Source organism: Bos javanicus, chromosome 25 (genome assembly GCF_032452875.1).
Source record: "Bos javanicus breed banteng chromosome 25, ARS-OSU_banteng_1.0, whole genome shotgun sequence".
NCBI lineage: Eukaryota > Metazoa > Chordata > Mammalia > Artiodactyla > Bovidae > Bos > Bos javanicus.
This window is the reverse complement of record NC_083892.1, coordinates 27,600,527-27,740,622: the sequence shown is the minus strand read 5'-3', so window position 1 is coordinate 27,740,622 and position 140,096 is coordinate 27,600,527. Positions and strand designations below refer to the sequence as shown.

The following is a 140,096-nucleotide window of genomic DNA, read 5'->3' as shown; positions in this document are numbered from 1 at the left end:
ACCCTCTTAGGATGGGGAGACCCGTACGCAGAACACAGAGGCTTCTTGGATGGGGAAGCAAAGAGTATAAAAATACCTCACCTTCGTTTGACTCTTCTCTGCAGGGAGACTGAAGCACAAATGAACAGCCACCTCAGTGATGACTCTGCCACTGGAGCAAGGTGATAATTCATGGCAAGATTTTTAGAATATGTCTCTGTGACAAGGCAAATTTGTTATCCTAACCTAGGTATTCGCAGGTCTAGTCCTGAGACCTTCCCAAATCCCCAAATACTACTTTAATGTAAAGTGCAGCTGAAAATTTTAAATTACCCTTCAGACTCGTAATGATTCCCATACATACAGGATTTGAAATAGCCTTCAAATGAAATAGCCTTCTGGTTAAAAACAATTAGATGCCTCAACTAAGATCCAGTGCAACCAAATAAATAAATAAACATTTTTTTAAAAGGCAAAGCAAGTTCTTATCACTTCATGAGAGTGACCAAGAGGAGGATAGAAGAACAAAAGAGCACTGAGACGTGATTTTGGGGGATACTAGTTGGGTTCAATCAAGAGCTAAGTGGCTTCTGAAACTTGTAACAACTCTGGAGGGGAGTCATGCAGATTCAATCTAAAATCCATTGCGAATGACAGTAACCTAATTTATGTGCCTTCTAATGACAAAAAAAAAAAAAAAGTCAAAGGGCCTAAATAGCAAGTGGTCTGAATAACAGCAGATATTTATTAAAGACTATTTTTTAAAACAGCATGTTCTTTAAAATGACACTCAGGATGTTCCATGCTAAAGAAGGTCTAATTTCACATTTGCTCAAGCATTGATTTGATGTAGTCAATATGACTCCAGTCTTGAATAACGGTGTGCAAACAATGTAGTTTTTATTTCCTCATTTATCAAAATGGATTATGGAAAAAATTAATGAGGGAACCAATAAGATGTTACAAGCTGTTCAGAGGATTCTCAAGACTGCATGTATACAAGACTATCAAGAATGATAAAGATGTTAAATCCTAAATATTGATACACATGGGACTTCCCTGGTGGTTGGTGATTAAGAATATGCCTTGGGCTTCCCTAGTGGCTCAGACTGTAAAGAATTTGCCTGCAGTGCAAGAAACTTGGATTCAATCCTGCGGTTGGGAAGATCCCTGGAGAAGGGAATGGCAACCCACTCAGTATTCTTGGCTGGGAAATTCCATGGACAGAGGAGCCTGGAGGGCTACAGTTCATGGGGTGGGAAAGAGTCGGACATGACTGAGTGTCTAACACTTTCACACATTTGCAAATTCACGGGATGTGGGTTCCATCCCTGGTCAGGAAACTAAGATCCCACATGGAGCAGCTACTGAGACCTCAGGCCACAACCAGAGAGTCTGTGCCCCGCAATGAAAGACACTGCACTATTCAAGGAAGATCTCGCATGCCACAACTAAACCCAATGACATCAAATAAATAAAATGATCATAGATGTGTTAGGATACCAGATAAGGGCAATTCTTTTAATTTTCTTGTGTTTTTCAAACTCTTGATGTCACATACTGTCATATACATCTATAATTTTAAAATAAATTTTAAAAATATTTCAGCCCCATTATTCACCTAGCTTCCAGCCCAAATTTGAAAAGTCACATATATCTCCCCAAATTATATTATCAAAATGAGAGAATTATGTTTAAAAGAAGTTCAGAACCTAGTAAAGAGATGTTTAGAGCTTTAGTGAGTTTATCACCTGCTCAATTGAAGAATAAAGTTACTTTCTAAGAATTACTCCAGTAAATATTAACACAGTGAAAGCTACTTATGAAAAACATGTAGCCTTAGCCTAGGAGATTTTTTTGAAATTGTAATGGAATCTTGAGAAACACCTGAATCTAAATAAGGTGACTAGAAAAAAGTTGCATGTGTAGACGAAAAAAGTTACAACTGAATTAACTTCCTGAAAATTGGACAAAGACCTGAATGGCAGAAATGTGTGCATTGGTTAGTGGTTCAAACTTGAGCAATGCACTTACATCTTATAAAGGAAAAATTATGAGCTTCAAACGTTAAGGGGCTTCCCTGGCATTCCTGTGGTTAAGACTCCTCACTTCCAATGCAGTGGACCTGGGTTTTACCCCTGGTTGGGAAACTAAGATCCCACATGTCACATGGCTCAGCCAAAAAAAAAAAAAAAAGTTGATCTATATTATTTTTATTATGATGTTACTTGAACACATAAAAACCAAAAAGTAGATATAAATGCCTTATTCTAAAAAAATAAAATAATTACATGGCTTGATGTTATAGCTCCTTCTATAAGGATAAAGGGCTTCCCTGATGGTTCAGTAGCAAAAAATCCTCTTGTCAAGCAGAAGACTTGGGTTTGATCCATGGGTCAGGAAGATCCACTGGAGAAGGAAATGGCAACCCACTCCAGTATTCCTGCCTGGGAAATCCCATGGACTGAGGAGTCTGGCAGGCTACAGTCCATGGGGTCACAAAGAGTTGGACATGACTTAGTGACTAAAACCACCACAAAAACCACAAGGATAAAACCAAAGCAAGTTTGAAAATTAAATATAATTGTACCAGTAATACAAATATATTAAAAATGGTAAAATTCAAATGAACAGCATTCATTTAATATGATGTACGATGTTTTCTGAAAAGGAAATTCAAATTAAACCCACGAGGTATCATTTCCTGCCCACTAGAATGGCTAACATTTAAAACAATGAAATGCCTACCCGGTTGGCAAGGAAGTGGAGCAGCTGAAACATTCACACATTGTTGGAAAATGTAGGATGGCAAAACACTTTGGAAAATTTGGCAGCTACTCATAAAGCCAAATGTCACCTACCATATGACCCAGCAATTTCACGCCTGGATAGTTTCCAGAAGAGTAATGAAAATATATGTTCACAAAATATCTATGTCCACAAAATACATATGTACAAACTTTTTATTCATACCATCTTTATTCTGAACATCTAGAAATTGGAAACAACCCAATGTCCACCAACAGGTGAATGGATAAGCCAAGTATGGTATATTCATAGAGCAGACTTGTACTCAGCAACAAAATACAAAAGAATACCAAAGCCTGATAGTGCAAAGCCAGTTCCTGAATGTCACAATTGACTTTTTCTTTCTCATTGGGTAGTTACCAATGTGCCCATGCATTTGTCCAATAAATCAATGAATTTGCAAAACCCAGTGCATGACAACTGCCTTACACGGTTGGTGGGACTAAATTGGTGCAGTCAATTGGTGCAGAAAAACAGTACAGAGGTTCCTCAAAAAACTAAAAATAGAGTTATCATATGACCCTGCAAGCCCACTCTGGGGCATATATCCTGACAAAACTATAATTCAGAAAGATACATATTCCACTATCTTCATAGCAGCACTATTTACAATAGCCAACTCATGTTCATTGACAGATGAATGGATAAAGATGTGATATATAAACACACACACACACACAGCAATACTATGAAGCCATGAAAAAAGAACAAAATAATACCATTTGTAGCAACATGAATAGATCTAGAGATTTTCATACTACAGGGAGGCCTGGCGTGCTGCGATTCATGGGGTCGCAAAGAGTTGGACACGACTGAGCGACTGCACTGAACTGAACTGAAGTAAGTCAAAAAGAGAAAAACAAATACCATATATATTACTTATATGTGAAATCTAAAAAAATGATACAAGTGAACTTATTTATGAAACAGACTCACAGACAGAGGATAGACTTATGATTGTCGAGGGAGAAGGAGAAGAGGAGGGAATCACCTTGCTGTATACCAGAAAGTAACACGACATTGTAAATCAACTATACTTCAATTTAAAACAGTTTTTAAAAGTGCACACATAAGCTTTTTGTGTGTTATTGCATGTAAATTTTACCTAAAATATGTATAAACGTATAAACCTTAAGAAGAAATAATATTTCAGAGGAGCTGAGTAGGACTAATGAGCTGAATGTCTGTGTGACTGTCACTTGAAGACAAATGACACTGACAGCATGGTTGACCAGCTGACGGGAAAACAGACCACAGAATTGAAAGAAGCTCTCCGCTATTTGACAAGGATGGTGATGAACATCCCAAACTGAAGACCGTAATGAGGTCTCTTGGGCAAAATTCCCTAAAAGCAAAGTTTCGGAATAAATCAATGAAACAAATGGTGATGAAAATAGTACAACTAACTTTCTGGATTTTTTGATAATGATGGCAAGAAAAATGAAAAACATAGAGTAAAGAAGGAACCAGAGGAAACATTCCTCGTGTTTAATAAGGATGGCACTGTCTATGTTGGTGCAACATAAGTACATCACATGATAAAACACCTTCGAGGAAAATGAACACATGCGGAGTTTGATAAAATAGTCAGGGAAGAAAATATTGATAATAATAGTCAAGTAAACTCTGCAAATTTGTATAAATGATGTCAGCTAAGCGAGACCAGTGTACAGAATATGTTCAAATCCTGTACAAAATTAATTTGCCTTTTTTTTCCTTTTGCTATCAAAAGAATATGCATGATTAGTGATTAGGGCTTACTCCTCTAACTTTTTCTCCCTTATCTCACTATCACTGTCCTGTACCTCATTTTTCAAAGTGCATCAAGTAGCAAGCGCACATGGCTTACTAAATTACTGGCTCTCAAATTTTGGGAGCTCAGTATCCCTTAACATTTTAAAATTGTATTGAAAATATCTAAGATTTTTTATTTAGGAATTATATATATTAAAAGCTTGCAGATGTCCTTGGTGGTCCTGTGGTTAAGACTCTGAGCTCCCAATACAAGGCGTGTGGGTTTGATCCCTTGTCAGGGAACTAAGATCCCATGTGCCATGTGGTATAGCAAAAAAATAAAGTAAAATGAAAAATAAAAAAGATTAAAGTTTCCATATTAGAAATGAGGACAGAATTTTTAAATATTTACTTGTTCATTATGAAATAAAAACCATTGCATATTGACATAAATATTTCAAAAATAATTCTATTTTCCCAAACCAAAAATAAATTATTGAGAGAAGTGGGCACATTTTATATTTTTTCATATCTTTTTAATGTCTGGATTAATAAAAGACAGCTGGGTTCTTATATCAATATTCAATCTGTTGTGGTATGACACTTCATGTAATCTCTGGGATAAATAAATAAGAATAAACAGTTACTGAGCAAGAGAAGTAACAATAGCAAAGATAGTGAAAGTCATTCAGTCATGTCTGACTCCTTGTGACCCCATGGACTGTAGCCCACCAGGCTCCTCTGTCCATGGAATTATCCAGGCAAGAATACTGGAGTGGGTTGCCATTTCCTTCTCCAGTGGATCTTCCCAATCCAGGGACTGAACCCAGGTCTCCTGCATTGCAAGCAGATTCTGGGTTCAATCCCTGGATTGGGAAGATCCACTGGAGAAAGAATAGGCTATCCACTCCAATACACTTAGGGCTTCCCTGGTGGCTCAGAGGGTAAAGTATCTGCCTGCAGTGTGGGAGACCAGGGTTTCATTCTTGGGTCAGGAAGATCCCCTGGAGAAGGAAATGGCAACTGACTCCAGTACTCCCCATGGACTGTAGGAGTCCATGGGGACCCAAAGAGTTGAACACGACTGAGCGACCTTTCTTTCTTTCCAGTATTCCTGGGCTTCCCTTGTGGCTCAGCTGGTAAGGAATCTGCCTGCAATGTGGGAAACCTGGGTTCGACCCCTGGGTTGGGAAGATCCCCTGGAGAAGGGAAAGGCTACCCACTCCAGTATTCTGGCCTGGAGAATCCCATAGACTGTATTGTCCATGGGGCTGCAAAGATTCTGACATGACTGAGTGACTTTCATTTTCACTTTATTTACCATCTGAGCTACCAGGGAAGCCCCAGCAAAGACAACAATTCCCGGTTCTGCTTCAATGGTAAAGACTAGCCTGAAGCTTACTTGAGATGTTTTGCAGAATTTAAACTCCCCAGGCACTCAACTACCAGATCAATTGAAACCTAAAGGATGATGATGTTGACAGTTTCTGATCCTTGAAACTTCATTCAACTAAAGCTTGGACTCTGGACAGCCCAGGCCCTTTCATGAATATGCATGTACTCTTAGCTTAAAAATTCCCCAATTTTGCTGTTTAGGGAGATAGAATGCTTTGGGAAAGATCTGTGTTCTCTTTACTTGCTGCAAGTAATAAAGGAAGGAAGCTTCTTCTATTTTTTGGCTTGATTATGACTTTTGGCTCGATACCTGCTACTGCTGCTGCTAAGTCGCTTCAGTCGGGTCCGACTCTGTGAGACCCCATAGACGGCAGCCCACCAGGCTCCCCCGTCCCTGGGATTCTCCAGGCAAGAACACTGAAGTGGGTTGCCATTTCCTCCTCCAATGCATAAAAGTGAAAAGTGAAAGTGAAGGCGCTCAGTTGTGTCCGACTCTTAGCGACCCCATGGACTGCAGCCTACCAGGCTCCTCCGTCCATGGGATTTTCCAGGCAAGAGTACTGGAGTGGGGTGTCATTGCCTTCTCCGTTGGCTGGATACCTACCAAGAAGCAAATCCAGTTTTCAGGTAACAGCAGCAGCCCACTGTCTCTATGGGGCGCTGTGTCTATGGCTGTCATTTCTCCCCCAGGAGATGCTGTATGGTCCAGCTTCTTCTTACATTTTGTATCCCCCACCACTCTGGTCTTGCAATATGGCAAGCTGCTGAGTCAGTGTTGATCTACTGCAGCTATGACTTCAGAATTCATCAGGGCAGTTTGTGTTTCAGAAAGCAAACAGGAGAAGGTAGACCTAGCCCATCACTGGCCAACTTATCGGGTTGAAGACACTAGCTGTGAGTCTGCCTTTGCTCCCAGGGCTCTTTGAATAAAACAAATTCACATCTCCCAAGGAATTCTCAAAGTACACCCCCACCAATGGTGAAGCTGAAACTGTGTACCTCAGACTGGGACTTGAACCTACTGGTCAGGACTCAAACCCAGCCAAAATCCATGGTTTTCCAACTGAGATCACACACCTGGTTTCAGCACCTAATGAATCTAAGGTTCTTGATGTCTCATCACAGAAAGAATTCAGTGAGAGACAAGTGATAGCTAAGAAGTGGATTTACATAGAAACACACTCTGCAGAGTGTGGGTAGTCTCAGAAGGACAGAGCAGCCTCAAAATACAGCAAGGTTAGTTTTTACCAGGTGGGTAATTCCATAGGCTAATGAGAGGATTTCATAGGCTAGTCTCAGGGAATGGGGTAGGGCTCTCCAGGAATTGGGCCAAGGCCACGCCCACTTGTCATCTTTGGTGGCTCTATGAACTGTGCTGTGGGTGTGTCACTTAGCTAGGTGCTGTGCTACAATGAGTGTATGATGAGGTTTGAGGTCTAGTAGAAGTTGACTGATCCACCATCTTGGACTTATTTGGTTCTAATCAGTTTATGTTGTATTCTAGGGTTATGTCATTCTTTAAAGTTTGTGCCGTGCACCCTTCCCTTCTATTTCAGATCTATCTTTCTAGAAGTCCTATCTTAAATCCTCTTCTTATATTCTTTCCCTCCTTAAATTACCTCTCACACATCTGCAGGGATAGCAGACCCAGATCTCAGTGGGGCTGGCAGCCAGCTTCAATGATGAAAGGAGGCCCTAATGTGGGGACCAGTGGGAACTGTGACAAACTGAATGTCATTCCCATTCAAAGCTTCTTAAAACTGCTAGTCAAACCAAACACATGAACCGGAAGCCCACTTCAATCACCAGCAGCCAATGTGCGGTGTTTTATTTACATTTTATAGTACCAATTCAGAGAAGGTGATGGCACCCCACTCCACTACTCTTGCCTGGAAAATCCCATGGATGGAGGAGCCTGGTAGGCTGAAGTCCATGGGGTCACTAAGAGTTGGACACGACTGAGTGACTTCACTTTCACTTTTCACTTTCATGCATTGAAGAAGGAAATGGCAACCCACTCCAGTGTTCTTGCCTGGAGAATCCCAGGGACGGGGGAGCCTGGTGGGCTGCCGTCTATGGGGTCTCACAGAGTTGGACACGACTGAAGCAACTTAGCAGCAGCAGTACCAATTGCTTAGTATTAATTACAGGGCCTTTCAGATCCAGCCACTCCTACCAATTGTTTCAGGGAAGAACTGACTCCATGTTGGATCTGTTTCTTTTACCTTAACCTTTGCTTCCCATTGCTTCTGTTCACTAAAAGTGTTACAGAGTCCAAGCTCGCCCTGCTCGCCTGTCCACCTGTGGATGGCTACAGGAAGGAAGAAATCAACACATCCCCTTCCCGAGGCTAGTTGTTCCAGGAGATATTTGTAAGATTAATGGCCTTTTTTTACTTTACCTCCTCACCTCCCTGCTCTCTGTTCTATAAAAGAACCTGGCATCCAGACCTCGGTAAGACGGTTATTTTGAGATGGTAGTCTGCTGTCTTCCTGGTCAGCCAGCTTTCCTAATAGTCATATTCCTTGCTTCAGCACTTTGTCTCTCAGTTAATCGGCCTGTCATGTGGTGAGCAGAGTAAGCTTGGACTTGGTAACACCATATCCCTACACTCTGATTACATGACATACTTTCACATACTCTCCCTGTCACCTTTGTTTATTCATTCTTTTTGCCCCCCCAGCATTTACTGAGCCCCTAATATGTATCAGGCACTATAATAGATCCTGAGATAAAAAGGGTGAACAAGAGTTTCTGTTCTCATAGAGCTTAGAGTGTATGTCAATGAAAAACTAATCAGTCCTAGTGGTAAAGCTCTGCCTGCCAATACAGGAGATGCAAGAGATGTGGGTTTGATCACTGGATCGGGAAGATTCCCTGGAGGAGGAAATGGTACCCCAGTCCAGTATTCTTGCCTAGAAAATTCCCTGGGCAGAGAAGCCTGGCAGGCTACAGTCCATGGGGCTGCAAAGGGCAGACACAACTGAGTAACTAAACACATACAAACATCTATGAAAGAAATGAAAATTTTTATCCAAGTCATATTGAGGATTATAACCCAGGAATGGCCTCTCAGAAAACTCTGAGAACTGTTCTGCCCATTAAAAATCAAAGCCCAGTTAAATAAGTTTTTGGGGACAGAGGGCTATACATTAAATGATGTACTATTAACAGTTTGCACAATCCTGATCTGATCCTGATGGATCATCATAACGCCTTACAAAATCAGGAAGGAATGTCATACTTTAAGGAGCTGTTGTGTTAGTGTTGGGAGAACGCTGCTCTTTATGGCTGAACAGGTATGTCTGCCTAAGGGACGGTTTGGTCAATACATAATGCAGATACACAAGGCAAGTAGAGGACAGAGAGAAGGCAGGGGAACATTTTTATGTTTAAATTTCTCCTCTTTTGCCATAAAGTATGAATTTCACGTCACAGTAGTGAGGAGACATATTAACAGTTACCAACCTGTGATAAGTATGAGAGAAGTACAGGGTTTGCTTGAACTATACACAAGAGGCACCTAGCTGGATCAGAGAGAGATGGGCTTGGGAAGGCTTCTCAGAGGAGCAGATACCTTAGCTGAGGTTAAGGATGAGCTAAGGAAGCAAAGATGAGAGTGAAAGGGCGAGGGTGATGTTAGGGAGAGGGTTTCCTGGAAGAGGAAACAGTACGTATAAAGGTCCCCAAAGAAACTGACATTCCATGTGGCTGGAGAGAAAGGATGTAGGAAAGGGTGTCACAAGATAAAACTGGAAAGGTGAGGAGAGGCGGGATCTTTCCAAACCTTGTGGACAAATGAGTCAGATGCTAACCTAAGGGCAATGGGCAGCCAACAGCAGTTGTTTTTTTCTAAGTTATTTATTTATCTGGCTCCACCGGGTCTTAGTTGCTGCATGTGGGATCTTCATTCTAATTTCTGTCACGAATCTTCAGTTACAGCACGTGGAATCTTTTTTTTTTTTTTTAAGTTGTGGCATGTGGAATCTTTAGATGTAGCATGTGAACTCTTAAGTTGGAGCATGTGGGATCTAGTCCCTGATCAGGGATCAAATCTGGGCCCCTTGCATTGGGAACTCAGAGTCTTAGCCACTGGACCACCAGGGAAGTCCCAACAGTTTTTAATCAAGGAGTCAAATTTGTCTTTTAGAAGAATTCCTCTGGAAAAAAAAAAAAAAAAAGAATTCCTCTGGCCTCATTGTGAAGAACAGGCTGAAGCGAGCAAGGGGTGGATGCAAAGAGGATATTTAGAATAAGGGCCCTCACGGTAAACCAGCCAGAGATGATGATGACCTGGCATGCAAAGTGGCAGTGGGCTGGAGTGGACCAGACTTGTGAGAGAACTGACGCCACTCAGAGATCTAGTGACACGGGAGGAAAGACAAGAGGAGGTGTTAATGAGGATGAACTCAAGAGTACCCCGATCCCCTCATCTTCATGGACATGCAGGCACCTTCTTACCACTCTTCTCACACTCTGTCCCACTATGGTTTAGCACACCACACTGTATAATGGTGAGAGGCTTGGGTGTCTTTCATCCTTGTTATGTTGGTCAGGGACCCTGTATCACTCAGGGTCAAATTAGGAGATGGAAGCCACACAGCAGCTAAATTTTAATATGTAGATTTTTATCAACTGTAACAGGGGATTTCAGTAAAGAGAGATCGGCTACTAGCCAAAAAATAAAGCGAGCTCCAAAGAATATAGGATCTGCATATATAAGGTATATCCGTCACCTCCCTAGGCTGAGGCAGAGCACCAGGGCTGAGACCCAGCTTGCTGGAGACTTACACAGCCATGGGTAACTGGATGGCACAGAAGTCACCCAACGCTGCACCAATGGTGAGACCAAGTGTGGCCCTGTGCATCTCCCGGGCACAGGGGCCCTTTTGTCCCATTTCTGTTGTCAGTGAATTCCAGGTTTTTTCTTCATCTCAAAAGAATTCAGAGATGAAGCACAGAGATTAAGTAAGTAGGTGAGTGAGTGAGTGGAAGTCACTCAGTTGTGTCTGACTCTTTGCAACCCTATGGACTGTAGAGTCCATGGAATTCTCCAGGCCAGAATACTGAAGTGGGTAGCCTTTCCATTTTCCAGGGGATCTTCCCAACCCAGGGATCGAGCCCAGGTCTCCCAGATTGCAGCCGGATTCTTAACTAGCTAAGCCACAACTCTTTAATATTTATTTATGCATTTGGCTTCCCTGGTTTTTGTTGCAGTGTGCAGGGTCTTTAGTTGTGGCATGTGGGATCTAGTTTCCTGACCAGGGATCAAACCCTGGCCCCCTGCATTGGGTGCTTGGAGTCTTAGCCACTGGACCACTCAGGAAGTCCCCAAGTCCACTCTTTGAACAAGTAAATCATTCTTCTTTGTTATTCTGAGTAGATTAAAGTTAGCTTTTCCATCTTCCCACAGACAACTTGGGCAACATTTCTAGACTTGTCTAGAAAGTAAAGCAAAAGTTTATTTAAGCAAGGATACAGCCTCAAAGGGAGAGTGGGTAGGCAGGTGAGGAGCTGCCAACCAGGGTTTCTTTGGCAAGTTGGTTTTGAGAAGGGTAAGAATGAAGGGACTGAATATTCCCTGGGGAATGAGGAGTTTGGGCGTTGACCTTCCTGATTTTTTCATCCCAGCTTCATTTTACTGAGGGAAGGAGGGATTTTGTCCCTATTTAGCTTAGAGTAGAAATGTCATGGTATACATGCCTGATGACTATTCTTATCTGTGAGGCTAATCTTATCATAATGACAGCACAATGGGCAAAAGGTTACATTTGGACACAGGGGATTCCTGCCTTTCCTCACCTTTCTTGGTCGCCTGTTCAGTCCCTTATCACTCAATTTCCTGTAAGTCTGAAGGTGCCTGCTTTCCTTATCTGCCCATGGACTCCCGCTGTTTACAAGATGCATGACTTTTCTGTTACTCGGCTCCTGGCCCCATTTCTCTGCTCCTACATAAGCTGCATGCTGCAATATTTCTTGTGAGACTCCAGCCTGCATGACCTTTCCTAAGTTCCAAAGGGCAGAATCAAGGGAATTGCTAATCAAGGGAGGAGCCATCAAGAAACCACTTGATTAAAGAGATCAGAGCAGCTCATTAAGATGAGATCACCTGAGAAAAGGTGAACACACCCTAATCTTGTCAGAGACCCACCTTGGAGTCCCTTTTATAAAACCCTTCATTCAATCCTCCTGGGTTGGCAATCTAGGGGGAAAGGCAGCTACGCCACTGCCACCGCAATGGATGTGTTCCTCATGATCCGGCGCGGCAAGACCACCATCTTCACTGAGGCCAAGGAGTCGAGCACCGTGTTTGAGTTGAAGCGTGTCATCCAGGGTATCCTCAAGCGTCCACCAGATGAGCAGCGGCTGTATAAAGACAACCAACTTCTGGATGACAGCAAGACATTGGGCGAGTGTGGTTTCACCAGCCAAACGGCACTACCTCAGGCCCCAGTGACTGTGGGGCTAGCCTTCAGGGAAGACGAGGCATTTGAAGACGTGTGCATCGAGCCCTTCTCCAGCCCACCCGAGCTGCCAGATGTAATGAAGCCACGGGACTCAGGAAGCAGAGCCAATGGACAAGCTGTGCAGTAAGACCCCCACCTCAACTGCCTCACTTTCCCACTAAAAGAGATTTGGGTGTCTTAAAAAAAAATTATCCTGGGTTGGGACACATAGTTTTTCAAGGCAGAAGCCCTTTGCCTGGCGAAGTAATAAAGCTCTCCTTACCTATTTCACCCAAAACTGAGATTCTCTTTGGCACTGGTGTACAGGGAAGCTGAACTTTCAGTAACAATGGTAGTTGCTGGAAATTTGCCCTCCAGAATGTGTCAAGAACCTACCATCTAGGGCTTCCCTGGTGGTCTAGTGGTTAAGAATGCAGGGGACAAGGGTTGCATCTCTGGTCCAGGAAGATGCCACGTACCTTGTGGCAACTAAGCCCATGTGCCACAACTACTTAAGTCTGCATGCCTAGAGTTCACGTTCTACAAGAGAAGCCACTGAAATGAGAAGCCCATGCAATGCAATGAAGAGCAGCCCCTGACTGCAGCAACTAGAGAAAGCCTGAGTGCTGCAATGAAGACCCAGCACAGCCAAAATATAAATTAAAGAAACAAAAAACAAACTTACCATCTGGAGTGTCAAGAAAAGTCATTCATGGAGAGGAATCTCAATGGAGGCATCCTGAGACAAAGCCATCCAAGGTGGGGAGAATTGGGGGAAAGTACGGCTGCTGGGTGGTGTTGGCCCCTGTCATGGCAGGACTGGGGCTCCGGAGGAGCTACATGAGTTGGAAACGTGGTGCTGGAGAAGCCATCTGCACTGCAAGAGCTGAACCCCTACACATTGCAGGAGCCCGATACAGGAGTACCCTAGAATTGTTACCACCAAACACAGGTGTTTCCTTGGTTCTTATCCCCCAAAGGAAAGAATTCAATCAAGAGACAGACAGCAGTTGTAAATAGCAAGAGTTGTATTAAGCAAAGCAGAAGTACACACCAAACAGAGAAAATGAAGGAAAGCAGGCTGCCTGGAAACAAGAAGCCGCCTGCAACAGGGTCGGGTTGGTTTTTCAGAGTGGTGGCAAGTCCCTCTCTCTGTCCTGTGTTATTTGACTAAGTTGATTGGCAGCTTTAGGTTGTATAACTTTCCTCCTAGCGCACAGGCGCTTACCCACAAGCACCCAAGTGGAACCCACCATGGGGCGGGGTGGGTGGGGCAAACTTGAAATGCTAATTTACTACAAATACAATATAATGAACCCCGGGTTACTTCGAGTCATCTTTTAGGTCTTGGTGCACCTGTGCTGGCAGGTTTTATCTTGTTTGGTCCTGATAAGGCTGGAAACTTATCGGTTGTTGATCACAAAAAGGGAAGATCTTGAGGTGTGTTTTGATCACCAGTGTGGGGTGGGGGTAGGGAAGGCAGAGAGAAAGATGACCCTGTCCAGGATGGGGCAGGGACCAGCCCATGTCTGACTGACTACCTAACAAAAGGAGGAGGGAAACCCCTTCCTCCTGCAGTTACTCTCCAGAGCGTTCAGTTGACAAAAACTAACATTGTGCCAGCTGGTTTAGAAAAAAATACTCAAGTGGTCCACCTCAATTTTTGCACAGCAAGCAATAAAGGGTGAATTTGGAGTCAAGAGGCAATTAACTGGAACCTGGCACAGACTCCATCTAGAAATCAACATGGCAAGGAAGGTTCTGAAAGAAGAAAAGTATATTCAAGTCTGTTGCCCATTTTTAACCAGTGTTGTTTTTTGGTTCTTGTTGTTTTTCATATATTCTAGATATTAACCCCTTATCAGATATATGATTTGCAAATATTTTCTTCCATTCTGTAAGTTGCTTTTTCACAACTCCTGATAGTATTCTTTTTAAAAAAATATGTATTTATTTTTATTTGTTTGCACCAGGCCTTAGCTGCAGCATGCAGGATCAAGTTCCCTGACCAGGGATTGTACCCTGGCCCCTTGCATTGGGAGTGCAGAGTCTTAACCACTGGACCACCAGAGAAGTACTACCCATGTATTACATTTAACAGGAATTTTTATATCTCCATATGACTACAAGTTACTGTTTAGCATCCTTTCATGTCAACCTGAAGGAATCCTTGTGGCATTCCTGGTAGGACAGGTCTAGTGGTAATGTGTGGGAGAGCGGTATGGGTGGGGGTTTGGACAAAGGCCGTCAAAAGATACAAACTTCCAGCTATAAGACAAACAAGTTCCAGGCATGTAACATACAATATGATTAATATGATTAACACTGTTGTGTATTATATACAAAAGAGAACAAATCCTAAGAGTTCCCACCACAAGGACAAAAAATGCTTTTCTATGTCTTTAATTTTGTGTCTCGGAGATGATACAGATGTTTACTAAACTTACTTGGGGTCCTCATTTCATGATAGTGTGAAAGTGTTAGTCACTCAGTGGTGTCCACTCTTTGCAACCCCATGGACTGTAGCCCAGCAGGTTCCTCTGTCCATGGGATTCTCCAGGCAAGAATACTGGACTGGGTTGCCATTTTGTAAGTCAAATGATTATGCTGTAAACCTTATACAGTGCTCTACACCAACTATATATCAATAAAACTGGAAGAAAAAATATTATATTAAATATTATAAAAAATATATTACCTAAATAATATATTAAGGTATATTCATGAGGGAAAGAATTCTAGCTACTAAGTGTAGAAGAAATCATTGAATTAAAAAATTACCATCTCACAGCACCTAATGAAATAATAACAAATGAACACAACAGCAAACAAAAAAATGAACCATGGTTGAAACTATTCGATTGAAACTATTAATCCTGAACTATACAGTTGCAGGGATAGGCTGTCACCACCTGAGCCCACTAATCACTAAAACTGGGGCAATGAGCTATTGTGGGTCTCCTGGTGTGATGCCAAAACACATCACCTCCTAGGAAAGTGAATCTGTGCATAAACCCACCTCTAGAATCAACTTCAATTGACAAGATATGGGAGAGAGGAACAAGTTACATGACATGACAAGGAAGCAGATAAATCCACAAAGTGGGGCATTTACAGGACAGCTGACCCAGTTTTTGCAACAAGTCATGTCAGGGCAAAACGAAAAGGGCAGGGGCCCGCCCTATATAAGTGGTGACTTAAACACCATAACAAGCAAATTTTATCTGTAGATTTTTTAAATGTATTCCAAGTTGTATGTTTCCTATTGTAATTTAGAGATTGAAATTATTTAAGAAATAGGCTGAGTTTTTTAGAGCTGTATATTGAGATGCATGCTTCCTAGGTGGCTCAATGGTAAAGAATCCACCTGCCAAGCAGGAGACATGGGTTGGATCCCTGGGTGGAGAAGATTCCCTAGAGAAGGAAATGGTAGCCCACTTCAGTATTCTTGCCTGGGAAATCCCACGGAAAGAGGAGCCTGGTAGGCTACAGTCCATGTGGTTGCAAGAGTCTGACACCACTTAGTGACTAAACCACAACCATTGAGATACACAGGAATAAAACTTAAGATCTGTAGCAGAGCAAAACAGAAAGGGATAAAGCAAACCAGACAGGATCTTGATAACTGTGCAAAAGCTCCCCTGTGAGGGGCTATGAGAGTTCTTTGTTCTATTTTCACTTTTGAGAACGTCTGAATATTTTCATTAAAAATTCTAAAGAGATTTTTTTTTAAGAGATAATGTGTGGGAGAGTGGATGGGAATAAACAGGTTCTCTCTTTCCCAGTAGCAGGTGTAAGACACGAGGGTGGAAGAGAAAATCCCCTGGGTGTGTTATTAAAAACACTCTCCTGGGACTTGCTCATTTAAGGAACTGCCAAAATTGCCCTCAGAGCTCGGTATGTAGGCCACGCCCCACCAGGGACACGACTTTAGAGAGCAGGGGGAAAAAACTCAAATTGGCAACTTGGTCACTGACAGAAACTCAGCAAGATCAAATATCTGAGGCCTTTTTTTTTTTTTTTTAAGTAGAGAATTATTTTCCATCTATTAAAAAGAAAAGTCCCCGGGGGAGATGGCTGCAATATTTGTGGGAAGAGAATTATCTGCACTAGTTAAACCAAACGCAAACAAAGGCATTCTTGGCAATAATACCCTGAGAGTAGCGTTTAGGGAGACAGTAATTAGGCAATTAGACCTGGGAGTCGCCGCAGAGCCTCGGGTGCCGCTGGATGTTAATGACTCCTGCTCCGCGGTGCATCAGCCCTCGGCGAGGATGTAAGCCTGGCCTTTTCTCAGCGCAGAACACCCGGCCTGATTCCTCTCGCCTCAGCTGCTCTCCGCGAGCATCCTTTCCCCCATGCCCGCGGGGCTGGACGCAGCCCGGGCTGGCGGGTGGGACGAGGGGCGCGCGCGGCTGCTCCCCGACTCTCGGCCCTCACCCCCTAACTGCCAGAGCATCAAGCTATCACACCAGCGTCCCCTGACCACAGTACTTGGGCACCCTCGGATAATCCGAAATTGCCGCGCGGTTCCTGGCCTTCCACAAGGCAAGGTAACTTTCCCTTCTTAATTGCTCGCTTAATACTTATTTCCTACTCCTTATCAAACACATGGACTATGGAAAGAAAAAAGAACTAATGTATGCCCCTAGCAGCAGGAATACTTTTAGCATTCTGATGCATTTCCTTTTCATCTAGATGTGTTTTAAAAATACATTACTGGGGGACTTCCCTGCTGGTTCAGTCGCTAAGACTTGGCGCTCTCAATTCAAGGGAACGGTTCATCCCCAGTCGGGATTAGATCCCACATGCCAGCTACAGATTCCACATGCCCGCAACGAAGGTAAAAGAAGAGCCGTGTGCTGCAACTAAGACCCGGTGCAGACAAACGAATGAATCAATTTCAAAAAATACATTTCTGGGATACCAGAGATATTATTTCAGAACCCTATCTTTCATTTTGCATTATTACTGCGCAAAGCTTCCCTTGTACCTCAGTTGGTAAAGAATCTGCCTGCAATTCAGGAGACCCGAGTTCGATTCCTGGGTTGGGAAGATCCCCTGAAGGAAACTGCAACCCACTCCAGTATTCTTGCCTGGAAAATCCCATGGACAGAGAAGCCTGGCAGGCTACAGTCCATGGTTTAGCGATCAAACCATCATCATTACTGAGCACTTAACTCATGTCATCAAATAACCTGACAAAATGCTCACTGTTGATCACCCCGACGAATGCACAGCCCCTCACTATTGATAATTGGCTAATTTCCCACTTTTGACCGACATAAACGGGTCTTCGATCGGATTTGCCAAATGCCCCTCTCCCACTGCTACTGCTGCTAAGTCACTTCAGTCATGTCCGACTCTGTGCGACCCCATAGACGGCAGCCCACCAGGCTCCGCCATCCCTGGGATTCTCTAGGCAAGAACACTGGAGTGGGTTGCCATTTCCTTCTCCAATGCATGAAAGTGAGAAGTGAAAGTGAAGTCGCTCAGTCGTGTCCGACCCTCAGCGATCCCATGGACTGCATCCTTCCAGGCTCCTCCGTCCATGGAATTTTCCAGGAAAGAGTACTGGAGTGGGGTGCCATTGCCTCCTCCGCCCCTCTCCCACTGGGGGTGCACAAAACTGGATGGAGAAAAAGGTCATGGTTACCCGGACTGCGTGCAGCGCAGAGGCCTCACGCCAGGGAGCATCCCAGCTCTGTGACGTCATCCCTAGGCTCCACCCCCCTCTCCGGCGACGCCAATCGAAGCGCGGGGCGTGGCCCTCCAGAAACCCGCGCACCCGCCCGAGCGGGCGACCCGGCGCGATGGACCCGGCCGCTCCCACTGTCCAGCCTCGAGCGCTGCCACCGCCACCCGACGTGTGGCCCCCGGTGGGCTCCGAGGAGGAGTTCTATGACTGTCCGGATTACTACTACTTGCGCGACTTCCCAGCCTGCGGGGCCGGTCGCATCAAGGGCCGGACGCGGCGCGAGCGAGAACTGCGCACCAACTGGCTGGTGCCCGGCGGCCACGAGCGCAAGATCGCGCAGAAGCTCCTGAACAGCCAGCGCAAGCGTCGCCAGCGCCAGCTGCAGCCCCGGCCGCGCACCCGTCTCACCTGAGCGCCGGTGCGTGCAGGCAGCCAGTGGCCCGGGCCCCGGGGAGCCGTGCGATCGCCCGGGCGGCGCTCCGATCCGATCCCTGCGACTCGACCCGGCACAGTCGCCCCCTTCTGAGGCTACCCTGTAGCCAAGTCATTAGCCGGGTGGGCCCCCTAAACTCCCAGCTTCTCTCCCGGCTGCGGTTGGAATAGTGTAAAATTATATTTTGGAAATTTGTAGTTGGGTAGACGGAGCTAGGAAACGCAGAAAACATCTTCCTAAAAATACAAGGAAGGGATTTAATTGCAGTGTTTATGCACGGACTAAAGAGAATAATTGAATTTTGTTTTTTGTCTGATTTTCTACAGGATACCCATACCCGAAGGACCTGATATAAGTATTTTCTCTGACTCCAGCTGTAATTGTGGTCCTAAGGGGAACAATCCATGTTGGTCAGCAGAACTTTACAACATCGCTTAAGTTTACTGCTTCAGTAACTTTTCCTTACTGATTGTTAAGTAACATCCAAGTGGGTATGCCTGCTTAGGGTTTAGGGTTTTTCATTAAAAGAGAGCAGCAAGAATGGCATTTTAAGTCTTCTGGTGTTTTTTTGGTTAACTTGTTGTGGTAATTTGTTTCAAGCCCACAAATATTTGAGTTAAGTGTAAAGAAGTGACAGAGATGAATACGGGCAGAACAGAGATAGGAATTTGTATAAGACTTTAACTCAAATGTCACCTAGGACTGTGTGCCCTTAATATTTGTCAGAATAGAAGTATTTTAAATTCAAATGGTGTATGCTAGGTTCTCTGCACCACTGGCCCACAACAATCGTTTGAAGTGAATGCTATCTCCATTTTACAGGGGATTCTGAGGCATGGAATTCAAGTAACTTTCCAGAGGCCGTACAAGTTAGAAGACATTAACAGATACTCAAAAACATTCACTCTTCCCACCACCACCATTTTCATCAACTGTAGACATCCTTTTGTGGCTCAGAACCACCCACAAATTCCATGTTTAAAGATTATGCAGAGTATGGCAGGGTCCCTTTCCTGTCTCTTCAGTCTGCATTCTGTCAGGCCTCTGCACCCAGTGGTGAGGAAAGAAGGGTGGTGTTCTGGAATGAGCAACCTGAATTTTAATCCTAGCAATGGCTGTTCATTGACCTGGCATTCAGCAGACTTTGAGTGATAACTACTTTCAACTTCTGCCAAGCTTCACGTTTCATATTTGTAAAATGGGAATCATACTGGGTTGCCCTGCCAAAGTGATAATTGATAAAGTATATAAAACATCTAACACACTTAAGGGCTTGGCACATAATTGGTGCTCAATAAATGGTGATTATTTTTAAGTTTACAGAACATGATCCCTCTTTTTCCTCTCTTGTCAGGAAGCCTTAAGTTCTTTCACTGATTTCATTAATTCTTTAAAAATGTCTCCAACATTCAGGCAGTGTGGTAGGAGTCCTCCTGGTTTTGGAGTAAAATGCCTGTATGGACTTGGGCAAGTTGTTTAAACTCTATACATCTGTATCCTTACCTATAAGTTAGGAATGATACAGTACTTATTTCAAGAGTTCTTGTGAAGCATAAATGAAATAATGCATATAAAGCTCTCTGCCTGATATATAATAGTTACTAATAATGTTCCCATCACCACTGTCTTATTTAGCCTTCAGGATTTTTTTTCCTTACCCTTAGTCTCCCTCTACTGCATCTCAGACATGGCTAGACCAATCTTCCTGAAGATCACTTTAATCATATAAAAACCCTCAATGACTGCTGTAACCTTGTAGGTTAAAAAGCTTAGATGCCTTATATTGTGCTGGAAATCATCTATTGGATTTTCTTAAATTTGTTTCTCACAACTTCCGAAAACACACTGGTTCTTGACACAGGTCTTCTGTCCTCTAAACTCACCATATTCAATTCTTCCTCTTCATTTAAATCTGTGCTATCCTACTCAGGGTGCCCTTAATCAATTTTAATTTTTCTAAAACTAGTGTCAGCTATACTTAAAAGTGCCACTTTCTTCCTGAAGCCATCATTCACACTGAATATCCATCCCCTTAAAATCCTTTAGAACTTCATATAGACAACACAACTTGTTTTATAGTATTTTGTACTTTTAGATCATCAGTTAAATTCATTCATTCATTCTTGTCTGGTATGTGCCAGGCACTATAATCATATACATATGTCTTAGTTATCCAAACACAAAACTACATTTACAGTGTATGGACTTCCCAGGTGGAGCAGCGGTAAAGAATCCACCTGCCAATGCAGGAGACACGGGTTCGATTCCTGAGTCAGGTAGATCCCCTGGAGCAGGAAATGGTAACCCACTCCAGTATTCTTGCCTGGGAAACCCCATGGACAGAGGAGCCTGGCAGGCCACAGACCATGGGGTCGCAGAGAGTGGGACACAACTGAGCAACTGAGTACACAGTGTATGGACCTTAATGTCTTAAACATCTCAGTTCCTCACAATTTCTGCTGTAAAGTACAGCATACCCAGATAGACATCAGCTATGTTAAAGCAACCCGTAAAGTGTTCTAACTAGATTTTGCCCATTTTAGATAGTAGAGCTTTTAAAATTCAAATACGGTCACTGTAGATAGAGATTATGTGTATTGGTTACGTATTGCTGTGTAACAAATTACTATCTTAGCTTCTGTGCGTCAAGAATTTGGGAGTGGCTTGGTTGCGTAGTTCTAGCTCAGGGTCTCTCATGAGGTTGGAGAAGAATTTAATTTGGCTTCACCTTTTGAAGGGAGTGTCAAGGAATTTGAGGACACGCTTTAAACCACCAGGGTAGGTTTATTCATTGTGTGTTCACTGTAGACAAATTGGAAAATAGAGACAGGCCAAAAAAAAAAAAATGAAAGGAAGCAGAGAAAGCAGTATCCAATGGATAACATCACTACTTGGCTGTATGTAATTCCAGTTTTTAAAATATATATGAACTTTCTCAAAATACATACTGTATATACTATTTTATAATCTGCTTTCACTTAATATTTTGTGAAGACAATTCTCATATCAGATATTCTATAACATTTTAAATGGATGCCAAACATTTCATCATATTTAGGTACTAGAACTTATTTAACTAATTCTAAATACATTGCAAGACACTTAAGGTATTTCAGGTTTTCCCTATTTTATACATTTTGTTAAATCAACATCCTTATGGCTAATTTCTTTCACATTCACGACTTTTGAAAATTCCTAGATATGGAATTTATGGAACAAAGTCTGCACAGTTTTAAAGTTTCTGATATTTATCTTAGCCTTCAGGATTTTCTTCCCTTACCCTTTGTCTCCCTCTGCAATTTTTAATTGCAATCATCAAGAGTCCATTCAGCCAAATGTCTGTAACAACATCTGCAAGAGTTCTTTGTTCAAATTTTGATTACTTTTTAACTGAATTTGTGCCACTGCCTTAAGGCAACCAGTGTTGTCAGCTATGTTATACACACACAATATGGTCTTTTCTCTCCGTTTCACACAAATAATAGCACCTTGCACTCAATTCTGCCGTTTGCTTTTTTTCTCTTGACAGTTTAGCTTGGAAATCATTTCATATCAATATACAGAAAAACTTTTTTTTTTTGTAGCTTTATATATAGCTTTGTTTTTCCAGTAGTCACGTACGGATGTGAGAGTTGGGACTATAAGGAAAGCTGAGTGCCGAATTGAGGCTTTTGAACTGTGGTTTGGAGAAGACTCTTGAGAGTCCCTTGGACTGCAAGGAGATCCAAGCAGTCCATCCTAAAGGAGATCAGTCCTGAATGTTCATTGGAAGGACTGATGTTGAAGCTGAAACTCCAATATTTTGGCCACCTGATGTGAAGAGCTGACTCATTTAAAAAAACCCTGATCCTGGGAAAGACATAAGGCAGGAGGAGAAGGGGACGACAGAGGATGAGATGGTAGGATGGCATCACCGACTCAATGGACAGTTTGAGTAAACTCCGGGAGCTGGTGATGGACAGGGAGGCAAGGCCTGCAGTCCATGGGGGCCACAGAGTTGGACATGACTGAGCAATTGAACTGCACTGATATTGTGAGTGTGCCATTATTTTTTTAACCTGTATTTTACTGACAGATTTAGACTATTTTAAATCTCTTACTTTCACAAAATAACCTTGTACAAACATCTAATTTTCTGTCCTCAATTTAGGAATGAATGACTTAGCGAGGTAAAATTAAAGTTGTCTCTGTTCTGGTCTGCATGCCTGTCTGTCCAAAGCTCTCCTCAGTCTAAGCTCTTCCAGTCCCAGAATGTCCTTTATAAATAAGGTTCCTAAAGCAATTATCCTTCAATTAAAAATAAGTATATAAATAAGGTTCCTTTCTCCCATCTCTTTTTATGAATTATCCAAAGGCAAATACAAGGGCTTACCATTTACAGTTTTCATTTCTTTAAGAAATTCTGTGAAAATAAAACTTTTTCACAAATTTTTTTGCATTATTTACCCCTCAGTTCCACAAACATTCTGCTGTTGTTGAAAAGGCTGCTTTAACTCTGTCACCTCTGGTGAAAGGGGGAATTTCTGACTGACATCCAAGCAGAAATGGAGGTTCTACCTCTGCTTTCTCTCCTCCACAAAACCCATCCCATCTCCAAGGACTTCCACGAAGCCCCCCATGAAATGCCATTAGTTTACTTGTCCCCTACTGCAGAGGCCCTAAAATACACGGTTAAAAGAACTTTCCACCAAGTATCACTGAAGCACAGATCCTTGGGGCCTTTGCAATTGCTGTTCTCACTGTCAGGAAAGCTCTTACCCTTGGGGTGGCTTGCCTCCCCACTTCCTTAAGGACTCCGTTCAAATACTGCCCCTTCAAAAAAAACCTCCTGCCCTCTCGGACCCCTAACTCTCTACACCTCGCTTATCCTGCTTGTGCTTCCTATCATCACCATCTAATTAATGTAGGTGTTTGTGTCTCGCCTCTATGAATTTAAACTCCTTGAAGGTAGTTTTGTTTCCTGCTCTAAACCTAGATAGCACTTGGGAAATCATTCAGAACACCTTATTTCATTATCAGTGAACGAGTATCATTCCACTTACGGGCACAAGTTCTATAATACACATGAAGGGGTTCGGAAATGTGTGAAATACATAAAAGTAAGGCATTATTAACTGTCTGAATTTAACTTTTGTTTACTGGATGAACAGACAAAACACAAGTAGAACCAACTCGGCTCTGTCGATCCCTAAAATTGTCCATTTTCTTCATTTCAGTCTTATTATGTGCCCACACTGTGCTTCAAGAAATACTCAAATAAGTAACTTAATGGTGAGAAAGGTTAAGTAACTGACCCAAGGTCCAGGAACAACCACGCCAGAGGTCTGACTCACTCTCGCCAGAGGTCTGACTCACTCTCTCAAGGTTGAAGCTGACCTACCACATTAATAAGCAAACGTTTGAAGGTAGAAGCGACGGTCCTTGTGCCCTAGGAAACGGTTGTGAGTCGCGCTAAGGCTCGGACAGAATTTCCACACCCACGGCCACCTCCGATTTTCTAAACAGTCCTGGCCCCGAGCGTCTGACGTCAACTGCATGCGACGAGGCGCAGCCGTGACGTCCTGCTCTTCCTGTGACCTTCAAACCCGCGGAGAAGTCGGAGAGCGGAAGCCCTGTGCGCTGATTGGCCGCGCGCTAAGACCAGCCCCGCCTCTCAACTTCCGCTCTCGCGCTTCGCAGAATCCGCCAGGGTCTCAGAGTCTCCCGCCTGTTGACGTCGCTTAGCAGTGTAGTCGAGATGCCTCGTGGAAGCCGAAGCCGCACTTCCCGCGTGGCCCCTCCTGCCAGGTGAGACTACGTCGGGGTTTGGGGTCCTGCCCGTGCTGTGTCACAGAGGGACGCTGTGCTTTGCCTTGGGACGGCGGGGCGTCTACGGGCGGGGGCGTCTGAAGCCTGGGGCGGCGTGGGCCTTTCTCCGGTCGCCGCAAACTGGTTATGGGGCTTTGGGTAGCTTTCCCGTTAGTGCAAACTTCCTAATTTCGAATGTCCATGAGTTATTTCTTAACATATTTTAGAGTCCATTTTGTGTTAAAACATGCCAGTTCTAGAAAGTGGATATTTGTAAGTGTAATCTGGCTGAAACGTCAAAAATAGCAACAATAACAACAACCAAAAAAAAAAGTAGAAAACAGATGGTATAAACAGGAAAATGATCGTACCTTAGTTCAAGTAAATAACCTTTGAGCACCTTCCATAAGCAGTGAGCGTTCCAAGGGCTCAGCCCAGTATACAGTGGCTAAGGTCTCACGTGTGCATGACGTTTTCCGGTTCATAAGATACTTGTAAAATATACTGTCAGTTGCACCTCCTGATAGCCTCCGAAGGTAGGTGTTTTCCTGTTACAGGAACAAGGAAACTGGAGAAGCAGAATAAGGGACTTGTCCAAGGTCATGTAGAGGTAGGAAATAGATGGGCCCCTGGGCCAGGCAGCTGGTATTTGTCAAGCGGAGTAAAACTGAAGCTTTGTTCTCGCCCTGATACTAAGGACAAAGCTAGTGGCAGAAGCTGAGCTCTGCTGAAGTGAAGAGATAAGGTGTCCACTCCTGAGGTCAAGGAAAACGTCCCTCTCTGCACATGGGCAGGAAGGCTCCGTGGGGGTCAGAAAGGGAGGGTGCGCCACCCCATGATAAGTGTGGAATATACCACAGGCCTCCACGATGGGAACCATCTTAGCAAAAAGTTGCACGTGCATCTTGGGGAGGGTTCTAGGAATAGTCACTGTGTGAAAAGGGACAAGATAATTGGCCAAATGTAAACAAAGACCCTGAAGGACTGTCCTGTATAAGTGATTTAAATCACCTCTCTACTGAGCGCGTCATTCAGGATGCTGGCACTCCTCTCTGGGTGTGTATTTCTGCCTAGTTTCTGACTTTTAAGTTAAACTTTATACCTGTTTTTATAGTTTTTGCTCTCTGGAAACATTTTTGCTTTCAAACAGGGGAAGAGCCAGGAACTGCATCTAGCCTCCAGTCCCTGGTGGTCTCAGTTCAATTCAGTCGCTCAGTCATGTCCAAGTCTTTGTAATCCCATGGACTGCAGCACTCCAGGCCTCCCTGTCCATCATCAACTCCCGGAGTTTACTCAAACTCATGTCCATTGAGTCCCTGATGCCATCCAACCATCTCATCCTCTGTTGTCCCCTTCTCCTCCCACCTTCAATCTTTCCCAGCATCAGGGTCTTTTCAAATAAGTTGGTTCTCATTTGGCCATCACGTGGCCAAAGTATTGGAGTTTCAGCTTCAGCATCAGTTCTTCCACTGAATATTCAGGACTGATTTCCTTTAGGATGGACTGGTTGGATCTCCTTGCAGTCCAAGGGACTCTCAAGAGTCTTCTCCTGGTGGTCTAGTGGTTAGGATTCCTGATTTTCATCCTGGATGAAAATTCATTCCTGATTACCCTGGACACGTTCAATCCCTGGACAGGGAGCTAAGATCTCTCTTCAGGACCGCTCACTGCTGTCCTTCTGTATGTATAGAGAAGCCAGGTCTCAGAGTTTTCTGGTGACAGCTTCAGAACGTTTAGCACAGTACCACATTGCTTCTCTAGACTAAGGTGAATTGTGTTCAAACTGTGTTAGGAGTGTAGAGAAGGAGTTCAGTAATGGAAAGATGCTGCTATCCAAAGGAGGGGAAACCACATTTGTTTGGTGAAATGAGACCAGATACTGGATACCACCTGATTAGAAGTCATAAACTTTTGACCTAGCCTTAACTAAAGGAAGAGCACCCAAGGAAACAATCTAAAAAATGGACAGAGAGTATAATCTATGTGAAAGATTTTTAGAGCAGTACTGGACATATTGGGTAGTGGTTTAGTCCCTAAGTTGTGTCCCATTCTTGCGACCCCGTGGACTGTTGCCTGCCAGGCTGCTCTGTCCGTGGGATTCTCCAGGCACGAATACTGGAGTGGGTTGCCACTGGACATTTTAGTGAAATTTTAAAGATATCCAGATGTCCTACAGATGGGAAATCACTGATACTAGTGTAGGTACAACAGTCGAGGCAAGTCAGTTCCACTTGCTGGGTTTCAGTTTTCTAATCTGAAATGAAGGAATTGGACTAGTTTATTTCTCTAGACGACTGTCCGTCTTTACTCAGTTGTTACCTCCCTTGACAGTCCTAAAATTGCAACATCCCAGAACATGCCCTCCCTCTCGTAGTATTTTTCCCTTAACATTCACTTGATCCCTCAATAGAATGTCAGCTCCATAAAGGCAGAGGGTTTTGTCTCATGAACAGTTATATCGAATTTTATGAAATTTTGGGAGAACTGTGTTCTTAAAGATACTATAGACTTTGTGAATACATGGAGATGGTTGCAAAAAAGCAGGGAAGAGAAGTTTATATCCAGTGATTACAACCTTAACAAAAGGTTCAAGAGAGGAAATGATGTAAATAGCTTAGGGAATTATGTGCTGTGAAGTTTTCTTGTATGTATATCATATTTGTGTTTGATAATTTAAAACCCTGATGCCGGGGACCAGCCCCGGCTGATCCAGGGTATTCGAAGGGGAGACGGCATCGGCGACCTATTCAAATGGTAATTAGAGATATAAAGAGTAATAGAATGAGGATAGCTCAGTAGGAAAATTCAGTGGAGAAAAGAGGCTGAGTAGCTTGGTTTACGCGGAAAATCAATATAACCCGTGACACCAGGTTAGCTCTGACCACGGAGGCCGCAGGCGCCCTCTCGAATAGCGGAAGGTGCCCCACCTTAGACACCTTCTCGAGTGGGTCTTAGAAGCCCAGGCAAATAAGTGGTCGCAGAGGATATCCACGCTCCAGATGGAGACTTCAGCCGGAAGTTAAAGGAAAGAATGACATAGGGAGACCAAGCATTGGTGAGCAAGGCCCGTAGCTTTATTTTTAACAGGGGCTTTTATACCCTAAGTTACACATAGAGGATAATAGGGGATGCAAAGTCAGCAGTCTTTGATTCTTATCAAAAACCAGGGTTTCTTTCCTGCAAATTTATCGTATACAAATGGTTTAGGTGATTTACATCATCTTCTGGCCAGAAGGCCTATTAACATTTTATGACTCTTGACAAGGACTTATCAACAAAGACTTATTTTCTCTAAGAGTAATTATTTTAAGGTTTGGCGCCATCTTCCAAAGATAAAATTGCATTCCTATAGGGTGGATGTGTAATGGGTTTACAACAAAGGAAAGAATTTATTACCTTAAGGGTCTAAAGTTACTAACACCAAGGCCACTACTTATTTTTTCTACATACCAACTATTAATTAATACATATTCAAGGATACAATTCAGGGGATGTGAAAACTTGGCAGCAAGCATTGACTCATCAATGAAATCCCTTACTAGTCTTATTCTGACAGTTTCTAACTCTCTGAGAGGTTCTAAGCTATTTGAATATCTTAAGCTTCCTGTGCCTCTCGAGGCTGGGAGACTGTAAACAATCATATGCATAGCTGTAGGAGTCCGGGTAAACTTGTCAGGTGAGTTAGAGAGCCATCTGAGGGGTTTGGATTTAAACACTCCTAATTGCCCAGGAACTTTATTAATTGGAGCTGTAAGTTAACTCTTTGACAGAGAGAGTGAGATGGTGGTAGGGGACAGCCCCCAGTGAAGTCAGAGGTGAGAGCACAAAGCAATAAAGTAGGCAGACTTTGGTTTTTTTGGGGGGAAAATGCTTGAGTATATCCAGGCGGACTCCTGAGGCTCGATCCCGCCTTTGCGTATCCCGAGCCTCCTTCCTCATGACCTTTGTCACGAGTGGAATGCCTCACCGGCTCCCGGCACCCTGAGGTTTATTTTAATATACAGGGTTGTTTGTGTAAGTTGACAGTTTCCAAACCTGGCTGGGAATGGGAACTTAAACTACTTTTTGTCCTTTCTTTCACAGCCGCGCGCCTCAGATGAGAGCAGCGCCCAGGCCAGCACCCACAGCTCAGCCACCAGCAATGGCGCCACCGTCTGCCGTCGGCTCCCCTGCTGCTGCTCCCCGGCAGCCAGGTCTGATGGCCCAGATGGCAACCACTGCTGCTGGTGTGGCTGTGGGTTCTGCCGTCGGCCACACTCTGGGTCACGCCATCACTGGGGGCTTCAGTGGAGGAAGCAGTGCTGAACCCTCAAGGCCTGACATCACTTACCAGGTAAGACTTGGGGCAGCATTCCCTTTGGTGGTGTGTTTTATGAGAGAATCTAGTTGTTTGTAGGTTCTTATGTGTTGGCACTATCTCCACATGGGGAAAATGGTTTATCAAGAGCCACATTTGGCAGTTGAGTTAGTACGTTCCTTAGGCCAGCATCAGGGAATCCTGTACACATAGTATTTCTTCCCAAGGTGTAGAATTGTAGCAGTTCATCCTGACGCACTGTCAAGCAGCCCCTTTCCCCTTATTTTAAATGTTTTGGGGAGTTCCCTGGTGGTCCAGTGGTTAAGACTTAGCTGTTTCACAGCCATGGGCTCTGGTTGAGTCCCTGGTTGGATAACTAAGATCCCACAAGCCAGGTGGCCTGGCATAAATTAGTGAATGAATATAAATATATGTATTTTTTCCTGGTCACTCTTAACTCATCCAGGCTCAAACTTAGTTAAGTGTTTAGAAATCTGTTTTGTGACTCTAATGCTGTCTGATATCTTTCCTAATATTTGCCACTGCCCTTCTTTCTGACATGTGAATTTTCTCCTCTAGGGAGAGTGGGCATATACTTCGTTGTATTTCTGGTGTACTAAAAGCTCTCGTTCCTCTATTTTTCTGTAGTAATCCCATTTTTTTCCTTCATGAAACATGACTGAACCATTGATCTTTAGATGCCCAAATAACCACTTTGAATTACATCTTGATTCATGAGTCTTTCTGATTACGACTGGAATTTTAGTTACAGTTCATTTCTTTCTGCCTTTAAATTTTTTCGTGTTTCATGTTATGAAATAGGAACTTAATTTGCCTCTGGTTCTAGTTCTGTTCCCCCAGTTAACCTCAAAGAGTGGCTGTTTCTCTTTGCTGGGGCATAAGTCTGATTTCCTTTTTTAATAGTCCTAAATGTTGCGTGTTTGCAGGAGCCTCAGGGAACCCAGCCGGCACAACTGCAGCAGAATGGCCCCTGCTTCTATGAGGTGAAACAGTTTTTGGAGTGTGCCCAGAGCCAGGGTGACCTTAAACTTTGCGAGGGTTTCAGCGAGGTGCTGAAACAGTGCAGATTGGCCAACGGTAGGTGACCTCTCAGTCCATGACCAAACTTGCATCTGTTTAATTCACTGAATGGTACTTTTGGACCCTGTAAAACTTAGGGAGTCTGTGTTTGATAAATCCAACTGACAAATTGGAGGAGATTTTGTTTACTCTAAAAATAATCTTAACAAGGAGCTGGTCCAGAGATCTCTAGTCATTATCTTACCTTTTGCCAGTTATGTTCTTAGTCTAATTCTTCCTTAAGCAGATAGAGATTAGTGTGCCAGGATCTTACTGTGGCTATTGCATAGCCTTAGTGCTAATTTCACCAGAGTCCAGAAATGTGCACAAGATTTGATGGAGCATTGTCAGTCTACACACCCCGTTTGGGAGAGACAAGTTTATTAGATCCCTCTGTGGGACTTTGAGCTTTATGCTCTTTGGAATGTTGGCAGTCAACTTATTCTCCTCCTCCCCCCGCCCCCCCCCCTCACCTTTTTTTTTTTTGTAATTTCCTCCTGTCAACCTAGGAATTCACCATCTATTAAAAATGCTTGTTTTCATTTTCCTTCCTTCATTTATGGCAGGAAATATGGCAGAAGTTAATTTTTTCAGGTGGTTGAACTGTGGAATTAAGAGATTTAATGGCCAAGTTTTATCAGAAGTCTATGGTGAAGCTCCATCTAATACCAAAGTGACTATACTTCTGCTTCAGTACTCTGTGCAGAGAAGGACATACACCCTCTCTTTTTTCACTTGTGACAAGTATAGAGTTGAAGTTTGGTTGTGGCAAGATGCCTAGGGCTTCCCTGATAGCTCAGCTGATAAAGAATCCTCCTGCAATGCAGGAGACCCTGGTTCTATTTCTGGGTCGGGAAGATCCCCTGGAGAAGGAATGGGCTACCCACTCCAGTATTCTTGGACTTCCCTGTTGGCTTAGCTGGTAAAGAATCCGTCTGCAATTCGGGAGACTTGGGTTTGATCCCTGGGTTGGGAAGATCCCCTGGAGAAGGGAATGACTACCCACTCCAGTATTCTAGCCTGGAGAATTCCGTGGACTGTATAGTCCATGGGGTCACAAAGAGTCGGACATGACTGAGCGACTTTCACTTCACTTCAAGATGCCTTAAACGGTTTCTTATGAAAGGAACTAATAACCTTGGATTTCATCCCTCCTTTCATCATTTTGGAGGACTTCTGCTTTGTTGAGAATATGTAGCTAGTGCTCTTCTAACAAACCTTTTCTATTTGCAGGATTAGCTTAATCAAGAAGTTCCAGTTGAAGACATGAAAAATCACCTCTCGTGACCATGTTGATTTAGCATTTAAAGTATAATTAGTAGTGAAGATGTGAAGTGTGAGACCACCCGTTAAAACTCTCCTTAATCATTAATAGCTTTTGTGCTTCACGATTGCGGTGGAAGAGGGCATTGTCACTGTATAGAAGTTCACTGAGATGGTATTGAGTTTGGGATTGGGCAGAAGAGGTGGTTGTGGCCTCTTAAGCGTGCTTTTCTGATGTTATTGTTTGTGACTTGATTAGAATAAAATGCTTTTCTTTCTAGTCACTTTTTTTCTTAAGTAGAAGGTTATAAATCACACATGCTGAACACAATGGATTTTGCAGGAAAACACAGCTGTCTACATGTATATAGTTTATAGTCTCTGGGTATTAAAGCAGCGGCCACCTAGTTGCTCCCCAGCAAATGTGCTGTTCCTTAAACAGGTTCCAGGTACAGTACTGTCCTAAATCAGGAGAGTGATAAAGGAAATGTGGGAGCAGAGCCATTATACATGCCGTCTCCACGTGGCCAGGTCAGCAGTATCTATCACTTTCACCCTAGAACATCCAGTTAATTGGTTAGAGATGAAAAATCATTGCCTTAGTGAAGGCAGTTCCCCTGCAAGTGCTTTTACTCTACTTAAGGCATATGGGGCCTTCCCTGGGGATCAGTGGTTAAGAATCTGCCTTGCAATGCAGGGATCATGGATTCCATCCCTGGTCACAGAACTGAGATCCCACATGCCGCAAGGCAGCTAAGCCTGTGTGCCGCAGCTAGGGAGTGTGTGGTGCAACAAAAAATCCCGTGTGCTGCAACTAAGACTTGACATAGCCAAATAAAAAAAAATTTTTTTTTAACTCATTCTATTTAAGGCATGTTGTGTTGCTCTTCCTGAAAGATTCAAGTTGCCTCTCCATGTTACCTTAGGGAGATGGAGATGCACCATTTAGTGTGCATCTTTTTTTTTTTTTTTAATGAATCCAGCTCTATCCTTCACAACTCAAAATTTCATTTGCTTCTTGACCTCAAGTCTGCATTATGGTCTGCAGTTTTCTGACTTTCACATATACCTCTCAGAGCTCCCATTATCTGATTCTTTATTTTTCTCTCCGTTACCATGAAGTGAGTGAAGTGCTGTTGAGTGAATTATTCATTTGTTACCTCCTATCCTCAGCAGTGTTCTCAGAATGCTCCATTCTGCACCTAATCTAATTCAGTTCCTAAAAGAGGCCAAGACTGCATTGCCCAAGGACCTAAATGACCATAGACAATTCACTCTTGTCCAGTCCCCCAGCCTATTCCCTGGGTTCACCAGTGGGCTTCTTTGCCTATTTTCCTAAATGCCTAAGACCCCTGAGTTCGTAGTGTTAATGCCGTTTATGTCCAAGGCAAGATGGTGTGTGTTGGGTACCCAAATAGGGTTGAAGCAGTGAATCCAAGGAAAATGAACCTCTGACAATAAAATGTCTGGCTGATCTGGCCTCTCCCTGGGGGAACCATGACTGTACAGAAAAGGGCACAGGGAATGATTCACTAGGTATGTTGGCCTTTTGCCCTAATGTCAGAGGGATTTTTGTCTTGCATTGAAACTAAACCAGCATGAGTCTACAGCTTAGAATCAGGAGAGGGAAAACAAATGAGTCTTTTTGACTGTAAGGGGACTTAAATGTTTTCATCCTTGGGACCAGATGTTGCATCTCAGTAAGCTGGTGGCCTTTATGGATAGAGACAAAGTCATTTACAACTCCTTTCTGTGTAACAATTCAGCAAAATATTTCCCTAGAATGAAAGAGGTAGTGACGTGGAAAGAGCATGTGGGCGTATACCTGGGGTTGACTTAGGCCCTTCTACTTGGTGACCTCATAGAACAAGTCACATTCTCTAAAATGGGCTTAATACCAGAGTTTCAGGGGCTCAAGTGAGAGTACATTTGCAGTACATTGTAAAATGCTCTTTAAGTGGGCTTTTATAGGCTCGGCATCTGTATGAAGCACTGTATTATCCCTTTCTTCATTTGGTGTATTAGAATTAGGGGTTTGAATAACAAGTAGCTTTGGAATGAGAGAGCATTAGAAAGTGTCTACTGGGACTTCCTGGTGGTCTGGTGGCTAAAACTTCACGCTCCTAATGCAGAAGGCCTGAGTCAGAGATGTAGATCCCACATGTCGCAACTAGAGTCCTCATGCAAAGAAGTGGCAAAGAAGATCAAAGACCCCTCCAGCCGCAGCTAGGACTCAACACAGCCAAATACATTATAAATAAAAAATAAATAGGAAAAAGCTTAATTTCTCTGAAATATTTTTTTTAAGTGTCCTTTTGGTGCCAGCATACATTATTTCCAATTCTGTCAACCTCTTAAGCTAGAATCACACTGATGAGGACCCTAACCCAAAGGGCCCAAAGCCGCCCACAGTTAGCGCCCAAGTGTTTTTCCTGGCACATGAACCTCCTCTCATTAATCAGGAACTGCTGGCTGAAAACAAAATGAGTTAAGAATGAAATCTTGGAGGCTGATGAGAGATGGAGTCCGGGATAAACTTTGAGGTCTGCATTTGGTCAATCAGCCACACAAACCATAGCTGATCAGTTCCCCTGGACAGCCAGGCTGCAGAGTTGGCGCACAGGGGTGTCTCCAGAGCGCTCAGCACACAGAGAAGTCAGTGCATTCCTGGCAAGCTGGCTTTGTTCTCCCACATGCCGGAAGGCTTAGTGAGCTCCCGAGGGAGGCTTAGTGAGCTCCTGAGGGAAGACTGGTCACCAACTGATCACCACATGCTGTCCTGCCTGCTCCCAGGCCACCCGAACTTCCTTCACCCTCCACCAGAGGTCATCCCCTGGTGAGACTTGGCCTGCCAAGCCTTGGCCAGCATCCCAGCTTTGCAGTTGTGCTTTATTTTTGGCACATCAGCCTTCCGTCCTCAAGTAGAAGGAAGAACAGCAAGATATCCTACTCGGGCCGCAAGTGTCTACTCGGGACACGCTTCAGTCCTCCGCTGTCCCCTCTCCCTGGGCGGGTCCGGGACCTTTGGGATTCCCATCACGTTCACTCCAGGGCCTGCGAGGTATAGCGGTGAGTAGCTGGGTCAGTGAGTGATAAAAGCCTGGTGGGGAGCATGAGAAGTCATGGGGTAGAGAAGACCCTCCCAAACCCACTAGGCCCACTTCTTCTCACTTCTGACAGTAGACGAACCCAGGAGAATGGCAGCACTGACTTTTGAAGGTATTTGTCCACAGAAAGTAGAATCCTGTGACTGTTTGCTGACTGTCAGTTTTGGGGAGAGATGTTATGTTCCAAAAAGGACCGGGCTACGTCCTCGCATTTGGGGACCCTTTCCAAAGGTGCCTTGGGGGATGCAGGTGGGGACAGTGGACAGAGGCACGAAGCTGGCCCCAAGTTAGGCCTAGAGCAAGGGGATGGGGCAAGATGGACCTCATCACCTACCCGCCCAGTGCCGGAACTCGGGTGGAGATGGTGGTGCCAGGGAATGGGGCCCCTGGATGGGATGGCATGCCAGGCTGGGTCGGGATACACCCTCTGTGCATGGAGGGCTGGGGGAAGGGAGAGACCTCCTATCTGGCTTTGAGAGGTGGGGAGCAGGGGAACAGATGCCCGCCTTGGAGCTTTACAGGACTCACCAGGAACTGGGCTAATTTTTCTGGGGAACAGACACTCCTGTGCTCAGCCGGGGTTGCTGACGAGGGTGGAGTGGAGGCAGCGCCAGGCCTGCCGCTGGCAGAGGAGACCGTTGTTATTCTTGTCCTTCCCCCGGTAACCAGGCACCCAGCAGTGATGACACCAGGCTTCCTGGAACAGCCAGCCTGTCTCCAGGCAGCCCAGGCTGCCGCCAGTCAGCAAACTGACCCCTTGATCAGGCCAGGCCTTCTTGGACCCAGAAAGCGAGATGGAAGTGGGACCAGAGGCAGCTTTGGCTGTGCTGAGCGGAAGCTCGTGCCCGTTTTCTCTCTGCCCCTTTTCCGGTTGGTACAGCATTTTCTCCATTCCTCAAATCCTCCAAGCGAGGAAGGAGTTCGGTGCCCAAGTGGCCTCCACGTTCCTGAAGCAAAGCCGGCCAGCTCCTCTGAGTCCAGGCCCGAGTGTCCTGGCTCCACTCTGCCTGCCTTGCAGCGGGACCACCCAGGGCTCACTGGTCGTTAGGTAGGGCCTGGGGCATGCTGAGGACAGGACCATCCTGTGGGCAGGAATCTGGACCAGAGGGATCCCTCCGGCCACTGACTTACATCTGTGGAGCAGCACTAGTAATACGCCTGCACTGGGCCCGGCGGGAGGGGTGGTTGGGAAGTCCCAGAGACCATCACAGTTGGATGGAGTGGGCACATGTCCATGAGTGACACCAGGGGCCGGGACCAGGACTCACCCATCAAGCTCTGCCTCCCTCGGAGCACCTGGCACAGTGCTTCTCAGAGTATGAAAGAAAGGAAGGAGGAAAGGGGACTGGTAGTCCAGTGGTTAAGACGCCAGGCTTCCAGTGCTGGGGATGTGGGTTTGATCCTGGGTTGGGGAGCTAGGATCCCGCATGTCCAGTGGTGCAGCCCCCCAAATAAAACAATATAGGCAAAAAAAAAAAAAAAAACCTTTTAAAAAAAGGAAGGGGAAAAGGAAGGAGGAAAGAGAACAGAGGAAGGAAGGAAGAGAGAAGGAGGGAGAGTGACAGAAGTCCTGGGTAAGGACGGAAGGAGTGAGGAAGCAGCAGTGGGAAGCATAGGAAGCCTGTCCTGGAAGGAGAGGTGTTTTCCGGGTAGGACAGTTACTACTGGAGCAATAAGGTGAGATTATGGGGGTGCCCGGTGAAGTCTCTCACCTTTTCCACAAGTGCAGAGGGCAGGCAAAGGAAAGCAGGACCAGCTTCATCTCCTCCAAGAGGAAAAAGAAACAGCACTTTAATTTGTCCTTTGCAGAGTTTGTTGGTGGTTCTTCCTAAACCCAGGGGTGTGTTGGCCTTGTCAGAGCTAACCCTGGGGCCCAGTGGTCTGATTCCTGCCTCAAACCTGGGCTTGGACCTGGCTGACCATCTGCTGCTCCTTCTGGGGAGCAACAGCTAACAAGGAGAACATTTTGCGAGCCACGTGGTCAACTGGGGTCACAAGAGTTTACACCAGTGGGGAGAAGCAAGCTGAGCTCTTTCCAGAGCTTTCTTAAAATTCACAAGTGGTTTTTAAACTATCTTTTATTTTTAAAATTTTATTGATTTTTAATTGAAGGGTAATTGTTTTACAGTGTTGTGTTGGTTTCTGCCATGTATCAACATGAATCAACTGTAGCTATACTTACGTTACTTCCTTCTTGAACCTCCCTCCCACCTCCCATCCCATCCCACCCCTCTAGGTTGACACAGAGCACCAGGTTGAGTTCCCTGTGTTATACAGCACATTCCCATTGGCTATCTATAAAATTCACAAGCATTTATTTTGAATATTCACAAGAGGTCAGCCCTCTGCCAGGACATACAAAGCTAAGGGAGAGATGGTTTTAGCCCTCACAGACCACATCCCCTAGGTCAGGAAGGCTGACGGTTTCTTTCTGTTCCCCTCTTAGAGCTGATATGACCCAGGACAAGTCACTGCCGGACTCCTCTTCTGCACAGAGCTTCTATGAGAACTATGAGCCCAAGGAGATCCTGGGCAGGTAAGGCCCAGACCTCCCCCAAGAAGTGCGATCCGAGCCTCTGGACGGCTCTGCGGGCAGGAGCAATCTCTCCTTGACCCTGAGCCCTGACCGTCTTCATCTCCAAAGCACTGTCCACTTAGAGAAAACTTCAGTTTGGGGTTTGGGATGGAGGAAGCAGGTATAAAAGCACCCAGATCAGAGACCCTCCCAGCAAAGGGAGCCCCACCCCCCACCCCAGAGCTGTTGACAGCACATCCAATCCAGCCTTGGCTCAGGGTCAGGGGTCAGGTGTCAGAATGCAGCTCGGGGTCCTAGGGGTGTACGGTTTCTTCCTCTGAGCTGAGAAAGAGCAGTGACGGAAACCAGGAGGCCTGAAAGCAGACTTCTTCCTCTGGCTCCAGGCAAATCGCCCCCATCCCCCGGAGCCTTCTTCAACCTTCCGTCCCCCAAAGCAGGGGTTCCTAACCTCGAGGATCTAATGCCTGATGCTCTGAGGTGGAGCTGATGCAATACTAATAGAAATAAAGTACACAATAAATGTAACACTCTTGAATCATCCCAAAACTATCCCTCATCCCACGGGTCCATGGAAAAACTGTCTTTCATGAAATTGGCCCCTGGTGCCAAAAATGGGCCCCAAAGTTGGGGACTGCTGCCCCGAAGCTCACAGGGAGTTGGGGGACAAGGCAGGACCTCTCTGCTGTGGCCTGAATGTGGGCCTCCCCCTGGGGTTAGGGGCCCCCGGGACCATCTGTCCTCTGCACCCCTAGGGGAGTGAGCAGTGTCGTCAGGCGCTGCATCCACAAGCCCACGTGCCAGGAGTACGCTGTGAAGATCATCGACATCACCGGCGGGGGCAGCTTCAGCTCCGAGGAGGTGCAGGAGCTGCGAGAGGCCACGCAGAAGGAGGTGGACATCCTGCGCAAGGTCTCGGGACACCCCAACATCAGTGAGTGGTGGCCCCGAGCCACGGCAGGGTGCCCTGCCCCCGTTCTGCGCTGATAACCCGGCCGGGGAGTGTGGCCCCAGTGCAGCTAGCCAGAAACACCCAGACTGTCTCCCGCAACCCAGGGCCCCCGCCGGCGCAGTGCCCGGAGGCTTGGGGCTCCCAGCTCCAACTTCCTGCTCCCAGGATTCAGCTCCAGGCCTCTTCCTTCAGCCCTACAGAAGGGATGACAGGCAGGGGTGTGGGTGGAGGAATGTGGAGTTCAAAGTCCCTGGCTGCCCCCTCTCCTGGGGGGAGGGGGAGGCTTCCTTTGAACCCTGAAACCCCCTCCAGCTTCTGAGTCAGCCCACAGCGCCTTTAATCCCCTCACCCCTGCATTCCACTGCCGTGCCTGGGCTCCTCTGCTCCTGAGATGAGCCATTTCCATTTCAGTACAGCTGAAGGACACTTATGAGACCAACACCTTCTTCTTCTTGGTGTTTGATCTGTAAGTACCCAGGCCTGGGGCCTAACTGAGAAAATTCTCCCCATTCAGGGCTTCCTGGAGACCAGCAGCCAGCCCCCTACATGGTGGACATCAAATAAGGACACAGAAGTTTTAGGCAGATCAGGCCCCTGGAATCAGGCTGCCTGGTTTTGAACCCTGCGTCCCTTCTGGGCTGGACGATTTACTTTCCACATCAGCTTTCTCATCAGGATTGCAGGAGTAATAAATACACAGGGACTGACACAATGTAAATGCTAGTCATTACTAACTACCATGTGATGACCAGGGCGGCCAGGCAATGCTTATTCTAGACACTGAGGATAGGCAAACCTACTGCGTGCACGAGTTTTCACCGAGAGTGAGGAGAAAGCAATCAAGTCATAAAACACACACAGAGTTATGCACATTTCCAGACACACAGAGCTGAGCAAGGGTCAGAGGGAGCGGGTGGGGAATGTTCTCCAGAAGTGACCTGAACAGAGACCTGGATGAAGGGCGAGATGGAGTCCAGCCAAGACCCAGAGAAGGAGCCCCCAGCAGAGGGAAGAGCTGAGGCAGTATTGGGGCAAGAGGCCCACGAGAGAGGCAGGCGGTAGAGATTGTATTTGGCATGTAGTTCAAAGATTGACATTATCATCATTGTCATCATCACCATCATCACTGTCAACAACACGTCACTATTCCTTTGCTTGTGCACCAACAGGACTATTGAGATAAGCTCCTTGTCATCTAGGGACTAGATTTACTTCAGAGAATTATTCAAGCAGATTTTGTATTGTTGGAACTTTTTTTTTTTGTCGCCATACTGAACATGCACAGTGTTACTTTTTTTCGTGGAGACACCATTTAATTTGGCCTTTGTGTATAATTAAACTGCCAGCTGTAGGAGGCAGGAGCCTGCTGATGGCCCTTGCAGTGTCCCAGCGTTTACTGGTACATCTTTTTGCTGCTGCTGCTGCCATTAGTGAGTTCTCCTAGTGTGTTTAAAATGGAATTGAAGTGATCAAAACCGGAGGCACACATTGCTTTTTAAGAACATGGTACCGATAATGTCTGAATTACATCTGTAATTTCTGGGCTGCTCCTCAAAGAGAACTCCCCTCCCTGCTGCATCAGCTAAATTCAAGGATTTTCTTGTCTCCCTCTGATACTGGCCAAAATCTCTTGGACCCTGCTTTCCCTGGAGGGGTGTGCAGGATACACCTTCTTTATTCAACCAAGGGAGGCTTTCCCAGGACCCCTCCAGCCTTGCCCAGCTGCAGCTGTCTCAACTCTGCTCAGTGGCTCAGTCCTGTAGAGCCCTTGGGGGCAGCTCAAATGTCTCTAACCTTTGAAGAAGTTGCTTGGGAAGTTATTTATAATGCTGCCTCAAGTTGCCCTCCAGGGTGTAACTAGATTATTCCAGCAGAGACCTCCTTCTAGATCCTCTCAAGTGGGAAGATGGAATCACACTTCTAAAAAATCCAAAAATAGGCAAAACCGCTCCTCCATCACTTGTACTGCTGCTGCTTCCATTTGTTCCTCGAAAAAGACAGGACACTCTGGTCCTTCTGATCTGGGTCTGGGACCTTGGGCCAGTGACTCAGGGTCCCTTTCTCCTCCCCCGACTCTGATTTTGGCTTTGATGGGTCCCAGTCCATGCTGTCACTCCCACACATGGGGGACCCTCACAATGGTGGCACCCCACCCCTCCAGTGTCCCTTGTTCTTACTCCAACCTTCCCAGACAGCCTCTCCACTCACTTCCCCAGCTCCTCCCTGCAGATTGTGGTCCTTAGTGGGGAGTGGGCCACTTTACCCCTGGAGGTGTTAGGTGGGAAATAGGGTAAGGAGGGGGTAACCTGCTGGGCCATCCAGTGACAAATCCTCTGTCCCCACAGGATGAAGAGAGGGGAGCTCTTTGACTACCTCACTGAGAAGGTCACCCTGAGTGAGAAAGAGACCAGGTGAGGGTCCACTTGCCCCTCTCCCTACTTCCTGTCTGAGTCCAGCTTAGGCACGGAGGTTGTGGAGGCAGCGCGGCGTGCACTGGTCTGGTTGGGGAGTGTGCTCTGTGGGCTATGGTGGTATCCCTCCTTCCTTGACCCAGCCTAGGTGGGTCCGCCTGTCTGGAGTCCTCCGTCACTTGCAGTCAGGCTGGCCTATGGGCTTTGGTCTCCCTGCCTGTTACCTGACCTTGCAGAGTAGCAGATGAGGGTAACGTGTGCCTGTGCCACCCCAGGAAGATCATGAGAGCCCTGCTGGAGGTGATCGCCACCTTGCACAGACTCAACATCGTGCATCGGGATCTGAAGCCTGAGAACATCCTCCTGGATGATAACATGAACATCAAGCTTACAGACTTCGGCTTTTCCTGCCAGCTGGAGCCAGGAGAGAAGCTGCGAGGTCTGGAAACGTGGCCCCGGCCCGTGTTAGGGGCTCAGGCTCTCTCATCAGCTCTCCCGGGAACAGGGACTGCCTGGGTTTTTTCCCCCCAGAATAAAAAATCCTACCATTTCAAGGCTGGCTCTCTCTTCCCGGGACTGGGCTGAGCCAGGTTCCCACTGCCTGTGTTCCAACCCAGTGCTGGCTCCTATGACCAAGCCACTGACAGGCCCCAAGTGGGTGGCCATAGGAGCTAGCACCCTGGCCTGCCCTTGGCTCTGAGCCTGCGGCCGTGTTCAGAGTCCCAGTCCAGCCATACCACTTCAGTTCCACGTCTACTGTCCCTGTGGGCCTTTCTCTTCCATGTGCCTCTGCTGACCTGCCCCGATGGAAACTGTCCCTGCAGAGGTCTGTGGGACCCCCAGTTACCTGGCCCCTGAGATCATTGAGTGCTCCATGAACGATGACCACCCCGGCTATGGGAAGGAGGTGGACATGTGAGTGTGTTGGGGGGAGGGAGGTGACCCGTAGGGACAGGGGTGCTCCCCTGACTGGGAGCACCGGGCTGGGGAAGGGGGATGGGGTGGGCGCTACAGCCCGCCCACCTGTCTCCCTCCGCTGCTCCCCCGATGCCAGGTGGAGCACGGGGGTCATCATGTACACGCTGCTGGCCGGCTCCCCGCCCTTCTGGCACCGCAAGCAGATGCTGATGTTGAGAATGATCATGAGTGGCAACTACCAGTTTGGCTCACCGGAATGGGATGATTACTCGGACACCGTGAAGGACTTGGTGAGAGGCCGGGTGTGCTGGCTCCCGGGCTCAGGCGAGGGGCAAGTCCAGTGTTGGTGTCGGAGTTGGGGGGGGGGGGTGTTGGGGGTCGGGGGAGGAGTGGTGGGAGAGATGGAGGCGCCTGCTGAGAGAGAGACCCCGGCCTGATATGTCCTCCGTTCCACCGTGTTTCTCTCAGGTTTCCCGCTTCTTGGTGGTGAGCCCCCAGAGGCGCTGCTCGGCAGAAGAGGCCTTGGCGCACCCCTTCTTCCAGCAGTACGTGGTGGAGGAAGTGCGTCACTTCAGCCCCCGGGGCAAGTTCAAGGTACTACGGGCTCACCTCCCACTCAGGGCCCCTGAAACCCAAGCCCCCAGTGCCCTTCATACGGACTCCTTACGACCACCTGCCCTTCCCCTCCCATCCAGCCCTATGATGGTTCCAGCTCAATTTCTTCCGGCTTCTGTTGCTGATAGTCTAAAAGCCTGCGCTTGCGGGTCGGGCGGGAATGGGGGTAATTGGGGGGCGGGGGGCGGGAGGCGGTGACGGTAGGACGCGCCCAACCGACGCCACACAAGGCTTGGAGACATCCGAGCTCGGGTCGGCCTGCGCGGGACGCGGGAGGAGACAGGCCTGGGGGTGTGGCCCGGCGCTCAGGCCCCGCCCCCCGCAGGTGATCTGCCTGACGGTGCTGGCTTCAGTGCGCATCTACTACCAGTACCGCCGGGTGAAGCCCGTGACCCGGGAGATCGTCATTCGAGACCCCTACGCCCTCCGGCCTCTGCGGCGACTCATCGACGCCTACGCTTTCCGGATCTATGGTCACTGGGTGAAGAAAGGGCAGCAGCAGAACCGGGCGGCCCTCTTCGAGAACACGCCCAAGGCCGTGCTCCTCTCCCTGGCTGAGGAGGACTTCTGAGCGGAGGACGGGCGGGGTAGGTGGGGTGGGGGTCAGGCAGGGTGCAGAAGCCGCCGAAAGGGGGTGAGAGTGTGTGCAGGGCCTGTCCAGAGGGTGCACTTGGCCCTGGCCAGGACCCCAGGAACTGGGGCCACTCTCCCCTCTCAGAGGCATCATTTGGTGGTCAGTGCAGCCGAAGCCAGGCCCCCGGACTAGGGGACCAGCTGTGGTCTAGAACCTGGAGCCTCTATGCAGCTCCACTGCCTAGGTGTACTACCATCTCCACTTCTCCTCTGGAGGCCCAGAGTTACTGACTGTGCACTGCCCAGGGGGTCCCAGGGTGAGGATGAAAGAGAACAGTCTGAGAATCACACAGGTGATTTTTACTGACCCCACAATACCCAGTGACACCATGGGAGCAGGTTCTTCTCTGGGGACGTTTATCGAGGCATGTGGGCACCCTTGCATAATTAACAATAGAAAGGGAATCATCTGCTGTTTCTTCTGAGTACTATTCATTCTGCAACTCCCATGGTGCACAGTCTCACCTGGTAAATCCATGGTTCTCCTAGACCCTTTTAAGACTGACATTGAGCTTTAAAGAGCCCACGGAACTGCATTTCATGTGCTGGAAACCAGGTTCCCTCGGAGATGTGTGAAACCCCACAAATAAGGCAAATAAAGGAATCATTTTCTTTCTATGGCAACTTGCTGGGAAAACAAGGAGGCCTGGGGAGATTCTGGATTCCCCAAGAGCTCAGTTGGTAAAGAATCCACCTGCAGTGCATGAGACCCTGGTTCAATTCCTGGGTTGGGGGAGATTCTGCCTTGAATAATGTCAGATCCCTGGGTCAGACATCATGAAAGGGGGAAGGAGCAGATTGAAAATTTTTTTCACAAACTGCCTTTCTGAGCACTGTGACCCAACTGTTTGAATATGTGGCCCCTATATGGTCAATATCTGACCTCTAAGAGAAACATCCAGCTCCTGGCCACAATCAATAAGTTGGGCCCCTTCTCCAAGACACAGTATCACCCTTCTGTGGAGGTCAGGGTCCTTTCCTGCCCTGGGGAGAGGTGCCTGTCACAGAGGATGGGGAAGGGGATGGAGGTCATCTGGAGTCTGGCTGTGTTTGGAATGTGGCCAGGGAGTGGCCTGGGTGCCACAGGACTCTTCTGGTTTCTGCATAGCCACTCACAGCTCTCCAGGCGGTCGGCCTGCACCCGAAGCGCAGCGGAAGCCTAGGTTGTCTGAGGCTGAATCTGGAGTGTTGCCCATCCTGCCACCAGAGAATGGGAGAGAGAACGGACATTTGCTGAGAAAGGGGCCTGGGCCTCACCCAGCTCTCCTGCTCCAGCTCCCAGGGCCTTCTGTGGTCTGGGGGGTTTGGGGGCTGGGGACTGAGGAGGGCCTAGTCTCGAAGAAAAGTGGTGTGAGGGCAGGTCCAGAGGGCATGCCATTCCTGGGGAGTGGGGAGAGGTAAGAAGGGACCTTGGGACAGGGTGGAGGAAGCGAGGCTGGTCCTGAGACTGCATGGAAGGCAGGAAAGGCCGTGCTAATAACTTCCAACTGTTGGTAGTTTAGACTAATAACTCAGCCAAAAAGAACCTGTTGGCAACAAGTGAGACCATCACAGCCTCAATCAGTACTCACACTTTTCAAAGAACTTTCACATGGATTCCTGCATTTGCTATTTCTCTTACTACTCTGGAGGGTAGGTTTTGTTCACCATCTCACAGACCCCAGAATCAGATACCAGGAAGATTTACATGTCTTGCCCAAGGCCAACCACTCTTTCAGCAGAATCAGCAGCAAACCCAATTTCCTGGTCCCCAGACCAATACTTTCTCCACTCCTTTGTCCTAAGGTAAAAGGGGAAAGACTTCTCTGGTGGCCCAATAGTTAAAAATCCACCTTGCAATGCAGGGAATGGGGTTTGACTCCTGGTCAGGGAATGACGATCCCACATTCCTTGGGGCAACTAAACCAGTGCACTGAACTACTGAGCCCAGGTGCCACAACTAGAGTTTGTGAGTCACAATGAAAGATCCTGCCTGATGCAATGCAGCAAATAAATAAGTAAATAAACATTAAAAAAAAAAAAAAGGTGAGGATAATCCACATGGCCTCTCTACCATCCTTAAAGAAACCAGGAGCAGGAGGAGCTGCAAGGAGATTAATCAAAATAAATCTACAGACAAAGCAGAAAGTCCTAGAAGGCAACTTGGGCGCTGGGAACTCTACCATTCAGGGGCCAGCACTAACCATCATTAATCATCTGTATGAAATGAGCAGGCCCAGGACCTCCCTGAGACTATTTTTCCTTGATTGTAAAACAAAATGGTTGCATAAAATGTTTTTTAACATGCCCTCTTTGTTAGAAAAGTTAATATTTCAATGATCCCTGGCCATGACCTATTGATGTGGCCATTCCAGTCCCCTCCCTCTGCACGCCTAGCTATGAGGATAAGAGAAACCCATATAATTAAGACATTAGACACAGTCTCCCTCGGTGCTGAGAGCTGGCAGGAAAAGGCACCGGGCTCCTGGCTTTACCTGGTGAGGTTGGCTTGCTTTCTGTTCTGGACCCACACCCCCCAGTGGAGAGAGAGGTGTGGAAGCAGCGCCCACAGCAGCTCTGGTGCTACCTGTACTCCAGGAGACCAGGACCCAGCCCCTCACCTGGTGGTGACACGTGCCCGGTGGTTGGCAGAGCCATCGGCTGTGTCGATCCAGGACGCCCCCCGGAGGACACGCATGTCCTGGTCGGCAGCCTGGTACTGTGACGCCGTCCACTCCCATACGTTGCCCACGAGGTCATAGAGCCCTGTGGCACAGCAGCAGCTCAGGCCCTGGCTGGGAATGCCACCTCCACCCGCCCTGACCAACAACGGCCCAGGGGACCGAATCCTTCCCAGGGCTGCTTCTCCTGCCTCGACTACCAGGCAGAACCATCCAGCCAACCAACCTGTGAGCGCGACAGCAACCCGCTGTGTAGTCTTACCGTAGTCATTCTGTGGGGGGAAAGCATTCACGGGGGAGACGCCATGGAAGCCATCCTCAGCCTTGTCGCCCTTGGGGAACTTTCCCTGGGGTGGGTGGGAAGGGATGTTTAGGCTACAGGATTTACCATCCACTTGCCCAGAGGGGTTTTAACCAAGGCCATCTTGTGGTACCCTCTGGGGTAGGGGAAGGGCATGGGGCAGTGACCTGAGGTCCCAAGCCAGCTGCCTCATGTCCTCCACCATGACCTCCTGGCTGGATTAGGAAGTGTGTGGTTCCCCGTATGTCCACACCCGCCCAGCCCACCCACTTCTCCACTCTCAGTGACTTCCCTCAGCTGCATGAACCCCATGTGCCTTCGGAGGAAAGGCCCCGTCTCCCCGCTCTGTACCCTGCCTCTCCCTACAGGAACCAGTGATCCCTTGTACCTTCCCCTTCCCTTCCACCACCAAAAGGCTTCACTCTCCCTTACCTGTCCTGACCCTGCCTTCCTCACCTCCTGCTCTTTACCACCAAGATTCTGGAACAAGTAACCAGTGTTTGCTGATGTCATTTGTTCAACTTATTCATTCGACTGGAGGGCAGCAGCTCTGTGCGCCAGCCCTCGGAGTCTGTCACATCTCTGAACATGCTGGACCCTTTCCCACTGCTGACACGCATGGTGTTTCCCCCATTTTTCTCCTGGCAAGCTTCAGTTCCACCAGCTCAAATGGCACGTTTACCGTCCAGTCACTCCCCCACTGTCCCAGGCAGGGATGCGCTCCTGAGCACACACTGTTCATCTTCACCACGCAGCCCCACTACACTGTCTTTCGCTTTACCCCTTTACTGCTTTACCCCTTTTCCGGTCTGTTAGAACATGGAGGCCCCTGAGTCCCATGGCCTAATGCCATGCCCAGCCTGCAGCAAGTCTCAATCCACACCCTCAGAAAAGAACAAGGGCGAGGAACTTGTCTTACCTGCCACAGGTTGGTGCGGTTTGGCTGGAACTTGTTTCCCCAGGGGTATACCTGACCTGCCGGGAGAGCAAGCAGACAGCAGAGGAGGGGAGAGGTAAAGGGTTAGGGAAGAAGGGAAAGGCAGAAGGAGCGAGGGGACCGAAAGGAAGAGAGGAGGTGATGAGAAAGAAGAGTAAGATGACTCACTTTGACATCTCACACCCTTCCCTTGTCCTCACAGAACTGCACTCAGAGCCCCTGACTTCTGATCTGTTCCTGGACAGCACAATCCTAGGTGTGATTTGGACCAGTGCCATTCTGTAAACTATCTGTTACCCACTCATGCTGGGGTAAGTACAGAAACCAAGGGTAAGCACTGAGAGATTTGTTCACTGGACTTAGACTGGATCAATGAACAAGCAGTCTCATTTATCACATGAATAATACTGACTATGGGTTTAGCTGGTGTTCATTCAAAGAGTGTGTAGAGGCAGTGAATACGGGGAATTGCCATTTCACTCTAACTTTTTGTTTAGTTAGGATTGAGAAATAACTGAGTTACGAACAAATAGCAGTTTGTCACATTAATCCCTCCACAGCTATGGAAAAGGTATCCAGCGTAGGGAATACTTTTCTTTTCCTCACGCCATGTGGTTCTGATTGTATTTATCTGAAGTGGCACATGTCTGTGGAATCTCCAACAATTAAAAAAAAGTATGTCTGTCTTTTCATTCCATTTTCTAGTTATTAATTTTTATGGTATTTTATGGAAGTACTGGTTTGAGACAGATTAGAAATAACAGTAACAACTGATCCATGACCACAGAGTGTAAGAAGCACTACTCCAGGGAGTGTGAGCCCGTCCCACCCTTTGAAGCCCCCCGTCCCCCGCACCCACGCAAGGCAGGATGGAGAGAAAGAATCAAGGGAGATTGCCCTGGCATCTCTATACCCTTCAAGCCCCCTCGGGCAGCAAACTCCCACTCTTCCTCGGTGGGCAGCCGTTTCCCCCGCCAAGCACAGTAGGCACGGGCATCATTCCAGCTCACGTGTACCACTGGGAACTCCAGTTTCTCTCGGATGCCAGAGCCAGGACCTGCAGGCTGATAGCCAGGATGAAGTGAGACAAGCTTCTGGGAGCTCATGGAAGTCTGAGGAAGGCTAGGCTTAGGGTGCCTGAGTTCAGCTTTTACCACTAGATGGAGCAAGGAAGTAGGAAGAGAGAGCCTGGTGAGCGAGGAGAGGTCCAGAGACAGAAAGGACTACACGAGACAAAAGGGAGAAAGGGGACAAAGGGGATGGGCCAGGGTAAAAGGACTGGTGCAGAGCACATGGGGCAGCTTGGCTGCTTCCCTGAAATTTCTCCGTCATCCTTTAAAACTCAGTATTCCCAGATGGGCAAGGGATCATGGGAAGCCAGGCTTCCACAATGAGAGTCAGCAGGGGTAGGAAACAAGACTGAGGAACCAACCCTTACCTGCCTCCAGAATGCCCTTTCCACGGGGAGCCACCAGAGGAGAGACTGCAAAAAAGAAGGAGCGCAATTACAAGGTGCTCTGACCCAGCGAGGCACCTTCCTGACGGACATCCAGGAGGCAGAGACTTCAGGCTGAGACTCAGGTGGTCCAAGTGAGGCTGTGTCTGGGATCTTTTACTTATTTGTTTATGGCTGTGTGGGGTGTTTGCTGCTGCGCGGGCTTTTCTCTAGGGTGAGCGGGGCTACTCTCTAGTTGCGGTACATGGGCTTCTCGTTGCAGTGGGTTCTCTTATCGTGGCTCATGGGCTTCAGTAGTTAGGGCTCCCAGGCTCTAGAGCACAGGCTCAGTAGTTGTGGCACACGGCCTTAGTCACTCACTGGCATGTGGGATCCTCCTGGATCAGGGATCAAACCGTCATCTCCTGCGTTGGCAGGCAGATTCTTTACCACTGAGCCACCAGGGAAGCCCCTGTGTTCAGAATCTTTAAAGTGTGACACCTCAACACCCTTATTAGAAGGAGGCTTCTCCAGGGGTTCTCTGGCTGGTCCAGGGAGTACGCTGAACCCTGTGTATTATCTGCATCTTACAGTTCTCTCTCTGTGGACCTCAGCACAGAGTGAACTTCCCGGGAGTGTGTGTTCATCTGGCTCTTCCAGGGTGGGTCTCTCTGGCTTCTTCCTTGCCTCTGGTTCTCAGGTTTGATTCTCTACGGTGGCCCAGGTGACCCCCTAGACCCCATAGGCTTCTTGGTCCAGGTCCCACTCCCATGAACCCAGCTGCAAGCCTGGGTTCTCTTACCTGCATTCTCTGGGTTGCTTTGTTTCTAAGTTCATCAGAGACAAGGTCCTCAAAGACAAAGCTCCACCCAAACACCTCAGCCTCTGTGCGGTACTTTTTCTCCCTGACAAACTCCCTAAAAAGAGAGATTTCATAGTTTAGCGGACAGGCGTCTGTGCTCCACCCTCACCCTCTCTTGCTGCAGCAAACCTCATACACCCTTATCCTATTAGTCACACATCATAGAGTCTTTAGGAACTACAAGGAATTAACCTGAGAGCCTGAGCAGATTTTCTTTTAAAATTTGTTTCTGTGTGTGCAATTCACAAACAGGAGAATTCACATTTTTGGGGGTATAGTTTTGTGAGTTTTGATAAACCATATAGTCATTGTCACAATCAAGATACAGAGCAGTTCCATTAACTGCCCCCCAAAATTCCCCGATGCCTCCTCAAACACTGATCTGTTTTTTGTCTCCATAGTTCTGCCTTTCCCAGAATGTCAATTCACATAAACTGAATCAGGCAGTATGTAGTTTTGGGGTCTGGCTTCTTTCACTTAGCATACTGCTTCCAAGAATCATCCATGTTGTTGACAATGTCAGTGGTTTGTTCCTTTTTTTTTGGGGGGGGCAGTTTTATTGCTGAGTAGTATTTCACTGGATGGATAGACCAGATTTCATTTATCCATTCACCAGCTGCAGGTCATCTGGGTTATCTCCAGTTTTTGGAGATAATGAATAAAGCTGCTGAGAAGATTCAAGGGCAGGGAGTGGGTCTCTCTTCAACACATACCTAATCTCACATCGATCATGGGAGGAAGGGAGAATAGGTTTTACTATCTCCCTCAGACAGATGAGAGAAATTGAGTCAAATCAAAATGACTTGCTGAGGGACTTCTCTGTGGTCCAGCGGTTAAGAATCTGCCTTGCAATGCAGGGGATGTGGGTTCGATCCCTGGTAGGGAAACTAAGATCCCACATGCCGAGAAGCTACTGAACCTGAAAGCCACAACTAGAGAGTCCAAGTGCTGCAACTAAGATCCAATGTCACCAAACAAATGAATATTTAAGGAATGACTTGCTGAGATTTTATAATGGATTTTCATATAGTTTGGTATGGCTGAGCCAATTTCAACATGCAGATTTCCAGGATAAGACAGATTGTTTTCTCTGGACTGAGAGTACCCGGTTGGTGTTAGCCCTCTGATATTAGAAGACACTGTTCACCCATCAAAGGGGTACTAAGAATGGAAGAGGAGGCGAGATTTGGTAGCAATAGTTACTTATTGACCTCTGACCATCTGAATGGTTTGAGACTCTTACCAGAGAGGTAAACACAGATTACAGGTTCTAAGCAAAGTTTAGGGGCTTTCTGGGGGTGACATTATATTTCCTTCATCTAAAAGGTCATCATTTGAAACATAAAAGAATGCATCTATCTAGCTAGCAATTTATGGTTGTCATCATGTGGTGTGAGCCTGATCAGAAGTGATTTCTCCTTTGATTTTAATAACTTTCCTTTTACAAATATTTTTTAAAGCATATATAACATTATATTATAGAAAAATGAGAAAACATAGGTAAGAAAAAGGAAAAAACTAAAACCATCCATTATCACACCAAGATACAACTGTCTATATTCTCTCCCTCTTCACTCCACAACCAAGTTTTTTTTTTTTTTAAGATGACATCTCTAATTTATTTATTTATTTTTGGCTACACTGTGCAGCATGCAGACTCTCAGTTCCCTGACCAAGAACTGAACCAGTGCCCTGCCTTGGGAGCACAGAGTCTTAACCACTGGACTGCCAGGGATGTCCCCAATCAAGGGTTTTTAAATCGCTTTTATAAGGTTCTTCCTGTCATTATTTTCATTTGGAAATCACAAAAACATGAGCAAAATCCATCACCTCATGCAATATTGCATCTTCCAGTTCTTTTTAACACATATACATTCTACACACATAGTTTAAAAAACTGGGCCAAATCCTATGTAGTATTTTGTAACCTTTCTTCACATTTTTAACTATCTCTTTTTGACAACAGGTTTTTAAGGCTGCTAAGTATTCTGTTATATTGATGCAATATATTTAAGTGATCCTTAAATTGTTAACATTTATTTACAAAATCACCTTTTTAGCTAAACTTTTTTGGACAACCTTAATTCTTCAAGACAAATTCCTAGAGGTGGAACCAATGAGTCAAAAGGCCTGAGGAGTTTACTGACAATCTTTATGCTTATTTTAGCCTGAGTCTCCTGAATCAATTTTCACCAGCAAGTTTTGATCTTGAAAACTTTTAAATCCACGAATGTAAAATTTGAGTCATTTTTCACATTTGCTTTATCTTCCCATCCTTTCCTCTTCCTTCCCCCCTCCTTTCTATATACTCCTCCCTCCACTGTTTGAAGGTAAATTACTGACATGTGCTGGATCATTTTCTACTTTAGCCTACCCAAAATGTATCACTTTGGGGACATTGAGGCATTCAACATGGCTTCTTAGATTAAGCTGGAATCAAAATGTTTGATTCTGGAAATAATTCCATTTCCCTAAGTAATACTGGGTTGGCCAAGAAGTCTGTTCAGTTAGTTCAGTAACATCCTTGTTGAAACTGAAAAATACGTCATTTTAACTTAAAACCAAACGCACTTTTTGGCCAACCCAATATAAAGGGAATTTAAGGAACTCTCAACTATTATGCCCCTTCTCCCGATTCACCCTCTTCTGTTGAAGAGTGTCTGACTTCTGCCCATGTTTCTCAGTGCTATGCCCAGTGCATGGGACAATCCATTGGCTCAAGAATCAGGGGATCTGAGTTACAGGCCCAGTTGGCCACTAATGAAAGATGAGGACTCTTTGGACTTCAGATTCCTCATCTGAAAAATGCAGATAACACTTGCAAAGGTCATATTCTGATAGTGAACAAGCTAAGCTCCTTTTAAATATTGTGAAATATTATTAGAGTAACTCTTCCAGGAGTCACTTCTCCTGGAAGAACACTGGGAGTACCTGAAGTCTCTGTTGGTGACAGGAAATATGTCGATGGCAAAGGGTTTTACCGTCACCTCCCGGACAGGTCCTTCACCATCTCTGCCATCTGGTGAATCAGTTCCCATCTGGAATTGCCCACCTGGTAGCTGGACCATGTTGACTGTCTGCCCATTTCCTGCAGAGGAAAAAGAGAGTGGTCATTAATTACATGAATATATATAAAACAAGTGGCAATATTTGGATCATATGTAAGACTCAATGCTATAGTGAAAAAATCTGGAGGCTGAAAAATTTGGCTTTAAATTCTTATTCTGTCACTTAATTTGCTGAATGACCTTGGGCAAATTACTTCTTCTGGATTTCAGTTTCTTCATCTATAAAATGGGGGTAATATCTAACTAACTCAAATGCATGGCTATATTAAAATGTGTGAAATGTTTAGCACATGGTAGGTTTTCAACAAATGATTTTCTTTCTTTACCTCTCTGTCCCTCTACATGACAACCCTTTGTCCCAGTGAGATAAATCTAAACATTGTAAGAATCTGCCTGCCAGTGCAGGAGACCAGGTTTGATCCTTGGGTTGGGAAGATCCCCTGGAGAAGGAAGTAGCAACCCACTGCAGAATACTTGCCTGGGAAATTCCATGGACAGAGGAGCCTGGTAGGCTACAGTCCCTGGAGTCGCAAGAGTCCGACACGAGTTAGCGACTAAACAACAGCATAGCCTTAAATACATCTATCAACTTTCCATTCATTCTTCTGCTCATGTTGTTTCTTTGCCTCTTCTCCATTACATAAGAAAGAAAAGAACTACATCTATTTTCCCAGGTTATACCTGGCACCTAGCACAAGTGCACAAAAATTATCATCAAATAATCGAATGAACTCTCTCATACATGCTGTTTGAATACCTCAAAAAAAAAAAAAATCATAGAATTAAAAGGATCTTTATTTCAACTCCCTCATTTGACAGGAAGAAACCAAGACCCTAAAGGCCACACTCCTCTGGCTTGATGTACTACTTTGTTGTGTTTTTACCTAAAGATGTCTAAGTACTGTAAGTTCCCTAAAGGCAGAGTCCACACGTTTTCATGTCCCCCAGAATCTTATCTTTGGCCCTTTTCTGGATCTCATTCTGACACACATTAATGATTTAATCAACTTTAAGGGACGCTGGAGGGTGGAATAGAGCAAGCAGGAGATTCTCAGACTAAAAGAGAATTAAGAAACAACACACAATAGCAATATTTGAATTTTATTTGGACATTAATTCCACAAGTAAACTGTAATTTAAGAACAGAGCAGATAGATTTGAACACTAACTGGATGTTTAATGACATTAAGGAGTATTGTTAATTTTTTAGGTGGGAGAGTTCGTGATACTTTGTATGTGTGTGTGTGTGATTTCTTGTCTTTTTGGCTATTCAAACTAAATAATTACGAATAAAACTGTATTGTGTCTCAATTCACTCCAAACTAAATCTCCCAGAGGAATGGAAAAATGGAAGGGGTTACAAACAAGCAAGATTAAAATTGGCAACTGTTTAAACTGGGAAACAGGTACGTGGCGGGTGGCGGGGGGAGGGGCGGGGGGCGGGGGGCGGGCGGGAGAGGCTTGTTTTATTAATTTTTTTATGCTCAAAAGATTCCAGAATAATAAATTAAAGGTTTAAAAAAAAAAGTGAAATACAACGACATGAGCTGTTAACCCCCTCGCCCAGCTGGCCGCCTCTGGGAGGTACCTCCGGGCGCTGCCAGCCGCGGTGGCCGAGCGCCCCAGCCCTTTCCTCCTGCCTCCTGGGACAGTCGGGCAGGCCAGCACACTGACCTAGTTCGAGCCACCGGCCGGAGAGGAGCGACAGCACAGTCAGCAGCGGCGACAGCGAAATGCCCATGCCGGGAACACGAGCCCCCGGAGCACCGCTGCAGGAGTAGCACCACCCTGCGGCTCTGTTGCGCACGCGCCCCACACGCCTCACGTCGGCGGCCGTGCCCTGCGCGCGCGTGCGCACTGTTCACGAGAGCCCACCCAGCTAGCAGTCAGTCCGGAGTTGGGCGGCGACTAAAGTCCCAAATTCCCACGTTGTGTTCTAGAACCGGTTAAGAAGCTATTTACTCAGAATTAAGGTCTAGAAGCTGAAGCTCCAGTATTTTGGTCATCTGATGTTTACAGCTGACTCACTGGAAAAGTCCCTGATGCTCGGAATGGTTGAGGGAAGAGGGCGTCAGAGGATGAGAAGGCTGGATGGCATCACCAATGCAATGGATGTGAACTTGGGCAAACTGGGAGATGGTGAGGGGCAGGGAGGTCTGGCGTGCTGCAGTCCATGGGGTTGCAAAGAGTCAGTCGGATACGACTGGGAGACTGAACAGTCTAGAGGCCCTGCCAATTCAGAATCCCCTTCATTAAGTTGTGAACCACTGGATGGATTGATTTCCTTCCCTTTTATATGCAGATTCCTTTTGTACCCTGGAATACCATCTTGACAGCACAGAAAGGTTTTAACTTCATATTTATTACACACTCACTGTAGGCAACTGCCAACTCCTCAAAACACAAAGTTTAGCAACACAATTTCACTTTCAAGGGCTTCAGATATACCTACTGTATTTTGTGCGAACATGTAGAAGAGAACAGTTTTTAAACAGGACACTGGAGGATTTAAGGGTATCAGTATAAGCAAAGGTTCTGAGCTGTGAAAATAACGATCTTGCCAGAAAATCTACCTCACTAGTCCTTAGTCACCATATTTTCAGTCGTGTTTTTAACCTCTGCCTTTATTTTGCCACTTTATACTTTCAGCTCTTTGAACCCCTCTTGCCTCTAGTTCCATCTTTCTACTCACGATAACTTAACACTTCTGGGAAGCATTTTAGCAAAGCTACTTTAAAAGCATGAAAAGTCCAAAGTATGCTCGGGAAGCAGGAATGCTTCAAAACTTTAGGTTATTTAAGTCTTACGCTTAATGACGGGAACTATTGGAAATAAATTAAAATACATCCATTAGAAGAAATTATTAAACTATTAAAATTTGGTTTTCAATGAATATTTAGTAACAATGTAGATAACATATGCTTATCTAATATCTTTATATCACTGAGGGTAAAGCAAAATGTCCTGTTTACTGGGTAAGTATGACCTGCTGTATGTGGACACTGCTGTGCAATTTTTAAAATACTGTAATTATAATTTCAGAACTTCAGAATCTGAATAGGTGCCAGTGTTCTCTCCTTTTTTAATATGGGAAAAGAAAATCCTTTGAAGATCATTTGAAGCTTGGACCAAAATTCCATAGCTGTATTACTAGGATCACTCTGTAGTCTTCAGGATTCAGATACAAGGGAAGCTTCAATTCAACCTTTTAGAGAAGACATTCCAGCTCTCATGATCTCATCAACCAGGAGAATGTTGGTGGCAATCACAGTGCTGAAAACGGGGGGAAAAAAATCAAGACAGCTCAGGTTTGAGGTATAAACTCTAATTCAACTCAATCTCCAACTAACTTGTGCAAATTATGTCAAATTCCCCCTGTACCCCTACATACACAGAAGACTAGCTTCAGCTGCTATACTTCCGACTGATTACATTTTCTTATGGGAAGAAAATGAAACAAAATGTACCAATTTTAAAGAGTATGAAGGCTCCTTAAGTGTTATTTTACAGTTCTGGCTTTCCCAAACTTACCAGGAGTGAAGAAGCTGTTTCTTTACACAATAGTTATCCCATATGCCTGCTTCTGCTGCTACCATTGGTTCACCTGAAAAGTAACTCAGTCTTCTTAAAATCACATAGAGCAGGTTCATAAGATCAGAATGCTGTCTAAAAGAACTAATAAGAGTATTTTGTGCTGCTTTACTCATCAGTGTTTACTCATTTCTCCAGTATTAACTATGAGAACCCAAAGTTCCTCAATTAGCCCAATGCTGTATTACAGACCATGACTCCTATGCATAGCAGCTTTGATGAGTGGCTGATCTCTAGTTAGAATACTTTCAGTGACAGGAATGCTCTATTTGGTTGCCAAACATTTGAACATGTATCTTTTTCTGGAGACATTCTTGTTTGTCCATATTAAAGTACAGCACTTGAGCTATAATCTGGCAAGATAGGCTTATCATTTCCCTCATTCCAGAGAAATCTTTGTTAACTGGGAATCTGGGAATGACATATACACATTATTATATATAGAACAGATACTAAGAGCCTACTGTATAGCACAGGGAACTCTACTCAATACTCTACAATGATCTATATGGGAATAAACTCTAAAAAAAAAGTGGATATATATATGCAACTGATTCACTTTGCTGTACAGCATAAACACAACACTGTAAATCAACTACACTCCAATAAAAATTAAAAAGAGAAACGTTTTACATTAACTTGAATGTAAATGCTGCTGTTCACAACAGGTCTTCCACATACTGCACAGATGTATGTACATCTTCCACTTTCTACTTGTATGATCTGTACTACACTGGCCTAACATCAAAGCCTTCATCATTTCATTAGATTTGGTTCCCTCTTCCAGCTTTTGCTATCCTTAGCCTGTTTTCACCCATAAATATGATCATCAAATATATCACTTTAATCAAAGTCCCTGATAAAAAGGTGACTAAAACAAGCTCAATATGAAACCCTTCAACATACACCTGAACCACCTAGCACAACTCAGCAGTATCAGCAATCTGTACTCTGCTTATAGCATCTAGATCTCCCCCTTCAAACGGCTGCATCCTCCTTACCAGTGTTCAAGTCCACACCCACAAGCTGACCGGATTCTGAATGTTCTGCTTGAACTTTAACTAGTGTTTCCTGAAGGTCAAAACCAGAGTTCTGAGCAAGAACCTAAAGGAAACAAATATAACTATTTAAAGACAGGACCTACTAAGTGATAGTCAAGTCTAAAATAAAGAAATCGTATTTCAAACTAACAGTTAAAAAAAACTTTAATGAATGCAGACTGATATTAATGTTCACTTTACACAATGACTAATATACATTACTAACTCATTCACCAATCCACCTCAATCTCAGCAATACACTAGCCATAAACTGTACCTTCAAATGAGCACACAATAGAAAACCAACATATTAATCTTTCTCCAACTCTCTGCGACCCCATAGACTGTAGCCTGACAGGCTCCTCTGTCAATGGGGACTGTCCAGGCAAGAATACTGGAGTGGGTGGCCACGCCCTCCTCCAGGGAATCTTCCCAACCCAGGGATCGAACCCAGGTCTCCTGCATTGCAGGCATTCTTTACAATATGAGCCACCGGGGGAGTCCATATTAATCTTAGTTTAAAACAAATAAAAAGAAAAAGCAAGCTTGTACTCAAGGATAAGTCCTACACTACAACTTCAGATAGTCAAGCCTCCTGTCCAGAGGAACCAATACATTAGATATGGAGAAACACCTGTTCTAATGTTAGGGTGAAAATGGATGATATCTATTTATTCAAAATCCACATTATGAAAAAACCCACATCAAAAGCTTTCATCGGATGAATCACTTTGGCATAGTTTAGAAAACTGTTAAAAGCATTCACACCTTGGGAATAATGAGCAACGCATCAGCAAATGCTTGAACTCCAAGCTGGGCCCTGCCCTTTACACTGGGCTTGTATTTAACCAGGGCTTCTGCCATCGCCACTTCCACTGCGCCAGCACCTGGGACGACACAGCCTGTTGGATGAGGGGAAGAGGAAAATGCTAAGATACAGAGAACATAAGACTGTTGAGTCAATTATAAGGAAAAACATACATTAAAACACAAGAAAGCCATTGATTTGAGAATTCCATGTAACCACAGCAAGTTTAATACTGCATTTGAAAGCGATACAAGCAACATCTCAAACAACAGAATGATTTAAGGAGCACATGCAAATCCTGCAAGCTTTTAGTTCATTTATTTGTATCCCCTTTTTAACAACAGCATGCTATGAAAAAACTTAGCATACCATCATAGCCATTTTAAAGGGAAAACATTACTTTTGCATGGTGTCTGGCTGTGTAAACTACTGACAAAAAGAACACAGTATTCAGCCATGCCTTTTAGACTAGAAAAAAGAATAAACACAGGGAAGATCTTACCATCATCAATAGCATTTTTAACAGCCCTCAAGCCATCTCTTATTGCATCTTTGATTTGAGTAAGCGTGTGCTTATTTGGTCCTTTGATCAATAATGTGACAGAGCGAGGATTGTTACATTTCTCAATAAAGGTGAACTTCTCTTCTCCCTGTGTGAAGAGATAGTATTTTAAAAAACAGGATATGGTTGTGCAAGGGATGACCAGAGGAGAGGGGCTTATGGAGGAATAAATGGGGTATTAATAGGGCACCACACTGATCACATTAAAGCTAATAATTTCTTTGAAAAAAGGTTACATAAATGAAATGTGATTTCCCCATCAAGGGCTTATTATTACTATATACAAATCATCAAAATGTATGTAAACAAAGCAAAAACATTACCCTGAGTTTGGAAGAATTTTTAACTACTGAAGAATTCATGAACCAAAAAGTAGTTATTATTTTGGGAAGAAAATACACTTACCAATGTATATTCATAGACAAGTCCTGCATGTCCCAAACAATCAGGATTTAGGTCATCAAGAGAATTTAGGGCTATCCCACCACAAGCAAGAGTCAGCCTGAAATATTCAAGTATTTTAAGGGAGATGCAGAAGTGCTTTTATTAGTTATATCTAGAGGTTAATTCTTTTTAGAAAGCAATCTTTTTCAGAATTACATACTAAAATCATGTTCTAAAATATATTTTACATAAGCCTTTCCATTTGCCACCAACCAGCTGAAAACTGGTCTTTTCTCCTAACTCCCCGTTTAAACCACTCTCCTCAAGTCAGTAAATACTCCTCCGACATGAAATCTAAAGATGCACCAAGAGCTCTGCGGGAGAAGTATTTTCTCAAACCCTTGATGCACTCTCTTGATAAGGAAAAAACGGTACCATATAGGTCATCGTTTCAAAATAAAACAAGTATATATCAACACTCATAGCAGCACTATTCCCAAGAGTCAAGGTAGAAACCCAAAGAAATGTCCATGGACAGATAAATGAATCAACAACACGTGGTATTATTCATCCTGAAAAAGAAATGTGATCCCAACACATGCTACAACATCAACTTTGAAAAGACTACAGTAAGTGAAAATAAGCCAAATGCAGAAGGACAAATACTCCATGATTCCCTTACATGAGGTACCAAATTCATGAGACAGTAAGTGGACTAGTATTTACTGGCAAGACTGTGTACAGTTATTGTTTAGAAGTACAAATTTTCCATTTGCGATGGAAAAACTTCTAGAAACGAACGATGGTGCTAGGTGCACAACAATGTGAATTTCACTTTATGACACTGAATTATATATTTTAAAATTATAAACTTAATATTATGCATATTTTGTAAAAATAGAAAATTACAAACTCACAAAGATAAAAGGGAAAAAAGGAATAATCCAAGTTAACTTGCAAAATAAAGTGAAATTCCTGTCACACAGATAATCTGCCACCCGTACCTTTCCATGTTTCTCCTTTTAGCTCTGCGCAGAGCTATTATGCCTTCTTTGGCAAGAGCATCTAAGGAAAAGGGATCAATTCCCTGTAATAACAACAGAAGAAGTTTCAATATTTTACCATTAAAATAAAAATAGATACAGACTAGTTTATAAAACAAGATTTTTCACCTTTTGATTAATAACAACAAAACCTTTATCTGAATCACCACAGACTTTCTTTTTCAGTTCGATTATTTTTTTAACTCTGTCTTCGATGAATTTCCTTTCAGCTTTCACTAATTTCTCTCTCTCCTCTGCACTCTTGTAAAAAAAGCCAGAATTCACTTCTCTAAAAAAGAAGTTACAGACAGGGGAGGAAATATTTAGCAAGTGGTCACCAAGCTCCAATGCCACCCCCTGGTATGCTTTCAGAGGCTACTTCCTAGAATTTTCTGAATCCCTGGTGGAGGCACTTTGCCCTTTTTAGTGGAGACACTGAGTCTTAGGGGGAAAAAATGACTTGACCCAAATGCCAAGCTCGTTTCTAAGGAGCTATAAACTCACGTTTTTTCATATTCTAATGACACGTTGCACGTGAGGATGTATGCATCTTCCACTCTCTTCTTCATATCAGGATGCCGTGCCCCATGGTCCAAAACGAGACCTCTGATCAAGCTGTTAAAACACGGAAGAGATTATATTCTTACTTATTTCCAGATGGGGGTGTAAAACATGCTAACAAAATTAGAACACTGAGACTGTATTGACAATTTTCACACAATCAACTTTATTTCTTGAGTTATTTGAATAGGACTTTTGGGTACTACCTAAGAAGGTTCAATTGTGAAAACGCAAAATTCCAGAACATGACAAAAACAAGCCATTCAAATTAAAGCCACAACCCTTTCTTATACAGAAAATTCTCCACAGAAAACAGTCACAATTGGTTGCTATTACACTGGTGATCACCTCCTTTTAAAAATGTTTTCAAACTAGGTCTCTGAAATAATTTATCTCTAAAATTCCTCAAAGTCTCCTATATGCTCTGTACTCAATAGTTCAATAAATGCCAAATGACTGATGAAGCTGACTTTCCAGGATCATTCTGACTATAAATACAAAAAATTGACTTCAAGAGATAATACTGCTGAGTAAATGATAACTTGTCTAGGCAATATACATTAATTCAAAAAAAATTAGGCAAAAATAGGTACTGTGTAAGCTTCAAATGTGTACTCTGAAGTATTTCATAGCATTGTAACACCTACCTTGTATCTGTTTCAGATTTATGTTTCATCTCCATGATCTCAACCATGAAGAGGTCAATAGGTTCATCTTGTTTTTTAATGGCCAAAATGGAGTCCACTACGGCCTGCAACAGGAGTGTAACCATTCAATGAATTTGATTTGTGGAAGTTGAGACATTTATGGTACTTATTCTTCACAGATGTTTAAAGCAGTTTCTTGTCTTTGAAAATCTCTGAACTGATCTAAGTCTTTTTCTACATGCTAACAGAACAGAATGCACTATGTGTAAAGGGCTGGAGTAATTTACATTCCTGAAACCTCTATTGTAATTAAAGAACCACTGACACCTCTACAATAAAAAATACTGACAACAGGAAACTTTTTAATAATAAAATCTCCATTTTATAAACCCCCTTTACTGAAAGGTCTGATTATATCTTTGTAACCTGGCCAGGAATACTACTAATACTATGATTTTCTCACTTTACTTCTTCTAGGGACACAGATCAGGTTATTACTGCCACAAAAATGAACTTTATGGCTGACCAAATATTTAGTTGACACAGTATGACACTGTGAAGAGTTTAGATGGCACTCTCTAGTTGCAATTAGTAAGAATACTGATATTTCCAGTTGCCAGGGGTTCTCAGTATAGGCGTAAAGTACCAGACACATGTTAAACTTAACACATACCTCTGTTAAGACATCTGCAAGTTCAGCATGAACTTTAGTACGTAGAGATGTTCTGGCCACGTCTATAAGTGTTTCCCTGTCCATCTCTTTGCTTACTTTGACTTGTTCCAAGAACTGAAGTGCCTTTTCCTTTGCAGCTTCAAATCCTTCTGTAATTATTCTGGGATGAAGACCCTATAGTAAACATACAATTACAAAACCACCACTAACACTAGAAATCTTCAGGTAGATGCTAACTACAGTTCATTACAAAGCAAATTTATGAAAGTTTATTCTGCATCATTCATACCCTTAAACACAATTAATATAATGTGCTGACTTTCTGAATACATTTAAAAGGATAAATAGTCCTTTCAATGCAGAGGAAAAGAACAGACATTACTCTAGCACAGAGTCAAAGCCAAGGGAACTACAAAGCACACTTGGGTGTTCACTGTGCAAACCACAAGGGATAATGCCCCAAACTCAAAATTGTGTCATAACAATTTGACTATTACATCTTTTCTATAGGTAATCTGAAATTAATTCACATCATTTCCTAATGAAAAACAGAGAGACTGTTTTTCAGCCTGTCTTTCTCTTTCCAAGAAATCCTTCCTACATCAGACTAGTACTGAAGTTTGCTTTACCCGTGGAACTACTGAAAGTTAAAAAATTTATGGCATTCTTAAATTTTGTTGACTCTTTCGTTAAAAATATGCCATCGTGAATATCGCATTTCTAGATCTCAATTATTAAGCTATGTTATAGACATATAAAAAATTATATATGGAATGCAACTTGATTGAAAAAACGAAACAAAAACACCTTTCAGGTCAACAAAGATTCTTCAGCTCGAGGATGACAATAAATTTGTCAGACAAGGATACAGACTCTGGTTCCCAGATTTAAGCCCTTTGCTCTTTACATTCCATTATATGGCCTCAGCTACTATCAGTACATCAGTCTGTAGGAGTCAAACTGAGATTATTTCTTATTGACAACGAAGTTTCAAAGCAGCACAAGAATCATGTATACCTCAGAAATGTAGAGATCCGCCTGCTTCAGCAGCTCTCCGATGATGAGGACATTGGAAGTGGTGCCATCACCAGTTATGTCATCCTGGGCTGTTGCTACTTTGGCTATTAAGGAGGCTGTTGGGTGCTGAATTTGCTGCAAGTAGAGAAAGAGAAAAATTCTTTAAACAACTTAAAATTAAAATAGTCCAAATATACCTTAAGATGTGTAAATGGCTAATCTATTTGCACAAAATGTCAAAGTATGCAGCTACAAATTGCTCTGATTAAAAACTCATGATTAGCTATTCTGAGTTATCAGTTTATGATGACAATAACACTTTCATGTATAATTTACTTCTCAGATTATCTTGACTTTATCGATGAGGAAATATGAGGCCCAGTGAAGGTTTACTCAAGGTAATGGGGCTAACAAGTAATAGCAACAATTTCAAATCCATGCAAGCCTCTTTATAACAAATGTAGGATTCTTGTGAGAATAAACCAAGTGCCTTTTAAAAATGAAAGCTCAGCAGCCCAGTTATTATTTGGCACTGTGCAAACAATTTACAACGGAAAAAACCCACTTAGCCTCTTTAGCAAATACTACCACAGTGGATGTTAAGTCACTGTGGAACAGTTTTGGAAGAACAAAATATTAATGTCTGTCACCCACAGATTCTTAACTACAAAGTATCCAATCATGGCTCCTGCACTGTTCTTGTCTCCTTTATTGTCCTTTACTACAGCCTTTTATGTCTTTAGGGACACTGACCGTTTTAAGAATCTAAACAGACTAGCTTATTAGATTAGGTAAAATTAAATAGTCAGATAAAGATAGCTTTTCTGACATCGACTTTAAACTATGACTCCTATTTTTCTCTGCAAGCAGAGGCCACCACTTAACCCACCAACAAAAACTACACCTTCCAGGTTAGCTAATTCATACTGAAGATAGTAACAAAACATCTGGACATTGAAGGTATGATACGCTATTTTCAAAGCCTTAAATCTTATTTTAAACTCAAAACATGGGCAAGTCATTTCCTTTTCTAGGATTTTAACTGTTTTGGGGGAACTTATGGAAATGACCGCTCCTCTCAATAACCTCAGATTCTTAGTCACTGGGACTTTAAAAATGGTAAGTTTTATTTCTCCTTCAGATGGTGGTGGTGAAGTGTGATGTAACACAAAAGAACTGTTTGAAAAAGTATAACCATTCTGCCGCATTTTGCCTGTCATTCCTCTTAGTTCTTCAGGTTTTATTAGAATTTTAATTAACACCCTTTAAAGAAAGCCTTAAATGGTAAGAGTAAGGGATTCAAAGTAGACTTTATTAGACTCCAGGGCTCCTCACTATTCGGTACTGTCAATTATAGTACTGATAACATTTTTTCCTACTCCTTCCACTGTCTGGAAAACTACCTTTTGAGAGTAAAAATCTTCCTACAAATCAAATGTAATACGGAAAACCAAGACACTTTGGATCTAGGACAGCAGCCTCTCACCATTTCATGAAGCAGCACATTTCCATCTTTAGTGAGTTTGATGTCTCCAGCACCAGAAACAAGCCTGTTCAATGGGCAGAAATGAATCGCACTGTGATTTTTTCAATGGAGATCAAGTTAAGAGGCCCTTAACAATCGGGTTTTGACCAGATCTTCAAGAGCTGGGGCAAAGGGGTTGGTTCTCTGTACCCCGCTAACAGGGATAGCGCAGTGCTCACCCCTCTAGTGTCTGGGAAAGAGTCTGAAAGGGCGCTCAAGTCCCAAGCGCGGGGGAGCGCCGCGCACGCGGGCAGCTTTGTTCTCGGCGAAAGAATCGAGCACCAGGATACGGCCAGGGCAAAAAATACGACCCAACCGGGACAATACGGGGAAGAAGGGCAGCAGTGGCGAGCGCACAGGCCCAGAGGCGGCGAGTTCCACGCCTCGGTCCCCGGCGCAGGCCCGCGACAGCGCGAGGTGCACGGTGCCCGCCCGCCCCTCCCCGCCAGTCCCGCCTTACATCTTCATGGTGCCCTTAGGCCCCAAGTTGGTCCTCAGCACGTCCTGCAGCCCCCGGGCCGCGCTGATGTTGACCGCCAACGCCGCCTGGGCTCGGGCCACCTCGGCCTTGGGGTTCAGGGTCTTCACGGCCGCCATAACTGACCCAGCAGAGGAAGATAAGAGGACACGGCGTGGCGAAAAGCCCTGAGCCGGTTCAGCGTGGCTGGGAGGCGCTATCCGGGTCTTCTGGAACAGTCGGGTGCGCCGGGCCCGCCCCCAGCGTGCCCGCGCGCCGCCGCCACTGGGCCGCGGGCCGGCCGGCGCCGCTCATTGGGTCGCGGCCGAACGTAGCCCCGCTCCTCGCGTCGGCCGCGGCGCCATTGCGTTCGGGCGGAGCTTGTATCCCTGCGACCGGCAACCGGGGCTCCCAGGGCTCCCAGGGCTCCAGTGTCGCAGGTGGTTGGTTTCCGGCTTTGCGGACCCCGGACCTGAGGACGTAGGCGGAGCGAACTTGTCGGCGCGTGACTGGAGAGGCGGCTGCTTTTTCGCGGAGTTCCCCGGCCTTAGGTTGTAGGGTGGGCCTCCTCCATTCCGCACTCGCGCCGTTTACTTTTTTCCTCCCTTTTTGAGTTTATCCCGGTGACCAGAGTTTTCTGGACTATGTACAGTGTGCTGGACGGTGTTCTAGGTGCTTTGGCGGTTACAAAGTGGACCTGAAAAGGACCTTTGCCTAGTATCCTAGGTGTTTTAGGCCTAGGGAAGAAGAGATATAAGGCAAGGTGGAAAGTGCTAGAAGCCTTTAGAAAGCTACCTGATTGGGGCGATGACAGTTGAGAAGCAAGAGTCGGTTCACCCTTCGGGCTTACGACACAGTGCTGAGACCTCAGGCTCTCAAGGCAGGTTTGAAAACTCAAAGTTGGCCAAGCAGTGGTGTCCAGCCTGTGAGAGAACTCCCTTATTCTGAAAGATGTCCACAGTTGTTTCTAGTATCCAGTTCCCGCCTCCCACCTAGATACCAGGTATTCTCTGATATTTTTAATTTTTATTTTTTATTTTTATAGGTCATAGCTACAATTGTTCAGAATGTAGAAGGTGACAAAGGGTATATGATGAAAAGTATTTCTCCCTCCTCTACTTCAATTTTCTCCTGATGTATATATACCTTTAGATACTCTGAATTTCCCAGATGCTGTCTGGATTTCTAAATAAATATGTATATAAATATTTTTAAAAATCCCCACCCCCACAAAATGGCAAATTATAATATACACTGTTGGGTGTGTCACACTTAAAGTATCCTGAAGATGGTAACATAAAAAATATAAAAATAAGGGGTTCCTCATTCTTACGTTTAAACAGCTGCATAATAATCTTTATAAGAATGACCTGACTAGCCAGTCACCTACTGGTTGGTTTTTAGGTTGTTCCCAATCTTGTTCTAAGGCTGCAGTAAATATCCTGGTATGTAATGCTTTTCAGTGGCTTTTTATATTTGAGAATCACAAAAGCATGTGTATGAGTTACACAGTAGGAGATACATGATTAGTCCTGAAGATCCTTAATCCACAAGAAGCACATAAGCCTAGTTAGGGAGATAAACTTGTAGACAATGGCAATGAACAGTAAAGATTCCGATGTTATAATTAAGGGATGAATGAAGTGCTGTGAGCATGAAGGTATTAACTCTGAGCATCAGGGAAGGCTTTTTGGAGGAGGTGAGGTTTTTTGTTTTGGCCACACTGCATGACATGTGGGATCTTAGTTCCCCTACCAGGGATCGAACCCTGGCCTCCTACATTGGGGGCCTGGAGTCTTAAGCACTGCCAGGGAAGTCCTTGAAGGAGGTGAGTTTTGAACAATAAGTAAATACTTCACAGGAGAAGAGAGCCTAGGAGAGTGATGTCAGACAGGAAGACAGTGGGAGGGCCTGTCAAGCCCAACCAAAGATGTATGCATAGAATGGAGGGGAAAAGGTTGCAAGAGACAAATTCAGGGAAGTAGCCTGTCCTGACTGCCAGGGCCTGGTTTGTGAGTTAAGACGTTTGCGCATATGCCTGCTGGCAGTGAGAAACCAAAGAACTAGTGATGAAGACATTGGTGGAATGGAGGATGAACTAAGGGAGAAGACTGAGGATAGGGCAGTCAGAAAGGTGTTGAAAACTGTGTGCAGAGGATGAGGAAAGCATATTTAATGACACAAATAAGGGAGAAAAGCATGGTTTAAATAGCATGTGTAATGTGTTCTCATTTTTTATAACCATTCCCCAGGCATCAGCTCAAAGGGCAGAGGCCATCAAAATATTAACATGGACTATATTAAAAACATTCAGAATATTTTCATTTTTGCAGTACCCACACTTTATGTGTCCATAAAAGGGGGAGGCAGAAATATTTACAGGAAAATATGAAATGTACAAAGTATGTCTTTTTATTTTTATCAAATCATATTGAGCTAATGAACATTTTTATTAAATCATTTACCTATATATGTATATATGATTTAATAAATACATATATAAAGGAAAGGATGTCCTCAAAATGTTTAACATTTTGTTTCTGCTAATTTTATAGGTGAAAAATGATATCTTAAAGTTTCGTTTGTTTAGAGTGATGTTGAGTGTATCTTATATGTAGGAGCCATTTGTATTTTTCTGTGAACTGTCTAGTCATGTCTTCTGTTTTTGTATTTAGTTTCTAAATATTCACAGGAGCTCTTTATGTTTTCTATGTTGCAATGAATTTGTCCTAGTGTTATTTGTATTTTGTATTTATGCCTTTTTTCCAATTAAACATTAACTTTTTTCATATAGTCAGATGTTTCCTTTTTTAAATGTGTGTTTGAATTTTGTGCTATGCTGTGTAAAGTAGGCCTTACACACTTAAATATTTTTAAAAATTTCCCATGTTTTCTTTTGTATTTTCAAGATTTTCTGTTTCATTTTAAAGTTTGATTCACTTAGAATTTAATAAGGAATGAGATAAGAATTTGTGATAGAATAAAAAATATATGTTGTTTTTGTCCCTGATTCCTAGAACCTAACTAAAACCATGGTTTTCTGAGTGATAGGGGTGTCTTTTGTTACCTACTACAGTCCCCTTTAGAATACACCTGAGTCTTTGCTAATGAGTCAAAGTAGGGAGCCTAGATAACCTCAGATAGGAACTGGTCACTAGAGAGAACAAACGGGATTAGAGGATGGGAAATCTCAGCCCGCTACCCCCAACCTCCAGAGAATGGATGGGGTGGAGGTGGGTTATAAAAATGCTTAAACAATCTGTGAATGGACACATTGATGTCCTGGTAGCATGGTATATCCAGAGGGCGTGGAATCTCTGTGTCACTCCCCTCACACCTGGTCCTGAGCATCGCTTCCATTTGGGTGTGCCTGAGTTGTATCCTTTATAATAAACTACTGAGTCAAGCGATTTCCTGAGTACTGCGTCAGTCTCAACATTTTTCAGTTTTCCCTATGGAAGGGATTATGGAAACCCCCAAATTTGTAGCCAAGTTGGACAGAAGTGTGGGTAGCTTAGAGACCTTGGACTTGTAACTAGAGTGTGAAGTGGAGACAGTCTTGTGAGACTGAGCCCTTAACTGTGGGGTTTGCACTAATTCTAGATAGTGTCAGAATTGAATTGAGTTTCTGGATGGCAGTTGGTGTCTGAGAACTGGAGAATTAGTTATTGATGTTTGGGAAAAAATTCACACAATCCAATTTTTTTTTTCAAGAATAATGTTTTCTACCATTACTGTGTAATGTAATTATTAGCATTGCTACATTCCCAGGTGTCTCTGGATCTACTTTGGACTGTATTCACTTGTATACTGTTGTAAGTATACATACCATATTGTTTCATTTACTATAGTTTTACAATATGTTTTAAAATTTGGTAGGGCCAGATCCTCTTCATCAATCTTTTTTCAGAAATTTTCTGGCTATTTTGTGTGTTTGTTTTTCTTTTTAAATGAATGATAGAATTAATCCAGTTTTTAAACATCTCTTTTTTTGGGATCATAGGTTGCTTTCAAAGCATGTATTTTTAAGTAAAACATACGTTTAATAGGTAGAATATTCAAATTAATGCAATAGAAGTGGAGATAGTGAAAGGCCAAGGGGTTAGAGGCATTTCTGACAAAATAGAATTTCAAAATACATGCTACATAGTTACCATTTATAGACTAGGAGTCTGAAGAGTTGAAGGAAATTCCAGAATAGGGGCAGGTTTTGTATGAGGAGGTGGGGTAATCATACTGATTTTGGGTAATGTTTTTCCTATGTTGGCCATTCGTTCTTTGAGTGTCTACTTTGTGGCAGAGTACTGTGCTTGGAGTAAATAGACACATGAAAAGAGAAGGCCCCTCCAAAGATTTCTTTCCCAATATAGTTGGAGAAGACTCTTGAGAGTCCCTTGGACTGCAAGGAGATCAGTCCTGGGTGTTATTTGGAAGGAATGATGCTAAAGCTGAAACTCTAGTACTTTGGCCACCTCATGCAAAGAGTTGACTCATTGGAAAAGACTCTGATGCTGGGAGGGATTGGGGGCAGGAGGAGAAGGGGACGCCAGAGGATGAGATGGCTGGATGGCATCGCTGACTCGATGGACGTGAGTCTGAGTGAACTCCGGGAGTTGGTGATGGACAGGGAGGCCTGGCGTGCTTCGATTCATGGGGTCGCAAAGAGTCGGACACGACTGAGCGACTGATCTGATCTGATAGAGACAAACATACACCAGCACACATAAGGTACACAATGTACTAAAAACCTATAATGGTATATGTGAGCTCAGTTCCATGCTATTAGAGAAGACTTCCTAAAGCAAATCTTTTTCCTAACTATTAAAAAAAATGTATTTGATTTTCTTATTATACAAATAATACACATAAAAAAACAATAATACATAATCATAGACAAAGTACCAAAAGCAAATTTAAATTCATAATCTCATCACTTAGAGATGACTGTGATGGTTAATTTTATGTGTCAGTGTGACTGGGCCATGGTGCCCACATATTAGGTCAAACATGTTTCTGGACATTTCTGTGAAGGTGTTTTTTTTAAGATGAGATTAACATTTATTAATAAATTGGTGAATTAAATATACTCTGTTGGTGGATTAAATACACTCTGTTGTGAAGAGTATCCTACATAATGAGTGGGCCTCCTCAGCTGAAGGCCTTAATTAATCAAAGACTTACCTCCCCCTAGCAAGACGGGATTCTGCCAGCAGACAGACTTTGGACTCTGTCTCCCCTGTGCCTCCCGTCTGGCAGCCTACCTTGCAGATTTTGAGTTTACCAAACCGCTACGGTCATGTGACCCAATTCCTTAAAGGAAATCAATCTTGGACTTCCCTGGTGGTCCAGTGGTTAAGACTCTATACTTCCACTGCAGGGGGCATGGGTTCATTCCCTAGTTGGGGAACTAAACTAAGATCCCGTTTGCCATAAGACATGCCAAAAAAAAAAAAAGTAAATCAATCTCCCTGTCTCTCATTTAAGAAAAATAATTTTGTTTATTTCTTTTTGGTTGCACTGGGTCTTTGTAGCTGTGTGAGGGCTTTCTCTAGTTTCAGAGAGTGGGGGCTATTTTTCATTGCCGTGCATGGGCTTCTCTGCAGGGCACAGGCTCTGGGCACACTTGCCTCAGTTGGTGGAAGTCTCTCTCTCTCGTTGTGTGTGTGTGTGTGTATAGATAGATAGATACACATCCTGTTGGTCTTGTTTCTATGGACAATCTTGACTAATATGGATAAAACTGTCAAAGGAGCAGAAATTTAAGAATGAATTTTCTTTATTTTTTTTTGGCCATGCTGTGCAGCATATGGAATCTTAATTCCCTGACCAGGGATCAAACCTGTGTTACCTGCAAAGTAAGTGCAGACCTAAGAGAAGTTAGGTCTTCTAAAGTTAGGTCTTCTTTATATATTTATAAATATATATAAAAAATATATATATTTAAATTTTATTAAAGTATAGTTGATTTACAATGTTGTGTTGATTTAGTTATACATGTGCTTACTCGCTGAGTCATGTCCAACTCTTTATGACCCTGTGGTAACAGCCTGCCAGGCTCCTCTGTCCATGGGGATTCTCTAGGCAAGAACATGAGTGGGTTGCCATGCCCTCTTCCAGAGGATCTTCCCAACCCAGGGATTGAACCCAGGTCTCCCACATTGCAGGCAGATTCTTTACCATCTGGGCAGGGAAACCCTTAGTTATACATACATACATATATATATGTATTTTCTCATTTTTTTCCATTATGGTTTATCACAGGATATGGAATATAGTTCCCTATACTATACAGGAGGACCTTGTTGTTTATCCATCTTATATATGATAGTTTGCATCTGCTAATCCCAAACTCCCAATCTTTCTTACCCCCAACCCCCACCCCGCTTTTGGCAACCACAAGTCTGTTTTCTATATCTGTGAAGCCAAATAACATAGCGAGGTAAATTCTTCATTCTTTTTACTCCCCAGAGTTAACAACTATATAGAGACTCATATAATCATGTACTGCACATGTTTATAGACATACACAGAGTTCTTTTTCAAAACTTGGAATCGGTGTATATAATGTTCTGCAACCTGCTTTATTCATGACATATCATGGATATATTTCCAGGGTGTGACTTACTTGACTATCACACATTCTCATATGTGACTCTTGACACTCATGTATGACTTTCTTCTGAGTACATTCTTTTTTTTTAATTTAATTTTGGCTGCACTGGGTCTTCCTTACAGTGCTTGGGGTTTCTCTCATTGTGGTGAGTAGGCTTAGTTGCCCCACACGGCATGTGGGATCTTAGTTCCCAGATGGGATCAAATCCACATCCCCTGCATTGGAAGGTGGATTCTTAACCACTGGACCACCAGTGAAGTCCCTGAGTGCATTCTTGAGATGGAATTGCTGGGTCATAGAAAATGCACAGGTTAAGTGTTGCTAAATAATACTATATTGTTTCCTAGAGTGACTGTCCAGTGTACTATATTTTAGAAGGCTATTTTCTTAGCACTGAATTACTTTATAAAAATAGCACTTGATTCTAAAATAGTTAATCATTAGAAAATTTGTTAGCTTATAGAAATATGATCTATAGAAAACCTTTCAGGAATACTAGTATTGTATTAATAACCTCAATATTAAACTCAATATTAACTTTTTAATAACCAGTTACAAGTTTGCAAAAAAATTTGCTGATGTTTTAAATTAAACTCAATATTAACTTTTTAATAACCAGTTACAAGTTTGCAAAAAAATTTGCTGATGTTTTTATTAGACTTACAATATGTTTATATTTGGTTCAGGTATGCTATTTACCATTACTCCAGAAGAACAACAATGAAGCATATTAAAATCTGTTTATATAGTTATCCCGTGTCTGATTGTTCCATGTATCTGTGACTACTCATTAACCTCCTCTGGAAAACTTTTTTTTTTTGCCGTGTTGCGTGGCTGGAGATCTTAGTTCCACAACCAGAGATTGAACCTGGGCTCCTGGCAGTGAGAGCCTCCTGGCAGTGAGAGTCCTAACCACTGAATGACCAAGAAATTCCCTGGACAGTTTTTTTTTCCAGTATGTGTTCTAGCTAAACAGTGTGCAGTGTACAACACTGCCACCTCACATCCACAAGTGTTAATACAGGTGTGAATGTGAGGTGGGTACGGGCATCATAAGTAGTTGACAGATTTTATTTGGTATATTCTACCTGAAATCTATTTAGCATTAAGCATCTATGAAATATGAATAATAGCAAAAATGGACTCTTCTACTGTTTCTTTTCCTCTTGAAATAAACTCTCAATTACCATTTTAATACTTATATACAAGTATTTGGTGTTTATTACCTTGTTTCTTCTATTCCCCTGTATTTCTAAATTACTTACCATAGACTATAAACAGGTTCTTGACAAGATTATTTTTTAGACCCCCTTATTTTGTCCTCCCCTATTAATTATATAATCTTTTACCTCATATTTCAAATCATCAAAATTCCTCCTTCTTGTCCTTCATCAAAACCATCCCTGGCAGATCTGGGAAAAAATGGGTTGTGCCCCAAACCTGCAAACATTTTCTTACTGATGAAATGTGAGAATATTGAACTTCAAAGTCACATGTAACCTCGGAGCATCAGGACTCTTGTTTCTGGATAGAACTGTGTTTTTTGAGGCAGGGATGCTGTGTCCCAGGCTCGCTCCAGCATCCCCTCTGTGTGAATCACCAGTTTGGAGGGAGCCTGCGGACGTGAACTGTCAGTGTCCGAGGTTTCCGTTGTTTTAGGGTAGGACCTCACTGCCTAGCTCCAGACAGCTCTGCCCAAAGGTAAACGTTTGTGGGCAATGACTCCTTATTTACAGTAGTCAACATAAAACTAGTGGGCAAGTGATACCAAGAAGAAAGTAAGAGGACTCCCTCAAAAAGCTGGGGGTGCAAAGACCCATTTTGTCACTCATAGGTTTCTGCATTTTAGCTGCGAATGTGAGCAGTTTTTGCAGTTCTCTTGGGACTTAAATTCCTACAAGAGCATAAGCCAAGTGTGGATTTAAAAAAAAAGCCCCTAAGGGGCTTTCGTTAATTGCAAAATCAGTACAGAGGTCCCTCTCTTCTCTCACCGACTCTTATCCCAAGTGGGTGGTGACGGTGGGGAGCGCTGGGAAAGGACCGGAGCTGTGCCATTCCGGTGGAGTGGCTCGCGGCTTCGCAGGAAAGCGTCCACCGCCAAATGCAAGTCGAGGTCCGCCGGCGCCGAGCCCCCGGCGGGATGAGGGGGCGGGCTCAGGGAGTCCCTCCCTCGGGGGCGGGGCCAAGGGCTTCTTCCCAGCCCGGCTCTGCAGAGAGGAGGTCTTGCAGGCTCCAGTTGAGTATAAAACAGATGCAAATCCCGCAAGAAGCCACCGCACTTGTCAGCGGATCTGGTGATTGATAAAGTCCCTGGGGCTTTGCACCGGTCACCTCCCTCAAGCTCCACGACTGAACGTCGGAGCCAACCCTCGGCCCCTTGCAGTCGGAACTTAACAGCCGCGGGAGACCTGAAGGCGGTGGCAGCGGCCCAGGAAGGAGCAGCAGCGCCGGGGTAAGTCTGGGCAAGTGTTTCTCTCGCCGTGTGCCCAACTTTCTGATTGAACGGCCCGCCTGTCCTGTACCCGGGGCCTTTATGATTCTGCATTTCTTTCTCTTCATCGGGATAGGTAAATTATGTCATGAGATTTCAAGGCTTTCTTTTCATCCGTTTACTTTTGATGGTTTTCACTTGTTTTATCCTACTGCTGCCTGTTACCAAACAGCATGAATGAATGATGCAATCCCGCATAGGGGAGTCATCAGTACAAGAGTAGGAAAAGTTCCAGAATTTAGAGTTGCAGTGTCTGACTTCGTCAACTTCTTTTTCATCAGAATTCGAATTTTAAATATGTACTTACCAGATACATTGTTATACTACTTCAAGCCGGGAATTAAATAAATAATGCTTCCATTCATCAAACTTAACGTTCTAAGTTTTCCTTATATGTGACCTGCACATGGTCTTTACTCTTGAAATATTTGACTACCGAATTGGAATGAGGATCAGGGAAGAAAAATGAAGTCCAGCATTTGTATATGTTATCTCCACTGCCCGATGTGTTTTCAGTGTAATGATCCTAGTCCTGTGGCTTTCATATTGGAAAACAAAGTACTCAGGATGTTTTAAGTTTTCAGATTATCTGATGCATGTCTAATAACTTTTCTTTTTTGGCCGGGAAATTCGGCATGAGAAATCTTAGTTTTTCCCTGACCAGGGATCAAACTCAAACCACCTGCTTTTGAAGCAAAGAGTCTTAACCACTGAGCCACCAGGGAAGTACCCCTTATAACTTATTTTTAAGCTTACATTTTATTGATGTATAATCTAATGCAACAATATGCACACATTTTAAGTGTACGTTTTGGTGAATTTTGACAATGTTGTACACACTTATATTCACCATCACAATAGAATACTTCCATCTCCCCTAAAAGTTTCCTAGGGTCTCTATAATGATTTTTGTTATTATAGCATTTGTTGGTATTTTCTAGGGTTTCATATAAACAGAATCATACTCTTTTGTGTCTGGCTTCTTCTGGTCAGTATAATATTTTTTAAAATATTTATTCATGTTATGATGGTGGTTGGTTTAGTAACTAAGTCGTGTCTGACTCTTGTGAACCCATGGACTGTGGTCTGCCAGGCTCCTCTGTCCATGGAATTCTCCAGGCAAGAATACTGGGGTGGGTTGCCATTTCCTTCTCTAGGGGATCTTCCTGACCAAGGGATCAAACCCGGGTCTCCTGCATTGCAGGCAGATTTTTTACCAATTGAGCTATTCATGTTATAGTATGCATTGGTAATTTATTCCTTTTTTATTGCCGAGTAGTGTTCTGTTTATCCCTTTATCTATCAGTGATGTTTATTCTAGTTTTGGGCTATCATGAATAAAGCTGCTTTGAATGTGTTTTCATTTCTCTCAAATACACCTCCAGGTTTGGAATTGATGACTGACTCTAACGGTAAGTAAATGTTTAATTTTGTAAGGAACTGCCAAACTCTTTTCCAAAGTGGTTGTACAATGTTGCATTGTATGAGAGTTCCAGTTGTTCCGTGTCCTCACCAATACATGATATTGTCGATCTTTTTAAAGTTATTCTTTTGAGCTTATTTGCACATCTTTTTTGAAATGCCTTTTAGGATCTCTTTTTGCTCATATTTTAATGGGTTGTGTGTTTAATTGAGTTGTAAAAGTTCTTTATCCTAGATAAAAGTCCCCTCAAATATGTGGATTGTGAATATTTTCTCCCATTCTGTGACTTACCTTTTTTTTCCCATTCCTTAATGGTGTCTTTTGAAAAGCAGTTTTTAATTTTGATGAAGTCCAATCTATCATTTTTTCCTTTTATTATTCATGCTATGTGGGTTTTATTTAAGAAAATTTTTACCAATTATGGTTGTTCTATTAGGTAGCTATCCCTGCATAACAAATAATCCCCAAATTAGGCAGTTTTAAAAGACAAACATTTATTTTCTTACAGTTTCTGTGGATCAGAAGTTTGGGAACAGCTTACCTGGGTGGTTCTTGATAGGGTCTCTTAAGGTGTTCCCTGGTGGCTCAGAGGGTAAAGGGTCTGCCTGCAATGCAGGAGAGCTGGGTTTGATCCCTGGGTCAGGAAGATCTCTTGGAGAAGTAAATGGCACGCCATTCCAGTACTCTTGCCTGGAAAATCCCATGGACAGAGAAGCCTGATAGACTACAGTCCATGGGATCGCAAAGAGTTAGACACGACTGAGCGACTTCACTAAGGGGTTGCAGTTGGCCAAGGTCAACTTATCTGAACACTTCAGTGGAGGAAGATCTGCTTCCTAGTGCGCTCATCTGGCTGTTGACAGGATTCAGTTCCTTGAGGGTTGTTGGACTGAGGTCTTCAGTTTCTCCCTGGCTGTTTGCTTTCAGTTCTGCCAAATGCATCTCTCTTAGGGCAGCTACCAACATGGCAGCTGCCTTCCTGTAGAGCAAGGAGTGGGGGTGGGGCAAGAATGGAAGCCACATTCTTTTTTTAAAGTGACAACAGGCGCACACACTCTTTATATTTTGGCCATGCTGCCTGGCTTGCAGGGTCTTAGTTCCTTGACCAGGAATTGAACCCAGGCCCTGGCAGTGAGAGCACTGAGCCCTAACCACTGGACCACCAGGGAATCTCCCTAGATAAACTCACTTTAAAAAACGCACTTTTTGTGTGTGATTAGAAATAATTATGGATTCACAGAGGGCTGCAAAGAAATATACAGGGAAATCTCATGCACTTCTCCTTCTTTCATGTCCCTTCCCCTGAGGGCAACATCTCAAGGAACTGACTCTGGCACAATCCATAGAGCTTGTTCAGATCTCACAGTTATACACACTCATTTGTGTCAGTCTAATTTTGCAAGTGATACCCTATCACCTCTGCCTCATTCTGTTCACTGGAAGGGAGTTACTAAACCCAGCTCACTCTCAAGGGCAGGGGGTTAGAGATGGGTTGGAATAGCAGGAAGTTGGTTCATTAGGTGTTGTTTGTTTGTTTTGTTTTTTTGGCCAAGTTGTGTGGCTTGTGGAATCTTAGTTCCCCAACCAGGGGTCAAATCCAAGACCTCTGTACTAGAAGCACAGAGTCCTAACCACTGGACCTCCAGGGAATTCCCTCTAGGGGCTGTTTTAGAGGCTGCCTGCCACAGCAGTGCAATTTTCCTCCTACATTTTAGAAGTCTTATAGTTTTAGCTTTTTTGTTTAGGTCTTGATTCATTTGGAGTTGATTTTTGGCATTGGACTACAAGTTTTATTATTATTATTACATAATTTGTCGTTGGACTACAGGTTAGGGAAGGATGTATATTTCAGTATTTCTATATATAATTAAAACTACCAGGTAGGATTTCAGTATAATGACTATCAGAGTCTTGTCATTTTCATATTGGTGAAACAAAATAGAACATTTTAAGTTTTCACATGATTTAATACATGCCCAGTTGAAAAAAAAAAAGGTAAGTAGCAATGTACAAATTCTAAATTAGAAGAGAAAAAGAGCCTGCCTTTATAATTAAAAGAATTTCTGCTTTAGATGTAAATGGATCAAAGGAGAAATAATAAACTATATTAAAGAAGCAAGTTAGGGCCTTCTTTGGTGGTTCAGTGGTAAAGAATCCTCCTGCCAATGTAGGGGACACAGGTTCAATCCTGGGTCGGGAAGATCCCACATGCCTCCAGGCAAATACCAATGTGCCACAACTACTGAGCCCGGGCTCTGGAGCCGGTGAGCCTCAACTACTGAAGCCTGTACACCTAGAGTCCGCACTCTGCAACAAGAGAAGCCACCTCAGTGAGAAGCCTGAGCACCTGAACAAAGAGTAGCTCCCAATGGCTGCAACTAGAGAAAGTCCAGGCACAGCAAGAAAAACCCAGCAGAGCCAAAATAAAATAAAATGTATACACACATAAAAAAATAATTCACGCTTGAAAAGAAACAAATAAAAAAGAAGAAAATTGGAAATAGTACCATTCTTGTGCTGCCATTCTGGGCAGTGGGTTGTCTCTTAAAAGGAGCAGCTTCCGGGGAGGGCCAATAGGATGCCCCTCTCCGGGCCTGCAGGGGAGCGGGATTCAGAACACCTGCAGAAGCTTGGCAGCGTGGGGAAGACATGCTAGGCTTGCGTGCTCAGGTATGAGGCTTTGAGTACAGCTTGTTCTCTTCCTCCTTCTCGGGAGTATTATCCTCTATGACTCTGGTGAGAGAAAGGGTACACCAAACCCTTTCTGAGTGCAGTGAGGACTGTATTTGAACCTCCCAGAAGATTTCTTTCCATTCTGTCGTCTGTCCTTTGTCAAGCCCTACTTTGCTCTTTCTTGCTGCCTGTTCTTAACTGCTTCTTTTTGTCTCTTTGTTTCTTCTGAGATTTAGCACCTTCGTCCACTTCTTTTTACAGTTTAAATGATGAGGATAATAATTGGAAGTTGTTGGCTTTGTTCCCTTCTTACGAGGCAGCAGGATTCCTCTGACTATTCTTGGAATGTTGCTGACTTCCTCGTTTTGAAGACAGCAGGGACCATTTTGTACAGTCTGTAATGTTCCTACATTGGCTTCTCTGTATTTGTATTTTGTTTTCCCCCAAGATCCTCTTTCCCTTTTTCTCTCCTTTCCCTTGCCTCTGAGCCATGCCAATCAGGTGTAGGTGATTTTCTATCAGATTCGAAGCTTTTTCTGGTTTAGAGCCACAGAAAAGGGCATGTTTCCTCTTCTGTGGAGCTTGAAGGAGGCAGATGTGAAGTATTTCCCAGAGAAAGTAGCCTTAGGAGACTTTGCAGCCGACCTTTCTTTGTTCCAGTCCTATAGAGGGAGGATAGTGAAGCTAGACGGTCTCTTTCTTCTCCTGTGTCTGGACCTTGATGTTGATTTCCCCGTTCTTTCTAGGTTCTTACTCTTGCAGAACTCACGAGATCTCTCTTGAAGAAATTTGTAGTCAGAACTTTATGCTGTGTTTCTTTATCCCCCACCCCCCCACCCCCCCAGGAAAGAAGTGGGAAGAGAAGACCATTGTCTCCTGGGAATCCAGCACTGAAGAAGCGTGAGTCCTTTTTGTCTGCTGTTGTCGTCATTGTCAATGTTATATGTTTATCAGTTTACTCTTCACCTGCATAAAAAGAATTTTCTGCTGTAAAGTGGTACACATACAATCTCGGTTTCCCTGAAGAAGATCTGTTTTGTTTTGTTTTAAATCATAAAATGTACTATAAATGCATTGGCAGGAACCCCCGTCCTAGTTAGAGGAAGGCTCTTTGACTCTCCTCTGATCCAGAAGCCTCTCAGACTCCATTCGACCTTGTTTCACTGCCTGGAGGGCCCCAAACAGCCTCACCACCAGGACCAAAGCCACCCTAGATGATGCCCATCTGAGTCCAGGAATCTTTGCTCTGTTGGCTTCCTCAACCTCTGTACCAGCTTATATTTGTTCTTACATAGGTGAAGGTAAGAGGTCAATCCCAGCAAAAGCGGAAGTTGGTGAAGGTAATCTTAGATGTCTCTTGTGAGACACTTAGATGAGAAGCTGGAAGAGAGTTTGTTGGGATGAGAAAGTTTTTTCCCTCTTATCTAACATCAGAATTCCTAAGGTTGGCCTTGAAGGGAAGCTTGCTTTTGTACTTTTGGAGCTGGGAGTAGGTGACGAGGGGTTGTCAGCTGTGGCTTCTTTACCAGTTGGCCCTCTGCTTCCCCAAGGTGGACCTGCTTGGGGTCGGGTGGGCAGGAGTCCTGTCCTGAGCCCCAGAAGGCAGTGGTCTAGGGGTTGGGACCAGGCTTGGCAACTGCCATGTAAACACAGACCTTTTCCACCAGGATTTCTTCCACCCCTGTCCTGTCCCCCTTCCCTGCTAGTCTGGATGTGAGGGCTCCAGAGTCCATTCTCCAGCAACAGTTTTTCTAATGTACACAATTCACTTTGAAGCAACTGAATTTACTCAGCACATTTCCCTTCCTGCCCCTGGAACTATGAGGATTTTGAATTTGTACGAATCATGAGTCACTCCTGGTGGAGACAATGAAAAAAGAGGGAATCAGAAGTGAACAGGAAGGCAGAGCATTTTACAGTGGGGGTTGCGAAGTGCTGGCGGAAGCTGAATTTGTTCTGTAGTCTAAGCAGGGGATTGAAACCCATGTAAGCTGAGGAGTGGAGGGCATATCCCCTGGCACAAGCATTCTGGGGGCAAGGCTAAGGTCATATAATCTAGCTCTGTCTTCTAGGGAGGGCACAGAGAAAAAAATTAGCCTTCCAGGTAGCTTCAGTGTAATGTTTGTGCATGGCTGTTAGCATAACTAGCACCATCTTGGGTCCTTACAGTTTCTCCTGTCCTTCTGACCCTACCCAGAACTGTATTGTGCAGTGAATCACTTCTGTGTCTTCAAGGGCTTTACAGTTGATAGATATTGTTTAATAATCATCAGGGCCAGGTAGCTCTACACTCTGTTAGTCCCCAAACAATGATGAAAACCCTCCCTGACATATTTCCAGCACCCCCAAGACTACTTACCCATTCATCAGTCTTGGCTTAGGAGTGCACGCCCTGTTTCCAAGGACCCTGATTACATGGATCTCCCTGCCTCATTTGTCGCTCTCAAGATGCCTTCTCAGTTTGTGGGTACTTCTTGTTCCCTCTGTCCTCCAATAGTTTGTCTCAAACATCCTGTCTTGGGACCCACAGTGCAACCTACAGGTGTCAGCAGTTCTGAGTTACAAGTCAGGACTACTGTTCATCCGGATTTGTAGAAATCAGTTCTCACTTCATTAGAGTAAATGTATGTTTCCTTTTGTATTTGAGGCTCATGATCTGGTTGAAGCTATTGCTGGTATCAGTGGTTGGAAAGAGGCTCAAGGCTCTGGCTTTTCAAATGTGAGCAATGATGATTTGTCCAGCCATCCAATGAGACTGAGAGCGTCTTGAAGGTGGTGCCCATTCTGTGGTTCCCAGATCATGTGCTGGGCACAGAGTGGCACTGTGCACTGGCTTCACTGTCTTTGAAGAATAGTCTGAACTCTTTTTTTAAAAAAATATTTGTATTTATTTGACTGTGTTGGTCTTAGTTGCAGCATGTGGGAGCTTCCATTGTGGCGCATGGATTCTCCAGTTCTGGCATGTGGACTTAGTTTCTCCATGGTCTGTAGGATTTTAGTTCCCTGACCAGGGATTGAACCCATGTCCCCTGCACTTCAAGGTGGATTCTCAACCACTGAACTGCCAGGGAAGTCCCAGTCTGAATTCTTGGTGGAAGTCTTTGACATTTCCTGGATCCATGTTATGTTCTTAACAGTGTCTAATTTTACTTAATTTTACTTAATTTATCCACATCTTTTATGTTGTCTCTGTGCATTTGAGATCCAAATTTCAGTTCTTTGGCCATCACTTAGGAGCTGTATGACCTTGGGTAAAACATTTAATTCCTTATACCTCTATTAGTTAATTTGGTAAATGGATGTATCTATATTGTTCCTGTAGAAGGGCACAGGACTAGCCCCAGATAATGGCTTTGAGCTTCCTTCCAACTTCGGAATATATGATGTTGATTCTGTTTCTCTGTTGTAGTCACCATTTCTGGTTAAGGATTTTAATTTTAGGGTAATAGCATACTAATTTGGAATTGTTTAATTGAGAACAGTAATGTACTCGATTCTGTGTTGGGTTCTCATTAACTGCTTAGATTCAGCTCTAATCCCTGAAACATTTCAATTTAACACCTACTGTGCTGGAACAGAAAAGTAATTCAGTCAAGGTCCCTACCCTGAAGGAACTCACATTCTAGGAGAGGAATGGGAGTAATTAATTAATTCTTGGAGGGGATTATGAAGGAGATAGTACAGGGAAAATAATTTAATCTGCACCTTGAAGGATAAATAAGAATTTGCCCCTTAAACATGAGTAATTAGGTGATTTCAGGCAGAATAAACAGCATTTGCAAAGATAAAGAGAACTAAAAAACCATGACATGTTTAAGGAGCAAGAAGTCCTCTGTATCCCTTGAGCATAAAGTGTGTGTATGTGTATGTGAGTGTTTGTGGGGGGAGGAAAGTGGTGGGGAAAAGCCTGGTGAAATGGAGAGGATTTGAATCATGAAGGGCATAAATGAATCAAGTAACAGAGACATTATGTTGATTTCTACGCTAATAATGAGAAGTGGATAAGCAGGGGCATTCTGAGGTGTGCTGTGATCAACCTGATTTGATTGTCAGTGGCCACACCTGCATACAGGCAGGTGCCAACAGTAGAGTTAATAAATGCAAATGACTATGTTAAAAAGAGCCTTTACCTTTTAAGTGTATACACTGAAATATTTTTGTATGAAATGATATGGTTTACTTTGAGATAAGTCAGATTTATCTCAAAGATAGAATTGTGTGGGTGTGAGAATGTGATTTGTAATAAACAGGTATTTGGACCTGTCCTGTTTCTGACACAGAGCTCCCATAATCCTTGGAATTTTCCATGATGAGACAGATAAAGATGTCTCTTGTGTGAATGGGTGACTTTTGGACCTACCTAAGGATGAGGGCTGTTTGCCATGCGAGCCAACCATGTGATGAGAGGGTTGGAACCTTCGGTCCCACTGACATGACCCCGAGAGGGGTTAGAGGCTGAGCTCGGGCACCAGTGACCAATGATTTTGTCAAGTGTGCCTTTGTAATGAGGCCTCCTCAAAACCCACAAAGGACGGGGTTCTAAGAGCTTCTGGGTAGGTGAACACATGGAGATTTGGGCAGAATGGCGAGCCTGGAGAGGGCATGGAAGCTCACCTCCCCTTCCACATATCTTTGCCCTGTACATTTCTTTCATTTGCTTTTCCTAAGTTATATCCTTTAATAATAAACCTCGTAAATTTTGTGAGTTGCTCTAATGAATTAATTGAACCCAAGGAGGGGTTGTTGGAAACTCCACTCTATAGCTGGTCAGTCAGAAGCACAGGTGATGATAATCTGGATTTGTGACAGACATCCAGAGAGAGAGAGAGAGAGTGTGTGTTGGGGGTGGAGTGGGGTCAGTCTTGTGGACTAAACCTTTAACCTGTGGAATCTGATGCCCTCTCTGGGTAGATAGTGTCAGAATTGAATCGAAAAGTAGAACACCCTGCTGGTATCCAAGAACTGCTTGGATGTGTGGGAACCCCAACCCCCTTGTTGGAATTGGGGTGCAGAACCTTTTATAGTGGGGTTGTTGATGAAGTAAGATTTGCTATGATTATTGAAACAGGATGATAAATACATGGAGTTCATGTATTCATACTTCCTGTTTTTATATGTATGTGAAATTTGCCATGATAAAAAGTTTTAAAAAATCGTTAGCTGTGGGTATGTAATTCACAATTGTATCATTTTATTTATTCATTCAACCTTCAGAAATTAATGGAGTATCCACTCAGAAAAGGTTCAAAACGATAGGTGTTTTGGAAAATTTTGTATTTTAGTACAAAGAGCTTGCCATCCTGGAGTGAAAGTGATATGCACATAAATCAATATAAGATAAGTTGGAATATTATGAATTCCATATCTTAAAGCAGGTCTCCATAAAGTACTTTGGAAGTTCTGGGAGAGATGTTTTTCCAGATCAGGGGATCAGGAAAGACTTCATAGTGAAGATGGCATTTGAGCATTATTCATTTACACACATTACTGAGCCTTGTGCGTGTGCTAAATCACTTGAGTCATATCCGACTCTTTGTGACACTATGGACTGTAGCCTGCCAGGCTCCTCTGTCCATGCGGATTCTCCAGGCAAGAATACTGGAGTGGGTTGCCATGCCCTCCTCCAGGAGATCTTCCTGACCCAGGGATTGAACCTGAGTCTGTTATGTCTCCTGCATTGGCAGGCAAGTTCTTTACCACTGGTGCCATCTGGGAAGCCTTACTGAGCCTTACTATGTGCCAAGTACCGTTCTCAGTCCTAAGGATCCAGCAGTGAACAAAGATGATAAAGATCCTACTCCTGTGAAATTTACATCTTAATGGGAACAGATAAACAACACATAATAGACATGTGTTATCAGGTGTTAGAAGATGAGAGATGTTACAGAAGAAGTAGGGCATCATGAGGGAGATCAGCAATGTCAGGGGTAAGGTCAGGGAAGGGGGTTACAGTGATAAACAGCGTGGTCAGGTTGACATCTGGGCAAACTGCTTCTGAGGGAACTGGCCAAGAGAGTATTCGCATGATGAGCATTCCCACCAAGGGCGAAGCTAGAGCAAAGACCCTAAGAGGGGAGCCTTCCTGGTGTATTTGCAGAGTAGCAAGAAGACCAGTGAGGCTCAGCAGAGTGAACAAGGGTGAGAGGGGTAGGAGATGAGGCCAGAGAAGTAATCGGGAGGGCATGCTGGTGGTGGTGGTGGTGCCAGAGTTGGGGGGCAGATCTTATTGGTAATCGTAGGAAGTTGGGCTTTTACTTTTAGTAAAATGAAAAGCCACTGAAGGATTTTGAGCTAAGATTGTGACATGATTTGGCTTATAGCTTACAATGATTCTCTGGCTGTAATGTTGAGAGCAGATAGTAGGGGTGGGGACATTTTAAGAGGCTGTTGGTACAATCTTGGCTAGAAACATTGGTGACAGGCTGAAACAACGGCAGTGGATGTGGTGAGAAGTGGTCATACTTTGGTTAGATTTTTTTTGGTTAGCTCTTACGGGAAGAACCGGACTTTCCGGGAGGTCCAGTGGTTAAGACTTCACACTTCCACTGTACTGGGTGTGGGTTTGATCCCTTTTCAGGGAACTATTGGAGAAGGCAATGGCACCCCACTCCAGTACTCTTGCCTGGAAACTCCTATGGACGGAGGAGCCTGGTAGGCTGCAGTCCATGGGGTCGCTAAGAGTCAGACATGACTGAGCGACTTCACTTTCACTTTTCACTTTCATGCATTGGAGAAGAAACTGGCAACCCACTCCAGTGTTCTTGCCTGGAGAATCCCAGGGATGGTGGAGCCTGGTGGGCTGCCGTCTCAGGGGTTGCACAGAGTCGGACACGACTGAAGCGACTTAGCAGCAGCAGCAGCAGCAGCAGGGAACTATGATCCCACATGCTGCGAGGCTTGGCCAAAAAATATATATATGTATTAAAGGCAGAACAAATAGCATTTCCTGAAAGATTGGATGTGGGATTTCAGGGAAAGAGAAATGTTAAAGGTGACTGAGGAGTGGAGTTGCCATCAAGAGAGAAAAGGAAGGCTGCAAGAATGGCAGTTTTGAGGAGGGGAGGGAACACTGGGAGTTCTGTTTTGGATGTTATGATTTATGTCTGCGATGTTCACTAAACATCTGAGTGGAAGTCAGGTAAGTATATAGAGTTTAGGGTTTGGGAGAGAAAACTGAGCTGCAGCTGTGTATTGGGAGTTACTGTCATAGAACTGACATTTAAAGCTATGATCAAGGATAAATTAATTCATCTAAGGAGTGACCAGGTGGTGCTAGTGGTAAAGAATTCCCCTGCCAATGCAGGTGACATAGGAAACTCTGGCTTGATCCCTGGGTGGGGAAGATCCCCTGGAGGAGGAAATGGCAACCCACTCCAATATTCTTGCCTGGGAATTCCCAGGGACAGAGGAACCTGGTGGGCTACAGTCCATAGGGTCTCGAAGAGTTGATCATGACTGAAGTGACTTAGCACTTAGCAAGGAGTGTATATAGGTAGAGAAGACCAAGTACGGACCCTGGGCTATTACATTAAGAGAACCAACCAGCAAAGAAGCTTAGCCTCCAAGAGCAGATATGTGAACCTGGGAAGTTGGTCCTCTAACTTGAGTGGTCAGCTTGAACAAGAACATGATGTTGTGGGTAAAAAACAGATCGTATTGTGTTGGCCAAAAAGTCGATCGGGTTTTTCCATCATCTCTTATAGAAAACCCAGTAGATAACCAGTAGCAGATGTGTTTTGTATTCATGTTTTTGAAAAATACTTCTCTTCTGTGGAGACTTATCCACATTTAGGTCGATAATGTCAGTGCAGAGTTTTAAATCTGTTATCTAACTGGATTCATTAATTTACCCTCCTCTGCCTGTTTTTAGTGGGACTCCAATGAAATTGATGTTTCCTGTTTGGAGTACTCTCTTGTAAGGGCTCGAAACAAGGATCAGCAAAATTTCTCTCTAAAGGGCCAGACAGTATGTATCTCAGGCTTTGCAGACCATGTCTCTGACACAGCTACTCAGCTTGTCTGCTGTTTTGGGGAAGTCACTATAGACATGTAAATGATGAACGTGGCTATGTTCCCATAGCATTTTATTTACAGACACTGAATTTTGAATTTTATGTGACTTGCATGTGTCACAAAATACTACTCTTCTACTTTTCCCAACTATTTAAAATGTAAAATTCATTCTTCACAGGCTGTACAAAAACAGGTGGCAGGCTGCATTTGGCCTACTGGCTGTGTTTTGTTGACCCCTGTCTTGAAAGATTTTTTTTCCCCCACGTTAACTTTGAACTGGATGGTTCTACCAAATGCACTGGTTTGTAATGAGTTACAAAGTGGGTTGGCCAGGCTCCTGTGAGTCAGTTGTCAGCCACTGTTTATGTGATTTGCATGGTCCGTGTACCTTGTACATGACGTATTAGTTTCTTTGATGGGAGAGTGGCCCCAGATGACCTCTAGGATCTAGTTCACTTCCAAGACTCTAGTCCATTGATTTTCTTTCTTTTTTAAAAAGTAATTTTATTTATTTGTGGCTGTGCCGGGTCTTCGTTACCGCTTGAGCGTTTCTCTATTGTGGCGAGCGGGGGCTACTCACTGCAACGGCTTCTCCTGTTGTGGAGCACAGGCTCTAAGGTGCAAGAGCTTCCGTAGTCGTGGAGCCTGGGCTCAGCTGCCCCATGGCATGTGGGATCTTCCTGGACCAGGGATTGAACCGGTGTCTCCTGCATTGGCAGGTGGATTTTTTTTTTTTTTTTTAACCACTGAGTCATCAGGGAAGCCCCAATTTTCTTAAAAAATAAAAAATACTCAAAATTCTTTTGAAACTGTCCTCTGCAGCTTCTGCAGCACTGTGGTCTCTCAGTTCCTCCCTGTGACTTCTCCCTCTCATTTTCCTTCACAGATTCCTGCCCTGACTGCCCTGTTCCTTTGTGCTCTGTCCTCAGCCTTCTTCTTTTTCTCTTTCTCTACTCTCTCTTCCAGCAGTCTGTGGCTTCAGTTACCATCTCTGCACTGGAAACAGACTCATGTGTATGTTTAGCTCGAACTTCTGAGGTGTAAAGCCTTTCAAGGTTTCCTATTAGCTAAAAGGTTTTTTCCCCCCAATATTTACTTATTTGGCCGCACCAAGTCTTAGTTGCAGCATATGAACTCTTAGCTGAGGTATGTGGCATCTAGTTCCCTGACCAGGAATTGAACCTGGGCCCCCTGCATTGGAAGCATGGAGTCTTAGCTCCTGGTCCACCAGGTAAGTCCTTCTGTTAGCTAGAATGTTAAAATCCAAACTCCTTAAGACTTACCTGGTGGTCCAGTGGATTAGAATCCACCTACCAATGCAGGGGGCACGGGTTCGATCTCTGGTCCAGGAAGATCCCACAGGCCGTGGGGCGACTAATCCCAGGCACCACAACTGCTGAGCCCGAGCTCTCGAGTCTGTGCTCTGCAACAAGAGAAGCCATGGCAATGAGAAGTCCATCTACCGCAACGAACAGTAGTCCCAGATTGCCGCAACTAAAGAAAAGTCTGTGTGAATCAATGAAAACCCAGAAAAGTCAAAAAAAAAAAAAAAAAAAAACAGCTCCTTAGCCCGCCCATACTAACTGCGCGTGCACTGCCTGCCAGCTGGCTTGGGCCGCTGGGCAGCTCCCAGCTCATCAGCCATATTCTGCTGCCTTGTCTTTACACGTGTTCTTCCCTTTGCCATCACTACCCCGCTCCTTGCTGCTGTTCTCCCCCTGGCTTATTCTCAGGACACAACAAACTGATACCCTTCCCTTTGAGAGCCCATGCAGAAGGCCACTTACTCTGCATATTCAGCTCAAATGCCGGTACCTCTTGGAAGCCTGTCTCATGGACAAGGTTAACCATTTACTCTGTGTGCTCACAGTATCTTATGCACATTTCCATTGTAGCACTTGCCTTATTGCTCTAACTGTTAGGTCAAAAGTATCTGAATATTGGTTGAAAATCAAATACATTCATAAATTGATAACCTTCACTAGACTTAATTCCTGGGAGCAGAATCTGGGTCTCCACTCAACTTTGTAGCCCCAGAGCCTGACATTTAGAAGGTGCTTAATTTGTATTTAAAAAAATGAATGACTTTGATGGGAAATACAATATATTGACATTTGTAGGCAAAATTAGACCTTTTATGATTATATTTTGTCTGATGCTGGGAAGGATCGAAGGCAAAAGGAAAAGAGGGCGACAGAGGATGAGATGGTTGGATGGCATCACCAATTCATTGGACGTGAACTTGGGCAAACTCTGGGAGATACTGAGGGTCAGGGAGGCCTGGCGTGTTACAGTCCATGGAGTTGCAAAGAGTCAAACAGGACTTAGCAACTGAACAACAATAACAAATGATTATATTTTATGTCTTTAAATAGATTCATCTTTTTCTGTTGTAGGAGGAAAATTCTTCCAAAGATGGTCTCCCATTCAGAGTTGAGGAATCTTTTCTGTTCAGCTGATGCAGTGTGCTTTGATGTCGATAGCACCGTCATCCAAGAAGAAGGAATTGATGAGCTGGCCAAATTCTGTGGAGTTGAGGATGCCGTGTCAGAAATGTAGGAACAGTATTTATTCACCTTATGAAATGATAGAGGATTGCAAAAGAAGAGTGACTTTTGAATGACGTACAGGACCAGAGCCACAATTCCCTGATTTTAGTCCCTTCCTATGAAATATGGGCACTGGGTTATTTTCTTCCATCACTTAGAGCTGAATTTGTTGGTGTAGTACATCATCCAACCATCCATTTATATAAATATATATATATGTATATATGTATATGGGCTTATATAAATCTATGTGTGTATGTGTATGGGCTTCTCTGGTAGCTCGGCTTGTAAAGAATCCACCTGGAATGCAGGAGACCTGGTTCGATTCCTGGGTTGGGAAGATCCCCTAGTGAAAGGATAGGTTACCTACTCCATTATTCATGGGCTTCCCTGGTGGCTCGGATGGTAAGGAATCTGCTTGCAATGTGGGAGACCTGGATTCAATCCCTGGTTGGGAAGACTCCTTGAAGGAAGGCATGGCAACCCACTCCAGTATTCTTGCCTGGAGAATCCCCATGGACAGAGAAACCTGGAGGGCTGCATATATGTGTATGTATGTATATTTGGCCATACTACATGGCTTTCAGGACCTCAGTTCCCTCCAACCAGGGATCAAACTTGTCTCCCTGCAGTGGAAGCATGGCATCCTAACCACTGGACTTCTGGGGGATTTCCCATTTATGCACACATTTATGCCAAAAAAGTGTATATATAACACTAATATATACACTTTGACAAATAAATATGGATGACATACCCTTAGCTTGACCAGGGGATTGATGACCACAAATAACCAAAAAAGATAACCTACCAGATCTCCAGGGGTCCAGTGCTTGGTGTCATGGTTGAAAGTATGGCCTTAGAGCTTTGCTAGAAAGCTAGTTTTGGTTCAGTGTCTCCACGGATGCCCAGGTGAGAGTTCCTTCCTCCCTTCTGCTCTCCCCTGTGCCACCCACACTCACCAGGTCCTAGACTGTTTCATGTTCAGCTTCATCTGATGCAAGCATGCCTGGCCTAGTAAACCAAGCCATACAATTTGGCTTATGATAGCAGCATCAGAGCTGCTCCAAAATATATATAAATCAACAGTGGTAAATATTGTAGATTTATATATATATGCAAAAATATATGCACACTATTCTTATGTCATCTATGACATTTTTTTATCTGAATACTTTAAAAATTATTTGTTTGCTGTGCTGGGCATGGGCTTCTGATTACAGTGATTTCTCTGGTTGTGGAGCACAGGCTCTCGGGCAGGCTTCAGCAGTTGCAGCTCCTGAGCTCCAGAGCACCAACTCAATAGTTGTGGCTTACGGGCTTAGTTGCTCCACAGCATGTGGTATCTTCCTGGACCAGGGATCAAACTGGTGTCTTTTGCATTGGCAGGCGGATTCTTTACCACTGAGCCACCAGGGAAGCCCCTGTATACTTTTCTTTGATGTGATTGTTTTTAACATGCTAAATTATATATGTGTATGTGTATGTATAAAGAGTACTGGCCTTTAGTCTCTTTCTTGGTTTACAAGAGCTCACGGCTTCTAAGGAAGGTACCTGTGGATAGTACGTGCATTTTTCTCAGCTCACTGGATGGTGTATTTGTGAATGCAGAATATCAATGTGATTCTCAAGCAAACCCTCCATAGTTTATCCCTGGCCCCACTTACTCCCATGGCAACGTAGCACGTCTGTTGTATGGTGGGGCACTGTCCTTGTGGATGGACCTTGAGAGGAGCTGAGGAGGGTGGGCATGTAAACTTTGACGACAGCTGACTTGGCTGGCTTGATTATTGGGTCTTCTTCCTCCTAGGACACGGCAAGCCATGGGCGGAGCAGTGCCTTTCAAGGCTGCCCTCACACAGCGCTTAGCTCTGATCCAGCCCTCCAGGGAACAGGTGCAGAGGCTCCTAGCAGAGCACCCCCCGCACCTGACCCCCGGCATAAGGTAAGGGATGCCCAGTCTGGGCACACTGCCTCTCTCTCAGCACCTGCATTTGGGGGCATGTCCTTCATTACTGTAGAGCTTCCGTGTGGTTCTTTCAGTCCTTGTGACTGGTCTTGTCTGGCTGGTTGGTCCTGCCCATGTCTGCCTTCCCTCTCTCCCAACAGAGAGCCAAAATCCCCTCTTCATCTCGTGTTTCTAGGTCCATGGGCAGAGCAGAGTTGTGGAATGGTTTCCTAAAGCAGTCAAGCCCCACCCACTAATTTCTAAGTGCATTTAGAAAAATATATATGGAACATTAATTCACTAGGCGATATACCTTGTCTGATGTACCTTGGACAGATGCATTAGGAGAAATGCATATTTGAGTTTCCTTTTCACGTTTTCTGTTTTCACTTTTGTATTGATCAGCATTTGGTATTTGAGTTTCCTTTTTTTTTTTTTTTTTTTACAGGGAGCTAGTAAGTCGCCTACAAGAACGAAATGTTCAGGTTTTCCTGATATCTGGTGGCTTTAGGAGCATTGTGGAGCATGTTGCTTCAAAGCTCAACATTCCATCAACCAATGTATTTGCCAATAGGCTGAAGTTCTACTTTAATGGTAAGACTTTCATGGTCACATTTTCCCCTCTAATCAGTTTTAGTATTTAATGTCTGTTGGAGTGCAGCTTCAGCAAGGTGGCGTCAGAGTTAAATGCTGAGATAGAGGGTTCTCTTTACTGATGTCTTTCACACCTTGGTATCCTTTACTCTGCAAGATACACTTAGGGCATCATCTCTCCTACCTTCAGTATCCATAAAATCATCTGTCTGTATATACATGTCTGCATTTTAGTAAATAATGTCATGTAACCCATATGACTTATTTTGTCATTCAGTATATTTCAGTTTTATGAAAGCTCTCATGTATTAGAGCCAACTTGGCTCGTGTGTTTGACTCAGGAAGGAGAGTTAATTTGTGAGCAAGTCACTGCACTGTAGCTGCCTTTGGAGGCGCCTCCTGGCCCCTTTCTGGACCATCACAGAGCCACAACTGTAATCTTCTCGTCATCTTAAGATGTCTCCAGTTATGTCAGGGGGTGGCTGGCATTCTTAAAACCAAATGGCATTAATTAAAAACATTAAATGTGTTACTAGAACACTTTTGAAGAGTTTTTAAGATAGAAATCATTAAAAGAGTAGAGTATAAGTGTAGTAATTACTGTAAGATGGAAATAATCCATCAAATGTAAATTAGAATCTCCTCTTAGAAGAAATTATATAATAACATGTTTTAAATTAATATATTACTGTTTCATGGTGTTCTGCCATTTCAATAAGTTTTGAGACTTGCTGTACTGGAAGCTTAGAAGATAAAACCAATTAACTGCAAGATGTTTATCACCTAAAGGAATAACCTTGACAAGAAGTTTGTAATTTAAAAGCATAGCTTGTTTATTCTGAGAAATAAGTGTGGAAGTCCAGGCTGTGTGGAAGGCCATTTTTAGCTTTGCCAGTCGTATGTAAATGAGGATATCATCTATGCAAAAAAGTGGCCCTACTGATCCAATTCTGTGGATCTGTTTTATAGGTGAATATGCAGGTTTTGATGAGACGCAGCCAACAGCTGAATCTGGTGGAAAAGGAAAAGTTATTAAATTGTTAAAGGAAAAATTTCACTTTAAGAAGATCGTCATGGTTGGAGATGGAGCCACAGACATGGAAGCCTGTCCTCCTGCTGTATGTATTAAGCATACTCATTTTTATGCAGCTTGTGAGAATGAAACAAAAACCTGTATCACCATAAAACAAAAAAACAAAATAAATAAAACACATTCAATCTCAATATATTAATTGACTTTTTGCAAACCCAAGGAAGGCTGCAAGTAAGGAACTTAAACCCCATTTAAAACTTCCAAAGACCCCTTGTCCCTGCAGTATGGCTGCTGCCTCTTAGCCCAAGTATGTGCTCAATGAGGTTTGGCTTCATTTCCACAATTAATGCAGCTCTTATACTACAACCAGAATTTGTGTTTTATATTTGATTAACTATTTCCTCATACATTATCTTATTTAATCTTCATAACAGCCCTGTGAAGTAAAAAGTATCATCTTTTCCTCTTTACTGATAGGGTAACTGAGGGTCATGGGGATTCGATACTATGGCCGTATTAAAGCATTTTATTCTTCTTCTGCATTTCCATTGCTTTCTGAGACTAGCAGGAAATAAGTGCTCTATGTATGTGTGTGTGTGTGTGTGTGCATGCATGTGTGCTCAGTCACTCAGCTGTGTCCGACTCTTTGGGACCCCATGGACTGTAGCCAATACCTTAAATATCACATGTCCATTTCACATAGGACTGTGACTCTAACATTTCGTTCTACCTTAAAAAAACTGAACCAAAAATATAGTGGTGAACATTTCACTACCTAGTTTCCTCAGATCTAAAAATAACATCTGTCTGTCAATGATTAATTAAAAGTGGTTAAAGAATTTTTGGGGATCCTTTTAACATTACTTGAGTCAGTTTGAAATAATGCGTTCTTAAATGATTTACAGCCAATGTCAGGGTCGACTAAGTACTGAAAGCCAGGCCAGTGGATATCAGAGTACAAGGCATAAAATGCAGGGTTCTTTAAGGGGACCTGAATCCTGGTATCCAAGAAGGACAGAATTACAAAGTGCAGAAGATCCTATCGGTCAGAAGGTGACACAGCCCGACTGAACCAAGGGAAGGTGGTGTGTGTGCAGGTCTGTAGCCCTGGAAGGTGGTCCGAGGAATCTGTGCCCTAATCTGCGCCCAAAGTGGCACCAGGGACCGGTTTTGTGGAAGGCAATTTTTCCACGGACCGGGGGTTGAGGGGTGGAGGATGGTTTCTGGATGATTCAAGGGCTTTGCATTTATTAATAGCCGCCACTGACCTGACAGAAAGTGGAGCTCAGGAGGAGTGCAAGCCATGCGGAGCAGTTTGTAAATACAGATGAAGCTTCTCTCACTCTCCTGCTGCTCACCTTCTCCTGTGTGCAGTACCAAGTGCGTGGCCCGGGAGTGGGAGCCCTGCCCTAAAGGGCAGTTAGCAGTCGCCATGTGGAAGCTAGGCAGAACTTGGCGGGGAGGGCTTCTAGGGGGAAGGGAAGCAGCAGAGCACAGTCCTGATGGACTAGCGCAGTCTCAGGCTGGCCAGTGGGCAGGGAGGTGTGGGAGTGGGCTTTCTCTTCAGCAAGAGAAGAAGACCCCACGCACTAGGCTGTCTGGTGTTACCTTTGGGTCATGGGAAGTCTCTGGACCAAGAAGGAACAAGTCAGGGTGTTAGGACAGTGGAACTGGTGCTGGCCTGCAGAGGGCTGCCGCAGAGGCAGGAGTTCAAGAGGCTCGATTTATCTAAATGTAAGAATCTACTTATTTTTCCCCCATTGTATGGTATGAAAATAAAAATGAAGAGAAAGGGCAAGTAAGATAAATCTGTACTTCTAAATCAATGTATATTGTGTCTGTGTCCTGGCAGAAAAAAGAGAAAATACCACTTAAAAAGACCATTGACTATGGAATTTCCCTTGGAGAAGGGCATGGCAACCCACTCCAGATTCTTGCCTGGGAAATCTCGTGGACAGATTGCATCAGCCCTGGTAGGCTACAGTCCATGGGGTTGCAAAAGATTCAGACACAACTAGTGACTAACAACAATGAGGCTTCCCTGGTGGTCCAGTGGTTAGGACTCCACTTTCCAGGGCAGGGGTATATGGGTTTGATCCCTGGTCGGGGAACTAAGATTCCACATGCTGTGAAGGCGCAGCCAAAAAAAATTTCAAAAGATCATTAACTAAGAGAAGGTATCACTGAGAAGAAGTGAATGAAACAATGCACCTTTAAATCATTCTACCAGTGAAAAATAGAGTGCTGCTAACATACTCCGGGTTGTCATCTCCTTCAGCCCGGGATAACAGGCCTCCCTGCGGGCAGTGGGGTGGGTCCCTCAGGTTCACGCAGGACACCAGCTGGGAGATACTCTGCCATGGCCCTGATTCCATGCCTCGGGCATTTCCCCAGCCCCACAGGCCTCTCTTCAATCTTCTTTCTTTGAAATTGGCCTGGATGTGATTGCCACCCAGTTTAGGACTCAGATGTTTGCCACCTGGTGTGGTTTTATTTACTTGTTTTTTAATATTTGTTTGGCTGTGCTGAGGCTCCACTGTGGTACTTGGGATTTTTAGTTGCAGCAAGTGGGATCTAGTTCTCTGACCAGGGATTGAACGCAGGCCCCCTGCATTGGGAGCATGGAGTCTTAGCCATTGGACTACCAGGGAAGTCCCTATTTAAAAAAATATATACATGTATTTATTTGGCTGTGCAGGGTCTTAGATGTGCTGTGCAGGATCTAGTTCCCTGGCAAGGAACTGAATCTGGGCCCCCTGCATTGGAAGCAAGAAGTCTTAACCACTGGACCACCGAGGGAAGTCCCAGGTTTTATTTTTGTAAGCAGTGGTCTTGATTTTCCGAGGACTTCAGTTCTTCTGAAGCCCACAGTGTCCAGCTGAGTGCTTCTGCTGCAGTGGTGGTCAGACTCATTTATTCGCTTGGCGGGAAGAGGGGAGGAGGTGAGCAGGCTCACAGGGAGCTGGGGAGGGAGGGATCCCAGGTGATGCTGGGCTCACTTGTCTTTGTTCAGAGTTTCTTCTTTTCAATAATACTTATTTCCCTAGGCTGCTGCTGTCTCTCTTTCTCTCTCTCCTTATAAACTATTTCCCTTTCTTTCTCTTCATAGGATGCTTTCATTGGATTCGGAGGAAATGTGATCAGGCAGCAAGTAAAGGATAATGCGGAATGGTACATCACTGATTTTGTAGAGCTGCTGGGAGCACTGGAAGAATAAGATCCATTTTTATAAAGTTCATAACTTCAGGTTAATTTTTAAAAGTTATGCAGTTTGATACTGTTTGCTTCCAATTGCTGATTACAACCCAATCTATGAATTTGGTATTGATTATCTGTACCTCCAAGTGAACGATAGTTAGGGCTCATAACATTGTGGTTTGTTTTTTTAAACTGTAGTTCCAGTATTATTATGACCATTTAATTGCCTGGAGAGTTTTATAATCTGAATTCTTTATCAATCTATCAGTTCTTTATCAATCAATCAATTCTAGCTATGTTTGATTTGAAGCCTTTGGAAGGTGGATGGTAAATTAAACACCTTCACTATTGGGAATGTGGATTAGGCAGCTTTAAATGAAATTGGTTTTCCCTTTATATATAAATAAAAGTTTATCCACATATCAAAACAAATTTGTAGGTTTTTTTTTTTTTTTTTTTTGAGTCACACCACTCAGCTTGTGGGATCTCAGTTCCCTGACCAGGGTGAACCGAGGCCCTTGGCAGTGAAAGCTCAGAATCCTAACCACTGGACTGCCAGGGAATTTCTGAGTTGTTGAAATTTTAATTCTGCCTATCATGTATTTCAGTATCCAATATTTCAGATACTTTAAGTATTCGAGTAGGAACAACCTCCAAGCAAGGAACCCAGGGGTGGAGATCCTGCTGAGCACAGAGGTGGTCACAGCACATCCACCATCAGCCCCACCCCTGGGGGCAGTGTTGAGTGTGAGGGATGGAAGCCCTTTTCTTCCCTCTTGGTATTTGTCACACAGGAAATGTTACAAAGTCTTTTTTAAAAAAGGTAACATGGAGGGTTGAAAGTACTGACCTTAAAAGATGGATATTTGAGCTCAGCTTGGTGTCTGTGATGACCTAGAGGGGTGGGAGGGAGGCTCAAGAGGGAGAGGATATATGTATACTGATGTACCTGAACATAGCTGATTCACGTCATTGTACAACAGAAACTAACACAACATCATTGTAAAGCAATTGTACTCCAATTTTTTATTTTTATTTTTATTTTTTTCCAATTTTTAAAAATGGATATTTGATAATGACATGAATTAAAAGAACTAAAAACAAACCAAAAAGAACTAAAAACAAATCTTATTCATTTCAAATAAAGATCAGCATTTTCCCTTAAATGAATTAAGGAATAGCTCATCAGAACTTATACGAACCATTTCTTTCTTTTTTCTGAAATACTGATTTATTTCACTGTACCAGGTCTTTGTTTTGGCACTTGGGATCTTCTAGTCGGGACCTTTGAACTGTTCACTGTGACATGTGGGATCTAGTTCCCTGACCAGGGGTTGAACCTGGGTCCCCTGCATTGAGAGTGAGGAGTCTTAGCCACTGGACTACCAGGGAAGTCCCTGAACTATTTCTGAACTATTTCACAAGTGGTTTGGGAGGATCCAAAAGGCCAGGTTCATGTTTATTCTGAGCAGCGGCCTTAAAGGGGACATTTCAGAACATGCTTTGAAAATCTGAGATTTTATACTCTTTGCTGGTTTGAAAATTTGAGATTTTATACACTCCCTGGTGGGAAATGGGGGGAAGACAGAGACACACAGGTTCAGGAAGAGGCAGCCTCGAGTGGACACTGTTGGATAATTAAGTAGCAAAGGCCAGAAGGGTTTAACATCAGAAGAGATTTGAAAAATTTATAATTTAACCAAATAATCAACTTTGGTCAAATAATGAGATCATTATTTCGCCAAATAATCAAATCAGATGAACCAAACCTCCTTCCAAATCAGAGTTTCTAGAGGAGAGCTTATGACATAGGTTTGGCAACATTTAAATGAGACCCCAGACAAGAGGGCGGTTGTTTCGCCATTGTGAGCTCTCACTGGCAACTCTCCTCAAAGCTGTTTCGCAGCTTTAGTGCCTCAAAGTGGGCAGGACCAAGCAGGCCAGACTGTGGAGAGCTCCGCAAAGCGCCTCAGCCTTGGCCACCACCCTGTGTGTAGGAGCTGGAGCAGGCCCGGCGGACGGGTGGAGGACAGGGCTTCCGTCCAACCCCCTGCCCTCCATGTCTAACCACCAGGCCTGAGAAGTGGCCTGAACAGAAGGTGCGTGCTGAATGTGGCTCAGGGGTGTCTGATCTGCCGAGGAATCGTGAGACCCACAGGGAACCTCTTACACCAATCACACGGCCCCCCCTCCCGCCCCCAGGCTGCCCAGCTCTCACTGGCTGCCCAGAAGCAGCAGGCACAGTCCTGTCTTTGTTGTGTCGGGGGTGAGTCTGACACGTCCCAACAACTGAGCTAACCTCTTCCATGCTTTTCTCATTCTGGACTCATTGGAAACAGCCACAGAAAAGCTCTTCCAGGAGTTCTGTACACAGTGGCGCCAGGACAGGGTTCAGAAGGCCGTGACAGTGTTACGTGGTTTCCTATCCTTGTGACATCTATCATTTTTCATTCTGAAACAGACTAACATTGAGAATTGGGTTCAAACCAGTCATTCCTAAAGGAAACCAACCCTGAATATTCATTGAAAGGACTGATGCTGAGGTGGAAGCTCCAATACTTTGGCCATCCGATGCGAAGAGCCGACTCTTTAGAAAAGACCTTGAGGCTGGGAAAGATTGGAGGCAAGAGGAGAACAAGGCAAAAGGGGATGAGATGGTTGGATGGTATCACTGACTCAATGAACATGAATTTGAGCAAACTCCTGGAGATAGTGGAGGAAAGGGAAGCCTGGTTTGCTGCAGTCCATGTGATTGCAGGGTTGGACATGACTGAGTGATTGAACAATTCTCTCTTTCAGTGGAGACAAGTGTTTCTTCACAACATCTAGGGAGGCCCACTTGGCTGCCACTCCCAGAGCAGGGCACAGTGCTCTAGATGTGGGGCAGGAGTGGAGCAGGAGATGCCAGAGATGGAAATGGTCGGCCTCAGTCGTGATGGCATAGTGTGGTGGCTCTTGCTCTGTGACCCTCAGAATCTTTATGATCAGGTTCAGCAAATTTGGACAGTCATCTGGTCACAAGTCACGCTGATTTTTTTTTAAGATTTTTTTTTTGACGACTATTTTTAAAGTGTTTATTGAATTTGTTACCATAGTGCTTCTGTTTTAGGTTTTGGGTGTTTTGGCCTCGGGACATGTGGAATCTTAACTCCTTGACCAGGGATCAAATCTGCACCCTCTGCACTAGAAGGCAGAGTCTTAACCGCTGGCCCAACAGGGAAGTCCCAAGTCACCCTGCTTATTTTCACATTTCCCAAGATGTGTTCAACTGTCTCCTCGTGTGATTCTCACAACCTTGAGGTCAGCAGTATAGAGGTCACTGTCCTATTTTTGACAGATAGGAAACAAGCTCACAAGTTAATGACTACTATGAGTTCTCATTCAGAGCTGGAACCCAGGCCAGTGATTTGCACAGCATCCTTTATCTTATGCATGACTAGAGCATGAACTATTTAGTGGGGCCAAGAGCATCCACCCTAAGCTGTGATCACAGGTGTTAACATAGTACACAGAAGAAATTTTACCTCTTAGGATTGAAGACCGTTTTGCAAAAAATTCAAGTGGTTTCTTTTTTTAAAAAATTGTTTGTGGTTGAACTGGGTCTTCGTTGCTGTGTGTGGGCTTTCTCTAGTTGGCGGCGAGTGGGGACTGCCCTTCACTGCAGTGCGTGGGCTTCTCATCGCAGTGGCTCCTCGTCGCAGTGAGCAGCTTTAGGGCACACCAGCTTCAGCGGTTGCAGTGTGCAGGCTCACTAGTTGTGGCTCATGGGCTTAGTTGCTCTGCAGCATGTGACTCTTCCTGGACCAAGGATCAAACCTGTGTCCCCTGCTTTGGCAGGTGGATTCTTAACCACTGTACCACCAGGGAAGTGGTTTCATTTTTAATGGTTACTGAACTCTGGAAAAAGTGCTAGTTTTAGGAATAGTTTGACCAGTTTCCAAATCAGAATGTACATATATGTGTGTATATATATATACATATATATGTATATATATGTATATTTTTGGCCATGTCACGAGGCACGTAGGGGATCTTAGCTCCCTGCCCAGGGATTAAACCCACGCCCCCTGCATTGGAAGCACAGTCGTAACCACGGGACCACTAGAGAAGTTCCTATAGATGTTTTTTGTCTCCCTTTTATCAATACATTGATACATCAGTATATTATCAATACATTTATGGAGCTTGTCTAGGCAGATCATATTTCTAAGGATTTATAGAACATGAAAAATGGGAATAAAGTTGCTGCCCTTCTTTCTGAGAGCTCTGTGTATTCTCCAGTTAGAACTGACAATCTCTTTTCTTTCCTTTTCCCTTCCTTCCCTTTCTCCCTGTTTCTTCTATTGACTCATCAAGCATCTTTATCTACTATGTCTCAGCCAGAAACTGAAATTATCAATTTAATAAGAAATGTGAAAGTTTAATGTAGAATTGAAGAAAAAGAATCTTTCACAGGCAGCTGTGAGGATAAGGGAAAAGAGGCAGGTTCTATCAAGTCTGAGTTGGGAGGACAGCAAAGTGAGGTTCCAAGAGGGCTTGTAAAAAATAGTAGGGGTGATGTCACATGAACTAGAATTAAAAATGAGTTGGCTTGTATAAATAATAATCACCAGGCTTATAGCCAGTGAGTGGAAAATGAGTTTGGAAGTTTAATATTGCCAGGGAAAATTACTAGCTGGACAAATTAATAAGATTTGTTCTACTCCAGGGGTTTAATAAAAGAATTTTACAAATTGGGTAAGAATTGCTAAAATAAAGTGTTAATTTGATAAATTACCTTATTTATAGACCACTCCTGCAAAGGTCACCAAGTGACCGCCATGTTACTAAATTAATGATCTGTTTTCAGCCTTCATCCAACCCAACCTTGCACTAGTGTTTGACACAGATAATCTCATCCTTGATGGACCTTCTTCACTTATGTTTCATGAAATCCCACTTTGAGTTTCTTCCTGTTTTCTTGGTGGCTTCTCACTCTCTCTTCCTGGTTTGTCTTCACCTTGGTCCTCTTCTCTATCTATACTCACTCCTCATTGATTTAAAAACAAATTATTTTTGGCTGCATGGGGTCTTTATTGCTCCACACGCAGGCTTCCTTTAGTTGCGAGCAGGGGCCATCTCCAGGTGCAGTACTCAGGCTTCTCGCTGCAGTGGCTTCTCTTACTGTGGAGCACAGGCTCTAGGCACACAGGCTTCATTAATTGTATTGCACTTAGTTGCAATTGTATTGGACTTAGTTGCTCCACAGCATGTGGAAGCTTCCCTGACCAGGAACTGAACCCATGTCCCCTGCCTTGGCAGGCTGATTCGCAACAACTGGACCACCAGGGAAGCCCTGTCCATTGACTTTCAGTTCTATATGCTGACAATTCTAACTCCAGGCCAGATGTGCTCTGCATTTGAGACTCACATACCCAACTGCCTACCTGATACCTCCACCTGGGTATCTGCATAGACATGTCAGACTCAAACGAAGCAAAATTCCTGATCTTCACACCTTAGATCTTTTCCGCCTTCAGCCTTCCCCATCCTTTTAGTTGCCAAGGCCAAATTAAGTCATTAAAAATTTTTTCCCCTCTCATCCACATTCCAAAATGAGTTGTTCACCAAATCATCTTGGCTGTGCTGTCAGAGTATATTTAGAATCTGACCATTCTCCCTACTTCCACTGCTACTCCTAGTCTGGGCCACCACTTACAGTGTAAGTCAGACCATGCCCTTCCTCTGCTCAAAACCTTCCAGTGGATCCTGCCTCAGAGCAAAAGACCTTCCGATGGCCTCCAACCCCTTATGGATCCAGCTTCGTGACCTCTTCTCCCACCAGCCACAGTGGTCTCTACTGCACACCAGGCAGGAGCCTGCCTTAGGGCCTATGCTGTAGCCATCCCCTCAGCATGAAGGGATTTCTCCCCAAACACTGGCTAACTTACTCACCTCCTTCAAGTTTAAGCTTAAATCTCAGCTTTTCAGTGAAGCCAACTCCGACCAAACATTTTTAATATTATGTACTGCCCCTCCCAGCCCACCCCCAGATTCGTGATCCCCATTACCCGTTCTACCGTTTTCCACTATGGCATTTATCAACTTCTGCCGTACCATGTAGCTTACAAAGTTTTGTATTTAATTGCTAGTCTCCTTTCACTGGCTCTTGAGAATCCTATATGCAGGTCAGGAAGCAACAGTTAGAACTGGATATGGAACAACAGACTGGTTCCAAATAGGAAAAGGAGTATGTCAAGGCTGTATATTGTCACCCTGCTTATTTAACTTATATGCAGAGTACATCATGAGAAACGCTGGGCTGGAAGAAGCACAAGCTGGAATCAAGATCGCTGGGAGAAATATTAATAACCTCAGATACGCAGATGACACCACCCTTATGGCAGAAAGTGAAGAGGAACTCAAAAGCCTCTTGATGAAAGTGAAAGAGGAGAGTGAAAAAGTTGGCTTAAAGCTCAACTTTCAGAAAGCTAAGATCATGGCATCTGGTCCTATCACTTCATGGGAAATAGATGGGGAAACAGTGGAAACAGTGTCAGACTATTTCTTGGGGCTCCAAAATCACTGCAGATGGTGATTGCAGCCATGAAATTAAAAGACACTTATTCCTTGGAAGAAAAGTTATGACCAACCTAGATAGCATATTCAAAAGCAGAGACATTACTTTGCCAACAAAGGTCCATCTAGTCGAGGCTATGGTTTTTCTAGTGGTCATGTATGGATGTGAGAGTTGGACTGTGAAGAAAGCTGAGCACTGAAGAATTGATGCTTTTGAACTATGGTGTTGGAGAAGACTCTTGAGAGTCCCTTGGACTGCAAGGAGATCCAACCGGTCCACTCTAAAGATTAGTCCTGGGTGTTCATTGGAAGGACTGATGCTAAAGCTGAAACTCTAATACTTTGGCCGCCTCATGGGAAGAGTTGACTCATTGGAAAAGACCCTGATGCTGGGAGGGATTGGGGGCAGGAGAAGGGGACGACAGAGGATGAGATGGCTGGATGGCATCACCAACTCAATGGACATGAGTTTGAGTAAACTCCAGGAGTTGGTGATGGACAGGGAAGCCTGGTGTGCTGCGATTCATGGGGTAGCGAAGAGTTGGACATGACTGACGAGTGAACTGAACTGAACTTTCACTGGACTGCAAGCTTCACAAGGACAGGGAATCATGTTTTGTTTATGTTATTCCAAGTGCCTGGTGTTGGGCACATAACAGAAGCTCAGTGTTTGTTGAATCGAATGAAGGCCAAAACCCAGTTTTTACTGCCTCAAGTTGTGAAACCTAATGACTTAATTAGAACAGAAATCACTCAAGACTCTAGAGGAGGGTGTACTCTGACAGAATTCCATTTTAGAGTTGGCTTATTGCTCTGTGCTTTTTTGAACAGAAAGATTGTTTAAGAAAGCAAGACAAAAAGAGAGTAGCAAACTATTTCTAAAAGATCAGTTTTTCATAGTCTATTGATATTCAGCACCTAGACATCCAGGTTCTCACTCCGAACGGCCCATGGATGAGCAGTCAGGTAGATGAGGCAGTTTAGGGAGGTTCTCAGGCCCAGTTAATGTATCAACTTGTCTGGCCTAAGGGATTCGCAGACAAGTGGTAAAACTTTATTTCTAGATGTGTCTGACAGGGTTTTGTTGGAAGGGATTAGCAGGAGATCCCATAGACGGTAAAGTGCACTGCTCTCCCCAGTGTGGGTGGATATCACCCCATCCATTGGGGGCCCAAATGGAACAAAAAGGTGAAAGGAGGGCAAATTCACTGTCTTCGTGAGCTGGATGCCCACCTTCTGCTCTGATACTACAGCTTCTGGTTCTTGGGCCTTTGACCTCGGACTGGGTCTTACGTCATCTGCTCCCCGATTCTCAGGCCTTTGGACTTGGACAGAATCCTACCACTGGGACTCTTGGTTTGCCAGCTGGCGCACAGCAAACTATGGACCTTCTTGATTTCCATAATGGCACAAGCCAATTCCTGTAATAAATCTCCTCTTAAATACATCTTTCAAAAAAAGTTTTATTGAAGTACAGTTGATTTATAATGTTAATTTCTGCTGTACAGCAGTGTCTCAGTTATACACACACACACACACACATATTTTCATATTCTTTTCCATTATGGTTGGTCACAGGACATTGACTATAGTCCTATCAGTAGGACCTTGATATTTGTCCGTCCTATACATAGTAGTTTGCCTTTACTAATCCCAAACTCCCTATCCTTCTCTCCCCCAAATACATATATATCTAGATAGCCTATTGGTTCTATTTCTCTGGAGAACTCTAATACACCAGTGAATAACAGAAGATTCTTAACTTCTACAGTGTTTGTTTCATTTACAAGCCCACATAATTTTGTAAGTGAAAATTCCCTCTGTCCAGAGCATTTTGTTCAGTTCTGAACAGCTAGATTACCTTTACTAGTAATAGTCATTCTACCAGTTTTCATTAAGTAATTTAGAAAGCAGTTCCACCTCAATGATTCATTCACATCCTGCAAACATGCTCTGAGCATCTAATCAGCAGAGTAGCTGCTGAACTTCAGGTCTGCCATGGCAGAGTTCACTACACCCGCTCTCCCCCACTGCTTCCTGTGCCAGCAAGAAGGGCCAGTTACAGAAATTCAGAGCTGAAGGGACCTTAGACGCTATTGAATTCCACCTCCACATTTCATAGGCTAAGGACCCAACCAAAGAAGGCAAGTGCCCCTTCAAGGAGCAGAGCCTGTTCTTCCATCAGTGCCCCAACTCCCCAACACCAGACCATTATGCACTGGTATACAGACACCCACTCCCCATAACACCTACCACGTGGCCATAAGCAGCAGCTGATGAGCTTATTTTACCCTGTAGACTCACACACGCCCACTGAACTGGGACAAGCCATCTTTCAAGAGTGATGGGCTCACTCTCAGCATCAGTTCATTAAAAAAGATCGCATACATGTAATATGTGAAAATTAAGAGGATTTTTATTAACTTTTATATGTTCTTGGAGAAAACCATTCACATGTAAAAGCTTGACATTTGATATGAGATTTATTCACACTTTAACATAAATTCTTTGATCTGGGGGTCAGACATAATTTTTCACTTCAACAGGACTTTCACATGATTACAGTCACAAAATTGGCACTATTAAAAAATGAAATCAGAGCTAGACAAAGTATGCAGTTTTATGTCAATTTAAATCTCAACATGCACACCCCCCTCCCCCCATTCATGATCTTGGAAGAATCTGCTGTGAGCTTACTAAAATGCAGGTCACAGATGACTGTTTACAAAATAAAACCTCTTTTCCTAGTGCTACTCGTTTTGTTGTAGAAAAATATTACAAATAAAAATTAGTGCTATTCAAGGTGTTCATTTCAAAGTCACATATGATACACAGGTTCAAGCCATCTTTTCCTCGCGTATAAAGACAACACAATACACAAAGTGGAGACTGAATTACTGATCAACCACTTCCCCCTCAGTAACGACACAGTTTACTATGCTGACATTAAAAATGAAAGTGAAGCAAAACATTTCCAGGTATTGAGTACACTTATAATTTGTTCCTAGTCTGAAACTCAGAAAAAAATGCTACAGAAACATGATGAAATTTATATTTCTTCCTGATACAAGAAATTTGTCTTAAAAATCTGTAATTATAAAACAGATTTGCTCTTTATAAAGAAATAGCTAACTTTTTTTTTTTCCCCATGGTTAGATTCTTACTTGGAGATGACTCCAATTTTCAACTGGGCTCTCTTTTCCTGGGGGGTAGGGAGAGGTGGCTTGGTGTTAATATTATACGGTACATTCGACAAACTTAGGGATGTTTCCGAGGACTACAATCAGCCAAGCTGTAATAGTTTCCTGTCTTGTGATTATGTAAATTTTAAAGAAAAGAGGTCTCTTACAAGCTATATACAGCAGTTTACACTTCAGTGTTTCTCTCTCACTTGTAACACAGTTCAAGTTGATTGATGACAAGCACTTGTCACATAAACTTCTGTAGGCACATCTCCATTCCGTCGCTTCACTGGAGGGGCGAGGTCTTCTGTGGGATCATGATTCTGGATTCCATTTCCTGAATAAGTGGGACTGAAAACAAGGGCCGTAATCACTGGGGCTCACTGTTTTCTAAACAGATGGCAATAAATACATGCTAACAAGTAGGCCGCTGAGGATATTCATTCAGAAGACATGCTGCCTGAAATCAGTACTGGAATACTAAGGACTGGTCTCGGGCAGAAATATACAAGCTAATGACAGATCAGCTGACACCCTATCATGTGTCATTAAAATATTCTGTCAGGAGATGTATTTCATGTGCTGGAAACCAGCAAAGTCTATATTGTGAGAAAAATGGTGCTTTCTTAAAAGGTCCTTTGAACTGAATTAAAATGTATATAGAATCAAATAATCTGACTGTATCCTATATACAGCAAAAAGACTGTATCCTATATACAGCAAAAAACCTGTGAAGATTGTTACAGGTACAATACACTGTACCTGTAACACTGTCAGTGCTGAGGAAATATGTCTTTGGGACCTGATGAAAGTGTAAGAATAAGCAGCAAAGCCACATACAGTTATAGGATTTATGATACATGAACTAACAGACAAGATAATAGTTATTTTCCAGAACAAGTTACTCTTCGATCTTCCTGGTAGGATAGAGGCTTAAGTGTGCCTGACGTGCAACATGGGTGGTGCTTATTACCTGCACTGGTGTCACTGGGTGGTATTCAGTCTGGCTGTTTTCTTCTAAAAATCAAGCAACTAGGATTTCATAGTGTATGTATTATATATACACATATGAGTATGCTGCTGCTGCTGCTGCTAAGTCGCTTCAGTCGTGTCCGACTCTGTGCGACCCCAGAGACGGCAGCCCACCAGGCTCCCCTGTCCCTGGGATTCTCCAGGCAAGAACACTGGAGTGGGTTGCCATTTCCTTCTCCAATGCATGAAAGTGAAAAGTGAAAGTGAAGTCGCTCAGTTGTGTCCGACTCTTAGTGACCCCATGGACTGCAGCCTACCAGGCTCCTCCGTCCATGGATTTTCCAGGCAAGAGTACTGGAGTGGGGTGCCATTGCCTTCTCCACATATGAGTATACACAGATGTATAGGCTTACATGTATGTACACAGGCATACACAAGTACATGTGGAAAGTTTAAATATTGAAGTAATTCCCAAAATTATTTTAATTGCTGTATTAAATTGTAATGCTTTAGGGAATAAACAATTCTGATGAGAAAGCTTAGGAAAAAAATTTATTTGTATGATAAATTTTCAGAGAATACAGAAATGTACAAAAAAATGTAATGATGTAAAATTTACAACACACAAAGATCTGAAAACTGTACTAGACAACATGTATACTTGAAACAATGAATATTCTCTATTGAAAAAGTCATGTAACTATCAAAGAAAAATATGACGATTTCTCTATTCCCTCAACCTTACAATTCACCATCTGACAGCAACACATTATTTTTTTGTTCAAATACACCATGAGCTTCAGGGTGAAAGAACATTAAAACAGTGAGACGAGAAGAATAAAGCGCTTTATGCCTATTAAGATATTACCTGTATAATACACTAGTTCTTCCCAGCCATGTTTATGCCATGCTGCGTTCCGTATATCCTCCCTGGTCTGAAGATCCTTGTAAGCTTAAAAATAGCCACACAGAAGAATTAGCCAAACATAACGCCCTACATTCCACTAGTACAGGGGGGAATGACTCCAGGACCTGCCATGAACACCAAAACCTGCAGGTGCTCAAGTCCCACTGCTGGCCCTATGTACCCATGGATCTGCACCCTCGGATTCAACCAGCTGTGGGTTGGCTGCATCGTACTGTGTGTATCAACTGAAAAAGATCCATGCGGTTCAAACCTGTGTTGTTCAAGGGTCAACTAGATGTCCAGTAAGTGCTGACTCAGCTGCTCATCTTGTTTTCTCAAATAGCCTACGTTATCTTCCTTGACTTACGATGGGGTTACGTCCCAATAAACCCATCATAAGCTGAAAATATTGTAAATCGAAAATGCATTCAATACATCTAATCCACAAGAACATCCCAGCTGAGTCTTCCTTACCTCATGTGTGTTATGTGTATTAGTCGTTCAGTCATGTCCAACTCTTTGTGACCCCATGGACTGTAGCCCACCAGGCTTCTTTGTCCATGGGATTCTCCAGGCAAGAATACTGGAGTGATTGCCATTCCCTTTTCTAGAGGATGTTCCCGACCAAGGGATCAAACCCTGATCTCTTGCATTGCAGGCAGATTCTTTACCGTTTGAGCTACAGGGAAGTCCTTTCCTACCTTAAACGTGCTCAGAACGCTCATGTTACCCTACAGCTGGGCAAAATCATCTGATGCCAAGCCTATTCATATCAAGAGTTTAGTGTCTCATGTAACTGAATACTGCACAGAAAGCGAAAACCACAATAGTTGTGAGCGTACTGGCTGTTCACCCTTGTGACTGCGCAGCTGACCACTGCCACAGCCCAGCATCATGAGAGACTGTACCAAAAGCCTGGGGGAAGAGCACAATTCACACTTCAAAGTTTCTACTGAACAGGGATCACTTTTGCACTGTCATAAAGTTGAACAGTTGTAAGTTGAACCATCCTAAGTCAGGGACCATCTATATTTCGTGAACTTAGTACTAAGCTGGGCTAACTGTGAGCGGGTTATTCTGAGTAGAATTGTCAGGCCATGTGAGAGAGGCAAAACAATCTGCTCTCAAGGTTTACAGTCTAGTGGATTCAAGATGTGCCTTTACCAACCAAGTGAACTTCCTCATTAATGTGTTAAATCCATAACCAGAAACTGTCAGGCCACAGATAAGCAATAGGAGATTCAATTTTACTCAGTATTTATAAGGCCGTGCAACGATCTGGGTGAGAGACTGTGTTCACGACAGTGGAGAACAAGGAGACTCCACAGGGAGAACACAGCTGACCAGGGAAAGCTCCCTGGAAGGTATGATGTGACCAAGTGGGGTTTCAAGGTTGAAACCGACATTTCATTGTCCACATGCAGGAACCGGAGAGAAAAGCCCTCCAGTGGAGGGAAGGGCATGGGCCAAGGGTCAGGTCCTGGGGATACAATTCAGATACCTCACTGGGTGCTTTGGTTTCTGCTTCCCAACCCGGCAAGATCCTTCTAACCACTGGCCCGGGAGGGCTCCCCACTCAGTTCTAGTCTCTGTTTAGGGCTTCCTTCTCCCTATGAGAAGACCTAACCATGCAGGCCGAGTAATTTGACCACAAGTTCCCCACTAGGAGTGTAAATTGATTACATAAAATTTTGAAGGTACTGAAGAATAGAAGGAAAAGGAAATCCTCTACCTCTCACGACCTGGGTGAAAATGGCTAACATCCACATGACAAGCAGCAGTTTTCTTCCCAGGGCCAGGTGCACCCCTCGTGCACCGTGTGGGGACCCCCCTTGCAGGGAACACAGCGGGGAGAGGCCTGTGTTCCTTAAAAAGTTTTCTTAATTAAAACAAACTTTTTGGAGTAAAATATACATAACAAAATTTACTATTTTTTTTTTTTTTTTGGCCACATTACGTGGCATGTAGGATATTAGTTCCCTGACCAGGGATCAAACCCATTCCCTTTGCAGTGGAAGCGTGAGTCTTAACCACTAGACCACCAGGGAAGTCCCTACTGTAACTATTTTTAAATGTATAATTCAGAGGCAATAAGTACATTACATTGTGCCACTTTTTTATCAGCCCCAGTTAAAACTTTATCCATTATAAACCATCTCTTCCCAATTCCCCTCTCCCCTCAACCCCTGGTACCCTCCATTCTATGTTCAGTTTTTGTGAATTTGCACAAACCACATTTTGTTCATCTGTTAATGGACTTCTGGGTTTGGGGAGGCTTTTAAAGACGGGAGGCACTGAGACTGTTCACATACCGAGGGAAGGAGCCCACAAGTGGGGTGGTGGAGCAGCTGCGGCCGCAAGGCCTTGGAGGAGGAGGGGTGTTGGTGGAGGAGGGTGGAAGGACCGCATCATGTGCGAGGGTAACAGGAAGGGGAGCTCTGCTCGGGGAAGACCTGCTTTGAAGCCAGACAGGCTGATGTCTGAGGCCGGCCCAGCTCCTGCACAGCTGTGGCTGGGGTGATTTCTTTACCACGTGTGGGTCATGGTATCTCATTGGTGGTGTGTGGCTGTCAGGGCTAAAGGGAATGGTGCATAAATAACCAACACACGGAGGTGCTTGGTAAGTGTTGGTTCTTTCTCTAAAAAAGATGGATAAGCGAGGGTAAGTTGTGGCCAACTGAGAATGCATCTCTGCACATCTCAATACTTTTTCCCTATGAGGTAGGAAGTGGGCAGTGGACATTTGGGACACTGGCTGGAGACACAAAGGAAGGTGGAGATGGGCACTGCCTGACAGTAGACACATGTCTGACCTTGGCCTGTGCCAGAGTACGGGGTCCGGACCCTCCGGTCCCAACGCTCGCTCACCATAGTAGCCACTCTCAGAGGGCCCTCCAGGCTGAGGAAGGGGAGGGGTCTGTGTTTTCAGTTTAAATCCTCTGGACAGATCATACACTAAAAATTCACAATAAAAATGACCTTATCCCTACCTCAAGCCTGTAAAGGTTAAGTTATACTTAATAGGTCTGCTTGCCAGACATCACCCTGTCCCTGAGCCTCCAGCTGCCCCAGCAGGCGCACGCCCCTGCAGCATTCGGCGGGACACCCACACCTCAGTGAATGAATACGGTTTAGGGTTTGGAAATGTCAGGCTTTTCATCTTTTTAACGTTAATAACCATTTACAAGTGTTCCCTGGTAGCTCAGATGGTAAAGGATCCGCCTCCAATGCCAGAGACCTGGGTTTGATCCCTGGAACGGGAAGGTCGCCTGGAGAAGGGAATGGCTACCCACTCCAGTATTTCTTGCAAACCAAAGGAGGCGTCAAGCCAAAGTAGGTGGGGACAGCAAAGGCGAGAGAAGATGCCTCAGAGGACAACGGATCCAGACCCGAGGCAGGCAGTGGGCCCTCTTCGAGGACATCTTTCTGTGCGGAGCGTGGCACTGTCCCTGAGGGAGCTGGGGGATGTTCAGAGAGGGAGGCTGGGACTGCCTTGTGAAAGGCCGCAGCACCTCTCAGCCCTGCTCTCATCTCACCAGCTCATGATGAGCTGCGCATCTGGGGACCCTTCACTGTGGACCTCTTGTGCTGGGGGCCGAACACCTACCTTCCATCTGGGGCATCTGGGTCAGCTGCAGTGTTCCAGGTTCCTGACCTGAGGTATGATTTACAGGCTAGGACAACTTATTTAGTAATGAATTCTGAAATCCCAGGAACGTAAAAATGAAAGGGAAAAAAACATACCCCAGAGATGGTGCACCATATAGAGCTGCCCAATCTGGGAGAAGAACCCTCCAACTGCTTCATTACCGTCCTGTCTGAAGCGAATGGCACGAGCCCTATGAGAAAAAAACAACGTTCAGATACCACATCAGGTATGTTAAAAAAGTGAGTTTCCTCCATTCCCAGCGCAAGTTGTTCAGAACAAAGAATACTTTTATTGAATGTATTTGAAAGCTATTTTAATGTACATTAGATGTCAATCTACCTTTCTGAAGCAATATTAAGTCAGTTTTGTAAAATGTGTAGAGTAATTCGTAACTATTAAAATAAAAACAGCATGAGATATGTGGCTGCAGTCCTGATTTTTTTAAAAAATGGAGATGTCTTTATTTTGCGTGGTATGTTGGATCTTAGTTCCCTGACCAGGGGTCGAACCTGCACCCTGTGCCTTGGAAGCTTGGAGTCTTTAATCATGGATGACCAGGGAAGTCCCTGATGCTAATTTCTTTAACCTTACATTTAGTGTTACATGATCATAATCATCACCCAAAATTACAAACCTGATTAGTTAATTATTAAAATTAGGCAAATCACTATAGTGTGCATTTTAACCCAAAGAGGGGAAAACCCTCCATATTCATCGATAGTGATAAATGTTCAGGATTGTTCACTTCATTTGGAATTTTTCTCATCCGCTTTCTCAGTAGGGAAAGAAAACATACTTGCCTCAGCCTGGAAATAATCAGAAGCATGTACTGAAGAGGAGATCACCATCTTAAATAGTTACCTATGTGCCAAAATATAAATTGCATGCTGAACTGGGCTTTGTAAATAATTTGTTAAAATAACTGAAGAATACACTCAGTACTTCTCTGTGGATTCCACATTGGACATGTCTCAATTAGTAACATGGAAAAATAGAAATGAGTGATTTTATCCTGTGGGCAACTAAATTACTACACTTCGGGGGATCACTCACCAATTCCTTAATAAAATGATGTCTATAATCAAAGTGTTAGGTAGTTAGAACAGGAAAAAGGAATCCAAAATGGCGGTGGCTGAAGGACAAAGAAAGGGAAAGCCCATGAAAATGGAACAAAAGACAATCCAAAGACTGGAGTGAGAACGTCAGGTCAAACAAACAGCCTTCATGGCTAGCCCAATTTGCATAGGGCAGGCTGGGGGTGGGGGGGGCGGGGGGAGACAAAACGTATAAAAGGAGGAAGCCAACGCATATTGGGGCCTCTCCTTTGGGGTGGGCAAATACCTATTCAGGATTACAAATGAGTGCCATTCTAATGAACACTCCCCAAATTAAGTTTCTGGGGATAAGATTTCTCAGGATAGCTCTGAAGAGCCAACACAGCTTGTCTGGAATTGTACTCCAAATAGATAGGAGACAGATCGCCTGATCCCTGAACAAGGAGGGACTTGAGCCATCATGAATGAGGAGTGTTGTTTCTGGGAAATACCTCCAGCTAAGCTGAACAAAGTTTCACAATCCTCAAGAAAAATATTCAGATCCTATAGGATCTCAAAGAATGAGCTGGAGAGTTCTCAGGGTGGCTACAATCTCTCTTTGGGGGAGCCTTCTCCTGGAGAGGGGGAATTTGGTTGGCTAATGCCCCTACTAATCCCTGTTATCACCATATTGATGCTGTACATGATTGCTCCATGTATTATCAATTGTCTAACCTGTTTTCTCTCTGCCCAGGTCAACAAGCTACAACATGCAGTGCCAGTTCAACAAAAACATATCAAACTACACCCGACCATGGAAAATATCACTCACCCTTAGATGGACACCGCTATCAGGACTCTGAGGCTTAGATTACCAAGAGGAGGAGACCCAATGCCCCTCACCATCCCAGCTCAGCAGGAAGTAGCCAGAGAAACCGCAATACCCCTATTCCCAAAGAATTGGGTCTCCCATCTCTTGAGGGGGGAATGTTAGGCAGTTAGAACAGGAAAAAGGAGTCTAAAATAGCAGTGGCTAAATGACAAAGAAAGGAAAAGCCCACAAAAACAGAACAAAAGAAAATCTACAGATGGGAATGAGAACATCAGGTGAAACAAACACGCCCCCTTCTTGGCTAGCCCAATTTGCATAGGGCCGGCTCAGCAGGGAGGAGACAAAACACACAAGGAGGAAGCCAAGAGGAAGCCAAAGGAGGAGGGCCTCTCCTTTGGGCTGGCCTGCCCTCACACCTTGAGGGTGTACTAGCCTTTGCTTGCCAAATAAAACTGAGGTGTAACCAAGCGGTAACACTGGTCCACCATTTCAAATCTTTGCTGCGGCAAGACAAAACTGAGGAAATTACACACTCCCCCAACAATAGCATACAATCAAATATGTTTTTCTTAGTTTTCAAATGAAAGGGAATACTATCTTGTATTAGTTAGCCTTGATGATCTAAGAAGAAAAGACTCATTAGAAAGAAAGGTCCCAGAACTGTTTTTGGAGGTAAAAAGATCTTAGAGATTATCAAGCCCAAAGCAATAAATTTCATAACTGAAGAAAAGAGAACATATATAAACTGAAAATAAAAAGTCATAGCTCTCCCGTTCCAAAGTGGCTGTGCTATTTTACATTCCCACCAACAATGTATAAAGGCATCAATTCATTAACAACCTCATCAACACTTGTTATTCTTTTTAATTATAGCCATCCTAGGGGGTATGAACCACTATCTCAATGTGGCGTACTTTGCATTTCCACAATGACTAAGGACACCGAGCAGCTTTTCACATGTTTATCAGGCATTCACAGAGCTCCTTTGAGGAAATGTCTATTTAAATGCTTTGCCTATTAACTTTTTTTTCAAATTTATTTTACAACTTTATTTTTTATTGCGGTAGAAAGCACCTGACATTAAATTTACCTCAACATCTCCTACTGTACAGGCCAGTGGGGCCAAGTCTGTTCACACACTGCTGTGCAACACATCTCTCCAACATTTCATCTTGCAAAACTGAAACTACCCACTAAGCACCAACTCCCCTCCGCCCGCCCAGGCCCTGGCAGCCACCATTTTGTTTTCTGTCTCTCTGGTGTTGACCACTTTAGAGACTTTGCATTAGTACTTGTCATTTTATAATGGGCTTACTTGGCTTAACACAATGTTCTCAAGGTTAACAGTGCATGTGGCAGGATTTCCTTCTTTTTAAAGGCTGTATAAAATGCCACTCTATGTACATGCCACATATGCATCCACTCATCTGTCGATGGAAATTTACCTTCCTTCCACCCTCTTACCTCTGTGAATGCTGTGATGAACAGTGCTGTGCAAATCTCTCTCTGAGATGCTGCTTTGAATTCTTTTGAAGTAGGACTGTTGCATCAGATATAATGCTATTTTTAATGTTTTTAAGAAGCGCTGTATGAAAAAACATTTTCCATAATGGCTGCCCCATTTTATATTCCTACCTACATTATGCAAGGGTCCCAACTTCTCTGTATCTTTGCTAACACTTGATATTTTCTGTTCTTTTGATAATGGCCCTTCTAAAGGGTACGAGATGGTTGGCATATATTTGTGGTTTTGATTTGAGTTTCTCTTATGATCAGTGACGCTAACCATCTTTTCATCTCCTTTTCGGCTATTTGTATATCTTGGGAGAACTGTTTTTACAAGTCTTTTGCCCATTTTTTAATTGGGTCATCTTCTCATTATTGAGTTGTATGATTTCCTTATATATTTGGGATATAAGCCCTTTATCAGATATGTGATTTGCAAAATTTTCTCTCAGTCTGTGACCTGTCTTTTAATTTTTAAAACTGTATCCTTTGAATTACACAAAAGTTTTTAATTTTGGTGAATAATAATCAATTTTTTTCTTTTGTAGATTGTGATTTTGGTGTTTATCTAAGAACTCTTTGCCTAACCTTACGTTACAAAGATTTTCCCTTATTTTTCTTCTGAAAATGTTATATTTTAGCTCTTACATCTAGGTACACAATTCATTTTCAGTTAATTTTTGTATATAATATGAGGTAGGGATCTAAATTCATCTTTTTGCAAGGATATCCAAAGTTTCAGAACCCTTTGATGAAAAGTCTATCTGTCCCCATTGAATTGCCTTTGTACATTTGTCAAAAACTAATTGTTCACATACGTGAAAATTTGTTTCTTGTCCTTCAATTCTATTCCATTGATCTAAATGCCTGTCTGTATGTCAGCACCATACTGTCTTGATTACTCTAGCTTTGTAGTCAGTTTTGAAGTTGAGCAGTGAGTCCCCCAACTTTGTTCCTATTTTTCAAGACTGTTTTAGCTATTTTGGGGTCCTCTGCATTTTTACAGTCTGTTGAGATTTTGACTGGGATTCTGTTGAATCTGTATATATACAAGATAGAAAAACTGGTATTTCGCTAATTAAACAAAGAAGAAGAAATGGAAGCAGTTATATCATTGTGGTGTTCTGTTTATGTGACAAAAGCAACATTTCAGAAAAGATAATATCCAAGAAGAATAGGAAATAACCTCATGTACCACTGGGGTTTTGTTTTTATAAAAAATCCTTATCTTTTGGGAGATATATGCACACTCAAATTCCCAGAGATGCAGTGTTACGTTGTTTGGGATTTACTTTCAAATACTCTGGGTAGGGGCATTTGGACTTAAGCAAGGCCGGCCATGTGTTGATAATTGCTGAAGCTAAGCAAGGCAGGGAGGGGTGCTGGTGGTATTTTTCTCTCTAGTTGTGTGCTTGTTTGAAAAATCTCATAATACAAATATGTCAAACAAAACAACAGTCTAATATCAAATTGTGGCACGAACCCCAGATTTTATTTCTAGAATTAACACTATGGTGTAAAAGACTCTAAGACTTACGAATCTAAGTCTAAGACTTACAAACTCATCATTTGGTCATATACTCACCAGTAATTGCCCCATTCAATCATAGTTCCTGGCTGAAAAGAGATTTGGATTTGGTTTATTAGTCCTTCTGTGAAGAAATATGGAAACAGCAGCATGAAAAATACCAAATGACAAGACTAACTAAGAAATTAACTTTTAATAATGTGAGATCTAACAAGTAAAAAAATGTAACAGAACAACATTATGCACTCTGTTCATACCTATCTTGTGGTGGGAGTAATAATTCTATGGCTCCATCTAAGGAGACAACATATACTCAAGGGTAAGAGTTAAGGTCATCCAGTTACAGCTATGAAAATCACAGTTAGGCCATTCACGATTAAATTGTTGGTACCTATTCAGACTTTATTGAGAAATTTTAGTTTTTTATTTATTAATTTTTTTGCTGTGCAGCATGTGGGATCTTGCCTCCCCCACCAGGCATGGAACCCATGCCCTGTGTAGTGGAAACACAGAGTCCTAACCAGGGAAGTCCCTACTTTGAAATTTTAAAATAATTCAATTTAAGTAAACCTAACAGACATTCCTTGATTTTTCTCCCCCCAGTATAATACTGAATGTTAGACCACTGAGATCTACTGATATGTTTTCACTTTAACTATGCTGTTATCTGGGCTTTTTTTTTTTAGTCGTGTCCTAGCAGGGAAACATCTAGAAAGTCGTAGAAATATTATTCCCCTTTTCTCTTACAGTGCTGTATAATGTATTCAGATATCACACGCTTATTAGTTGCTCTAGTTCAATGACAATAGATGCTATATAATGTACTTGGTCCTGCATTTTAGGTCTTTTCTCTTATGTCTAAGGCTATAAAAAACAAATATCCTTAAAAGAAGAGAAAGAATGAGAAAGAAAGATTAAAAAAAAAAAAAGAAGGGACTTCCATGGTGGTCCAGTGGTTAAGACTCTCTGCTTCCAATGAAGAGGGGCATGGGTTCGATCCCTGGTCAGGGAACTAAGATCCCACATACTGCACAGCAAAAAAAAAAAAAAAAAAGACAAAAACAAACAAGCCAAAAAAGGAAATGAGAAGAACTGGACAGGGGAGAAAATGAGCCAAGCACACATCACAGAACATATGCCCAGCGACTGCTCTCGACACCAGGGGTGTGCGTCCTGCTGCACAGAGAACGAGGGGACATGGCCAACTCCTGTTCCAGGACTTACTCGGAGCTGGTAGGATCTGAGTTCATATATGTTCGGTCCTGATCGTGGGATGGGTTCATTCCAGAAACTGAACTCCAGCAGCAGCTGATTCTTTCTCGAGAGAAGCATGTTGCTTCTTGCCTTACGGAATTCCGAAAATTCCTTTGAGTGAAAAAGGTGCTCATGAGACTTGCTAGTATTTACATACAATATAAACCCACTTGAGTAACATGTACGTTCCCCCTCTAGTAGAATACTATTATAAACAGGGTCCCTTGGCCTGAGACAGTCCCAGCTCACATCTTGTTGAGTCAGCATAATGGCTATTAGCATTCCCTTTCACTTTCAGAAGTGTCCAGGTTTAGATAATAAACTTCACCGTTATCTTGATTATTTAAATGACAATGGAAACAAATTTAATTTCCTATGCTTTTAGGTCCTCCTGACAGTGTTTGACAGTATTATAAGACAGATGACATGGACACCTCAAAATATCAGATAATCCAAAAGCCATTTATATAGGGACAGAGAATCTACACAAAACATTTTCTTCTCTAATAATGTTAAGCTGGTAGAATTTTTCCATGAACACTTTTCTATTAGTGAAGGGAGGGGAGGACAGCAAAGTCAGCCCAAGGTGAAGAATGTGTGGTTGGCAGTTCCTAAAGCAGGTATGTGTTAGGTAACTCAGGCTGACTGTGGTGACTAGGTGGACTCACTGGCTTCAAACGTACCAGCTTATCAGTTTCAAAGTACAACTGACTTTTACAATAAGAACTGTTATTTTAACAGTATTACTGATGACTCTGTTCAAATACAACCTCAAGAAACCAAATAATAAAATCTTTACTACCGAAAACTAACAGTTTCCTTACAAAAACTGATGCTAGAAAAGAGTCATTTAATTCTGTACTAACATCTACTATTACAGAGAAGGCAATGGCACCCCACTCCAGTACTCTTGCCTGGAAAATTCCATGGACGGAGGAGCCTGGTAGGCTGCTGTCCATGGGGTCGCTAGGAGGCAGACAGGACTAAGAAGCTTCACTTTCACTTCTCACTTTCATGCATTGGAGAAGGAAATGGCAACCCACTCCAGTGTTCTTGCCTGGAGAATCCCAGGGATGGGGGAGCCTGGTGGGCTGCCGTCTATGGGGTCGCACAGAGTCGGACACAACTAAAGCGACTTAGCAGCAGTAGCAGCAGCAACATCTACTATATCAATAGTTTGAATAAGCAAACATTTTTCAAAATCATTACCTGATTTTCTTTGAGTTTACTCATCACTTCTGTGAGGGCTGGATAGCCTCCTTCATACCTCCAAAGGTGAACTGAAACATATTTTAAAAGATAACATACATTTAGGCCTTTATGATATTCTGACCTTGAAAATATTCCAGATATGCTTAGTGTTAACACAGTACAAAACTGTAATGTGTGTTGGCCTGAGTTATACCGTAAAGTTTCAATAATAGATTCAAATGTGAAAAATGATCAAGAAGGAGTTTTTGCGGTGATTTACTGAGAAACTACTTCAACCATAACACTAGATCAAGATTTGGAAAGCTTTGATTATAAAAACAAGCACTAAGTTGAAAATCATTTAAGTGATGACAGTAAAGGCTTAAGGAACAAGTGTTTATTCCAAAGACTTCTGCTTCCTACCAGCTTGATCCTGCTCGCCATACCACGTGTTCCAAGTCCCCACCAAAGTACAAGGGTAATGTTTATCTTCATGAATCCTTGGCAACACCTCTTGACTTAAAGAGAAGAAAGAGCAACACTAATTAAACAAGCAACAAAATTACATCAGGTGGATAACACATGATCAATAATAGGAAAAGGTCATCTACTCTGTCTTCTGACAACTGACCTCAGAATACATTTATGATGAAACAAACTACAGAATTAGCCTTTTAGCTGAATTCTGTTGTAGAACTCTAATGGCCCAGTTATCAAATGCTTAGGTGACTGATAACCCAGCTATCTAGAACAGTGGTAAGTAACTCAAGTATATTGATAAAAATGATAAAGAAGAGTCAAAGGTCCCCAAATTCCACAACTATGAGTCCATTATTCACCATTTCAGGGGGAAAAAAGCACTTAGGAACGGTGATATGTATAAAAGCTAAGTTCTGGTGGTTCCAAAGATAGGACGGGTGAGAGTAATGGGAAAAGAACGTGCGAGAAGAGAGAAAGAGAAGAAAGTAATGTTGAGGATGGGGAGATGACAGAAGCGGCCCGAGAGGCAGAGGAAGCAGGGGCAGAGAGGGTGGGCTTTAAGGAAGAAGACGAAGCTGAAACACAACAGAGTCTGGAAGCAACCTCCACCCCACCAATCCCAAAGAGCATCCACAGTGCAGGAGAATGCAAATGAAAGACACAACATGAAGTATATTCAACCAGCTAAGGGGATGTGAAAGGTATCGCAGAGTCCCACACTGGACACAGCGCCCAGGTTGTTGCTGTCCATCACACGTGGTCATGCCAGGGTGTCACGTTAGCAGAGGTGGCAGGGCCTCATTCCATGGAAACCCTCCCACGGTACAGATTCTAATGGACAGGGAAAGACAAAGGGAAGAGGCATAGCTGAATCACACCAAGAGGAAAGGTCAAACCTGCACGCTTTTTTGAGTAGAAAAATTATGACAAAAAAGTACAATACAGATCCAACAATGGGTGCAAAAAGGTATCAAGGGTCAGAAATGGAACCTGTTCAGATTATTTGCTGACATCAGGTGATATTAAGCTAGTGATCATCACCCAATGTTGGGGCCCTAAGACAGGGTGGATGTGACTAGTTAATGGAGAAAAGCTCTGAATGGTCTTATGTCTAACTAACTGAAAACTCAAATGTCTTTCTGACCAAGTACGATGACCAAACCACATATTATTTTTTGAAGGGTAGCATTTACTTTTAAAATTAAGATCAGATATTAAATCTATTTGATATATGACACATGAATGCTCAGAAGTAACATGGGGTTGACAGAAATTGGGAAAGATGGATTATGTTAGGGAAATGGGTTTTCTGTTTGCCACATGACATGAGCAGAAAGTAAAGAACCCAGCGCTGGAGCAAGTGCGGCTGATGGAAGCCTGCACAGATGACCGAAGTGAACTGGGGCTGTGAGGTAGGTGACCCAAGTACCCAGAACTGGATGGGTTGGGCAGAACCTCATTACTGGAGCCCCTAAAAACCAGGCAGGTGTTAAGCCTTTATGTACTGGAAATAGGTTGCTGCTGAAAGTTCCAGAGAAAAGGAAAAGAAACAGGATGAAGGAGAAAACAGAACTCAAGCAGACCAACTTGACAAACTTCTGGGTAATGGATTGCAGTGGGGAGGGGGTGGGGCTTGAGGTACTGGGGCAGCTTCAAGCCCAGGAAGGCAGTCAGAAGGGCTACTTGGAAATGGGCCTCAACCGGCCTGGAGAGGGAAACAAGCAAAGAGAAGCAAAATGCATGTCAAATGAAGATGCCCAGCCCTTAGTGACGGACTGGTCACAGAAAACTAAGGCGCGAGTCAAATAAAACCGCGGTCAGTGTCACCCATGGGGAAGCGGGAGCAGCAGAGCAATTCTACATTTTGAGTGTGAAGTGAGAACAAGACTTTCAAATAGAAACATGAGTAGATGGCCAGGAATCTGAGACAGGAGATGAACTAATAAAAAAATAGGACAGGGAAGATAATCCAGGGAAATATAAGCATATAGAAAATTTTCATCTTATGAAAAGAGATTTAGAGAAAAACCATCTGCTTTGTTTTAGGTCATTTTTTAAATAAAGAGGACAGTGCTGAGGTGAGCATGAAACTACGCTAATGTTACCTTTTGCAACCCACCTCCAAAAATAAAACAAAAGATTTTTTTGCTTCTGAAAGTTAGGCTGATTCTGGTAACAAAATCATTTGCTTTCTCATGAAAGCAGTAGATATGAACGGTTTTTAAAAAGTGCTTTTAAATCATGTTTGCAGACAACTGATCATTGAACTGCTATTTCTATTAACTTAAGAACTGGTGCATGTAATTCTTTTTGGTCTTAAAGTTTACAAATTCTGTAAGAGTATATGGATTTCACATCACTCTAAGAATCTGCTGAATGGATTTGAACCCAGGCAGATGGAAGACTTTGAAAGAAATGGCAGCTCTACTGAAATCATACAGGGCTCTTATATTGCAGGGGTACTTAGGCATAATACTGGAAATAGGGGCAGTCCCAGGGACGTGCAATCTAACTCTTAACGTTCAGAGCTGCCCAGAGATGGAGCATATGAATGTACTTAAGAACAGTGTCAGGAAGGGCTCCAGAAAGGACTCAAGCACTGGATGAGTAGCTGGACTGGACAGACTGGCAAGGTTCCTTCCAACCTGAAAGTCTAGTAACATTCCAAAGTCTGACAGTCTATGCAGACTTCGGTGAATAAGTGCTTAAAATCAGAATGCCCTTGGTAACCCCACAGAGCTCAACTTAAGAGCCTCTCAATGTTTGGCTTTAAGAAGAGGCATGAAAGATCTCGTTCTGCTATCAAGGGTTAGCACAACCAACAAATATTAAAATCATTACTTTTCCCCAAGTAAAGGATAGTTTGGTATACACACCAAATTTTGTTGTATGCTTCTAGGCATTCCGGTTTAACATTGTGAACTGAAACAAAAGAAAATTCAACGATAAACTTATGAACCAAGGGAAAAACGTTAACTATGAAGATAGCAAACCCAGGACTCACACTGTAATTTGTACAGACTGCTGGTTTCCTTTTTGGCTAGGAGGTTAGAGTGAGCATCTTTCCTTGGGTCAACTTTCCGAACAAACAAGGATTTTAACCAGCTGTCCTCTCGAGGTCTGTTATCGGAAGATGTCAATTTCCTATGGGATCACAAATGCAAAAATCTGAGTTTAATCAGAGGTACAAAGATGTCAGGGTCTTTGGGTGGTAGTGCGTGGCCCACTGTTTTCATAAACTCATCAATCCGTTCAGCAAGCACTCCTTGGGCACACATTCGAAGCACTGTTCTAGAACTTGAGATATCATGTGTCCACCTTCCGTGCCAACAGTGTGCACTCGGAATGCAGGAGCAAAGTGTGAGAGAAGGAACTTCGGCAATCCTCGGAGAGTCCTCACGTGCATCTCCATGAGTCCCGCTGTGTTCTTCCCTTCTCCGAGGAAAAATTTCAACATAGAAAAAACACACGGAAACTGAGAACAGTCAAATTCACAGAGAAAGAAAGTAGACCAGTACGTTCCAGGGGCAGAGGAGAGAATGGGGAGATATTATTAATGGGTGAGGAAGATGACAAGGTTCTGCAGGTAGACAGTGGTGACGATTACACAACAATGTGAATATACTTAATGCCACTGAACTGTACCCTTAAGAATGGCAAATGTTTTATGTACTTTACCACAATAAAAAATGTGAAAAGGAATATACGGAGAAAGTGACATGAATTCCTTCCTTAAAAAAATTATCTTACCCCTAGAGTCAAGATTTTTAACTCACAAAAACCTAAGAATATAAACCTCATTAACATATAAATGACCTGCTAATTTTCATCTTATAACTGAACTTCTACTGTACACACTGTCCGAGTGATGATAAATCTGACTGAACTAACAAGCAACACTTTACCAGTAGAATTTTAGCGGAGTGTTTTAACTCCCATATGCTTGCTAGTGGGATCACAAATTTGTGTGACTTCCCTAGAGGGCAGTGTGGCATTTATCTACAGCAAAATGCAAACTGTGTGGGCCTTCCGCCCTAAGGGCTGCACTTGCAGTTATGTCCAAGGGCAGCTATATTTAGACAGGCGCACACAGTTGAATGCAGGCGAGCATTCCTTACTGCCTTCCAGTTTGTTCCTGGTAAAGGCAATCTGGACTCCATTAATGGGGACTGGGCAGATCAAACAAGGCAGATCCAAAATCAGGACAGAATGCAGTCATTAAAAAGAATGAGTAGACCTACACGCACTGCCATGTTGGTATCTGAGATGAGTTCTGTGGGGAAAGGCCCAGAACAGTGCCCTAAATACACACACAAAGTGAAATGCTCACAGTGAGGACATCCGGGCTGTGACTGGGCTTGGGGTGTGAGGAGTGAGTTTTCCTTTTCCCTGTATACCCTTCTGCACTCGTGAATTTTCCATATACATTTATTATTTTTATACTTAACATTAGCTAAAATATCTAAAAGTGCATGTTTAAAAACTCCTTTACTGGTAAGCTAGATATGTATATATAACCTGAGAAAAGACTTTAAAAATTAAACCCTGGTAAGGACTTCCTTTGTGGTCCAGTGGTTAAGACTCTGTTGCACCTCAAATGCAGGGGCTGCAGGTTCAATCCCTGGTCAGGGAACTAAGACCCCACGTGTTGCTGCTGCTGCTGCTAAGTCGCTTCAGTCGTGTCCAACTCTGTGCAACCCCATAGACTGCAGCCTACCAGGCTTCCCCGTCCCTGGGATTCTCCAGGCAAGAACACTGGAGTGGGTTGCCATTTCCTTCTCCAATGCATGAAAGTGAAAAGTTAAAGTCAAGTCACTCAGTCATGTCCGACTCTAGCGACTCCACGGACTGCAGCCTACCAGGTTCCTCCATCCATGGGATTTTCTAGGTAAAAGTACTGGAGTGGGGTGCCACTGCCTTTTCCGCCACGTTGCATGGCATGGCAAAAAAAAAAAGAATGAATGAATTACAATTCACACACCACATAGATGATTCTCACAAACATTGAGTGGAAGAGCCAGACACACAAGTTCAAAACCAGACAAAATTAACCTAAGGTGTTAGAAGTCAGGGTAGTGTTACCCTTGACGGAGCTCACTGAAAGGGACACAAGAAGGGCTTTGAGGGCTTGTAATGTCCTGTATCTTGATGTGGGTGCTGCTTACACAGTTGTATTTATATTGGGAAAATTCATCAAGCTATAAATCTAGAATTTGTGTACTTTCTTGAATGTATGCTATACTTCAGTAACAATTTTTAAGTTAAAAGGGCAAGTATTTTAAATAAAATAATGCATGCAGGATCTTAGTTCCCTCACCAGGAATTGAACCCACACCCCCTGCGCTGGAAGGGGAAGTCTCAACCACTGAGCCAGGGAAGTACCTCTCGTATATTTTTAAGTACACGTTTAACCCCTAGTAAATACACTTAAAACATGTAGGACAGCACCTGATTAATGGTGAGAGATTTAAAAATTATTTTTAAAACTACTTTAAAAAACTAAAAAAAAAAGTTATATATAAAAACTATTAGATCTTTGAAAGTCTCTCAGTCGTGTGACTCCTTGCAACCCCAGGGACTACAGTCTGTGGAATTCTCCAGGCCAGAATACTGGAGTGGGTAGCCTTTCCCTTCTCCAGAGGATCTTCCCCACCTAGGGATCGAACTCAGGTCTCCCGCATTGCAGATGGATTCTTTACCAGCTGAGCCACAAGGGAAGCCCAAGAATACTGGAGTGGGTAGCCTGTCCCTTCTCCAGCAGATCTTCCCAACCTAGGAACTGAACCCAGGTCTCCCACATTGCGGATTCTTTACCAATTGAGCTATCAGGGAAGCCCTTAAGTATTAGCCCTTTAGTAAAAATCAAAATCATATGGTATTTATCTCTGTTTTCAATTCACTCGTTAATTATATAAACTAATTCTGAAGATGGCAGTTCTCCAAATGAATCATGGTAAAATTCATTTCAATAAAAATATTTTGTCAATTTGTTTCAAGTATTTTCCTTTTTTTTTTTCATCCTACCCAGTGGCTTGTGGGATCTTAGTTCCCCAACCAGGGACTGAATCCAGGTCCTCTGCAGTGAAAGCACCGAGTCCTAACCACTGTTCTACCAGGGAAGTCCCATGTTTAAAGTATTTTAAATACACCACATTTTTGGATACTGGGTTAAATAATATCATGAAGCAAAATGGCAAGCATATAAAATTAGTGATATGCAAAGCAGAAAGTTTTAAGATTTGTGAACAGGACTTTGTATAGTTCCTTGAGTTTTTAGATTTCAAATTTACTAAACAGAAATTGTGTTTAAAAGTATGTTTTGGTTAAATGAATTTTAAGACTTTAGGAATAACAATTACGAACAACTAGGAAAGAGATACAATGGAAGTTTCTAAAAATATCAGTACTAAGGAACTTCATTAAGAAGTAATTCACAAAGGTAAGCACTACTCACAGTTCTTAATGAATCCTTCCAGAAGTACACAGACAAGCATATGCCATGCACACACATATTGCTATTTAACTCAGTGTATTTAATGCTTTGTAAAATAAGAGCATAATAAGAATTATTGACAGGCTAAATCTGGAGGGAAAAAAATTCTGAAGTAATTCTTCCCTTCTTTAGAATTTAAGGGGATTACAAGTTAATAAGCACATACTTCCTGTCAAGCTCTGGACAATTTGTATATGTCTTCTCATTTAATCCCCAGAACAATCTAGCAAGGTAGGTTACTATTGCATTTTAAGGACTGGACCCCAGAAGTCCAACTTGAGGTAAGAAGCGGCAAGATAATATGAACCCAGATCTAACTATAAAGTTCAAAATATTTTCACTGGTAAGGGACACCTCACCCACACGGATCTCCCCAAGTAAGCATTTGTTCCAGATTTTTAACACCAAAGGGGTTTACTTTAGGATGGGTAAGATGAAGTAAGGGTTACGACAACACTTTGTAAACTAGGGTTAATGTACGAAACAGCCAACATCTCGGGACACACGTAAGAACCCACGTGCTGTTTACTTGTCAAAGCTGGGTAGCAATTGTCTTGACAAATGAAAGGCAGTTGACTCAGCATCAGCGCCAAATGACTCTTGACCTCTGAAATCTTCCGAGTGGCAGGTGACTGGAGCTGCCCCCTGTGCCCAGTCCACCTCACTGAACCATGGCAGTGGGCTGAAGTAGCCATGCCAACAGCCACCAGGATTCTAAGGCCTGGGTTGGGCTGGCTCTTTACTGAGAGCAACACACACAGGGATCAGCTGTTTTTACACCATCATATGCACGTCAGGTGGTACTTTATGGAGTGCCGCGTAGGGGGCAGCATATCCAACAAAACACTCTTCTTTTGTTAATTTACCATTATTATTTCTTTCGGCTAAGTCACAGGGCTTGTGGGATATTTTTAGACCCCAGACCAGAGATTGGAACCTGGGCCCTTGGCAGTGAGAGATCAGAGTCCTAACCACCGGATTACCAGGTAATTCCCCCAAACACTAGATTTTAAACAGAACAAGCACTGAGTGCCTGGTTCAGTGGATACAAAGATGACCAGATGCTGAGTCTGCCTGGTCTCAGGGGAAAAACCTATCAGTAAACAGCCAGAGGGGTCATGGACGCTGTGGACTCGCAGGCACTGTGGGAACTCAAGGGAGTGAATCGTCTTGGCCTTGGCCGGCCAGGAGCCGGAGGAACTTCAGGGCAGAGACTCCAGCTTCGTCTTGGAGGACAGGCAAGACAGGTGCACGAAGCCGGCGATAATTCCAGTCACAGGAACAACGTGTCCAGGGGTATGGAGTTGTGAAGCTATGTGGCATATTTCTGGAACAGCAAAGTGTTCAGGAAGGCAAGAGAACACGGCGTGGGAGGACATGGAGCTGGGCAATGGGAGGGCAACATGGGTGGGCAGGGAGGGCTGCACTCTATTCCTATACATGGGGCAATGCCAGCAAGTTTTCAGAAAAGATCTAGGTGTAAAAAGCAGCCTGGCAGTGGTGAGGCAGGTGGACAGCAGTAAGAAAGGCACGGGGCATGGCTCCTGGCTGGGTACGCAGCCCCGCAGTACCAGGCACAGCCGAGGCATTCGATACTCACTGGACAGACCGAGGGATGATCCTGGGTTCAGACGATGACAGGAGGGATGAAGGGGAAAGAATACATTCAAAAGATACTCCTGGGAATTCCCTGGCGGGCCGATGGTTTGGACTCCGTTCACCTCTAAGGGCCTGGGTTCAATGCCTGTTCAGGAACTAAGATCCCACAGGCTGCATGGCAAGGCAAAAAAATTTTTTAAAAAACCCAACCAAACAAAAACCCAACAAAACAAAAGGAAAAACTCCTGAAGTGAAGAGGAGGAGACTCGGGTCCTGATTAGGTACGGAAGATGGTTTTAGGTTCAGTTGGAACAAATTACAGAAGGGAAATATATTTAACGTGGAGACCATGGGATGAGGCAGTAGTAGTGCAAAGGGCCTCATCACCAGGTATCTACTGATTGTGCATTGCACATGCCAGACTGAGGAATAAACCCGGCCCTGACTTCACAGAGCTCGCTGTGCTGTGGAAGCAGGCAGACAGAAGTAATCACAGCGCAAAGCAGTAGGAAGGAGCCCCTACCGGACATGGAGGTGGTGGGTGTGGCGGGGGTAGGGCAGAGGACGTGGAGGGCTGGCCTCATGGAGACATGGGCCAACTCTCCGGGGAGACGCTTGTTGAGCTTCAGACTTGAAAGATGGGGGCAGTCTGTCAGGTTGCTGCCAGTGGGAGGAAGGACATTCTCAGAAGCAGAACTCTACCTGCTAGCAAAGCCAGGAGTGTGTGAATATGGCAGGGGTGAAAGGCAGAGGGGAGGCCGAAGGACTGGATCCAGACCTGCCTTAAAGCAGGAGCTATCAGACTCCCCTGCCCACCACCCAACACCCCCGGAATCCCAGTGAATCTGTCTTCACCGTGGCTGCTAGAGAGAGCTGTCCCCAACATTTCATTTTGAAAAACTTCAAACACAGAAATGAAAGAACAGTACAATAAAGACCTCTATGCCCTGCATCTAGATGGAAAAATGATGACTATTTTATCCTGAGTCTTTATATGTATTTTGTTTATTTTTACCAAACCATACGAAACCAGAGTGCAGACATTATGCTACTCCATCCTTCAATACTTCGGCACACAGCTCCTGAGATCAAGGACAAAGTGAATCTCTAACAATATCACATCTAAGGAAAACAGTAATCCTATAATATCTAATACCTACTTCATATTAAAATATCCCCAATGGTTCCTAAAATGTTGTGTACAGCTTTTCTTGGTGGAGGTGGGGTGGAAGGGAAGAGGGATGACGATCTGGTCAAGGTTCACGTCATAGAGATCTTTCTAGCAAGAGATGGTCCTGCTCAGAGTTCTCCAGTTGCCCCCTCACCAATGGCTTCAAGTCCACACTCTTCACAGGAACCTAGCCAAGAGCTGCCCAGAGCTGAGCTAGAGGAGTGTTCCTGCAGAGGCAGCGTCAAGACATGCCGGAGGCAGAATTAACATGTCTAGCACCTGACCAGATGGGCAGGAGCAGCGGGGGAAGGGCATGGGGAAGATATTCTGGTTCCTGGCCTGGGGCACTCTGTGGAAGATGTTCCCTTAGTGGGGAGAGCGAGCCCAGGAGGAGCAAGCAGGCTTAGCATGAGGAAGATGAGTTAAGTTTCCATACATGGTCATTTCCAGGGCCTGGGGGGAAAGTTCAGTAAGCAGCTGAGCAGGGGGACCTGGCACTGGGCAGAGCTAAGATGTGTGTGGCAAACAGGCCTCCCAGGAACACTTCCGCCTTCCCCCTGAAACCACTCTTGCAAGGTCAGCCGCAACACCCCTGCTGGTAAGCGATTTTCTTCTGTCATCTTAACCTTTTACCAGCATCTGGCACAGCTGACCCACTCTCTTTGAAATACCTCCTGCCCGGGCACTGACCCATAACAATGACCTCACAGCTGCCCCTTCTGGCTCCCTCGCTGCCTCTCCTTCCTGTGTCAGGCCTGTAAATGACCAGATGTCCCAGGGTCTGTTTCTCAGCTCTTTTCTATTTACACTCCTCAAGCAATCGCACCCATTCCCATAGTTTAAAAAACCACTTTATTATGAAAAATGTCAATCAAATAGAGTACACTGAAACCCATGGATCTATTAACATTTTGGATTCCTATATGCTCACAACTCTCAAATGCGGTTCAGACATCTCGTGGAGGAGTCATACAGCTCCAGAAGGCCAACTGCCTATTGGCCTTTCTGTCTGAATAGCTCACAGCCATCTCTAGCTTCACCAGGTTCAGAACTGCCCTGGATCCACCCTCTCCCCTCCCTGTACCTGTTCCTCCTCCTCTGAATGACCAGCAGTCTCCCAGATGGCAAGTACCCATGTGCCTTATTCACTGATGTCTCCGTGGCATGCAGTGGGCATGCTCACCTTTGGAACAGCTGACTCTCGGCGAATGGCACCAAGATCTACCCAGTTGACCATCCTGATGTGGTCCCCTTTTCAAAGTCAGACTGATCTTTTAAAAACGTAGATCAGATGAAGTCACACTCGAGTGTACACCTTTAAATGTTTTCCATGGCTTTCAGGATAAAATCCAAGCTTTCAAAATGGCTTGTAAGGCCTTTAATTATCCAGCTCCGCTCCTGGCCACCTGTTCTCTGTCTTCACTTCTGCTTCTAGATTTTTCTGGGGTTTCCTAGCATGCCTGACTATTTCCATTTGGGGCCTTCATGGCCACTGATCCTTCAGGTCTCAGCCTAATGTCACCTTCTCAAAAAGGCCTTCCATGATCTTGGGTGGGAGGTTCCCTGAGTTTCCCCCATGGCACCTACCTCATTCTGTAAGTCTACAAGGGTTTTCACTATGGCTTCCTGGGGAAAGCAACCTGCGCTATTATGCTCAAGTCAACAGAGCCTCAATGACATTGTATCCATTCAGTATTTGAGAGAATAAATGAATTTACTAGGTCTAGGCTGAGTCCTTTCCAATGAAGGAAAAAGTCCTGATGTTGGGAAAGACTAAAGGCAAAAGGAGAAGGGGCAGCAGAGGATGAGATGGTTATATAGCATCACCAACTCAATGGACATGAATCTGAGCAAACCCCAGGAGACAGTGAAGGAGGGGTGCGTGGTGTGCTGCAGTCCATGGCGCTGCAGAGCTGGATGGGACTGAACGACAAGACTGAGTCCTAAAGAACACCTACAGTTAAGGCAGACTAGAGCCCAAGAAAGAGTCAGAAGGTACTGGGGACCCTGGATAAAGACAGAGCAGTGTCAAGAGCACTGGTCCCACCAGGAAATGGGGGTACCAGGCACACCGGGTCCAGTTCTCCAGTTTACAAGCTTCAAGTGCTCTCGGCACTTTAGGTGATCACTATCAGTGTCAGCTGTCTTTTTTGTCAAGAATAAAATATCAATTTCATGGGCTTTTATCACTTGTGTGAAAAAAGCAACAGGAGATACTAAGTAACAGAATAAAGATAAAAGGAGACTGACTTGGTGATCAACTTGGAAACAATATCAAATTGTGAAACATAACTTAAGCATGAGTCCCAGGAAGGGTACTAGGCCTGAAGCCTGCCAAACGGGTTCAAATGCCTTTTCCAGCCATGTGTCTCAAGTTCTCTGAGGTGCCTTCTCTCTAAAATACAGATCCTATTACTTCTTAAGATTGTTACAGGATTACGTTAAATAAACCATATCAGAATCAAGCTGGCCCGCATTAACATTTAACAAGCAGGTAGTTCCTTCCCTCTTTCCTTTATAAGTGTCAATTGTATTTTCTACGGGCTCACTGTTTAATCAACAAACAAAAACATAAACCTTCAAAGTACCTAGCAGACACCGATTCAGCAAACTGACGTGCAGCTCAGTATGGGCTTTGCTTTTTCAGTTTGGGGAAAAGGGGACTGGCGATGCCAGGGATGGATTCAGAAAACGGAACATTGAATCCAATGAGGTTAGAAAAAAAAGTTTAAACATGAACCCTATGCCGACTCAGTGCTGATAACTGTCCATACTTTTTGGTCCGCTACCTACTTTTAAATACACTTCTTCACTACCACTCCCCTGACCTCCACTGAGAGCTCACCCGGGACGATGCGTTATTTTATTTTCTTCCTCCCAACAACCCAGGACGTGAGGGTGTCTCTACTGCCATGTGCGGATGCTGACACTGAGGCTTCGCGCGGGCGAGAAGCCTTCTCGGGCGGTCCGGCCGGAGCCTCATGCGCCAAGTTCAAGGCCTGCGGCCTCAGCCACGCGCCCGCAGCTCGGCCACCGCTCCGGGTCGCGCCGGGTCAAGGTCCCGCAGGCCGGGCCGGCTCGGCGCGCGGACGTGGCTTCGGCGCCGAGCGTCGTTCTCGCCATGACCTTGAGCCCGTCCGGCCGGACAGGCGCTCGGACCCCGCCGAGGCTCCAGCTCGCCCCGCCGCACCGACCGCGGCCCCGGTCCCGCCGCCCCGCAACCCGGGCGGCCCGGCCCCGTGGGGAACGCGGCCGGGGCGGAGACCCGCGCCGGGGACCCCGCGCCCTCCGCCCCGCAGCGGCCCCTCCCCGGCCGCTCCCGGAAAGGGCGGCGCTGCTCACCGGAGCCCGGGCAGGAGGCTCCCGGGGCTGGCCCGCCGCAGGAAGCCGCTGGCTGAGGCCGCTCCGCCAGCGCGCAGCACTCGCGCCGCCATCTTGCTCCGGCGCCTCGGCTCCCACCGCCCGGGCCGCCGCTGACGCCGCCGCCGCTGCCGCCGCCACGGCCGCCGCGACCCCTCCCCCGGCAGGGCCCGCCGAGGCGGGGGCGGGGCAGGGCGGGGCGGGGCGCGCGACCGCTGCCGTGTGGAGGCGCGGCCGCCAGGGGGCGCTGTGCGGCCGCAGTGGGTCACAGCGCCGAGGTCCCGCGGCTGCGAGAAAGGAGCGGGAAACCGGAGAGGAACAGATTTTGAGACTTAAAGCGCCAGCGAAAGGAGTTCGGTGCGCAGCACAGGGTGCGCCAAAGGAACAAGGGCCAGGCTTGTACGTATGTGGAGAGATCCACAAGGAGAGTAATCCACACGGTTCCTAGAGGAATCCAGGGCCTGGGGGGCGAAGATGGGAGGCGGGCTTCTCACCATATACCTTGTTTTGGACTTCGCACCGTGTAAATATATTGACTTTCAAAAATAAATTACGCTTTAATCGAAGCATCCTGGGTGGAAGCATAATGACGTTCTTTTGTGGTCTCAGAACTCCGATGTTCCTGTTGATCTCAGCACCCGTGGCCGCGTCCTCGCCCGCAAGCAGTCCCAGTCGAGTGAGGCAGGGTGTGAAATGATGGAGTGTCAAGTGTCGAGAGGGAGAGAAGGGAACTGGGACGGGAAAGCATGTAACCTGCTCTGGTGCCTGGGAAGGGGAACATAGACCCTGGTGTGCTGGCAGGATAGCTCAGTCCCAAGGGAAGGAGGTGACCTGTGCAAGGAGGCAGGACAACTCCGCCTGGCCAAGGACACAACTTAAAGGCATGGGCCAGGATGGCACTGTATGAGGAAAATGGATCCTGCAGAAAGATAAGAGCCACAGGTATACTCATGCAACTGCAGCCAAGACAAGGTGGGCAGAGAGCGAGCTAGATGGCTCTTCTCTGGTGGTCCAGTGGCTAAGACTCCCAATGTAGGGGGCCCAGATTCCATCCCTGGTCAGGGGACTAGATTCCCACCTGCTGCACTGAAGATGCATGCAGCCAAATAAATATGTAAATATGTAAAGGAGGGGAGCTAGACAGAAAGCGGGGAGAAACTGGGAGGTGCTCCCCAGCCGCCAAGGGGAGCATTTGGAGGCCAGCTGGAGTCCCAAAAGAGGAAAGTGCCCTCAGGACTGGGTGGGGCTGGGAGATCTCTGCTACCTTCTGGTCCCTGCGTAGGAGTGATGGGGGCAATAACTGGGCTTGTGGGACTGGGGTTGGGAGGTGAAGGCAGGAGGAGGCTCTGACTGGGGCAATGTTCTAATATATTAAGCCAAGGAGCCACCAGGGACAGAAATGGGTCCTGTGGACAGAGAAGTGACCACACCAGGGAGAGGCAAAGGTGGGAAGGAGGCCCAGGCACTCAGGGACAGGAGGCTGGAGGCTGAGTTCTTCATTTGGCTTACACTTTATGAGAGTGTGGAGGATGCAGAGACCCAAGAGGGAGGCTGGGGTGAGCTCTCCCCAGGGCGGAAAGGACACGTCCTGTCAGCACTGTGGGAGGCAGGGCCTCTTCAAGCCAGTGGTGTCCATGTGACTTTCTCACACCTTCCCCTGATTTCTCAGTGCTATTTCTGGAGACAACATCTTTCAAATCTATTTTCCTGACGTGTAAACTTGGTAGGCATGTCTTTGCTGACCTGGCTTTTGTGTTAGTGTTAGGTCCCTCATTCTGCACCTTTTTTCCCACCATCATTTTGCTCTGAAGTTGCATTAACCCGATGCTTTCTCCTGAGGGGAGGGAGGTACTCTTATTTCACAGGTTAGGGTGTGGCTTAGGTTAAAATATCATGGGATCAATAGAGTGCATCTTCCTGGAGCAGAATTTTATGAGATTGTCAGGAAAAATATCTGTGTTAAGATAAAAATGACATGTGTGTACATGTAAACATTTAAAATATTTGAGTTGAGATAACTTGGACAGGTGTTCTGATCCCTCCGTGGTAACTGGTACCACAGAGCCCCACTTAGATAAAACACTGTGGCGCCTCCCTTCGGCTCACCCTCCCTGGTGCCAAGTCCTGGGAGCCTGGCACATCATCTACCCAATCTCTATTCACTTCCCTGCCCAACTTAGTTCAGGTCTCAGGACCAGATCACTGCCTCCCTCTCATCTTCCTCATTCCTGACACTGATGCTGTTATTCTTACTGACTCCTATTTACTCTTTAAAAATGTTTCATGGGACTTCCCTGGTGGTCCAGTAGCTAGGACTCTGCACTAGCAATGCAGGGGGCCCAGGTTCGATCCCTCATCAGGGAACTAGATTCCCACATGCCCCAACTAAGAGTTCACAAGATCCAACTAAGGATCCCTCATGCTACAAGGAAGATGGAAGATCCTGAAAGCTGCAACTAAGACCTGGCAGTCAAATAAATAGATTTTTTTTTTAAAGTTACATAACCTGGACTTCCCTGGTAGTCCAGTAGTTGACTCTCCACTTCCACTTCAGGGGGTGTGGGTTTGATTCCTGGTCAAGGAACCAAGACCCCACACGTCTGCATGCTGTGGGGGGATATGCACCACCCCCAAATGCTGAATAACCCACTACCACTTATACTATAAAAGTGAAAATGTGAGTTGCTCAGTCATGTCTGACTCTTTGCAACCCCATGGACTGTAGCCCACCAGGCTCCTCTGTCCACGGATTTCTTCAGGCAAGAATACTAGCGTGGGTTGCTATTCCCTTCTTCAGGGGATCTTCCCAACGTAAGGATCGAACTCGGGTCACCTGCAATCTGGGCAGATTCTTCACTGTCTGAGCCACGTCTAACTCCTGCCTACTTCTCTACCCGAAGTGCTCACCACTTCCAGAACCCCATGGTTACACTCTTCTCTCATCCTTTGAGGACTTTATACTCCCTTCCCCTGCCTGGAATGTTCTTTCCGCATGCCTCACACACATTGACTCTTCAAGACTCAATTCTAGCATTCTCTCACTTTTTCTGGAAAGTTACCTAACTTCTCCCACACCCATGTGCTTCTGTGTTTGCCATGAAGGCACCTGTGCATACCTGTCCAGGAGATTATAAGCCTGGGGCAGGGTGGGAGAGGGAGGGGGTTGGGGGAGGGCAGGGCCTGTGGTTATTACTGGAAGCCAGTGCTTGCACAATACACTTATTAGCTGAAGTTGAAATATGCTCCAAGTCCCTTGTGGGAGCCAGAACACTGAAATGTGTAGCTCAGTGTTTCATCAGGTCAAAATCTAAGTTATCATGGTTTATCAATGAATGGCAGTAAAACCCTGAAACTCTCCAACTTCAATGCTTGTGTGAAGGACTTCCCTGGCAGTCCAGTGGTTAAGACTCCATGCTCCGGGAATTTGGGGGAGAATGGATATGTGCATATGTATGGCTGAGTTCCTTCACTGTTCACCTGAAACTGTCACAACATGGTTAATCAGCTATACATCAATACAAAAGGAAAAGTTAAAAAAAAAAAAAGACTCCAGGCTCCCGGGAATTAGGGGGAGAATGGATACGTGTATATGTACAGCTGAGTCCTTTCGCGGTTCACCTGAAACTGTCACAACGTGGTTAACTGTTCATTTGTATAGCTGTATACACCAATACAAAAGGAAAGGTTTTAAAAAAAAAGACTCTGAGCTCCCAGTACAGCAGGCACGGGTTCAATCACTGGTCGGGGAAATAAGATCCCAGTGCTGCAAGATGCAGCTGAGGGAAAAAGAAAAAGATGCATGGATGAGAAATTCCTCTACTTCACCAGTGTATGGATTTTAAGAACTCAGTCCTATTTAATCTACCCTAGGATACAGGATAAAAGAAAAATGATAGAATTTTAGTTTTACTTTCTACGTGCCAACATTCTAATTAATACAGACTTTAATCAGATAAAGTCTGACCCAAGCATATTGTTTCTGTGGTTAAATCAGAGAAAAACTTGAATTTTGAATATATATGATCAAAACTAAACATTCAGGAAATCAGTCCTGAATGTTCATCGGAAGGACTGATGCTGAAGCTGAAACTCCAATGCTTTGGCCACCTGATGCGAAGAACTGACTCACTGGAAAAGACCCTGAAGCTGGGAGGGATTGAAGGTGGGGGGAGAAGGGGACGACAGAGGATGAGACGGTTGGATGGCATCACTGACTCTATGGACATGAGTTGAGTGAGCTCTGGGAGTTGGTGATGGACAGGGAAGCCTGGTGTGCTGCAGTTCATGGGGTCGCAAAGAGTAGGAAACGACTGAGCAACTGAACTGAACTGAAATATTCACTTAATGTGGTCTTATCTGTTTATGATCTCAAAAGGTTTTCTTCTCCCAAAATAAAAGTTTTAAGATACATTCAAGATTCCTTTGAATGAGAAAAATATATATACCTTCTAAAACAGTGAGCCTACAGAACAATGTAGTGGATTGCTAGGTATACTCTGTGCAACAGAAAAGTAAGTCCACCAAGAAGAAAATCTGAAACATGACCATAAACTTTTATGAAAAATTATAACAAAGACTTTACTTCATTTACTTTTAGCGATTTCATAAATACCAGACGAGAAACTGGACGGTTTGTGAGGAAACTGAGAAAAATTTTTCCATAGAGTAAACTTAGAAATTCCCTTTTGGCTCTGTTTTCCGATCCTCCTTCACTGTGTTGTGGAGAGACTGAGTTCTTCCAGGTTTTTGGCTAGCGGGGTGGTCTCTAGATCAACTGGGCTCTCCAGGTAAGTGGTTCCTGCACAGCGCTTTCCAGTCACTGGATCTACGACTTGTCCAACTTTGAAAACGATCTCAGCCAGTTCGTGCTTCACATGCTTTGTTCTTGGGACAGGGAGCGCCTTGAGAAGCACAATATCCCCAACGGTGCACTGCTGGAGAGCATCGTGGGCAAAGTAGGTTTTTCGCTTATTAAAATACTGTTGAGAGAAGGAGGAAACACATCAGTACTTCCCACTGATGACCTGGCAAGGTAGTAGACAGTCTGAAAAAAGAATGTCCAGAAAACAAGCTGGGACTTGGGGAAAAGAAACAGGTAATATACTTATGGAATCCACCTTCCAAATCCACCCTGATGGCTGGGAAAGATTGAAGGCAAAAGGAGAAGAGGGCGGCCGATGAAGAGACGGTTAGACGGAAATAGCATCACTGACTCAATAGACTGAATTTGAGCAAACTTTGAGAGATAGTGGAGGACAGGGAAGACTGGTGGGCCGCAGTCCATGGGATCACAAAAAGTTGGACGTGACTTAGCAAATGAGCAACAATATATTTATGAAGGCTTCCAACGCAAAAATTAGCCACTTAGTTTCTGGAAAACAACAATGACTTTTCCAGAGCTGATCTTGTCCCAGGGTTCTCCAAGTCCACTGCCTGCAGTATCCTTGCTCTATATTATCATCCTTTTCTACACTATTTAAACTTCCTGGGACTTCCCTGGTGATCCAGTGATTAAGAATCCACCTTCCAATGTAGGGGATGGGGGTTCATTCCCTGGTCAGGGAACTAGGATTCCACATAGTGCCTCAGGGCAACTATGCCTGAGCGCCACAACCACTGAGCTCCAGCGGTGCAACAAGAGAAGCTGGAGAGCCTCAACAAAGACCCAACATAAAAATAAATAAACTCTTCCTTCCTGGTAGAGTCTTCTCTCCAGCCAAAAAACATCCGGTTATCAACAGAACAAAACGTTATAATGTATGTAAAGCACTTAGCTCCATGCCTCCCTCAAAGTATTGCAAACAAGCCACAGATGAGAACCAGAACCATCTCTTCCTCCAGACAACCCCGCCACAGCAGGTAGTTCCATTTAACAGATATGAAAAACAAGCTCAGGGAGGTTAAGTAAGGTGCACAGCTAGCAAACAATAGCCAGGGGACTTCCCTGGTGGTCTAGTAGTTAAGAATCCGCCTTCCAACGCAGAGGGCATGGGTTTGATTCCTGGTCGGGGAAACTAGGATCCCATATGCCATGGGGCAACTAAGCCTGCATGCCCCAACTCCAGAGCCGACCTGGTCTGGAGACTGAGTGCCGCAACTAGAGAGAAGCCCAGGTAATGCAACTATTAGTAAGACTCGATGTAGCCAAAAATAAATAAATAAACATTAAAAAATAACAACAAAAGACAGCCAGTACACACCAATGATTCTAAGACCAATGACCATGCTGTCACTCTTCAGCTTGCTTCTGTGGTTTTATTTTTGTTTTTGCTTTGGGATCAAGCCATTTTACGGAGCAGCTTCAAGGCAGTCAAAGGGCTGGGAGGATGATGAGACTGGCTGTTCTTCTGGCTGGGATCTATCCAGCTTCACAAGACCCTGAAAAGGCCCCTGTATGTTTGATCCTAGATAACAAACAGCACTTGTGCCTACCAGGGTGCCTAACCTCGCATGCAGAAACACCCCTGGCCCTTGCCCCTCCCTCCCTAGCACATCTACGTAATTAAGGACTCTGTACCTTCCTGCCCAAAACCCACCTTTTCCACGCCATCCTCATTGTTCCATGGACTGTTTGGTCCTTTACCATTTCCATCCTAGACATTTGCAATAGCCTCCTCACCCATTTCCTTACCTATCTCCTTTTCTCATAGGCTGAAATCAAAACTATGACACAGGAGACTCTTCCCACTCCGATTCCAATCATTCTCACGTTCATTCAAAGCCAAGGCCTACTTAGTACCAAGCTCTGAGCTCAACCTCGCCAAAGCACTGGCTGCTCCAATACAGTGTCATGCCTTTTCATGTGTAAGAAATTAATAAACAGAAACTTCAATTAAACAGAGTCAAGGGACTTCCCCAGTGATCTTGAGGTTAAGAATCCACCTGCCAGGGCAGGGGAGATGGGCTCAATCCCTGGTTGTGGAACTAAGATTTCACATGCCTCAGGGCAGCTAAGCCGGTGCATCACAACTAATGAGCCCACGTACAGCAATGAAGACCCAGCACGGTCAAAAATAAATAAGTTACTAAAACACAAAAACAAAAAACTCAGAATTGGGAGACCAGAAGGGGAAGTTCTCATACCCTGTCATGAGAGCTCAACAGGAAGAAAGATCTCCTTCTCTTCTTTCCCAGCAACAATTCAGCCAACAAAACGCCACAGACTCTTTGTTTACCGTCCCCTCTGTAAAAGCACGCTCCTCTCTGGTCACCTCCACTTTTGTGGGAGACCGACACGTGGCTTATCATGGTTGCAGACCCCGATCTGCAATTCTCTGCTGATCCCAAGTAAATCTGTTTTTGCCGTATAAGTAACTGGCAGTGTATTTGTTTTAGGTGAATACATGGCTAAAGGAACTTCCACAAACTATTCACCATGGCTGGAATGACTTCCCTCACTCCTCCTGCCCCCAACTTGGTCTTCTGGATAAAATCTTTTTTTTGGCTGCACTGCATGGCATGTAGGGTCCTAATTCCTGATCGAACCCCTATCGGGAAGGCAGAGACTTGACACTGGACCTCCGAAGAAGTTCCTGGATAAAGTCCTTTTGGAGATTCAGCTTGATCTTATATAATCAAGAATGCTCTTGGGACTTCCCTGGTGGTCTAGTGGTGAGGACTCTGTGCTTCCAATGCAGGGGGCATGTGTTCAGTCCCTAGTTGGGGAATGAAGACCCCACATGTGGCCTGGAATGGCCGGAAAAAAAAATGCTCCCCTTTAACAACCAGGGAAGGAAGAATGAGTCTTACCTTCTGCAGTACTCTACACATAGAATGTCTATAACAGTGTCATCAGATTGAATTGAAACGAACTCTGTGCAGTCTCTAAAATGTGAGGTGAACCAGGAATCATGCGTTGTGTTACATCCACCAACCAGCACAACGCCTGATGTGCAGCACTGGCTCAGCCCATCTTCCCTAACGGTGTGTTTCTGCTCAGAACCCTGAACATGTTGGTGATTCATCAATGCCATCTGCAAACAGCGATGTTCCTTACCTTTAATAAATAGGGATCCAGAACAAGTCTGGTCACTCTCACTTTAGCAGTTTTTTGCATTGCTGTCCCAATCACCTTACCCACGATCCATTTGGCATGGACGGATGAACGAACTACGGACATGATGTGGCTTTGGTCACCTGAAAATAAATTCCAAAGTTTAGCCTGACGATTGTGACTCACCAAAAGAATTTTGTCACTAGAACCGCCCAAGTGCAGAAACAGCTTTGTTGGCCTTCTGGAATCACCACTTTATAGAGGTGTTTACACGTTTCACTATTGTAATTTTAACCTCAAGCCTCAGTGTTCCCTTCTACCAAATGGGAATAACAACTGGGCTTACTCACAGAAGTGCTTCGAGGATTTAACCCGTAAGGCGCTCAACAGCGCGAATAAACGCTGGCCTTCCCTTGCGTCCCTATTTCTTTCCATCCCGCTGGGCTGCCTCTCCCTAAAGGCTCAGAGCCCGGCTACTTGGGGCGTGCGAGGCTGAGGCGAGGCGGCCCGGGAGTCCACCCCACCGGAGACCTTGACTTGGCATTCCTTTCGAGATCAATTAACACTGAGTTCATGTCGCCCAGCCTGGGGAAGGTTTGGGGGGTGATTGCTCCCTTCGTCCCTGAAACCCGAGGTCATGTAACTCAACTCGCCTCGCCTTGAGGGCTCCCACGCTGCGGCGCTCCGGGACTGGCAAATAACCCACCTCAGAACTCCACAGTTTCGGCGTACGCCCGGCCGAGGGCCGACCGGAGCGTGATGGCGTCACGTCGTACGCAGGTCGCTCCGCCCCAGGCCGCCCACTCATTGGCTCCAAGTCCTCTCAGTCGTGGGCGGGGTTAAAGACAGGGCTCCACCCACTCCCCCTTAATCGCAGCCGCGGGCTGTAGCTCCGCTGAAGACTTTGATCTCTGCTTTCTGCACCCGTACCTAGTTCGATGCGTTGGGGAGTTGGCCTTTACCTATTCCACTTAGTTTCTCTCTGCTTTTGTTGAGCTCCCAGACATTGGACAAGGCCTTCCAAATAAAAGGAGCTTCATTCATCAAACACTGAAACATTGGAGGCTGCCAAACGCTGAGACTGAAATGCTTAAGCATTTCCACCCCCAGCAGTTGCATTTAAGATAAACTTCTGTAGATCTTTATGTCTGGTATGACTTTAGGTGTTAATTCTCAATATTGTGAGATGGAGAGAAGTCTGATGTGGGTACATATATATGTGTGCCAGTTAGGAAGATCTTAGATGGGCCATGAGCAGGCTGCTGCTGATGCCTTCTCAGATAGAAGAAAGTCTGGGAATATATGAGGCTCTTGTTAGGAAATTGCTAGACTAGGGGAGACTTAATGGATGTAAAAACAACAACAACAACAGCGATCGTATCCTTAGATTGAAGTGTGTTTTCAGATAAAGAATTAAGGGCAAGGGCACACTTAGTGATGGGGATAGTGTAAGATGTTTGAAATTTCAGAAATGGAAGCTGATTTTCTATAAAAGTGATAATTATTTTATATGCAGCATTGCAGGAGGATTCTTTACCCACTGAACCATCAGGGAAACCCTATAACTTTATGTACATTATTTCATATAAACAAAAACTTTCCCAAGATAATATATTTCCCTCTAGCTATGAACTTAAATCCCTTTCTTTTACAAGCAAGCTTAAAACCTCTCTTGCTAACAACACCAATAACATACCGAAAGTGATTTTTTTTAATGTAAATCAAATCATTTCACACCATCAAAGGTAGTAAACATGTGTTGATTTTTTTCCAACCCTCGTTGGGAGGAAAACTTTCCCTCTACTAATTTAAGTTTGTGTTGGTGGGGGACTGTGAATGAACTGACAATAGCTCACCAGGCAAAAAGACAAGGTTTATTCACAAATGCACTCAAGAGCAGATGAAGAGACTCTTGAAAAACTAGATGTAGAGGATATATACCAAAACTAGAAGCAGGAGATTGCCATCAGGAGGAGAAGGGGGCGACAGAGGAAGAGATGGTTGGATGGCATCACCAATTCAATGGACATGAGTTTGAGCAAGCCAACTCTGGGAGACAGTGAAAGACACAAAGTTTGGCATGCTGCAGTCCATGGGGTCGCAAAGAGTTGGACACAACTTAGCCACTGAACAACATACACTAACTTAACAGGGGAAAGGAAGGAGGGAGAAAGGGCCTCTGGGAAAACAAA

The 140,096-nt window shown here is 44.3% G+C and overlaps 9 protein-coding genes and 3 non-coding genes across 19 annotated transcripts; 5 read left to right on the top strand and 7 right to left on the bottom strand.

Annotated features, from left to right (window-relative positions):
- The first annotated feature begins 11,345 nt into the window (after positions 1–11,345).
- On the top strand, positions 11,346–12,671 carry LOC133238556 (elongin-B-like). The gene has a single exon (XM_061401803.1). The coding sequence runs from the start codon at positions 12,154–12,156 to the stop codon at positions 12,508–12,510; it is 357 nt and encodes a 118-aa protein (XP_061257787.1). The 5' UTR covers positions 11,346–12,153; the 3' UTR covers positions 12,511–12,671.
- A 5,324-nt stretch (positions 12,672–17,995) lies between these two features.
- NUPR2 (nuclear protein 2, transcriptional regulator) lies at positions 17,996–19,039 on the top strand. The gene is made up of 2 exons (XM_061401800.1): positions 17,996–18,478; positions 18,820–19,039. Exon 1 carries the CDS (start codon positions 17,996–17,998, stop codon positions 18,470–18,472), a length of 477 nt encoding a protein of 158 aa, XP_061257784.1. The 3' UTR covers positions 18,473–18,478; positions 18,820–19,039.
- Positions 19,040–24,119: 5,080 nt separating this feature from the next.
- Positions 24,120–31,200, top strand: CHCHD2 (coiled-coil-helix-coiled-coil-helix domain containing 2). Its single transcript, XM_061401801.1, has 4 exons — positions 24,120–24,280; positions 28,364–28,613; positions 29,525–29,675; positions 30,891–31,200. The coding sequence occupies exons 1-4, from the start codon at positions 24,231–24,233 to the stop codon at positions 30,899–30,901; spliced, it is 462 nt and encodes a 153-aa protein (XP_061257785.1). The 5' UTR covers positions 24,120–24,230; the 3' UTR covers positions 30,902–31,200.
- A 3,005-nt stretch (positions 31,201–34,205) lies between these two features.
- On the top strand, positions 34,206–42,705 carry PHKG1 (phosphorylase kinase catalytic subunit gamma 1). The gene is made up of 10 exons (XM_061401791.1): positions 34,206–34,897; positions 36,474–36,563; positions 37,316–37,494; positions 37,924–37,978; positions 39,858–39,923; positions 40,199–40,362; positions 40,748–40,838; positions 40,978–41,131; positions 41,310–41,435; positions 41,782–42,705. Exons 1-10 carry the CDS (start codon positions 34,206–34,208, stop codon positions 42,025–42,027), a joined length of 1,863 nt encoding a protein of 620 aa, XP_061257775.1. The 3' UTR covers positions 42,028–42,705.
- SUMF2 (sulfatase modifying factor 2) lies at positions 34,284–53,210 on the bottom strand. Of its 4 annotated transcripts, XM_061401795.1 has the most exons (10): positions 53,027–53,179; positions 51,216–51,372; positions 48,225–48,339; positions 47,426–47,470; positions 46,901–47,051; positions 45,970–46,025; positions 45,012–45,096; positions 44,690–44,834; positions 35,740–35,792; positions 34,284–35,334 (listed from the first exon to the last, which is right to left on the bottom strand). In XM_061401795.1, exons 1-9 carry the CDS (start codon positions 53,091–53,093, stop codon positions 35,786–35,788), a joined length of 828 nt encoding a protein of 275 aa, XP_061257779.1. In that variant the 5' UTR covers positions 53,094–53,179; the 3' UTR covers positions 34,284–35,334; positions 35,740–35,785. The 4 variants fall into 4 exon arrangements, with proteins under 4 accessions (XP_061257779.1, XP_061257778.1, XP_061257780.1 ...); XM_061401794.1 differs by having other exon boundaries at positions 34,284–35,792; XM_061401796.1 differs by lacking the exons at positions 34,284–35,334; positions 35,740–35,792 and adding an exon at positions 36,326–37,706 and having other exon boundaries at positions 53,027–53,210.
- A 484-nt stretch (positions 53,211–53,694) lies between these two features.
- Positions 53,695–69,094, bottom strand: CCT6A (chaperonin containing TCP1 subunit 6A). The gene is made up of 14 exons (XM_061401792.1): positions 63,664–69,094; positions 63,165–63,228; positions 61,679–61,813; positions 60,662–60,835; positions 59,989–60,092; positions 59,285–59,395; positions 58,910–59,069; positions 58,742–58,824; positions 57,759–57,855; positions 57,294–57,441; positions 56,752–56,885; positions 55,945–56,047; positions 54,884–54,956; positions 53,695–54,625 (listed from the first exon to the last, which is right to left on the bottom strand). The coding sequence occupies exons 1-14, from the start codon at positions 63,798–63,800 to the stop codon at positions 54,553–54,555; spliced, it is 1,596 nt and encodes a 531-aa protein (XP_061257776.1). The 5' UTR covers positions 63,801–69,094; the 3' UTR covers positions 53,695–54,552.
- Positions 57,111–57,251, bottom strand: LOC133238977 (small nucleolar RNA SNORA15). The gene has a single exon (XR_009733710.1). It is a non-coding gene; the product is annotated as a small nucleolar RNA SNORA15 (small nucleolar RNA).
- On the bottom strand, positions 60,969–61,102 carry LOC133238978 (small nucleolar RNA SNORA22). The gene has a single exon (XR_009733711.1). It is a non-coding gene; the product is annotated as a small nucleolar RNA SNORA22 (small nucleolar RNA).
- Positions 69,095–72,519: 3,425 nt separating the features above from the next.
- PSPH (phosphoserine phosphatase) lies at positions 72,520–94,627 on the top strand. Of its 3 annotated transcripts, XM_061401797.1 has the most exons (7): positions 72,637–72,725; positions 77,706–77,760; positions 87,270–87,428; positions 89,233–89,367; positions 89,819–89,964; positions 90,934–91,082; positions 94,107–94,627. In XM_061401797.1, exons 3-7 carry the CDS (start codon positions 87,289–87,291, stop codon positions 94,212–94,214), a joined length of 678 nt encoding a protein of 225 aa, XP_061257781.1. In that variant the 5' UTR covers positions 72,637–72,725; positions 77,706–77,760; positions 87,270–87,288; the 3' UTR covers positions 94,215–94,627. The 3 variants fall into 3 exon arrangements, with proteins under 3 accessions (XP_061257783.1, XP_061257781.1, XP_061257782.1); XM_061401799.1 differs by lacking the exon at positions 77,706–77,760 and having other exon boundaries at positions 72,520–72,725; XM_061401798.1 differs by lacking the exons at positions 72,637–72,725; positions 77,706–77,760 and adding an exon at positions 83,712–84,826.
- Positions 94,628–95,514: 887 nt separating this feature from the next.
- TRNAE-CUC (transfer RNA glutamic acid (anticodon CUC)) lies at positions 95,515–95,587 on the bottom strand. The gene has a single exon. It is a non-coding gene; the product is annotated as a tRNA-Glu (tRNA).
- A 7,560-nt stretch (positions 95,588–103,147) lies between these two features.
- NIPSNAP2 (nipsnap homolog 2) lies at positions 103,148–130,092 on the bottom strand. Of its 2 annotated transcripts, XM_061401788.1 has the most exons (10): positions 129,894–130,092; positions 120,293–120,432; positions 120,165–120,210; positions 117,232–117,326; positions 116,827–116,897; positions 115,588–115,728; positions 114,421–114,452; positions 109,559–109,653; positions 105,776–105,859; positions 103,148–104,286 (listed from the first exon to the last, which is right to left on the bottom strand). In XM_061401788.1, exons 1-10 carry the CDS (start codon positions 129,983–129,985, stop codon positions 104,222–104,224), a joined length of 861 nt encoding a protein of 286 aa, XP_061257772.1. In that variant the 5' UTR covers positions 129,986–130,092; the 3' UTR covers positions 103,148–104,221. The 2 variants fall into 2 exon arrangements, with proteins under 2 accessions (XP_061257772.1, XP_061257773.1); XM_061401789.1 differs by lacking the exons at positions 116,827–116,897; positions 120,165–120,210 and having other exon boundaries at positions 129,894–130,033.
- A 4,353-nt stretch (positions 130,093–134,445) lies between these two features.
- Positions 134,446–138,714, bottom strand: MRPS17 (mitochondrial ribosomal protein S17). 2 transcript variants are annotated; one of them, XM_061401787.1, is made up of 3 exons: positions 138,611–138,714; positions 137,908–138,047; positions 134,446–134,890 (listed from the first exon to the last, which is right to left on the bottom strand). In XM_061401787.1, the coding sequence occupies exons 2-3, from the start codon at positions 138,028–138,030 to the stop codon at positions 134,621–134,623; spliced, it is 393 nt and encodes a 130-aa protein (XP_061257771.1). In that variant the 5' UTR covers positions 138,031–138,047; positions 138,611–138,714; the 3' UTR covers positions 134,446–134,620. The 2 variants fall into 2 exon arrangements, with proteins under 2 accessions (XP_061257771.1, XP_061257770.1); XM_061401786.1 differs by having other exon boundaries at positions 138,558–138,669.
- Between the last annotated feature and the right edge of the window lie 1,382 nt (positions 138,715–140,096).

Bases quoted from the DNA above. Each gene is read 5' to 3' on its own strand.
- LOC133238556 (XM_061401803.1), top strand. From the start codon at position 12,154: ATGGATGTGTTCCTCATGATCCGGCGCGGCAAGACCACCATCTTCACT.
- NUPR2 (XM_061401800.1), top strand. From the start codon at position 17,996: ATGGAGAAAAAGGTCATGGTTACCCGGACTGCGTGCAGCGCAGAGGCC.
- CHCHD2 (XM_061401801.1), top strand. From the start codon at position 24,231: ATGCCTCGTGGAAGCCGAAGCCGCACTTCCCGCGTGGCCCCTCCTGCC. The intron at 24,281-28,363 runs GTGAGACTACGT...TTTCTTTCACAG, and splicing joins CGCGTGGCCCCTCCTGCCAG to CCGCGCGCCTCAGATGAGAG. The intron at 28,614-29,524 runs GTAAGACTTGGG...GCGTGTTTGCAG, and splicing joins GGCCTGACATCACTTACCAG to GAGCCTCAGGGAACCCAGCC.
- PHKG1 (XM_061401791.1), top strand. From the start codon at position 34,206: ATGTTCCAAAAAGGACCGGGCTACGTCCTCGCATTTGGGGACCCTTTC. The intron at 40,839-40,977 runs GTGAGTGTGTTG...CCCCGATGCCAG, and splicing joins TATGGGAAGGAGGTGGACAT to GTGGAGCACGGGGGTCATCA. The intron at 41,132-41,309 runs GTGAGAGGCCGG...TGTTTCTCTCAG, and splicing joins CGGACACCGTGAAGGACTTG to GTTTCCCGCTTCTTGGTGGT.
- SUMF2 (XM_061401796.1), bottom strand. From the start codon at position 53,093: ATGGGCATTTCGCTGTCGCCGCTGCTGACTGTGCTGTCGCTCCTCTCC. The intron at 48,340-51,215 runs GTACTCCCAGTG...CTCTCTTTTTAG, and splicing joins GTCACCAACAGAGACTTCAG to GGAGTTTGTCAGGGAGAAAA. The intron at 37,707-44,689 runs GTGAGGGGCTGG...TCCCTTCTGTAG, and splicing joins CGGGCACGTGTCACCACCAG to GGCTGAAGGAAGAGGCCTGG.
- CCT6A (XM_061401792.1), bottom strand. From the start codon at position 63,800: ATGGCGGCCGTGAAGACCCTGAACCCCAAGGCCGAGGTGGCCCGAGCC. The intron at 60,836-61,678 runs GTATACATGATT...TGTTTACTATAG, and splicing joins CGGATCTCTACATTTCTGAG to GGTCTTCATCCCAGAATAAT. The intron at 57,856-58,741 runs GTACGGGTGGCA...TGAATATTTCAG, and splicing joins AAAAGGAGAAACATGGAAAG to GCTGACTCTTGCTTGTGGTG.
- PSPH (XM_061401799.1), top strand. From the start codon at position 87,289: ATGGTCTCCCATTCAGAGTTGAGGAATCTTTTCTGTTCAGCTGATGCA. The intron at 87,429-89,232 runs GTAGGAACAGTA...TCTTCCTCCTAG, and splicing joins GAGGATGCCGTGTCAGAAAT to GACACGGCAAGCCATGGGCG. The intron at 89,368-89,818 runs GTAAGGGATGCC...TTTTTTTTACAG, and splicing joins CACCTGACCCCCGGCATAAG to GGAGCTAGTAAGTCGCCTAC.
- NIPSNAP2 (XM_061401788.1), bottom strand. From the start codon at position 129,985: ATGGCGGCGCGAGTGCTGCGCGCTGGCGGAGCGGCCTCAGCCAGCGGC. The intron at 115,729-116,826 runs GTAATGATTTTG...TTTCACTCAAAG, and splicing joins GTAAACTCAAAGAAAATCAG to GAATTTTCGGAATTCCGTAA. The intron at 109,654-114,420 runs GTGAGTATATGA...TTTTTCTCATAG, and splicing joins ATTGAATGGGGCAATTACTG to GGCTCGTGCCATTCGCTTCA.
- MRPS17 (XM_061401787.1), bottom strand. From the start codon at position 138,030: ATGTCCGTAGTTCGTTCATCCGTCCATGCCAAATGGATCGTGGGTAAG. The intron at 134,891-137,907 runs GTAAGGAACATC...TTCTCTCAACAG, and splicing joins TGGATCCCTATTTATTAAAG to TATTTTAATAAGCGAAAAAC.